This window comes from Caloenas nicobarica, chromosome 14, assembly GCF_036013445.1.
Source record: "Caloenas nicobarica isolate bCalNic1 chromosome 14, bCalNic1.hap1, whole genome shotgun sequence".
Taxonomy (NCBI): Eukaryota; Metazoa; Chordata; class Aves; order Columbiformes; family Columbidae; genus Caloenas; species Caloenas nicobarica.
This window is the reverse complement of record NC_088258.1, coordinates 9,635,862-9,757,418: the sequence shown is the minus strand read 5'-3', so window position 1 is coordinate 9,757,418 and position 121,557 is coordinate 9,635,862. Positions and strand designations below refer to the sequence as shown.

General features: G+C 51.3%; 5 protein-coding genes across 8 annotated transcripts; 3 read left to right on the top strand and 2 right to left on the bottom strand.

The window, feature by feature from the left end:
* Positions 1-2,713: 2,713 nt before the first annotated feature.
* NAGPA (N-acetylglucosamine-1-phosphodiester alpha-N-acetylglucosaminidase) lies at positions 2,714-13,296 on the bottom strand. The gene is made up of 11 exons (XM_065645019.1): positions 13,163-13,296; positions 11,936-12,421; positions 9,775-9,914; positions 9,126-9,234; positions 8,684-8,812; positions 7,641-7,849; positions 6,508-6,555; positions 6,030-6,158; positions 4,773-4,904; positions 4,576-4,636; positions 2,714-3,986 (listed from the first exon to the last, which is right to left on the bottom strand). Exons 1-11 carry the CDS (start codon positions 13,294-13,296, stop codon positions 3,755-3,757), a joined length of 1,809 nt encoding a protein of 602 aa, XP_065501091.1. The 3' UTR covers positions 2,714-3,754.
* Positions 13,297-16,026: 2,730 nt separating this feature from the next.
* On the top strand, positions 16,027-27,863 carry ALG1 (ALG1 chitobiosyldiphosphodolichol beta-mannosyltransferase). Of its 3 annotated transcripts, XM_065644981.1 has the most exons (13): positions 16,027-16,234; positions 16,363-16,440; positions 16,981-17,084; positions 17,588-17,736; positions 18,336-18,425; positions 19,382-19,492; positions 20,319-20,440; positions 21,234-21,272; positions 21,856-21,915; positions 22,653-22,763; positions 23,785-23,899; positions 24,625-24,700; positions 25,041-27,863. In XM_065644981.1, the coding sequence occupies exons 1-13, from the start codon at positions 16,027-16,029 to the stop codon at positions 25,173-25,175; spliced, it is 1,398 nt and encodes a 465-aa protein (XP_065501053.1). In that variant the 3' UTR covers positions 25,176-27,863. The 3 variants fall into 3 exon arrangements, with proteins under 3 accessions (XP_065501053.1, XP_065501055.1, XP_065501054.1); XM_065644983.1 differs by lacking the exon at positions 25,041-27,863 and having other exon boundaries at positions 23,785-23,846; XM_065644982.1 differs by lacking the exon at positions 16,363-16,440 and having other exon boundaries at positions 16,102-16,234.
* EEF2KMT (eukaryotic elongation factor 2 lysine methyltransferase) lies at positions 27,272-31,788 on the bottom strand. Its single transcript, XM_065644984.1, has 8 exons — positions 31,509-31,788; positions 31,361-31,423; positions 30,619-30,699; positions 30,310-30,411; positions 29,987-30,120; positions 28,862-29,169; positions 28,227-28,376; positions 27,272-27,775 (listed from the first exon to the last, which is right to left on the bottom strand). Exons 1-8 carry the CDS (start codon positions 31,584-31,586, stop codon positions 27,675-27,677), a joined length of 1,017 nt encoding a protein of 338 aa, XP_065501056.1. The 5' UTR covers positions 31,587-31,788; the 3' UTR covers positions 27,272-27,674.
* A 38-nt stretch (positions 31,789-31,826) lies between these two features.
* On the top strand, positions 31,827-34,732 carry NDUFB6 (NADH:ubiquinone oxidoreductase subunit B6). The gene is made up of 4 exons (XM_065644885.1): positions 31,827-32,091; positions 32,171-32,263; positions 33,254-33,298; positions 34,580-34,732. Exons 1-4 carry the CDS (start codon positions 31,912-31,914, stop codon positions 34,646-34,648), a joined length of 387 nt encoding a protein of 128 aa, XP_065500957.1. The 5' UTR covers positions 31,827-31,911; the 3' UTR covers positions 34,649-34,732.
* A 6,053-nt stretch (positions 34,733-40,785) lies between these two features.
* CAPN15 (calpain 15) lies at positions 40,786-98,196 on the top strand. Of its 2 annotated transcripts, XM_065644695.1 has the most exons (17): positions 40,786-40,862; positions 46,369-46,763; positions 46,860-47,046; positions 49,632-49,672; positions 51,308-51,453; positions 57,224-57,543; positions 83,617-85,114; positions 88,973-89,181; positions 89,425-89,608; positions 92,265-92,488; positions 93,971-94,096; positions 94,833-94,985; positions 95,287-95,448; positions 95,752-95,981; positions 96,188-96,348; positions 96,640-96,818; positions 97,001-98,196. In XM_065644695.1, exons 6-17 carry the CDS (start codon positions 57,368-57,370, stop codon positions 97,176-97,178), a joined length of 3,480 nt encoding a protein of 1,159 aa, XP_065500767.1. In that variant the 5' UTR covers positions 40,786-40,862; positions 46,369-46,763; positions 46,860-47,046; positions 49,632-49,672; positions 51,308-51,453; positions 57,224-57,367; the 3' UTR covers positions 97,179-98,196. The 2 variants fall into 2 exon arrangements, with proteins under 2 accessions (XP_065500767.1, XP_065500768.1); XM_065644696.1 differs by lacking the exons at positions 49,632-49,672; positions 51,308-51,453; positions 57,224-57,543.
* The last annotated feature ends 23,361 nt before the right edge of the window (positions 98,197-121,557 follow it).

Genomic DNA, 121,557 nt, shown 5'->3' with positions numbered 1-121,557 from the left:
TTCTGTGATTGCTGGATGTTCTTGCGTAAAGGGCTGTATTGTACATAGCACTTGGGGTAAGGGCTGTGTCTCCTCTTCTCCTACACGGTAAGGTTAGTCCAATGCTTTTTGTACTCTAGAGGGAGGTTTCTTAGGTTTAAGAAGCAAGAATTGATTTCAGGAGTTGCAAGAAGACAGTATTTTTGGTGTGTCAAAGATGCACTGTGTTTTTCCATAATCCCCACTGATTGTTCCAGAGAGCAGATGCATAGCAAAGGTAGTGGTGATCCACTGATTGGTTGGGCAGCAAAGTTATACATGTTCTTGTCTGGGTGACAACAAAATGAGAATTGGTGTAACAGATCCAGCTGCTGTTAGGCAGGATTTGCAGCTAGCACATGTGCAGGACTTGCAATGTGAACAGGTATCTGCTTTTGGATCCAGCTGTGCTGTGTGAAGACTCTTCCCCACCAGCACGAGGTCACCTCTGCACAGATCTGCTGCCTACAGGAGGATGGTGAGGGCAAGTTTTGCATGTTTAACTCTTGCTGGTGAGGCACCTGAAGCTTGGCACCCCTGGCAGGTCTCAGACTGAGCCAGGAAGGGCTGGTGCTGCTCCTGGCTCCGGGGCTTCCACAGCCCTGGTTCTTCCTCTTGTTCCTCGGTGCTGCGGCTCCTCTGCCCCACAAGAGGTTACTGCACATGTCTGTTTGGGAGGCAGCTTGTGATCTCTCCCTTGTCAGTTTTAAGCAAAATTGCCAGGTTTATTCACCTACCAATTTACTTAGCTACCAAGTAAAATAATCCAATATGGATTTTTTTCCCTGAATGTTAATGTAACAAGAGAAAGGGAGCAACAGCCTGAATGTTGTGGCTGATGCTGTGCTTTTTAAACCTGACTTTGTGAACTGCAGATACAAGAGAAGCAGAATTCTAAACCACCTTCTTCCCCTGCTAAAATGACATCAGTGTGCTTTAAAAAATAAAACACGCTGTTTTCTTTGCAGCAACCTCTTGGGAGTTTTGGGTTCTGGCTCCCTGGGAGCCACTCATCTCTCATAAATCATGTAAGCCAGAACCTTGAAAAACAGACTCCAGTTTGGGATGCTGAGCTGGAGATGCAGCACCCCAGCAGGTCAGTGAGCTTGGGCTGTGTTCAGGGAACTGGCTCCTCAGTAAATTGGGGCTTCCCCCTGTTTAAAATACTCCGTATGCAAAACACAATACCTACCTCAAAGAGCTGTTGCCATGTTTGACATGAGATCTCGAGAGAGAGGACACTGTGCTGTAGGTACAAAGGGTTGTGCCGTTGTTTACAATGAAATGTGGCCATATGTGAAACCTTTTTTCTTAGCAATTTCTACAGGTTTGCCCCATCCAACCATTTACTGGCTTCTGTCCCAGCAGGACTGGGAAAGGCAAACAGGGAGCACGTCAGCAGTGCGCACGCATTGAAGAGGGATGTCAGGCTAGACTCAGGGCAAAGCTAGAATGCAGTAACAGAGTCATTTTGGCAACATTTTGCCATCTCTCGGGTTTGAAAAGGGCTTTTTTAACTGTGGTAGGTGGAACAGCTTCACCTTGGGGAGGGAACCAAGGGACACTCTGGCCCAGGAAGGGCCATTTTATAATCCCCAATTGATCATCTAAAGATTTTGAAAATGCCATAATCCTGTCATCTTAAATCTGTAACATTTACTGCAACTTGGAATTCCTGGTAGGAAGCGGTGTGACCCTGTGTCAGTTCAGGTGTGATGCTGCCATGGGTTGATGCAGTAGCTACAGCCACCTGTGCTGGTGTCAGAGGAATCCCTGACTTCAAAATGCATTTTAATAGCTCACCCTTCTTGGATATCTGAAATGTTTACACTGTGAGCCAAATAATGCAAGAAACAGAGCTCTTAGACTGCAAGGACTAAAGCTGACAAGCATTTGTCAGAGATTCCTGCATGCTACGAGCTTTGATATTCTTCCAACATGCTTGTGATATTTCTTACACCTGATTATTTCTCTCTTGGAAGGCTAAATTAGAATCTTGTGACAAGTATTGGTTTTTAATGATATCAGCATCCACTTCCAAGCTATTAGTTACATCAATAAGTTAATTGGGCATTAATTTTATTTTTAGCAAGGACTTCCCTTCTCTCCCTTGCAACTGTCTTCATTTTTATATATTGAAGTCCTGAATTTTCTCAGCCAAAAAACCCCAAATATTCTTTAAGAGCACACTAGCAAAAGGCAGAGTGCTTTGTAACGTGTTACTTGGCAACAAATGTACTTAGTTCCAGTATTGGTAGGTGCTGGTAGGAGCTGTACATCTCTGTATGTTGGAAATAAAAAAGCATCTTTAATGAACATGTCTGATTGTTTGATGCAACTGTCCAAATTGTGGTAAGCTCTGAAAATCTACACACGTGTGCTGTTCTCTTTACCCACAGAAATGGAGGTAAATCTTGCTTTTTATTCAGTTATTTCTACATTTTAACTAAAATGTTCTTTAATTTCCCTGTAGAACCAGCATTTTTTTTGTTCATTTTCATAGCACAGAGTAGGCTGCTACAAGACATCCTGCAGTGTACTTGGTTATTTAAAATAAAATGGGCCCACTAGGTTTGAATGGCCAACCAAGGTTAACTGGGAAAGGATTGCATCCTCCTTCTGCAACTGAGTATTAAGAATTTGAGTTTCAGGCAGTTATTAGTAACAGACTTTATTCAAGTTTCAAATAGTCATCTGTAAATAATAGAAAAATAGAATCTTCTGTTTACAGGTTGATTTGATGCCAGCAGCAGCACAAAAGTTACATACCCTTTACTTGGAGAGATAAAAACAGAGTGCATAATAATGTTAATATTCAGGCTCAGACAGGCTTTAAACCCTCCCTTTGCAGCATTAAAGTAGCACATGAAAGGACCGTTTTCCCTCACATGGAAGCAAACTCAAATACATTGGGTTTTTTTGTGTTTGTGGTGGTGGTTTTTTTTCTTAATGCATTGTGCAAGGATGTATTCTACTAAAATGTCCAATTTCCAGCTGAGATGTTCAGGATGTTGGGTTGCTTCAAGTCCTTACTGCTGTACTGCAAGAACCTACCAGAAATGCAGTGCTCATCAAGCACCTGTTAGGCTGCTCCTAGGACTAAGGATTCAGTAAGAAAACACTCTGGCCCTGCAGTCACCACAGGCCAGGTGGAGAAAGTCGGGTGCAAGAAAGGCCCAACCCCATGTGTCAGTCTTGGAACCTCCTGCTGGAGTTTCATTGTGTGCTGCACCTCTTTCTACAAGTTACAACAACTGGTTTTCAGTTTTATGATAAAAGTCTGAGCTTACCAGGGAAGAGCACACAGTTATAGACTACAACATCCTTAAGCCAGCTTCCTTAAGTCTAGCTTTATGCTACAGGCAATTTATCTTGCATCTTAAAAATACCACTGCTCAGGTGAGAAGGGAGCTTTCTGAAGTGCTTAGGGCTTACATTCCTCAAGTATGGGAGGGAACCAGCCCATTTCCCTTCCTGCTGCAGCAGTAGAACTCCCTTATTCCCTTCCGTGTGTGGAACCTGGCCCCATGGCTTGTGCCCTGCAGCCTTTTGTGGCAACTAATTACAAAGAGCTGGTTGCTCCAGGCGGAGCAGCAGCAGGGAAGCTGGGCCAGAAACAAGGGTGTCTCTTGGACTGAGGTATCTTGCAGCTGCTCTTAGGTTAGTCACAGTTTTACACTCCAGGTCTGAACAGCCTCTGTAATGGTCAGTGCTGAGTGAAATACCTCATCTCTCCTCACCCAGGACTCAGGAGTGCCTGACTTTGGTCTGGAGCATCTTCTGTCTCGCAGGCAGCAGATGTGGAGGTGTGACTGGCTTCCCCGTTCATCTCCCTCAGGGGGTGGTAGAGGTAGTCACCGCTTTTATGCTGCCTCTCTGACCCGGCCTTGAGAAAAAGGCTGACATTCCCCATGGCACTAATCACGAGAAGCAGAGCCAAGACAGAGGTCAGGGAGATCCAGCTTTTTCTGTCAGACAGAAGAAAAATCCACATTAGCAACATCTCAACCTGCTTTTACATGTTCTCACCAGGCAAATGACCTCTCAAGGTTTGTATTCCCTTCCTCGTCATTGCAAGCTTGTGGTTCTGCTCTCAGGCAGGTGAGAACATGCTCTGTGAAAGCCCCTGGCAGCCAGAGCAAAGGGATGTTTTTAGTTTCCAAGTGACCAGCTGTGCCTGCAGAGTGACAGGAGCTTCACCAACACTAGAGAGGCTGAGCTCTGGCCTGGGACCTGTACTGTGCAGCAGGGGAGAGGAAAGGGAACTCTGGTTTAAGCAGCAGAGTGCCAAGCTCGGAACACAAACTGTCACCTCAGCACTTGTCTTATGATGAGGTTTCCATCACTTTGCCATCCACATTCTCATCTTTCCCATCACAAGAGCTGTAAGTGATGCAATGAAGTCAGAAGACAGATGCTTTGGGCAAAGAAGCAGCAGGTCTGACACACGGCCTGGCAGAGCCAGGAGGTGTGAACAGCCCCATCTCACAGTGAGCAGCTGCTGGCACAGACCGGGTACGTATGTATACACGTATACAATGAGTATTACACACTTACTCTGACAGAGAGAACTTTTCTTTGCTCCTTTCCTTATTTTGGGATGCCCAACACTGACCAGCTGGAAAACAAAGAATAGAAGGAAGAAAGGTAAGGTGACAGCCAGCTAGCGCTGATAACTCTGCAAACAGAACATTATGCATCAAAGGTGCTCTTCCAGCTTTGTTTTTAAACATAACCAATGTACTTAGAGGTACCTTTGTTTAACTGGTCCTGTACTGCCAGTTCATAGGTGACGTTGCAGCTGCCTGTCTCCCGGTCACAGGGACACGTGTGTTCACACGCACATTGTTTGTAGCAGTTTGGCCCATACCGGCCCATGGGACACTCTGGGGAATTGATTACAAAGAAATCGGTCACTGGCAAAGCTCCACGTGCTTTGAAACCATCCAGTCTATCACTGTGGCACTCCTGCCTCCAGCTCAGCCAGGCCTGTTTCCCCCAGCCACACCAGCTCAGAGCTTCAGGAGAGGCTCAAACCTCACCTACATCTCACTGAGGGATTTGTGTTGCACAGCACTCTCTGGCCTTGCTTCCCATCCATTTTTCTCTATCATATCTGAGCCACAGCCCTGCTGTTTGGCTCCTAAGCAAAGGCGGAGGAAGGCATCAGGGGCCAGTTCCTGAAGGGAAGCATGTACTTGTGTCTAAGCACACACGTGTGGTGGGCTCTGTGTCTGTGCTGAGCCCCACTGGGGCAGGGCCCCAGGTTTCCTGCAGCCTGACCAAGCCATGCGATCTGCCCACCCTGCTTCCTCCAGCCTGAAAGCACCAAAGTGCGAGTTAACTGCTGTTACTTTGTTTACTTCACAGAGAAGATTTTGTAAAACAGGGATTAGGCTGGCTGAGTGTTCCTAGGTTGGGAACAAAGCATCGCTAACGTAACCCTGCACACAAGAAGTTTACGCCCACGCTGTAATTAACTTGTCACCAGGGCAGGCTGTTCACTCAGATGCACGGGGGCCTTGAGTACTGCAGACAAGCTGGCGTGGTTACACAATCAAGAACATCACCAGCTCTGTCAGCACTAGCACAGCTGGAGTTCGAAGGTTGTCAGCCAGAAAGGCCCTTGGGTGCATTTCACAGTCACTGACTTGGATCACCTGAAGCCTGAGCTACAGGCAGGGCCTGGTGCAGCACCCTCAAACGAAGGATATTCATGTTCTACACTCAGGAGCTTGGGAAAGCAATGCAGCTCTTTGGGGCAGAGACTATACAGGAATCTACAATTTGCCAATGACCAAGAAAACTCTTCTTTCCTCTCTGCTCCCTCCTTTGGCCAGTTTGGGGTAGGACAGACAAGCCCTTAACAGCCGGGAACTAGCCCGTTATGCTCGAGCTGTGAAGCTCAGGCCTGAGCCTGCCTGGCAGACCTTGAGCTTGCTTTGCCTGCAAGAGGTGGCTCAGATGTGACAAAAGCCTCTCCCCATGCTGTTATCCAGAGCAGCCCTTACCTTGCTCACAGCTGGTGCCGTAGTACCCAGCTGGGCAGGAACAGGCTCCGTGCACGGGGTCACACGAGCCACCATTCTGGCACTGGCACTTCTGGGTGCAAGCATGCCCATAGAAACCAGCAGCACAAGCTACAGGAGACAGGCAGAGATCTCGTCAGGGCCCTCGTTAGGAAGGCAGCAATCCCACCCACACTTACACCCACAGAGCAGTCACTAGCACAGGGTGGCAAGGGCTGCTCAGAGAACAGAAGCTGAGCCTGTGCCTTGAGCAAGGGCTGAAAGTGCTTCACACCAAGCCACTCTTAAGATGCTCAGGCTGCAATTAAACTCACGCTGACGAAAAGGAGCAGCACACTGTGTAGCCTTCCCCTTCACTGCTCCCTGTGGGGAGCCACCCACTGCTGCAGCCAGCTGTTAGGAAGTGGTTCACACTGTCCTTTTGCCGGCTAGGGAGAACTGGAGTGGAAGTCAGAATTACCTTCACTGCAGTTGCTGCCAATCCAGCCAGCATCACACAGGCATCCAGCTGTGCAAACACACAAACAGGCATTAACAACAACAGATAAAGACTTAGAAATATAATAGCAGGAACTTAAAACTAGAAACTTCTTCTTGGGGTGCCCCCTTAATTTTCCTTGTCTCTGCTGGGAACCCTTAGAAGAGGAATCCCAAACTCACACACAGGTTGTGTTCAAATATGCACCTGTTAGAGCTGACAAACACAGCAGAACCTCCTGCTGACCAGATTTCAAGACATTAACTCTGGGTCAGCTATTAGCAACACCTGCACCTACTGAGCTCTGGCCAGTCACCTCACTGGTGCAAACTTGGCTGTGAGTTCAATCAGGGAGGTAGCAAAGAAACAGGAAAACAAGATTGAGCAGGGCCAGAAGAGCAGAAGCTGGAGGGTGCATGTTATGGCAGTCCTGAGAGTTTGTGGAAGAGCAGCAATTGCACACTTGTAAAAATAATGAAGCAGGAGAATCAAGAAGGAACAATAAAGGAGGAGGGGGTGGAACTCAGCTGCTTTGCCAAACAGCATAATATGCTGCCCTTCCCATCAGCAGAGTTACAAATAAGCCAGGAGCACAACCCCAGTGGGCAGAAAGGGAAACTGAGGCATGGCGTTTGAAGTCAAGTCCTAGTACAGGTCCAGTTCCCAGATCTGAGCCCCAGCCTGGCACTACTGCTGCCTCCTAAAGGCAACGTGTTGTGACCATCTCCACTGCTGCCTCAGATGCTGGAGGGAATGGAGAGGGCAGCTCCACGCAGCCAGGAGGTGAGCCAAGGGCTGAGGCCACAGTACCGCTGGCTTCCAGAGTCAGGGCCTGAGCTGGCCAGACCATCAGCACCCGCGAGCACCCGGGGCTGGAGGCCTCTCCAGAGAGCACTGCTCTCTGCAGTGAGGGAAGTGGCTGCTGCTGGTGTCAGTTCAGGCTGGGAAAGAACTCTGTGGACCAGCCAGGACTGCACATTGCGACACACTGAGGCCCCACCATGCTGCCTTGTGGGCAGGTGAGTGATATTCCCCACGTATACACAACCCAGGCCCATGCTGCGAGCCACCCATGGGCACCCACTGGCACCTCCCTGGGCAGCGCAGTGACTCACAGTCGGTGCAGACGCCATGCAGGCTGCAGTTGGAAGCATCGCAGTCCAAGATGTCACAGGCTGGGCCTCTCCAGAAGTCCCCCGTGCAGTGGCACTGCCCTTCCACACAGTCCCCGTGCCCGCTACAGTCTGCAGGCTCACAGGCAGGCTCATGGATACACACGACGGTCGAGATGCTCCGAGGGCAACGCCACATGCTGTCAAAGGAGCTGGGGACAGAAGACAGGTTCCATCAGGCATGCAAGCCCTGTGCTGCTCCCAGCCCTACGTGAAACCAGTTAATATAACACACAATTTTTCATCCTGATTCATGTTGGTAAGTAGGAACATTAATAATGAGAAAATATAAACATAAATCTAGATTTAAGTCAATGTTTTAACTGTTAACTCCTATTGGATACGGGTCATTTCAAACACGGAATTACAGAAAGCAACATGCCAGCAAAGTCTCCCTTTAAGCAGCCCGACCTTCCCTAACTTTGGCATTCAACACGCTTTTTCTTGAATATTATTTGCTTTGATATGTGACATCATTGCACTTACAGCAATGTGTGGCTTTCAACTGTCAAGAGTTTTGAGGTTTTTTTGAATTTTAAACCCTTCGTGTTTACAGTCAGAAATGACTAAAAAGCTTCATTCAAAGTAAAACATCCTTTAGGTACCCTCACATGAGGCAGGGCACAGTCTCCACATCCCTGTTTCTCTTCCATAATAATAAGCTGTCGACAGATCTCTGCTAATTCCTGTGAACATGCAGCTCTGAATCTCCCAGCGTAAGAGCTGCTCCCTTATCTGATTCCCACGTCAGGTCACTCAGTCATGGCAACAGCTTTGCTGTGTGTCTGAAAACAGCTAAATTTCAATCTTGGATGACTAAGTGGAAAAAATATGTAGTCACTAACTTGTCACTTGCCTTTACATTGTGAACTCCCAGCAATGCACAGCAACCCCCTTGCAGAGCGGAGGGGCAAGACCAAGCTCTGCACACTAACAAAGCCACATGGTTACTCATGCAGCCCTGGGCATGTGCTGCCAGCACCTACCAGTGCTCAGATGGGTAGTTTGCGAGGGTCCCATTTAAGACCAACGTTGCAGACCCTCCACCATCCAGGTTGATAGCATTGATGATTCCTTGCTGCTTCAGAAATTCAGCCATTTCCCAGAGGTTAACCCTGCAAAAGCAAACAGTTCGTTGCTCCTTCATGCTATTTGACTCCAATGAAGCTGCTGTGCTGAAATCCCTCTCCTCAGTGGCAGGGGACCATCTCCCACCCTGGGTACGCTGACCCACTGCCTGGAAGCTGCATTAGTCTTTCCTGGCTCTGCCGGAAAGACACCAAACAGCGGTGTCTTCAGCTGACCTTGATGTGAGCCTCTGCCTTAAAACATATGACTGGCAGCTGCAGAGTCCCTACAGTTCCAGAGACAGAATGTAAAGACCAATCTTGCACCTGCCTCAAGACCTTACCACAACCCTGGCCTTACCCTCTGGACTCTGTCTGTCCATCCACATGAACCAGGACCAGCCGCCCCTGCCTGTCGTGTCCAACCGCAGTCCTGGCTGATATCACATTGATGAACCTGTCGAAGGTTCCTGTGCAGGAGAGGGAGTAATTCACACACCAGCTGGGTGACAGAACTGGCCATTTAGACACATCTGTCTGCAAAACAGCTCCCAGCAAGGAGCTCAACTGAAACACAATGAGAATAGAGCCCAGGTTCCTCTTGTTCATCCAAGCCCATCTAGGAATAACATTTCGAGACGCACTTGTTAAGTTTTTGTCGGGCACAGGGACAAGGAAAGGGATTCAGAAGCCCTTGGTTTTAAACTCCTGTAAGAGGCATCTGTGCTTTGAGTTTCTCTGGACAAGTATTAATACCAATCATGCCACCACTATTTACAGTCCTCAGCATTCAACAACCCTGAGCAGAGAGTGCAGCCTCGTCTTGCCTATTTCTCGTACTGCACTTGCCACAGACTCGGTGTAAAACAGCACAGAAGAAATTTGGACCTCTTAAGTGAGTAGCAAACTGCAACTAGACAAGATAGTTTCCACTGCTACCCCCTCCTTCCAGTAGCCCCATCAGAAGGACAGTCTATACCTGGGTTGAAGCCAGGCTTTACAATATTTACCTGTGGTTTGAATTTCATCACACTCAGCCTTTTGACTCTGACTGATGTACACCTCTCCATCTCTTAGGAGCCAAACTACCCCACTCACAAGCTGCACAAAAGGGTTTGCTTGATCCAAGACATCTTCTTCAGACAGGTAACTAGGAAAGAGAGAGCAGGAGGGGTTACCCACAGTCACAGCAGTGTCATGTAAAAGCCTCTTCTGCTGCCAGCAGGCTCCAGAAGCAGGGAGAAGGGGAGAAGGTGGCTGAATGATGGATTGCTGCATCCAAAACTAGAGGCCAAGCAGTGCAAAACATCACTTTAGCAGCCACAACAGACCCTGTTTTCCACTGTTCTGCACAAAACCACTGTTAATGATGGTCCCAGGCCACTGTGCATGAAACAACTTCTGCCAACAATGCGGCCAGTGGACCTGAGCCAGGATAATAATGGCAGAAAGCACCCAGCAGAGCATGAGGGCAGAGCCATTGCCAAATACTCAGGGATTTGCAGAAGCAGCTGCAACATCTTACTGTCTGTCAGCTTCCACTCTGCAAAACAGCAACACCAAACAGCTTTTGAGAGAGTTTTCAGCAACTGCATCCAGTCTGCCTACAGCTGCACGGAGGAGAAGACATTGCTGGATGGTACCTGCTCCGCTCTGTCTGAGAAAGTTTCCTCTGCTCTCGCAGACAGCAAAACCTTTCCCTGAACAGTCAGACAGTAAAAGGACCATCCAGCTACCATTTCCACAATTGGCATTGTGTGTCACTGTGCAGTGCTTCCCAAGGGATATTCTTCTCTCAAGAATTAGGGTGCTGAGTAACATTTGCCTCATCAGAACCTGATGCTGGAGAGAACAGCATCAAAGGCTGGGGTTGGACAGCTGTGCTCTCACTGTAAGCTCTGACAGTGGTTTTTGGTTTAGAACTGACTGCTCTGCATGGTCCAGACATGTCTTGTGGGAGCTGGATGCTCAACTTTTAGTTTTTTAGTACCCACGATCGTAACCGAACAAAGCTCCACACTTTGCAGAGAAGTGTAATTGAAAATACCTGAATGGAAAACATGCAAGAAGAAATCCCCTTACCCATGGGAAGGGAACACAAAGACAAAATGAACACAGCTGAAAATCTATCAAATTGCACAACAGCTTGAGCACAGACTAATAAATGGTCAGCTTTTAAAGCCTGCAATTATCCATCGCCAGCCTAGGTGGTAGAAGCAGCATCTTTGCTAGGTGGGGGGTAACAATGTGCCCTGGGGCATCGTCCCACTGATCACGATACACTGTGAAAGGGTCAACTGCAAATTACTTTCCCCGCTGCCATGACAGTCCAAATTATTTACACCAAAACTATTTCTAGTGTCATGTTTTGGAAGCCACAAAGACACTGAGCAGACAACAGCTCACACGGGGCCCTGAGTCCATTTAACATGGGAAATCCTGTCAGAGCAGGAGGGAAGCAGGGCAGAGCTGAGATTAAGGACTCAACAGTGACCTCGCAGTTGCTGTTGGTCCCCTTGGCAGAAGCCTCCTCAATAAAGTGGACATGTCACCAACTCCGCCAGCCCCACCGCCACATAAATCAAGGCCGTGGTCCTCGAGGCTGCCAGGGAAAGGTTGCATGCTAAAGCCCTGGCTTTGTACCGTCAGTTCGGCTTTGCAGGGGCCCTTGCTGAGTGAGGTCTGAGGGCACGTGGGAGTGGGCTAACAGAAGGGTGAAGAATGCAGCCAACAGACACAGCAGCTTCCAGACCTCTTCTCAATCTTCTGAGACCATCAGAGGTCCCTTCCAACCCCAGTGTTTCTGTGCTGCAGCCAGAGCAGCTGTGTAGTCTGGTCTGCCTCTCCTCTGTAGGGGGACAGAGACCTTTTGCCCTTCTACCATTATCAAGTGTATGGGCTGCATGTTGGGAGAGGACACAGGAACCTAAGCAGCTAGAGATCACAGAGTAATTTATCCAGCTTCTCTTCATTCTAGGAAAAAAAGCCCAGTGGCCAGAGATGGCTCAATGGGGTACAGGTAGGACAGCCCTAATTTAAGTGTTCAAAGTGTCCTTGCACTGTAACTGGGAGAGGCCAAGGAGTCAGTGCCTGGACGGGACTTTCTGCCTCAGTGATTCTTATTGCTCTTCAGGAGAGTGAGCGCTCTCCACACATTCCCCAAGTTCTTACCCAAACACCATGGTGCCATCCTTCCGGATGCCGAACTGAGCATTTTGCAGGCCTCCAGAGTTTCTCACCAGCTTCCCATCGCTCACAACATTCCCAAGACACTCTCCTGTTTCCATGTTGAAGTAGCCACCATTCTGGGCCACCAGACACTTCCTGAGCTTTGCAGTCTCTTCCACGGTGACTCTGCGGTGAGCCCGGCAGCCCCCTGCGCCACCCGGCTCTAGCACAGAGAAGGTCCTCAGGGGGTTCCTCGCAAAAGTGAAGTGGCCATAGACCACCTTGCGGTGCTCACCCTCTGGGGGGATGTAAGAAACAAATGTTCTGGTGACAGCCACTGGGCCACCTGTCCTGTTGTCACTGGGCCAAGCTTCATGTGTCACATTGCCATACTTGACGGGCTGACAGTCCCTGACGTGCCGGTGGTGGTGCCGGGGGCCATGCTGGTAGGGGAAATACGGCTGCAGCAGGGGGTCACTGGGGGGGCTCCTGCAATCATAGAATCACAGAATGGTTTGGGTTGGAAGGGACCTTCAAAGCTCATCCAGTGCCACCCCTGCCACGAGCAGGGACATCTGCACCAGCTCAGGTTGCTCAGAGCCCCGTCCAGCCTGGCCTGGGATGTCTCCAGGGATGGGGCATCCGCCACCTCTCTGGGCAGCCTGGGCCAGGCTCTCACCACCCTCATTGTAAAAAACTTCTTCATGTCTAATCTGAATCCCCCCTCTTTTAGCTTAAAACATCACTCCTTGTCCTATTACAACAGGTCCTGCTAAAAAATCTGTCCCCGTCTTTCTTACAAGGCTGCAACAAGGTCTCCCCAGAGCCTTTGCTTCTCCGAGGCTGAACAACCCCAACTCTCCCAGCCTGTCCCCAGAGCAGAGCTGTTCCAGCCTCGGATCACTTTTGAATCGCTCCCTCTTCAGTGAGGAAGCCCCGCTGCCGCCGGGCTGCCCGGGCAGAGCAGCCTGCAGGCGGCGGGACACGGGCTGCCCGGCCCGGGGGCGGCACAGGCCTCACCACACCCGCCCCGCCCCTCCTCTGCCCCCGGGAGTCCCCGCTACCGCGGTTTAAGGGCCCCTGTCCCGCGAAGAACCCGCACCACCAAGCTGCCCCCGGGGGCACCGGCTCGGCGGCGCCTGCCCACAGCCCCAGCGGGGAGCGGCGCGTACCGGCCGGGAAGGGACCTCCGGGGCCGCCACCGCCCCGGCCACCCGCGCAGACACTCACCCGGCGCCGCGCGCCGCCTGCAGCCAGCCGAGCGCCGCCAGCGCGGCGGCCACCACCGCCCGCCCCGCCGGCACCGGCGGCCGCCGCCGCCCCCGGCCCCCGCCCGCGGCCCCCGCCGCCCCGCACGCCGCCATCTTGGCGGCGCTCGGCGGGCGCGCGCTGGTAGGGCGCCCCCTGCCGGCCGGCGGCCGCGCAGCCCCAGCGCCCGGGGGCCGTTTCCCGCCGCCCGTTCAGCCCGGGCGGGCAGGCGGAGCCGGGCGGTGCTGGGAGCTGTGAGCCTGAGGAGACGTTCGTGACTAGAAAGAGTGCGAGAAAGACGTTTAAAACCTGTTGTTTCAGCAATAAGCTGCGGCCTGTGTCTGTGTGGTTGATGCAGACGTGTCTGAACCAGCTGTCGCCTCAGGGGGACGCGCTCTGCTCTCCAGGATTTGGCACCTTCTCGTCCCCCTCTCCGACAGATTCTGACACGTGTCTTGCACACGACAAAGTAAATATGGCCTTTACAGCCACTGCAGCTTCATCATCCTCATTGGGTTGAGTAGGATTTTGTCCATTTTCCAAAAGGGCAATGTAGTAAACGTTAGAGCGACCTAGTGATTCCTGTTAAATGAGGTGGCAGATGGCTCATGTTATTGATAAGGATGTTCTGAGTCTATTTTGAGGAAGCCAGATGTACCGAAACACAGGAACAGGAACAGATAAATCGTGGACTGAAGGACAAGAAGATGACCAAATGGGGGAGATAATAGAAACGTCAGCCAAAGCCAGAAGGACAGTGATTTTTTTCTACAAGGACCCCCGAGTTCAGATAAAGGACAAACTGAGGAAGATGAGAGCCTTCATCCTGACGACCACTAGATGGGGAGAGAAGACCCTAACACCAAGACGGAGCATGCGTATCTATTAGTATGAGTATGTATTAGTAGGTGGGATAATTCCCAAAAATAGAAAATTGTAATAACAAAGGGGGGGTATATAATGACCACGAAAAGCTTTGTCAGGTGTGCGTGTAGGTGGAACGCAGATTCCCCGCGCACCCAGCGCTGCTTTGCTTATCTCTACTACAATAAACTCCTGTTGAGCATAGACTCTGTCTGTGTCGAGTAAGTTTATCTATCACAGGCAAAATAACTAAATTGGGGGGCAGGAGTGACAGTATATCCAGTCAGCTCTAGGTTTTCCTAACTGTAACCCCGTGATCCACCTCAGCTAACAGAGTTATGATGAAAACTCAGAGAGCCTTAGTTTACTAATCTGGGAATTTTCTCTTTCAAGAAACATCCAAGTCAAATACATGAATTAAAAAAGCAAATCCTCTGTTCCTGTTATCTGCCTGCAAGGTAATTATTTTTTTTGAACCAGCCAGACCCCACATTTTCAGTAAAAGTGTTTATCTTTCTAATCTCCATAATTCTATTTTCAGTCAAATAACTATTTTGTTGACAGTGGTAAGGGCACCTGCTTTATTCACTGTTTTCTCTTAGTCAAGTGCTTGGTCCCGTGAGCTCCTCCAGCCGCACTGACTGCTCCAACACTTGACAAGTTTTGTATTTCATTCTCTTGACCTCAACAGCCTGTTCTTGGTGTCTTCAGCCAAGTTTCAGCTCTAGTACTAACCACCCGAAGAGCAACAGTAAAAGCAGGGGCCCTTTGGTTTTCCACTAAATTCTAACAGTTCAAACAGCAGAAGAAATTAATTGGAGAGGTTTTGCCAGGTTTTGGGGCCTAGTTTCTAGGGGGATGTCAATGCTGACTTCAGAACATTGTTTCAGTGTTTCATTGCTGTCTACAACTACCTGAAAGCTGTAGCATGGATGGTATTGGTCTCTTCTCCCAAGTAGCAAGTGGTAAGACAAGAGAAAATGGCCTCAAGTTGTACCAGGGGAGTTTTAGATTGGATATTAGGAAAAAAAATATTCATGAAAAGGGTTGTCAGGCATTGGAACAGGCCTCTGTTCCCTGGACCATGGCTCTGGGCAGTCCAGCCGCTGCTGCTGGCAGCAGACACTCCTTAGTCTTTAGGAGGACTCCTAAGTCTTAGGAGTGTGTTTAAAACCCTGTGCATTTGGAAGCCTACAGTAGAGTTTAGCCAGGGAGACAAATGGCAAAACTGAACTGAGTCAGAACTTTGATTTGACTTCATAGTCATCTCTGCCCATGATTTCTGTGTGACCCTGAGCTCAGCATTTGATGTTGGATAAAATACTCTCTGTCCTTTACCATACCCAGATGTTGCAATAAGTGTAATTTTTTTTTTTTTTTTTTTTTTTTAACCTGGCAGGGATATTTCTCCAAGCCTCCCAAAAAAATCAGCAGCAGACTCTTAACTGCAAAGAGCCCTTCTTGCCTAAGCTCACCTGGAATGGACACCAGACGTTGTCCTCACTCTTTTCATAAACTTTAGCATCTTTGTTGTTTCACAGGTCATTGCGTAACGGCGGAGCAATCACTGCTGTACAAATACCGTGACCTTGAACAAGAACTATTTTTCTTCACAACCACAAGTACCAGTTATTTTCTCTTGGAAATATTTGGGTTCATTCTGCGCTAGATAACGTGTCACTTTTTTCAGAGATGACAACTCCTTCACCAAACTCTCAACTTGGGCACAGTGAGCAGGGGGGTCCTCCCAAATTCCCTGCAAAAAAGAAAGTCCGTTTTGCATCCTACCATAAACTCACTTTAAAATACAGAGTTTTGGAGCCGCCTCTGGTCGCCTTATCGCCCGCCGCAACCGTTTCAAAAATCATATTTAAATCGCTGCTCGCCCGCCCGCCCCGTCCGGTCGCCACAGAATCGAGCGCGGGTCCGCCCAGAGCGCGGCGCCGCCAGGGGGCGCCCCGCGCCTTTCCCGGCGCATCAAGATGGCGGCGGCGGGGGCGGCGCTGCTGGCGGCGCTGGTCGCGGCGCTGGTCGCGGCGCTGCTGTGGCGGCGTTGGGCGGCAGCGGCGGGCGGCGGGGGCCGGGTGTGCGTGGCGGTGCTGGGTGACCTGGGCCGGAGCCCGCGGATGCAGTACCACGCGCTGTCGCTGGCCCGGCACGGGCGCGCCGTCGCGCTGCTGGGCTACGTCCGTGAGTGAGGGCGGGCGGTTCCTTCCTCAGGGGACGGCCCGGTGGGAGCTGCGCTGAGGCGGCGGCTGGGCTGGGGTCGGGGTGGCGTGCGGGGGTCGCTCCTCTGACGGGCCTGTCCCCTCCGGCAGAGAGCAGGCCGCACGGCGACGTGCTGCGGAGCGGGAACATCCGGCTGGTGCCCGTGGCGGAGCTGCGGGGGCTGCGAGGTGGGTGCGGGCCGGCCCCGGCTCCCGGCCCCGGCTCCCGGCCCCGCCCGGCGGCCTCGGCCCGGGGGAGCGAGTGGCCGGGCCGGGGTGCGGAGCGTGGCTGTGGCGGGTGCTTGTGTTCGGGGGGAGAAGGGGAACGAGGTGTATGTGGGAAAATAAACCACCCGAGGGGGGTTTGGGGCTCGCTGCTGCGGGGAGTGCGGTCTGCAAAGGCCGCTCGTCCTTGGGCCTCCCTACCTGCTCTAAACGCTTGCCCCTGATGTATTGGAGCTCATTAATGCAGCTCTGATGCTGGCTGAAACAGGGACTTCTTTTTTGTTTTAACCTTGTGTGGTTTTTTTTAATTGATCCATATCCTGGTTACTTTCTATACAAAATAAGAATTTATAGCGACTGCAAGATGTTTGTCTAAAACCAGGTTTGTATTTTTACAGCATACCATTATTTTAAAACTGTCTCTGCAGAGATGGCTGGTTCTGTACGGGGTGCACGTTTCTGGAGAGCCATAATATTCTTACCGAGTTTTCTGTTGTTTTACAGTTGGCCCAAAGGTTTTCCAGTATGTCATAAAAGTTATTGTGCAGGCAATACAATTACTGTACACAATGCTAAAGATAGATCAGCCATCCTATATTCTTCTTCAGGTATGTTTTGTTTTGGGACTAATTTTAATAAAAAGAAATAGTACTACATTACAGGCCATGTTCAGCAGTCTCAGACATTGTTCTGATTATTTGAGAGCCAAAACTGGCCTAGTTAATGGTGTAAACCTATATCAAACTATTTATTTGGCTCTAAACTTTGATTTTTCTGCGAACAACTTGTGTTTGTTCTTCCTGTTAATTGTTGAGCTTTCCAACCTCATTGGCTTGGAGTAGTGAAGAATAAATCTTAACGGAAATGTTTTTGTGTTTGTTAGAGGGGAATTTTCATCCTCGTCCAACAATAAAATTTGTAGTGCATACCAGTCTTTATAGGAGAAACTGGCAGTTTTATAGTCGGTGAATACAAAATTGTCTCTGTTCATTAAGAGCCTTTAAAAGGACATAATTTCAATAATTTGATTTTATTTTTCTGGTAGTTGCTTAGCATTTGTCACTTTACCACAGTCTTATGTTGTTTTTTATTTGTTTTATTTATGAAACAGAATCCTCCAGGCTTACCTAGTATAGCCGTTGCTTGGGTCGCATGTCTTTTCTGGAGAAGCAAACTGATAATTGATTGGCACAACTATGGGTACACTATAATGAGTCTGAGTCATGGAAGAAATCATCCGCTAGTACAAATTGCAAAATGGTTTGTACAGTAATTTCTTCTCCTCTTTATAAACTATGTACCTCTGTAGAATTTGGAAGAATGGAAACCAGTGGGGAGAATATAATTAGCGAAGGGCTGTTTCTGTGAAGGATTTCTGTATTGTGCTGTGTTAAAGCCTTTCTGTTTCAGAGAGAACGTTCTGTAAAATGCATTTGTTAAACACATAAGAAGGCGATTGATGAAGTAGGCAGGCTGCTTTTATGCGCATATGCAAACTTTGACCTTGTTATTAGAATTCTTTTATGTGTACTGGGTTGTTTTATTCCCGAGTGCTGCTTTACACTCCAGCTCATCTTTAAAGCTCTGTTTCTTGGTCAATCTAATTGGTTACATGTACATAAAGGCTTTAAAGGCTTTCGAGTGTGGTGTTCTTGGATCTTAGAGGATAAGGGAATCATGCTGTATTCCTTCTCATAAACTGATACTGCTTCAGTGCAATTGAATTTCAGTTACTGGGAGCAGTTGGGTTTCTTTTGGTTTTGTTTGGCTTTTAATTAGCATTGGCACTGCTGGCAGTTATTGTTTGTTTAATGCAATTGCCTGCCTGTGATTTCAAACTAAGATTTAGTTTTTTTCAGGTATGAAAAACTTTTTGGGCGTTTGTCAGACTACAACTTGTGTGTCACTAACGCAATGAAAGAAGATCTATGGGTGAATTGCAACATAAAGTAAGTCAAATACCTATAACAAATTACTATGTGCATATGTGAAATAAAAGAATATTGTAGCGAATGAGGCACGGACTCTTTTTTAGGTGCAAAGAGACATTTGTTACAAATGCAGGCTTGCATGTATACTTGCTATGATGCTTGCTCAAACATTTGCTGATTTGCCAAGTTAGTCATTACAGAAGCGATATATTTTGTGTTCCCACCAAAGTTGCTGCCATAAAAGCATTTTTTGGTCAATCACAAGCTACTCCCCTGGCCTTGATATATCAGTTAGTATACAGTCCTTTCTTCTTGTATTTTTCCACCAGTGCTTGTTCTCACGCTGTCGACTCTTGTAGTTTCTCACAGGCCCGATGTCAGAATACTGCCACAGAATATAGCCCCGGTGATTCTGGATTCAGAGGAATCTTGCAAAAGCAACTTTCCCGAGGCCTTTCATTACAAAACTGAACTAATGCGTTTCAGGGGTAATGAGCTAGTAGAGTGTGGGCATACAAGAATCTTCATTACCCTTCAAAATTATCACCCTGTTGACTAGAAGGTGGCAGTCCAGGTGTTACTATGGAATCGGAATGAGGCAGAGATCACTGGGTTCATTAATAACTAGTCTGCCCTGCAAATTTTTCATTTGCAATCAGAGGGCTTTAAGATCAAAGTTGCCCAGGAAAGGTTATGAAGTTTAAAGATCAGGACAATTATGTCTGCAGATTTTATGGTTGCATTACACCCCTTGAATATGCACACAGGAAAGGGGTCCTTTGTTACAGGATTGATGTGTCCACCTTGGTGTATTCCAACAAACTTCAGGAATACAGAAAGTTGTAAGCGTCAAAAAAATCATTATTGTGCTGTATTAATTAACTATGTTCTGCATTACATCATTGTAGCATGTCACTGTACCACGTGTGTTTTATTACATCTGTGTTATATTTGACTTGTTTATTTCATTACAGGGCAGTAACGCTGTATGACAAGCCAGCTTCTTATTTTAAGGAAACACCATTAGAAATTCAACATCAATTGTACATGAAACTTGCCAAAGACTATGAGCCTTTTAAACCACGGTATGTTTAAGTAAAGCACACAGTTACAGTCCTTAGCTGAATAACATAAAGTTATTGCACTTAGTTACCAGAAATATTTTTGTATGGTGTCACAAGTTACTGAACATCAGCAGGTGGAGTGGTCTCTGCACTTTCAGCTGACAGTGTGCAAGTTAGCTTAATTGTCACTAGGAGAGGCCATGAGTGAAATAATTGAACTGTGATAACACAATGCTTGGTGTGTGAAATAATTAGGAGTGTTTTATTTTTAAAGAAGTTGGCATAAGTACTCAGGGAATCTGTAATATAATATCTATGGGCTGGAACTCAGCAGTTGTCAGTTCCCACTGAACTCGATGACAAGTGGTTGGATGCTTCATTAATAGCAGCCCTTCCCATCGCTTACTGTGGAGGGTTTTCAGGATCTTGATCTAAGTGCTAAACGTTCCTCTCTGGCTATGTGCAGGATATCTCCTATAGTAGGCCGCTTTAACAGGGTGTTATTTTATCAGCCTAATGCTTCGAAAAGAAGTGAAAGCCATGGTGTATAGAAGGTTTGAGTTTTTTTAAATGCCCGCCATACAATTGTAGGTTCTGAGTTTAATTGCATAAATGTACTGTTGGCCTCCATCTTGTTTGAGACAGAGCTGGAAAGAGAGGCTACTTTCTCTATTCATTAAGGAAAAAACTTTGTTAGAAAGTGGAAGAGCTGTCTCACTATGATCGAGTATCTCTGCAACTCAGAAACAAAGTGTTTGGAAATTCGTGCAGGTTAAGCATAGTATTTCCTTCTGTGATTGTTGGCAGTGTCTGTGTAGTCCCTACTCAGAAAATTCTGTTTCCGTAGTACAGAGTCTCTCAGTTTGAATTCTGAGACATCTGCCTTTACAGAAAAGGATGAAAAAAATGGACATGTGATAAAGACCAGAGGACGGCCAGCTCTTCTAATCAGCAGCACAAGCTGGACAGGTTTGGAAACAAATAGTTTTATTTTTAATATTTAACCACTGTTTAACGGAAGATAAAACAAGGACTGTTTATACTTCCTCACACTTGACACTTGCCATGCCATAGAGGCATGTTTACATCACCAGTGGCAAAGTTATTTCCCTTCATTTGTCTAGAAGAACATAAAGGCAAGTTGTGTATTATATACCTCAGTGGTTAAAAAGAGATGATTTTTAAAGTGGTATTTTAATAATAGAGCCGCAGTCTAGAGGCTCAGCTTCAAGAATGATTGTAGAGATTTCCTGCTTCTTTTTTTAACTTTCATTCTAGACATACTATCTTGCATGGTGGTGTAAAATGGGTCAGTAAATTAAAATGTTTACTCCTTTATTTCTAATAATGTGTATGACATATTTTTTTCACTTTCTTTTCCTCTTTATGAAAAAGGGAACAGAAATGGAAACAAATCCATTGCCAGTAATCATAGGCAGACTTATCTAAACCTTTGAATTAACAGGACAAGTTCTATACTTCCGTAGCTTTAGAAAGTAGACATTTTTAACTTGATAGCTTTGAGGATGGGCAGTATTTGTGGCTTGTTTGTCTGCTGTGTTGTCAAAAAGGGAAGCACTGTATATGAGTATAGACTTTATTTATTAAAGTAGTTCCAGCAGATTTTTAATAGGAAAAGCATGTTCCATATTTAAATCATTTAGGTGAAAGTGAGGAAAATCTTGATTGATGTTATTTAAAGACAATAATTCATTATAAGTGATAGAAATGTGAATGTCGCTAATAAAGCCTTCTCTTTCAGAGGATGAAGACTTCTCACTCCTTTTGAAAGCTTTAGAAGGTAGGTATGAAGGAATTCATCTCACCTATTCAAAGGAAAATAGTTGTTTTCTGGACAGTTACGAAGGGTTTTGCTAAGGAACAATGCTTCTGTATGTAGTGAAAATGCAGGTGTATTTGATTAATTAGCAGTCGTTTAAGAGGAGGAGTTGAAATACAGAAGTGCAACATCTGGATTCAATTAGAGTAGTTGTCAGGGAGAATTAAAATTGCAATTCACAAGCTAGTTAGAAATATATTTTCTAAGCTATTACATATACTCTCCATAGGCATCTGCTAATAAGAAAGAAGGGAAGATGTATGGTCTTAGTAGACTTTGCAGCTGCAGTTTCTGAATCGATGCATTGAAACAGCTGATATGGTGTAGTCAAACAAATGCTTCGTGAATAGTGCATTTTAAACAGACCGTAATTTATTTCTACAGAAGTTTGTCAATTTTAGCATTGCTAAATACTGTTTCACTAAGTATATGCTTGTGAAGAAATTACTTGGAGTAAGAAGCTAAACTATTACTACACTGTGACCATTCTTAAACCAGGCATCTGTGTATTTGTCAGCTCTAAACAGTTTTTTATCTTCTCCAGATTATGAGCAATATATCAATGAAGGAGTCAAGCTTCCATCTTTAGTATGTGTGATAACAGGTAATAGTTCATTTGCATTACAATTCTTTCAGTGCTAACACAGAAGACTTCATTTTTACTTTTCTATGCTGACTCTTGTGTTGATGGTGCAGAGAGAGGAGGGACTGTTATCTTTATGTCTGATTAAAAGAGTAGTGCTTTATAGTTGAACTGATACAGCCATGTAATCAGGGCACATCTTTAACAAGGAGAAGCTCTCAGTCTGCCTACCTAGGACAGCTGTGCATTACTCCATGTTCAGGAGAATTTAAGCTCAACATTGAGATACTGCAGTAAAAGAAACTTAATATGATGTTTGGAGTGTTAAGCAGAAAGGTTTTTATTTAGTCCTGGAAAAGCGGACGTACTTATCAGTCAAGGTTTTGCCAAAAAGTTGTGTAGCCAGAATGAATGCTGTTTGCTTAACTTTCTCATTAAGAACAAAATAAAACTTACTGTGATTTTGAAGGGCCAGTTGTGCTGTTGAAATTTGTCATTAGTTATTTGGTTATCTTATGGCTGTATAGAAAATGCAGGTCAGGAATGGGGGATATCAGTGACAAGCTTTTCTGAATATTGAGTAAACAAGTCTAGGTTCATGCTGCTTTCAAGGGTACTTAGTCTTTTATGTGTCTTTTTTTGAGGTACCTGATACAACAGGAGTTTGTCAGCCATACAGTAAGATGCACAGACCACACTATTTTCCATCATGTTGACAAAAAAGACTATTATCTATATTTTTTTTCTGTTTTAAACAGGTAAAGGACCTCTAAAAGACTACTACAATGGGCTGATAAATAAACTGCACTTTAAACACATCCAGATCTGTACACCGTGGCTTGAAGCTGAGGATTACCCTCTTTTGCTGGGTAAATGATGGATTATGAAATAGGCTTGAGAATGTGTGGAAAAACAACTTAGGAAATTTGAAGGGAGCTGCTACAGATTTTTCCTGGAAGCTGGTAGAATATAGTAAGCAAATGAACTTGCTGGTTAGCAACAGTATACACACATACTATTTGTGGTTTTGACTCATGCCAGCAAAATTGCTACATTTCTCTAACTGCACTTTTTTAATGTTATCAGGAGAAGTAGGCATAGTATCTGTGTTGATATTTTTAGCTTGTTCTTTGTACTCTTCCTTCCCTCTAACTATGCTGAAATGCAGTGTGCTGATGCATATTCCAGGTTACTTTCAGGGTCACTTTAGTAAATGAAATCATAAAGTTCTTGGCTCAGCAAGCAAAAGTAGCTGAAATTCTAAATTAACGTGTCCTTGGAATAGTATTTCCTCAACATGTCCATTGTATTAGCATAAGTGTGAGTAAGCTTAATGAAGTACTAAAATACATATTCAGCTTGATCTACATTTTGCAGAGTTAGAACCCGCTGATTCATATGGCTGTAAAACACTGTGTTTATTCGGTACTTTTGAAGTACCTAATCTAATGTCTATAGAACCAGGCTGTAATTTCTCTTATTTTGAAATCCCTTGAATGGGAATAGGTCGCTAGCGAGCCACACAGCATGTCCCATCTGGGTTGTGATGGAGTTTTCCTGTGCACTTACCAATTCTTAGCAGATTAAAAGGCAGAAAGGCTGTTTTAAGATCTGTAAAATTTTAAAATTCCCTTTAATTTAATATCTGCTCACCTGGTATGTTTCTAAAGCCCGACTAATTTTAGTCACAAAATAAATCGGCTTTTTTTTTTTTTTTTTTTTTTTTTTCTCCTGAGTGCTTGAAATCGAGTCAGCCTGGATAGTGTTGAAGGTGGCTCTGTTTAGCTTGCATCACCCAAAGTAGAACATAAATAGAAAGGTTTGCAGTAGGGGACTAGAAGAGCTGCTTTCAGAGAATTCAGACTCTTGTCTGTTTTGTTTGTTCTTCAGGCTCAGCAGACCTGGGGGTGTGTCTCCATAAATCATCTAGTGGTTTGGATTTACCCATGAAGGTGGTAGATATGTTTGGCTGTTGTTTACCTGTATGTGCAATATATTTTGAATGGTAAGAGCTTGCTAATTCTGATAGGGTTTAAGTGGATGATATAAAACAATATTATTACAAAGCAAGAGTTTAACAGCTTCTGCATGTATCAAATGAGATTCCATTATTATGCCATAGCAACTTTAAAAAAAAATTTTTTAATTCAATAAGATAAATTAGAGATCTACAAACTTGGGAGTATTTAATGCAACCAGTTGCCTTAAAAACCTACCCTATAATCCTTTCTTTCCATATACTTTGTGTAAGAAAAGCTTCCTTCTGCATAAACATGTCCATTCTGTGAAGGGATGAGTGCGTGCATAGTCAACCATAAAATTTGCAGTTCTTTTTGGGAAACAGTAGCTTTTATAAATAAGATAGATTCTTTGTGAAGGTCTCAGGGACTGGATTATGGCCAGATTTTCCTTGTAGGTTAATTTTAAAGTAGCTCGTTGCCCTGATATTTGCTGTATGTCCAGATGCACAAAGACAGAATGAGGGCCCTTTTGTACCTTAGTGGTAGATTTAGATAGCCAACTTAAAAGGGAGAAACAATCTTTAAATGTAAACATTTGGAGGTGCCTTCATTCCGTTTTGTCAGGTATGAAGCTCATATCTAGACATCCAGGATCATGTTCCAGGTATCCTAGCATCGTCTCTTCAGATGTCACTCTGCAGCTTTTAAAATGTATTATATCCCTCTCACTGCTTTTTGTCTCACGTTTTCTTCTATGACTTGTTCACAGTTTACATGAACTTGTGAAACACAATGAAAATGGTCTGATATTCAGGGACTCAAATGAGCTTGCGGAACAACTAAAGGTAAAGGCTTGACTGATCTCTCTTTCCCACTAGCTGTATCCGCAAAGGTGCTACCATGTGAGCCACCTTTTCATATCTGACTATCATCTGTGTATTTTGCATTCTCGGAAGATATTGCTTTGCCTGGTCAATGTTATTGGCCTCATTTCTATTTGAATATTAATTTGAAGCTGGCAAGAACATTTAAAATGTTGTCATCGTTCGCTATTTACAGGGCCAGACCAAAGAGTACTCTCTTGCTGCAGCATTTGTAGTTAAGGGTTAATGTTGGGTAGGCTAGAATGAGCCTAAAATGTAACATGATGGTATTTTTCTGTGGTTTTCCTTTTTTAACTTACAGATGCTTTTCTTGGAATTTCCTACACTGGAAGGCAAACTTCACAACTTCAGAAAAAACCTCCGTGTGTCCAAGCAGCTGCGCTGGGATGAGAGTTGGGACCAGACTGTTCTTCCTTTGCTTGGGCAGAATAAATGACACTTTGTGACAAAAGCTAGTACATTCCTGGTGATACACCGATTTGATAAGTAGTGAATAAACACTTTGTTTTTTGTATAGTTGCAGTTTTTAACTACTTCATCTTGGGACAATTGTTTGGACACACCTTTTTGTTTACAATTTGAGCTGCTCATGTGAGTAGTAACAGTGTTGGAGGTGTGGCCGAGGTTCTTTGTGTGCCAGTGGTGTAAGTCTTGAGGAAAGAGGGTTCCTGCACTGATGAGCTCAAGCCTTGTGTGTGGACTGCCTGTCCTTTCTTATTGCTTGGGATGAATCTTTAGGAAGTGGGAGGGAGGTTTGGTTACTTTAGAGACTTGGCCAAAATCAAACACCTGTGCTGCTTAAAGGTCAGGTTTTGGTGAACATACTTAAATACGTATATCAACTATTGCTAGGCACTTTAGTAGGTGAATTGGGTATCTTTTCTTGCAAAAGGGAGATGCCTTTTATTTGAATTGTTTTATATGAGCAGAAGGTGGTTGTTTTGGTTTGGTTTTTTGATTTTATTAAGACAGAACCATTTAGTTTCAAAGTTGTTTTCCTTTTTACAATGTGTGCAAGAATATGAAAGTACAGCCACTGGTATGTGACAGCTTTATTGAACACTTAAAGGAAAATACACCTTTCAGTGAGTGTTGTCCTTGTACACTGAAGTGAATGTGCCCATTTACCTTGAGAAAGAACATAAAATTTAGCTCTTTTTGAACAGATGAATAGAAAAGGAAAAAATAAAACCAAACCAGATTATTAAAGTATGTATAACTTCATAAAAAGGCACTTCACTTTCTGAGTGCTCATTCAGGTATACCCTTAATCTTTTTTTTTTGTTATTGTTGCTATCAGTATTCATTTGCAGACCTACTGCTTACAAGATGCTTTTTATCACCTTTTAGATTCTTTATAAAATAGACATCAGTCATTTAAGGGATAAATGTGCTTGGTTTTATAATGAGGTTACTGCTTGTGTTGAGCTGCTTCAGAGTTCCTAGGTCAGTGGTGGTTTCTGCGCCAGCATTTTTAAACCCCCTTACTGAGTAATTGTTTAATCTCTGCTTTTGTCAAGCTGGACAGCCCTTTGTTAATCTTGCCTTTCCCTTTCCCCACCGTGGTTACATTAGACACTCTTTTCTTTTGAGAAAAGATTGACAGTGATTTGGTTCCGCTGCTGTGAAGGTGAAAAGGATCCAAGTTCCTTACTGCAGGGGTTTGGCAATTTCATTAGATTATTGGCTGAAGAATGATCCATGAAGATTTATTAGCTGATTTTATTTTATTTTTGTGTGTGTGTGTGTTTTCATGCAAAATTCTCTCTGGTGGTATGGCCATTCCCCTTTAGCCATTGATATGCACATGGAAGTGAATTAGGCACTTCTCTAAATAAACAGTAATGCCAAAAGGTTTAGAGAGGTTTCATCTTCCTGTAATAAAAATGTTAGATCCAAAATTCTAAACCAAACCATAGGGGCTTACTTCTATATATCCAACTTAATACTAGCAGTCCTGGCCTCCTTCAACTGGAAGCACAAGGTGATTCTTAAAATTACTTATCGTCTATTACTACAGAAAGAGGAAGCTGAAGCATTCGTTCATTTTCTTTTAAGTAGCTTTAAAAACAAGGTACAGAAAAGGAAGTAAAAAGAGGAGAAAGAGCAAAACATTTAATTTTTTTTTTTTCTGCTTCAGGACCAATACTGTCCAACAGGAAAACGATTAATGGATAATGGAAGGTTTCAGAGAAGATGAGATAAGTCTTCCTCCTTGCAGTATACTTAGAGCATTGCTGAGTACAATTCTCTTTGTCTTTTCTGGCCAGTCTGAGAGGATGGCATCCTGATAGCCAGGTGTGAAAATAAGTCTGTGTGCGAGAGAAATGTAAATCAAATGCTGATTTTTGCCATTACTGCAGAATCAAGATACACCTTGTTTACAGCAGCACCTATTACCTTCTCTTACAGCATCATGTAAGCTTGTGATACTACTGTAGTCACTGTAGGTATTATTAATTTTTAAGATGACACATACTGCAAGTATACAAGGATATAAAGACAAGTGAAAAAGTAGACAACGATTATGGCTAGTTTTACTGTTAAAAATATTTATTACTATGAAACATTGTTTTGCTCCCTTGTCTGTGAGAGATAATCATCCTGTGATCCTGCAAATGTGCCTCTTATTTGCAAAGCAAAGTTGAAAAAAAAAAAAAATACAGTTCCATTCTGTTGTCTTCTATAGAATCAAAATGCAGTACAGCTAGGGGTTTTTTTGGCTGTTGCTTGAGGTTCACAGATACTTTTCAGGGGCAGCAGCTTGCATACCTGCTGACAATTACAGGAAGAAGCGGAACTCACTTTGACAACAGTCCATGCATATAGTTGTATCCTCACTTCCTCTCATGTACGTTTCTAAATTCAAGATAATCTTGTTGCAAAGACAAGATAGCCCTTGGTCTGAAAATCCTAATTATGTCAGTCGCCAAGTCTATATAAATAGTTGTAGAATAGTTATATTTGGCTGCACATCATAGAGAAAAATACTGTTGCTGGGTGCTGGAATAATCTGCCATCTGATGCCAACTTTATCTGTAAAGAGAAACACCGAGAATCATGATTCTGCTTAATAAAATGAAAACCCAAAGTTGTGTGTCAAATTCTATAAGAAGAGATCTTAAGCGTGGTGTTAAAGCAAGCTAGGGGCAAATGCTTATGAGTATGTATTTTTAAGCCTCAAAGAATACTTGAGATATAGAATTTAAGCTGCATCTCAAATGTTACCACTGTGACAGTGCAGCACAGATGGTCTTCCTCCTTTAAGCTTAACCCTTTTTAGTTTCCTATTGCCACCACACTTGCATTTCATTTCAAGTCGGCACTAACAAAGTGAGGTGTGATAGACAGGATGTAGCAAAAAGCGAAGTTAGAATCTGATCAAATCCACGTGAAAAAGTTACTGCTCCTGTTCATCTCTACTACAGATTAAGTAGTGGGGAAAGAGGCCAAAACTATTGATAGACTTGATGAAAAAGGCACCTACCAAGTTCAGCCTGGAACAGGCAATAGGTGTCTGGGTTACGAATGGTGGAAGCGATGTAGACCTCAGGAGGTTTTCTGTCTCCTCTGGAAGCGGAGAGGTCTTGTAGCATAGCAATAAGGGCTAAAGTTATCTCTGGATCATATACCACATCTGCACAAAAAGGAAAACACTCAGTATTTATTGAGAACTGAGCAAAAAGCAGAATGAAAACTACAAAACAAAGATACAAAGATATTCATCTTGCAGGAGAATATGGTTTTTGTATTTAACGGTTAAAAATTCTTAGAAAATGCTGCTACTTTATGTGCTATATCAAGTTTCTCTCATCTCTAATACCAGTCCAAAATCACTAAAACTCAGCGCTCCTTTTTGTAAATAGATTGTCAGATATTGTATTTAAGCCCATCTTATGGCAGACAGCAAACTGCCACTGTATGCAAACTGTACGCAACTGCTGAATATCTGAAAAAGACAAAATGGTGAAATGAACTGGGAGAAGATCCATCATACACTTCCAGATATGGTAACTGAAGTGGGGTTGAGTCCTGCACAGAAATAACTTTGTGTTTGTCCCTCTAACTTGTGTATTCCTGCATGACAGCACCCAGTGAGACACAGATCAGAGGTGTAAATACCTGCTGCAATTATGATGTCAGGCTGAAGATCCAACAGTTGTTTTCCTGTAACTGAGCACCAGTCCAGTTCTGCAACAATTAGTTTTGGGTTTTGGTAATTTGTTGCTTCTGCCTCCTGGCCTCGGGTCTCTGTTTGGATATGCTGGGTAGTTTCAGGCTCCAAGACAAAGCCGTTCAAACAGATGTTTTCTGCCAGCTGTTTGAGAACGCCATGGTGGTAGTCACTAAATATGTACATTTTGGGGTTGCAGGTTTTACAGATTGCAATTCCAGTGAAGCCGATCCCACTTCCTAATTCCAAGACTGTCCTGGAGAGTAATGGAGTAAAACAAGTACTTACTAGGGCTCGAAATTGAGTTAGGAAATCAAAACATTCCAAGTATATCTAAAGGTAAAATCAGTTACAGATTTTTTCAATAATTTTTGAGTAAACCATCTACAATCTAATCTTTGTCTCAAAGAGCTGGTAAACACTGAAGATGCAATTGTAAGCATAAAATTAATTACTTGAAATACTGCTTTTGCATGTGATACAAAGCATTTCCACCTGGTTTTAGACTTCTGCAGCCTGGTTGTCTCCATCTGAACTGGCTGTCCAATTCTTTTAATAGTCCATGAAAAGGAACAGACACTTCAGTAGCATAGCTCCTTTCCTTGTGAGGTCAAGATTTTAAATTGGCTGAATCTTTCCTCAAAAGTGTTTGTTCCTCTTGACTGCTTATAAACAGAGTTGAGACAATGAAATTGGATGTGCACACCTGCGCATTGATCATCTGAAGAGAGGCGAGATGAATCCCATCACAAGGTGAAGTGCACTAGTTCAGTTACAGGCTCAACAGTGCTGAACGCTGAAACTTAACAGCCTGCTTTACAGAGCAGGTCAGACTGCATGGGGTAATGGTTTTGATCTTAAAACCTGTCTTAAAAGAACTATGAGCTCTGCTCCTGGATTGAAGTTTGACTGCTGCAGAACAGATGAGGGCAGCAGATATCCAGTAGCAAAAGGCCATAGCCATTTCCATTATTTTGGGGGTAAATATTGTATACTATTAAATTACAGGTGTGTAGCTCACAATATGAATAAAGATATCTTTTCCCATCTTTCATCTGTGCTGCTGCCATTACTTGTTACTAAAAACCGCAGAGGTCTCTATTGCCCATTCCGCGAGATGAAGAGCAGCGTCCCACGTGACGAGCCCCGTGGTTCCTCCAGAGATAATTGCCACGCTCTCAGACAGGGTAACACATTCTCCTGTGGGCTGCAGGACACACATGAGAATACAAGGATGGATCAGCACAGACAACAGGTTTTACACTTTACAATCCATATTAGTGCCTAGAAGCAGGCAGGAAACACTCCAGGTTTCTGGGAGGTTATTTTTAAAGCCAATTATTGCTTAGTTCAGATGATTACAAGTGATTTATAACGATGTGGTATTAGTTCTTACCAGTAAGTAGTTTTTGTAACAGCGAGTAGATTCTTTTTCATTTAAAATATCTGCTAGTGCATCATACAGTTCATCCAGTGGTTCAGCTGCTGTGGACTCGTGCTGTGTGACAGAGAACAGGAGAGTTTGGGGTATCAAATTGTTTGTCGTGAAACAGAAAACGTGCACACATTCTGTCCCATTTTAATAGATTGTTGGCCACAATGTTTTACACTGAATGCTGTTTTGGTGTTACATAACATAAAACTGGTATATTTTCAAGAAAAAAAAAAAAAAAGAGTTGCAAGCAACATGAAAAGTAGCCACTACCTTTTTGATGAGTTCAGTCAGAAAGTGTCTTCTGTACTTGGTGGAAGAGGGATATTTTACACACAGAGGGTGGAGAATGGTCTAAAACAAGAACAGTGATTGACACCAGTGACCAAGTGAAGATTTTATGAAAGGCACTGAGGGTCTCGAGAGAGGCCAGGGAGTCATTGAGTGGCTCCTTGTGTCATGAAATGCATTCAGCCTATAGCTAAAAGAAACGATGCTGAGCCAGAAAATGAAATTTTATGATTTCTCATCAGTGTGTTAGTTTGCAGATCTGTGGCAGAAAATGCATTTTTCACTTTTCAAAGAGCAAATAGCAAAACCGAGTGGAAAGAGAATCCCATTTGCTCCTCTTCTTTTGCTTTTCTCTTTCTTCTTTTTGGTTTTCTGCTGTATTTGCAAAGTTCAAGCACCGTACAGATTGGTGCCTTCCCACAGTGACTTGGGTCACCTCCCTTTGACCACTGGAGCACCAGACACAGAACCAGTGGGGCTGACTTGCTTGTGACGTTTAAAGACATTTGTGCTCAGGCACACAGCTCTTATTGTTGATGCTAAGAACAGCTAAATAACGGGAAGAGAAGGAAATTTGCTGTTCTGCTAGGCTCAATGAAAAACCGTGGCACCAGGTCACTGATCTTTCTATTTATGAGCAAAAACCAGCACAGGACAGCAATTGCTTGGGTCACAAGAGGTGGCAGCCCGGGGTACCGCGTGACAACGAGCTGTCCCCCCTTACCTTGTGCAGAATATCCACCAGCAGGGAGGAATCCAGTGAAGTCTGTAGGTTTTGCTCCAGTTCCTAAAACAGAATAAATACAGCTGCGTCTTCCCTGTCCCCTCCGGATGTCACCACCTGAGGCCGGCCCGCTCCTTCCCCTTCTTACCAGCCAGGGGAAGGAGCGGAGCTGCCGGGCCGCCAGGAAGCGGCGCTGGAAGCGGATCCCCAGCTCCGGCTCGGCCATGGCGGCCCCCGCAGGCCGCCAGTCCCCGGCCTCGCCTGATCGCCGTGCCGGGGCGGGGCCGCCGTGAGCCACGAACCCTCCGGCCTGAACGGGGCCTCGAACTCCCGACCCTCCGCTTAGAGGCTGATGCTCTCCCGGCCCGCAGGGGGCGCCACCCGGGACCCCCCACGTAGCCCCGGGCTCGGCCTGCACGTGGGACCACCTCGCCCCTTGATGACGCATCAATGTGCGCCCTGAGGACGTCACTGCCGTGCGCCGCGGCGAAGGACACAGCGCCCGCCCGCCGCGCAGAGCCGCGCCAGGCCGCACCGGGACCGGGGCCGCCATGAGCGGCTACAGCGAGGACGAGAAGCTGCGGCTGCAGCAGCTCCGCGTCCTGCGGCGCCGCTGGCTGCGGGACCAGGAGCTGAGTGAGCGGGAGCCCGTCCTGCCGCGGCGGCAGCTGGGGCCGGTGGCCGCGTTCTGGGAGCGGTTCCTGCAGCCCGGGGGGCTCTGGCGGCAACAGGTGAACGGGGGACAGGACACGGGCCTGGACCGCCGCCCCGGGCAGTCCCGGGCCTGACGCGTATCCCTGTGTCCCACAGGTGTTCAAGGCCTACCAGACCGCGGGGTTCGTCCTGGTGCGGGTCCTGGTCCCCGCCTGGGTCATCTGCTACTACCTGAAGTACCACGTCATGGTGCGTGCGGCCCCGGGGACACGGGCAGGGGGGTCGGGGGAGAGCGAGGGAGGTCTGGGCTGAACCCAGGAAGAAGCTCTGTCCTACAGGGGGTGATGGAACCAGCAGCCACTTCAGTGTGAACGTGTTGGTTAAGTGTCTGCTGCAGGTTCGTGTGACGTCCCATGGTCTGGTCAGCATTTGTTTTTCCTTGTTTGGGCGGCACAAATGTATTTTTGGTGATGTTTTGTGGTAGTGGCCAACTTTGACTGTGCTGCCTCCTGTGAGCTGGAAAGCTGTGTCTTAATTGTTGCTTTCCTGGAGGAAAGAATGAGAGAGCTGTGTCTGTTCAGCCTGGAGAAGAGAAGCTGAGAGGGGATCTTACTGATGCTTATAAATATCCCAAGGGTGGGTGTCAAGAGGATGGGATCAGACTCCTTTCAGTGGTGCCCAACAACAGGATGAGGGGCAGCAGGCACAGACTGAAACACAGAAGGTTCCATCTGAATTTGAGAAGAAACATCTTTACTTTGAGGGTAATGGAGCACTGGAACAGGCTGCCCAGAGGGATTGTGGAGTCTCCTCTGGAGACATTCAGAACCTGCCTGGACATGATCCTGTGCAAGATGCTTGAGGTGACTCTGCTTTAGCAGTGGGGTCGGACTGGATGATCTGCAGAAGTCCCTTCCAGCCCCAACTGTTCTGTGATTCTGTGTCCCTGGGGATGACCAGATTGCAGCTGCTTGTGTGGGGAAGGGCTGTAGCCAATGCACTGATGATGGGACAGACCTTCCACTTCTACAGTCTTGTCCTGCTTGGGAGGGATAATTGTTTTAGCCTTGGGTACTTCTTTAACTAGGGGAAAGTACCTGGCCTAATGAGCCTTGTACTCGGTAGAGCTCGTGTTCTGGAAGGACTGACATCCCTGTTTTGGAAATCCTTTATGCTTCATCTGGGTAACGCTCCTTTTTCCTCACCTCCTCCCTCTCTTCTCCCCCCTCCCTCTTTCAGAAAACGCCGCATGGTGTCGTTATGTCAAATCCACGGATATTCCCGGTAAGTCTATTAATACTTGTTTTATCTTCCAGCTTGGTTAAACAGGCAGAAAAGGGATGACCTGGGGAGAAGTGCAGGCTTGTGCAGTAGCTGTGCAGGGAGAATTTCTAGAAGGATGAGCTTGATCCTGTGGGCAGGCTGCCCCAGAGCAGCACAGTTACAGTATTTTTGAGCACTTTTCATCGTGTCCTTGGAGCACAGTCCTTGTTTCAGTGGTACCTCCCTCTGTAGCAGCAGACTTTTGAGTACCTGGTTGACAGCACTGCCCATCCTGGGCGGAAAACACAAGCGTTCCCTTCTGGGAACAGAAGCGTTAGTTACAGCACAGTAACAGCATCTTTGTGTTTAAAGCCTCTGCGAAAGCCTAATTATTAATGCATGGAATGACAGAGATGAGAAGTTCTGCTTCTCCTCACTGCCAGGAGCTGCCGTTGTCAGGAGTGGTGAGGAGTTCAGTGCTGAGCGTGTGTCGGTTCTGGCCGCACAAGCTTAGTCTCAGGCGTCCCCGAAGGTCCCCCATGCTCAGCCCTCCCCAGAGAGATGGAGCCGTGCCACAAAGCGGAGAGTGTCAGATTGTTTGGTTTTTACCCATTTTCAAACTGCTCTGAGATGTTACTCATTGCTTGGTGTCGCAAGTCAGTGGGCAGATATTCTCATATAAGTTTATCTTTGCTATTTTTGCCAGTTGCACATTTTTTCTTTGTGTATTATCTGCCCAATTGTGCTTTCTCTGAAATAAAAGAATGAAAAGTTCCATTGCTAACAACCACATAGCAATATACTGAAGGTCAAGCTGTGAGACTCTGACTTCAGCCTAATTACTCACTGGAGTTAGGTCAGCTCAGGAGGCCAAGGCAGCGCCCAAAGCTGTGACAAACAGCACTTGGGCATCGGATTGATTTTTGTGGGATGACGTAGCTCCTCGGGGGCTACAGGCCATGGGTTTGGAGACTCAGCTGTGCTGTGTTGAAGGTAGTTATACGGTGCTATAAGTCCAATAGACCTTTTTTTAAAACCAGATAGTCTCAAAATGTTTGGCTGCTGTTCTGTAGCTGAAAAGAAGGGGTAAAGCAAGTGTAGATTTCGGATGATTTGCCTGTGATGTAATTTCAGCAGCCTGGGAAATGTTGAGTGAATGAGAGTGTTCTGAGTGAGTTGTAGTAAGATATTATTTTTTGTCTGGAAGTGGGGATGGTTATAGCTGAATTGAAAGTCTGTGCTGTGTGAAGGGAGGGACTGGGTGCAGGAGGAAATGCTCACGATGCTCTCTCGTTCCTTCAGGGGGACAGGATTTTAGAGACAGGAGAAGTTATGCCACCCTTGCCAGAAGAACCCGGTGAGCACCACTGATGGCTAAAAGCTGATTTCTTCCTTCACCAAACAAAGTGAGAACTGCAGCTGCTTTATCTCTTCTATAAAAAAGTCTTTATCATGCATCGCCTCAGCCTTTCTGTCATTTACTTTCTCCTTAGTCCAATTTGTTCCAGTTGCTACTCGAATGGGAGTTTCTTTTGCCTTCATTGAGCGTTATTGCTGAGTCCTGGTGACCTCTGATGCTCCTTCCTCAACTTTTTATCTGACCTGACAAGACCTGGCAGCAGGATAGTCTGACAGCCTGACAGTCACAGGAGAGATGCTGTAGATCCCAGGGGATTGTGGATATACACACACACGGGTAGCAGAAGTGGCACTGCTGCCCCAAATCCTTTGTTCTTTACCCTTTAGCACTTCCTTCTCTGTCCTCAGCCCTTGTGAGCTGGAGTCTTCCTGCCCTCACTGGCCTCACGTACCTGGGGCACTGTGTACTGGGGAAGACTGAGCTCTTGATGAGCAGGGAGTTGGAGTTGATGATCCTTATGGATCCCTCCCATCTTGAGATACTTTATGATTCTAAATATTTTGGTGGCTCCTTTGGGGATAGAAATGGTTTAACCAGCAATCCAAAGGGTAACCTGAGGAATGCAAGGGAAAGGGCTGGGACAGAAGTCCCTCACGACCTCATGGAACCCTCATGGAACCATGTGTGACCAGTATAACCAGTGTTTGTGAGGTCAAGGTCACAAGCAGGAGCCACGCTGCTGTTCCTGGGGACAGCCAGGCCTCTCGTAACACGTCTGGTAGGAACTCGCACCAACAGGGCCATGGCCAACGCAGGGCTGAAAACTCTGATGCAGTCGAAGGAGATCAGGGAGGCCATGGACCCAATGTCAGGCACCCACGCTCAGCCCGCAGCCTCCAGGTGCATGCTGAGCCCTCAGGCCCTCGCCAAGCCCTCAGCTGCCTCTTTCCTCAGGTAAAAGGCAGCTCAGCATGGACTGGCAACTGGGAACAAAGTGGAGGAGCAGCTGTGGGCTGGGAGGAGGCAGGAGGATCCTGCTGGTCATTACTGGAAGGTTCTGGAGGGGGGCACTGGGTAAGCTCCAGGGTCCCTGGATGGGCTGCAGAGTCAGCAGGGGTGGTTGTGGGGCACCGGGGAAAGTAGACAGTCAAGGGGGAGACTGGGGAGTTGATGGGGGTATTGAGGATTATCAGTGGCAACAGGGGGCAGTGGGGTTAATGGAGGAGTTGTGAGGGCCACAGGGGGACCGAGACCTGTGTGTGCTTCCCATGGCCATGGGGGTCCCTGTCACCGCCTCCGCCTCACGGTGTGTCAGTGCCCCCAGTGTGGAGTTCCCCAGGAGCACTCCTTCCCCAAGCTGCTGCAACCTGAAGCGAACCTTTGGCTCCACCAACTTGCTGCTGCTCAGCCTGGATGATGCCGATGACACCGCAGAGGAGGAGGAGGAGGAAGCTTCCCCGGGCCCCTGCCTGCACTCGCTGTGCCCCAAGGATAACACTGAGCCCACCGCCCCGCCGGTGAGTGACTGCTGGGGTCCCCTGACACCCCCACCCCACTAATGAGAGACTGGTTGGAGCTCCCCACATCTCCAAGTATCTCCTGCACACTTGTGCAATGCTCTTGAGGAACTGGGGACTGTGACATCTCCTGAGGACACCCCACACCCAGGGCGGGTATCTGATACCCCCAGGCCTCCCAGATTCCCCCAAGGAAGCCCTAACACCTATTTTCGTCTAGTGAGAGCCCCTCCAGCACTACAGGGAATTTGTAGTATCCCCAGAGTTCTGCGGACATCCCCTAGAGCCACCCCGATGCCCCTGTCCCTACGATGTTGGGCCCAGATGGCTGTTCTGGGCCACAGACTCGGTCCCAGGTCTCAAGCACTGGTGTTGGTCAGGTTGTGGAGCCTGTACATGGGGCCTCGGGATCTCCTGGGCATTTTGGAGCAGATAACCCCCCCTGAGTAGAGGGAATGGATACCTCTCCTTAAACAGGGAGGGGTTTGACTGTCACCATCCTACCAAAAAAGACAATACAGGACACGGAACACATCCCAGCACGGTTACAGCCAGAGCATTCATCACCGCCACGTCCCCTGTCAGCCTGAAGAAGCTCGTGGCACCTGTTGAGCAGGAGGAGCACCCACTCGTTGTGAGACACCATATCGCTGACGCATGCTGGACCCGCGTGACGAGTGTCCCTCCGCAAATACAGCGTGGCTTTTCCCCTGGGGGCTCTGGGCCTCAGACCTCTCAAAATCTTTGCATCTTATTTCCCTCTTGTGCTGAATGTGGGTGATGTGTTATCTTGACAAGTCAAAACTCTTCTGGGTTTGTATGATATTGTTCCCTCAAATGTCTTGTTTTACACGCACACCCCTTACACGTATGTACACACAGGAGTAAGGGGGGTACACGCAGGTACATCTTTACATAACTTCCTTTTGAGATCCTTGCTAGCTAAAAAATATTAGAACCACTCTGATCAGTGATAGGTACACATATATAATATATATTTAGTCAAGAGTTAACATTTCTTTGCACTTCTCTTGTTGCAAAAAGCCTTCCAACAGCTCAAGGCCACATGGAGGAAGACCTCCTCCCAAATGGGTGATGGACCATATGCTCTGAGCTCTGACTTTCTGTTCAGCCCTTTGGGGAACCATCAGGACTTCGTTGTTCCTCAGGCTGCAAAGGAGAGGGTCGAGGGCAGATACCAGGAAAGAGCCACTTGCCAGTCCCAAACTGGGGCAAACTGGAGGCAGAGCAGGAGGTGAGGATGGAGGGAGGTGCTCATTAAAAGCTTGATGTCTTGGGAAACAAGGACTGGAGGATCCTTGGGTACTTGAACGCACCAGCTCTTCCTCTCACCTGCTGTACTTCAAGCAGGAGCTGCTGGTTCAGCACTGTCTATGAGAACTTGGCCAAGAAGCCACCCTGGGCATCCCCTAGTCCTTGTCAGCCCTGGCTGTGCCATCCTTCACGCCTGGCTCGCCAGGCCTGCTCCACGTCACCTCCCAATCCCTCCCATGCCCCAGGCTGTCCCTTCGTGTACCAGCTCCCAGTCAGTGCCAGGCGAGCTTGTTTTCCAGAGGAGGAGACACTGAGGATATGGAGCCACCTCAGCACCTGTGTCTGTGCTGATGCACGGTGGAACCCGTTAGGATCGATACGATACTTGCTTCTTGGGTATCGGCTGATCTCGACTGTGTAGGTCCATGGGGCCGGGCAGGCTGCGGCCTGTGGCACTGGGAGAACTGGCTGATGCTGTTGCAGAGCTGCTCTCCATCAGCTTTGAGAAGTTGTGGGGACTGGGAGAGAGCCTTCACAACTGGAGGAGTGCAAGTTTTGCACCATCGTCAAAAAAGGCTGAGGATGACCCAGGCAGCTACAGGCCAGCCAGTGTCACTGCAGTTCCCAAGAAAAAACATGGATGAGGCCCTTTAGAATGTGGCAGGTGGAGGAGATGGGGAACACTCGTTGTGGAGTTACAGTGCCTGCAAAATGTGATTGCTTTCTGCAATACAATGTGAGGTTTGATCAGGGCAGAGCGGGGGATGACATTTACCTTGCCTTCAGCAAGGCTTTCAGTGCTACTAAGGCATTCGTTTCTGGGAATGCAGTTCAGTGAAATATTGATGCCTCTGCTGCATTGGCTGAATGTTTGATTCTCTTTATAATCAATGATAGAAATAGGAACTTATCTGGAATAACTGGAACCCTCAGTCTTTCTCCATTGCTCACAGGTGAAGATGTGCTGGCTGGTACAATTTACATGCCTCAGTTTATACATCTAAAATGAAGTGATGTAAATCCCAGTTCGTGTGACTTCCTAACAGAACATGCTGGCATTCATCCACTGTTTGAAATCACTTTGTAACTGGGAAAATTTAGTTTTATACGTTTATTCTCTAAACATAGGGGGCCAAGCTGATAATGTAATTCCAGCCAGGAACTCCCCTGTCACATCAGAAGAGCTGGATGTCAAGCAGCTGGTTTTTTTGTGCTATGTAGATACGGTGTTGAAACCCATGCTGAGTGTGCAGTGACTCCTCTCTTCGCTCAGTGCTGTGCAGTCATACTTCTCATGTCTCAATTAATAACTATGTGCATAACAAAAGTGGCTTAATTCAGCTGCCCACAGATAAGCGTGCAGAGGCATTTCAGGTGCTTTGAAGATCCTTCCTTGTCTCCAACTACTACTTAGTAAGGTTGAATATATCAAGGATGAAAACATCCCATATGTCTTGTGTGATGTGTGGACATCCCGGACACCCTGTCTTGCTACAGCTGACGCTCTGTTGTTTAGATGGCGATGGGTCTCACTTGCAATAGCCACCATGGCATAGCCGGTAGTTTCTTACTCAGCCCAACTTCATCCTTTCCGCAGTGGATCCCAGCAGGTTTTGCCTTACACTGGGCAGGGGAGCCCCACTGCCCATTTTGGGTGCAGGGCCGTGTGCCGGGACACCTGCCCTGTGCTTTCTTCAGGTGCTGAGGGAGCACCCTGTGACTTCCCCAGTCCAGGAAATCCGCCCGTGGGTGAGGGCAGCAGGGGATGGCTCTTCCCCTGGTCCACCGTTGGAGAACAAAGGGAGAGCTGCTTCTGCAGCCTCTGGAAAAGATCTGTCTACAAATAAGTGCATCAGTATGACTAGCAGTTACATCTCACAGAGAGATGGACAGAAGCAAAAGCTATTCACTTGGCTTTTGGTTCCTGCATCGTCTTCACAGAAGACTGACGAGTCTGCCAAATGTGTTGCTACCACAACTCCCCCCAGCTGCCCACACAGAAAGGCTCAGGTCCCCTTGGGCAGGGTCCAACAGCCTAAAGATAACATTTCCCCCATTAAGCAGCTGTCCTTTTTCATTCAGCAACCATTAATCCCTCCTCCAAGTGCGGTGGCATGAACGATGCTGCTGTTGCTGGAACAATGACCATTTATTTCACATCTGCGTGTGCCGGATCGACTTGGCCGTTTTCACTTATGACTGCGGGAGGGGGAGCACCCCGAGCTCGGCAGGAGCTGCTCCTGCTCCACGTCTCAGTGGGGCGGGAGGGTTTGAAGCTGCTTCTTAAACAGGTGAGTCTGAACTCAAACTGGGGCGGGGGGACGACACGTAGAACTGAAGCTGGCAGGGGGAGCCGGCTCCACCTGCGGGCAGTGGTTCTTGGGCAGAGCTTTTGGGCGGCCACCGAGGCTGCCGCCCCCGAACAGCCGCGCTCCGCTGCCGCCTGGCTCCCCGCCCCCGCGGGCTGCGGGGTGGCTGCGCACCGCCGGGAGCGCCCGGCCGGCTCCCTGCCAGCTTCATGGGCCGGCTCCCTGCCAGCTTCATGTGCCGCCAGGTCATTACGAGCTGTAATTAGCCAGGGCTCGGCGGCTCCTTGCAAGGCGGCAGGGCAGGCGGGGCGGCCCGGCTCCGCTCAGCCCCGGGCTGCCATCGCTGCGCCGGGCGCGCCCGGGCTGTGATCCTGCGCCTGCCCCAGGCAGCGGATGGGAACCGCTCGCCCCGCGGCGCCGGGACACGCTCAGCGGCTCACGCAGCCTCAGAAGAAAAGGTGTTCTCGGTCCGGGAGCTCAGGACCATGCCCCGCGCCGTCCGCACCCGACGCACCGAGCGACCGGAGACCCGCGGAGCCTCCGCGCCCCCCGCTCCCGCCGGAGCCTCGGCGGCAAGCGCCGCCTTGGGCGCAGACCCCCCGGACAGAGGGGGCGCTCTTCCCCCGGCGGCGCGCAAAGCGCCCTGGGAGTTGTAGTCCTCGCCCTCAGCGCAGGGCCCCCGCTACCGGCCGCGCCTCGCCGCCGCCCTCCCCCGCTCCCGCCGGCTCCTCGCCCGCTGAGGGGGGACTCCGCGGCCGCCACCCGGCCCTGAATCACCGCTCCCGGCGCGCCCTGCTCCGCCACCGCCTTCCGCTTCCTCCGCGCAGCGCCCCTCGGGGCTTGTAGTCCCCCCGCGCTATTCACGACGGCCTCTGCGCTGTTTCCGCGCCGTAGCGCCCGGAGGCCGGGATGGGGCGCTACGCCACGGCGGCGGCGTAAGGGCGGGCTCGGGGACTCCGGGGCAGGCCGGGCCGGCGGCGGAGCGGGAGGAAGGCGCCGGCGGAGCGGCCGGGAGCCGCGGCGGCGGGAGGGAGGGAGGGAGGGAGTGGAAGTTGTTCTGCCCGGGGGAAAGTGCGGGGCCGAGGTGGGGACTCGAGCAGCAGCGCGGCCGCCTCCATCCCCAGGTAAGCGGCAGCGGGGGGCGGTGGGGGCCTCCGGGGGCGCGGGGGAGGCGGGGACGGGCCTCCCGCTGCAGCCCCGCGGGCCGCGGCTCCCGCCAGCGCTGCCGGGCTGGTGCCCTCTCGGCCGGAGCCTCCGTCTGGGCCCGGGCCGCCCCGCACCACCTGTTGCCGGTGGGCCCGAGCCCGGCTGGGCGGGGGGGCGGTGGGAGCCGGGCCTGGGCACCCGCGAGGGGACCCGGTGTCGGGGTCCTGCTGCTGGGGGGAGCCGAGAACCCCGCCTCGGGGCTCTGCGGCTGTTGGGGTGCCCTCCCGGGTTGGGAGGTGACCCGGGGGCTGCGGCTGCCCTGCTCAGACCTCAGCCCGGCCGCACGCCACGGCGGGGCTTTCATGGACTTGGGGGGCGTGCAGCAGCCGTGGGGAGACGGCGGAGGCTCTGTCAGCCCCCACGCTGCGATGCAGGACCCGCCGGCACCGAGCCCTTGCAGCCAGCTCCGGTCTCAGCCCGGGGAGAGCAAACCCCGGTTCTCCTCTCCTCGCTGATGGTGGGTAACGGGCTGGGTACTGCTGAGGGCCGGCTCAGGGGCTGGACCCCGGCAGAGCCTCCGAGAGAACCAGGGATGCCTGTTCTTCAGGTCTGCATTCTAACCTTCCAGGTTAGAAACCTGTCTGCTGGGGGGTGAGTAGAGTTCTGTTTAGAGTTGCTAAAACATTTGCAAGTTTGCCCTTTGGAATCAGCTGGCTGGCTCTTACACTTAGGTCTTTAAAGGATCCTAAAGCTGCTGGGGCCTCGATGCCTCATCAAAACCCCTGGATTTTACTGCGTGTCAGCTCACCTGCAACTGTAAGCATGTCAGCCTCCAGATCCTGGATGCAGAAATCTGCTACAGTGAGTGGAAAAGGCTCTGTACACTGAACAGCCTCTCCATTTTCTGAGCAGCTCTTCCTCTCCCTGCGCCTGCTTCTGGGGTACATCCCTTCCCCCTCAAGCATCAAGAAATCTGGGGGAGATTGAATAACGTGCACATTGTGTTTGAAATGTCATATTGTTTCCTCCAAGCGTTTTTTTCAGATCGAAATCTCAGCTGGTGCTCAGCGCTCTGCAGGCCTTCAGGCCCAGGATGCGGATGGGTGGTTTTTCATGGTCGGACAGAAGGTTATCTGAGAAGCTCTTGCTCTACATGGCCTGGGGCATTTGTGCACTGACGGTGGTGTGCTGCTGCGGGTCGGTCAGGGGGTACTGGAGACCAGGAGATTCGTTTAGAGGGAGCTGAGGTGGAGATGAGCGGATCACAGCTGCGGGCTGGTGGAGAAAGGCTGCAGATCCCCAACTATAGCTTTTGTCGATCTGAACACCAAGATCTTGCCATTTTTTGCACATTGTCACCTGGGACTCGTAGGGACTTGTGCTTCAGGGCTGTACTCTGTGTGAGCTGCCACCTTTCCTAAACTGGAGCAGGCCTGTGGTGAGAGGATGGCCGAGTGGCAGACCTGGCCTCCTGTGATGCTGTGAGTCTGCTGGTGGCTTTTTTGTGCCATTTCTCGACAACTGCTGCCAAACAGACTGGCTTATGCCCGGGAGTGAACCAGGACTGAGCTCTGCCCAACGAATGAGTTGCAGTAGCATAACGTGTCAGAGAGGCATGATTCAAATTACCATGATTTTATGTATATGGGGATATTATTAACTAGTTTAAAGTTGCATCAGCTTCTGTTTGTGTCCAAGGCTTTACCAGTTGAAGGCAGAAGGCAAGACCCAACATTGCTCCCCTCTCCGGGTGGTGTTGGAGGGCTGGAGAGGCCTTTGAAGGTTTGAAGTGACTTGCTGTGTTTGCTGAGCCATGTTGCTTTGGCAGGAAAGAAAACAGCCCCCTGCAGCCTGATGACTTAGCGCGTAAGGGAACCCGAGGCATGGGCCAGGCACAGTGTCTTTTGAATTGGAGCAAATATTGAAAAACAAACCAAAACTGCTAAAGTTGCACATAAAAAAGACTGGGCGTCCTGCCCAGACTTGGAGCTGTCTCACAGTAGCAGAAGGGCTGGGGAACCCTGTGGAGGGGCTGGATCCCCTCGTGGGATACCCAGGTTACCCCGCCGCTCTCCTGGGTTGTCCACGGGGCACCTGGTATCTTTGCTCTGGATACCGCTGCTTCGCAGCTGAGAGCAATTGGCTTTATCTTGTGGAAAATACACTTCCATCCATCCCAGAGGTTTTGCAGGAGTTTGTCAGGTTTGCAGTGGTTGCATGTGAGACCAAGAGAGAGACTCGGCCTGTCCCTGGGGCGGCGGACACGGCTGTGCTGATCTCCACTGATGGGGACGTGACCTGCTCCCAGCTGAGATGCAAGTGGCAGAAAAGCTTTTTTCCTCTCATCTTCCTGCTCCATCTGAAGCCAGGCTTTTGTTCGTTGCTGGGTTCCTACTGACCCTTTTGTGAACAGAGTGCCCCGGGAAGGAATGGACCCCGTGGATTTCTCTGAGCGAGGGTCTTTTTGAAGCAGGTCAAGGCTGGAGCGATGGGCTGTGGCTGCCTGCGGTCAGACCCAGGGGCTGGGAGCGAGGAGGCTGATGTGGAAAGTGCGCGTCTGAGCCGTGTCCTGCCGAGACGGCTGTGTTCTAGTGTGCAGTGCTGGGAGGAAACTTGTGAGCAGCCGATTTCCTGGGACCTGGGCCTCTGAGAAAGGTCATACGCAGTGCAGCCTTGGGAAAGCTGCTTATGCGGGTGGGACAGGTGAGTCAGTGGCTTCCTCCTCATTTTCCGTCATAATCCCGCTCTTCAGAGCGAGATGTGCTGTGTGCCTGCTCCCCACAAGCCTCCTGCATCTGCCTGCATTTGCCTCAGCCATGCTGGTGGCTGTTGGGCCCTGCGTGGCACGCAGCCCCCTCCAGGCCACTGTCACTGAGCTGGGCAGGGAGGAACAGGCTACTACTGAATTTCTGCTGCGCTCCTGTTGCTATTTGGAGTGTTGTCGTCTGCCTTGTATTCAGCAAAGGCAGCTGAGGAAGGCAAGGGGGGCAGAAGGGCTCTTGCCTGCACACGAAAAACATTTAACTCTTGCCTTCACAGCTCCCTTCCCCCCATGTTGGTGGCTCTCAGGTTGGCTGATAGGAAATGCCGATGGCGTTCCCAAAATTTTTCATGTTCGGTCGCTTAAAGGATGTGGAGGGTTTTTGTGTGGCATTTCCTCTTGCTCTGGAAAAAATGCTGCTGCCCTGGTGCTTGGGCAGAAGGGAGAAGGGGGAGCCCTGGAAAGGAAATAAGATCCAAAGAAATGTGTCACCAGCAGAAAGAGCAATTGTTTTCCTGCATTTATATTGCAGAGCATCGTCCTGTTCAGGCAGCCACTGTTTGACAGCCAACATAATACATTTATATTGATGTAATTAGCCGGACGTGGAGTTTGCTGAATGGCTCGGGGGCAGCATGCTTTTCAGTCTAACTCTGGCAAATAGATCAGTGAGGACTGGAAAGCTGCCGTGGGTTGCTAGAATTGGCCCTTTGGGTTTCTGGAGGTTGAGTACCTAACTGCTGATATTTCCTATTGTGCCGTACCCTGCCTATTTGAAAAGAAAATAACTTGAGGGAACGTGGGGCTATTTTTGCCGGCTTGAGATGATCAAGTTTGATTTCTAAAAACTGAAGCAGAGTCTTTAGGCTTGCACATTAAAAACAGTATTAGAACCATATCTCTGTTCCTCTACAAATGCATGCCTGTGCACTTTGTCAATAGTGTAAACTATAATGTGTTTTCATAAAAAAAGAAAAAAGAAAAAAAAAAGGAAATAGCTTTTCCGTTCCTGCAATGCAGCCCCTTTTGTAGCAAGCCAGGGCGCTCACTAAACGCTGTGGGCCTGAACAGTGTCAGCATTTGGGGAGGGTGACAATTGCTCTGTGTCAGGGAGGCCAAGCTGGCATCTCGCCCCACTCCTGGGATTAGCAGCCCCTTCCAAAGCTGCAGGGTTATCAATACACATTGGCTTTGGTAACATGAGACCAAGACCTTACAAAAAGCCGTCGCCCCCCCCTCCAGTGATATGGCCCAGCTGCATTGCTAATGTGGCTCTTCCTGCAGCACTGAAGTTTCCCTTTTTGCATCTTGTTCCCAGCGCCAGCCCAGATGATTTTGGTTTACTGTGGATATCACAGGCAGCTTCCCAGCTTGGATTGTGTTATTCTGACAGCAGGAGGTCCTTCTGCTCCTGTAACAAAAAGGTTTGCAAAGAAGCTGACTCTCAGGCAGCTTTGCTGAGCAACCAGCTAACTCCCTCATATTTGTGCCGGTCCGTGGAAGTGGGAACACGGCACGAGGGTCCCCGTGTGCTGGGCTGTGTCCTCCCCGCCCTGGCAGCCTTGCCCTCTGGAGAGGCTGCAGCACCGATGTGCTCAAGGTCTTGCTCTCCAGCTTGTCCATATCAGTCACCTGCCTGTCAGACTCAGACCAGCAGGCAGAGCTCGGGCAATCCTTGGAATTTCAGCACAGCCAAAAGGCTTTATTTTAAGCTGCTGGGTGTTAAGCGGTTTCTCTTTCTGGCTCATGCGTATGTGAGTGTGTCTCCTGCAAGAAAAATGACGTGATGTCATGTAGGCTGATGTAGGTGTTGTGGGGTGCTCTGTCCTCTGGTGTTTGTCTCGCTCTCTCTAGGCTCCTTGTGAGCCTTAAGCCTTTGCAGGGAGCAGGAGCAACTCGACTGAGTGCCGTGGAGATGCTGTGGGCCTGGAGCTCCCTGTGTAGCCAGTGCTGTACAGAGCCTTGGGCTAAAAGGATCAGGGTCGTCCTTTTGAACCTTCACCAGTCCCTTATTTACTTTTTACTGGTCCCTGAGTGGTGTCTCTTGCCCTCTCCAAAACATTCTCCGTTTGCTGGTTTCATTCTATTAGCAGCACAAGCCCAGGTGTTCATCACAGCTCGTCTTTTCCTTGCTGCCTGGAAATCTCAGTGGTGCAGAGCACTGGAAGAGAAAAGCTCTTTGTGAATTCACCGTAACCTACCCCAGGGGCATCACACTGCACCTCACGGTGTGGCTGTGGGGAGGGCGGGCCAGGTGCTGGGGGCAGAACTGGGTCCGTTGCTCTTGCATGCTTCTGCCGGGCTCTCAAAGAAGGTCAGTGATCATGTTCTGGCTCAATCCTTATTTGCCTTTTTGCTCCGTCCTCAATCTAAAATAGAGAAAGTGAGAGTGTGCTGGTGAACCAAACAGCTATGGACAAGGGTTCTTGTTGCCTCCATCTCATAAAAGCCCATCCCAAAGGAGATAGCACTTCCACAATGTATGAATTTCATTAAAACAGGTTGTTTTGAGAGCAGAGAATATGAAGTGGGAAGGGGGAATGTCTTGGGGGAGGGAGGTTTGCCGAGGCAAGCGTTCAAACATTGTGCCTTCTGGGGGTGGGATGGGTACATTTGACATAATCAGAGGAATTTGTACTTTTGAATTTCCAGTAGATGTAACCACTAACGATGTCCTGGCCATGCAGAGTAATTAACATCTGTTTCTGTATTTGAACATTCAGGCAGTGTGCCCCTCCAGACATCCCTGCGTTCACAACAGACCCCTTGGGAGATCCTGCCCTGTTGCTAATTGTCGAGAGCTGTCCAGAATCCTTCTCGTTAAGATCCTGCTGTGCTCCTGAGGTGCTGCGTTACCTTGTACGACGACAGCTCTCAGCAGAATGCTAAGCAGCAGCTGCCGTCAGAGAGAGTAAGGCCAGCGGTGGGAACAGAACTGTAAAGTCACCGCCAAAGGTTCTGAAACCAGGAGTGAAGAATTTGAGTGGACCTAAAAGCAGACCAGTTCCTGTCTCCAGGCAGGACCGAGCTCCAACCTATTGTCAGCCAGATGCCGTGGGAAGCACAGAGCCTTCTGAGAGCTGTAGTTCGAGTGGATGCTGATTGAGTGACCTAAAATGTGAGGTTGGTTCCATCTGCTGCTGCGATGCTGATCGGCCTGGAGTCTCAGCAGCCGTTGATTCTTATGTGCATTTCTGTCCTCTCTGTTCACCAGCCTGGTGCAGCCTCCGTTCCTTCTAGCAGGCTTGGTGTGCTGCCGGCGGTTCTGCACAGAGACCATCTAGCATGCTCCTCCAGCTGGGCTGCTCAGCGGGTGCCAACACCAGCCGTTTGGTTCCAGGGACACCAGGCTGACTTCACACCAACCGGGCATTGGACCTGCAGAGCAGAAACTGTGCTGGGTGAGAGGCTTTTCTGACTGTGGTTGGCTCTGGGCTGGGAGTGGCTTCTCTTCTGTTTTTAAGCACGGTTACTCTGCATCTTGTCTTCCATGCCTCTTGTTTTTGTCTTGTTTTGATTTCTTCTTTGAGTGTTTCCCTCGCTGTCTGTGTGAAGGCCACGTGCTCTTATGGGTGGGGACACTGGTGTCCCCTGGTTTTCTCATGGCAAAGAAGAAACTGTAAGAGTGGAACGGAAAATGTGGAGTCTTCCAGGACATCGCAGTCTATAACCGTGGAAACTGCATGACCATCCCAGAGTGCATTTGAGTCAGTGCAAGGGCAAGGAAATGCATTAATCTGTGAAACTCTGCGTTGCTTTGCTTGCAATAACCACAGTGCCACAGCAGTTCCCAGCCCAGGACTGGGGCAGAGAGGTGACTGTGGTGTACTTGCTGTGGCTGGGCTGCTGTCAGCCTGGTGATTCAGAGCTTGCTCTGCAGGGACAGGACGAGGTGGTGGGAAGCTGGTCTGAGCCTGTACCTTCATGATATGCTTGTCTTTTCCGCTGCAGGAGAGTGTCTGATGGTGTTGTCCTTGTGCTCAAATGAGCCAGGCTGATGTGGTCTTATCCAGGCCAGGGCTTTGGATCAATTGAATGGACGCTAGTGTGCTGCGTGTTGGCCGATGTGGTCTGCCTGGGTGTGTATGGGCAAGCTGGAGTCTCCATGTGAATTTGGTGTCTAGCCTCAGCAGAAGGTCTGCAGGAATCTCTTATAGTTTGGGGTCAGTGAAGCCAGACCATGAGCACTTTGGCCTTTGAGTGGTGACTGTCACCAGGCAGGTGTTGGCTGAGATCTGCACCCTGGCTAGTCCTCAACTGTGGGAGGGATGAAGTAACATTTTTGCTCTTGGATCACTTTTGATGCAGCCTTGGGGTGTGTTATGAATGTTACTGCAGTTGTGCAAAGCCCTTGTTCCTGTTGCCTGACCTTGCCATGCTGGGTGCTTTAGCAAGCAGAGCCTGGTGGAGGGAAGGTTGGGGGTCTGCAGCCCCACATGAGGCTGAGGCAACTGGATACGTCTTGGAAGGCATTTGAGATGACTCCTGTAACGTGATCTCCTCTGCATCTGCCTGGTTGGGTTAATGGGAGTTCAGCACGCAGCCAACTGGTCTTGGTTAAGAGACCAGCTCCATCGCTGTGTGAGGAGGCATGCTGGATGGCTTGTTAAGGCCGGGTTTACTGTAGCAAAAGCAGCTTTTTACTCAAAGCATCTGCGTTATGTTTCAGCTCTTTCATCTTAGAGTACAGCAGTTTCCTCATGTGATCATTATATTTGTTCAAATAACTGCTCTCATGGGCAAATATTGCTTAAGGCGTCATGTAATTGAACACATCCCACAGTTTCAGCTGTATTGGTGTAGCTGAAGAGGAGCTGCTTGTGACAGACAGTAAGCCAGTGTAGCTACTGCGGTGAGGAAAGGGAAGTATTGTAGTGGTGTGGGGCACTGTTATATCTCTGTCACTTCAGTTGTACCACGTGTGATTCTACTCATATAATTTCAGTTACGATATAATCTCCTAAGAGCAATAATGGCATGGCTACAACATCAGTGTGCAGAAGGATTCATGTGTTTTTCAGGATGGCCCAGAACAGAGCACGGGTGTAATCTGGAGGTGGAGAGGGCTGAGCAGTGATGTGATGTTCTCCACTAGGTTATCACACTGAGCTGTGCTGCAAGAGGAACTGTCTTCTTGCCCCCTCTGGGTTTCACTGTCTCTGTCCTACATCCCTTGTCCTTGCAGAGATGGCAGCAGCCTCTTGTGCAGTTCTCAGTGATTCTTATGCTTTTGTCTCTCAGTTATTTCTGATGGAAATGCCAAATGCCACTGTTGTCTGTCAGGTGTGACCTACCTCTGCACTTGCCTGAGGAACAGCCAGAGCTGTGGTGGTTTAAATCTAGGGCAGTTGGTTAGAAATTGGGACATGGTGTCCAGCTGAAGCCGGGAAAGTCCAAACTGCATACAAATGGCAGAAGGAGGCACTCAGGTACCGCTGCCCCTGTGAAAAGAGCCCTTGTGGCTTTGGACAGGGTAGTGCGGTGAAGTCTGCAAGCTGTGTCTAGTGAGGGATGCAGCTGGACATGGCTTGGACAAATTATATATTTACAGTCTATCTAATCTGTGTTAGAATTAAAGCTGTGGCTGGAGTGTCTGGGGACAGCGTGCTCAGGAGACATCTCCTCTACCTCCTGTCTGTGAGACTTTGCTTTCAAAGTCTGTGCCCTGGGCTTTCGCTGGCTGTGAGACTCTGCTTCTTGCTGCAACTCTTTTCCCCTCCCTTCTGCAGTGACCAGCTCTTTGGCTGCTTATCTGTCAGCTTAGCATGATCTGAAGACATCCCTGGTGTCCCTTTGGGTATGACCTTGTGTTTGTGCTATGCCGGGACACCTGTGGCTCTCTGTGAATTCAGCTCGCTGAGTGATGGGGAGGAATTTGATGGGTCATCAAGTCCAGTTCCCTGCTGCTGGAGACAGTCATCTCGTGCAGGTCATGAACTTGTCCAGGAGCTCGTTGTTGAAACTAACTCTGTGCTTTTTCCCCCAGTGCTTCTGGAGCAACCATTCCAGAGATCTGCTCTTTGAAAGGTTAGAAACCCTCCTCTGACTTCCAGCATCCAGTTTTCCTGGGCTCATTTATTGTACTTGTGCCATTGCAGAGTGTCATCTTGCAGATGAGAGATGACTTGCAAATTTTTTTCTTTCCCTAGTTCGCTATAACCTTTATGTCCTGCACCAGTCATGGCTCTCAATGCAGATTTGTTCTGAGAAATATCTTGAAAACCACTTTGTTTTTCCTTTGCTTCTTTTTGGGAGGTTGGTTTTGCTGGCCTGCTTATTTCTGTGTTGTGCTTTTGAGTGTTTTAAATGCAGGTGGGGTTCTGAGCTGGACAGTCTGGGAATGTTAGTGAGTACAGAAGAGCACTTTTTGCACTACTGTCGCTTTGTCTTCTCTTTTAATGTTTGTCCTTGCTACTTGTGCCATCTTGCCCCTTCAGGAGCAAGAGATCTTGTCAGAAATAGTAGAATCAAGGTGAATCTGATAAAGCAATGTACTGAAGAGCCAGTTCCTTGCTCTTACTCGTGGCTCTTATTCATGTTTATCTCTAGCTGTGAATGTGCAATAACAACAGTTCTGTTCTGCACAGGCTGGCACAGCCTCAGACAGGAAGATCTGCTGTTTACCAATCAACACTCTGCTGCAAGTGAGAAAGGGGAAAGAAATGTTTCATTGCTACTGGGTAACCCAGAGTGTAGTTAAACCTTTCTGAAAAAAAGAGGAAACTAAGAGCACATGTGTTACTCGATGCATTTTTTCCTGGCAAGAGTCCTGTGTGTCTGTTCTTCCTGCGAAGCATCCCTGCTTATGCTACTTCCCATTAAATCTATAGCATATTGGTAGCAGGCAAGTAACAGCTTCCTGTTTTTATAATGCAGCCGGTCTCAGCAGGCAGTCTGTCGAGGTGATTTTTCAGCCTGGTGTGTTTTGTAGCTGGGGCAGTCTGTGGGCTGAGTAGGATGACAGAACTCTGCTACGAGGATTATAAATACAAAGAGGAAAAGATCTGGAAATTAGATCGGCTGGTAAAGCTTCCCAAGATTGGATGCTGTGGCTTGTCTTGTTTTGTTTCTTCCCCTTGTCTGTGTTTCTGTGGCATTACCGAGATGTTGCTAATGAGAGGAACCCTGCCAGCCCACACAGGCTTTTGTTAACACTGCACTCAAAAGTCAGCCCCAACTGGCTAGTAAACTGGAGGATACAAGTGGCTCATTGCACTTTATTGAAGCGATGTTAATTGACTTAACAGAGCACCAGGGTTTTGGAGATTGGGTTGTGTTGTTTTTGTTTTTTGTTTTTGAAGTGTGTACGCAGTGCCTTTGTTGCCATTTTCATGCTTATTCAGAAAAAGGACCTTCCTGCTCGTCAGTTGTCAATGGAGACGGGTTTTGAAGTTAACCCTTATTTTGAAGAAAACTTCCTGTCCACTGCTTCTCCCTCTCTTTCTCCCTATAGCTTGTAATTAAGATGCTGATTGCCCTTTCAAATCACTCTCTCAAAGTGACCGTGATAGATTTCCAGTAGCTCACTGGATAATCTGGCACTGGTTTACAGTGTCCTGTGCAAAGGAGAAGAGGAAACTTTTTTCAGACTTTATGGTAGTTGCTTTGTGGCTAAGCTGGCTCTACAATAAATCTACTTTTCCTATCAAACTTTCGCTTCAGGCTTCGGACACCTCTTCCTCTGCCTGCACACTTATGAAGAGTCAGTGCTGGGCATTAAGTGCAGCTCAGCCCAACTCAGCTGCTGTGTATGAGTTTCTTCTGTGTTAAAGTTGGGCCAGAACCAGTTTCAAGGCAGCTGGAAGAAGGTAAAGATTCTCAAGCTTGCCTTTGCATGTTAATGTCTGTGGCCAAAAAGATGTGCTGCTGTTCTGGACTTTGCTAAAGTGTAGCATGAAGCGTGAGGTCCTGTTCTGTGCTGGTCTGGGACTCCAGGTTAAATTATCTTGTTACCTCATTAAGAGCCCATCTGGAAAACTACTTCCAGGCAGCTAATTTCATCTGATGATATCTCTGTGCAAGTAGCGCACCAATCTTTTTTCTCACCGTGATTTGGAAAATAGCTCATTTGCAGCTTCCAGTCCCCTGGATTTCCTCTAAGGCCAGAACATCTGACTTGCCACTCTTCTCTCAGCCTTGCTGCCCCATATCAAACATTTGGGTGGGTAAGTTTTGCCCTTCTCTCCATTTCCCTGTCCTCCCATTTGCAGTGCTTGCACACTGCCTGTCATCCTAGTGCCTTGCTATCATGAACACTTTGTGGCCCTGGGAGGCAAGGCAGCGCTTTCTGAGTCACACGGGACGATTCCCCGAGTCACACAGGAAGCTCTGTGGTGGAGCACAAGGGCCTCCCACGTCCCAGCTGAGGGTGTCAGCTGCTGGCCCATCCTTCCTGTTACACCTCTCCCTCAGTCCATCCTTGGCGGTACCTTCCCACCCCTCCCTGCCAGAAGCTTTGCAATAAACTGGAACTTGGTAACACCTTTATTTCCTGCAAAGATTGCAGCACTCAGGCTGCCTTGTCGTGCTGGCTTGGCAGGTGAGGACAGGAAAAAAAGAGTAGCAAAACTTTGTTTCTTGTCACCAAGACACCAGCTTTGTGCAAGACACCTGCTTGGCTGCTTTGCATGATGGGCCTTGTGAGTGGTCACTGGAGTTCTTGCTGCACTTGAGCCATAGAGCTCTTATTGGGTTGCTGTTTAGCATCTTGGCTTTCAATCTGTCCTGCATCTGTCTGAGGTGGATCTCTTGTTTGTCTGCTCTTTCCTCCCTGCCTTTTTGAAAAAGAGAGATTTTTCATGCTTCCTTCCCTGGGGTTACTTCTTTTATCAGGATCGTCTCAGCCTGGTGACTACAAGTCACGATCTGCTTGGTGCCGGTACCTGGCTTTGCACATCCGCAGGTTCTGCCACCCTGCCTGGTGGAGCTGGGAGTCCGGCTGTGTGTCACCTTTTGTACACACAAATGCTTGAGCTTCTTTTCCTTGCTTGGCTGGCACGACTCACCATTAGGCCTCCACCCTGCATCCTTCATTAGTTTTCCTGTGCCTGACCTCCTCTGTGACTTTAGAACCTCCTTACGCTGTCACATCTCATGCGGTGTGCCTCACCCATCCCTGCACACAGTGCCCTGCCTATCCTGGACCCTGTGAGCATGTGCCTACTTTGATGGTAGGTGGGGAGATCTCCTCCTATGTATGATGGTGAGATCATTAGGGGACCATGTCTTCATGATGTATGAAGTGATCTCCTCCAGCTTGATGCCCCAAGCCAGCTCAGCTCCTCCAGCTGCACCCCTATGCTCCTGAACTACTTTGTGTTTAGGATGTGTGAGTTATGTCCTGCAGTCTCCAGAGAGGAGGCTGCTCCTGCTAGGGCTGTGTGTGGGGACTCGACATTCAAAGCTCTTCAGGAACCCATATTTCTCCCATTGCAACCAGCAGGCTGCATGAGAGTGAGAGCAGAGAGCTCCTTCTTTGCTGTTGAGGGAGGTACCAGGTCCCAGCCTGTCTTAGCCCCCAGGCAGGGGAGTTCACACAGCAGAGGGAAGAGAAGGGCTGGTACTTGCAGCTTCAATCCTAGAAGAAAGCCTCCTGCTGTGTGGCTTCCTCTGGGCACAGCTTTGAGGGATGTTTTTCCCTCTGATACATGGCATGCTTTCTCCTGGGCCAGCTGCTGGCCCAGCACCTCAAGAGCTGTCTCGTGCATGGGGTGGTTGTGTTTTCATTCCTGGATCTTCCCCAAAGCAAGGGAGTAGCTTGGAGCTGACTTATTTATTGGTTGGGGGAATGGAGGAACTGATGAAGTGACCAAGTCTGTTCCCTGAGTCTCAAGGCTGAGAAGCAAAAGAGGTTGGAAAACTTAAGTAGGAGCTGAGCTGGCTTGTGCTGCATGGATGTATAAATTAATAAGAAAAGGAGTGTGAGGGATGTCCCATCACGAGGAGGGGGCTTCTGCATATGGGACCAGCTGGGGTCACTTTGCCTCAACGGATCCTCAGCGGGCTGGAGCAGCTCCAGGGACATTGGTCTCTTCTTCCTGCTGCGTGCTGAAGGGAAGAGCTCAGGGCTGGTCCTAGGAGAATCCTAGGAAAGGTTGATCCTGCTACTTCGTAGATATGTTGAAACATGTGGTCTAGTTCCTTTTTTTTTTGTTTTCATTTTTTTTGTTGTTGCTGTCTTCTGAGCCAAAACCTACTTTGGAGCCAGAGGGAAGGAAAGGGGGTTGGGCAGACCCTGATCCCCACCCTTCCTGCCCATTTGGCTTGGAGTGGTGTGACAGAAGAGCTGGGGCCAAGGAGTCAGCGGCACTGGCTGGTGGTGAGGAACAGGGTTTGTCCAGAAGCATCTAGGTGACTGCTCTGCTGTCCTGGCAGCAGGAGGAACCTCCATGGGAAAGCTTTGCCATCCTGAGCTTGCTGTAAGTGCCGCCTGCTCAGGGTGCTGGTGGGGCCGTTTGTGGAAGGGTCTGCCTCATGTACAGCAGATCAGGGTAGGTGGGTGTGAGTGGTTTGGAGGTGGAAAGATCAAATCTGGTTTTGTTTTGAAAGCAGTATTTTGGGAACAGTTACACAGTGTCACTTGAAGCCAAATAATTATTGCAGCTGCAAGGGGCAAAAAAACCAAAATCCAAACTCAGCATCTTGCTAAGATGCTTAACTGTTAATTTCCATGAGTGAGATCCACCCTTCTCAAGACACTTCAATCTGTTCACATTGTTGCTTCCTCTCCTGATTAGATAGGTGGAAGCAGTGCTTTATTAATTAGGAGGAAAATCCTGCTCCTTCGTACCAAGGCAGAGGAGCCTTTGGCAGTTTGCTCCCCTTCCATGACTGAAGCCTCCCCTCTTCAGCACGGGTGATGTGTCTGCAGGGCATATCCTGGAGCATCTACCTGTTCACTGGGAGAAGTTCCTCAAAAATAAGGCTGAGTGCTTCCAGAGAGGCTTTCTTCTTTGTAGCCTTCTTTAAATGACCCCTTCTCTTGCTAGAGTGTAGTTTTCATTCTCACCTTTACTTATTGCAGGCTCTTCATTTGCATTGTGTTGGCCAAAGGTGTTTTCTGGCTCACTGTGACGAGCACGCACGTGCTTTGCATTGAGCTATAATTCTGCTGCTCCTCCTGTTTTCAAACAGGTTCATCCTCTCCCCTCCTTGGGCCAACATTTCCCCTAAATATCATTCATTGGCTGCTCTCACCTGGCGTGAGGGGTGACCCTGAAGAAAAGGATTTACTGCTCTGCTTGAAGAAATCCGATTTCACGCAGCGCTTGCAGCCAAGCAGCCCACTTAGACCAGACAGTCCTGGAGATCACTACGAATTAGCTAGGTTATCCTCCGCCTATTTATAGATCCTTTCCTCTCCCCAGCTTCACCCACCGTGAGATTTTACTGCACTGCTTTAAAGCAGCACTGCCAGCCTCTCCTCTCCCCACAGAGCGTTTGCGTTGAGCTGCGGGCTCAGATCCCCTGGTGCAGACCTGGCAGAGGAGGACGGGCCAAGACACGAGCAACACGTTGGGAACCAGCAGTAATGCGGGCAGCAGGCATGTCTCTCGCCTGTTGTGGTGAGCTAAAACTGGCTTTTCTCTGTGTAGGAGAAGGAAGCAAAAGGTTCTGCTTTTCCAGCTTGAGGAAATGCTCCTGAACCAGCCTGTGGAATTGCTTTATTTAGCAGTAGCTCTGCTCGAGGAGGGGAAAAGGGTTATTAACTGACTGAGCATCCTGCCTTCTGTTTCGCTCAGCCTGCGGTAACTGTACGGGCCTGTTTCTACCCGTCTTGCCTTTATTTACTTTATTGTGGTAGAAACCAAGTGTTGAGGTGAGAGCCCGACCTTCTAGCAGGTCTCTTAGTTGCATCCCCCGTGGCTTTGCTGCCACTGTGCAGCACAGCTGCGGGAGCTGTCGGGAACTGCTGAGGGATGCAGCAGAAAAGCCAGAGACATGGTAGGTGTGAGGCAGCTGATGTCTCCAGTTAGGCTTGAGCTGGTGACACTTGGAAATACTCTTTCCTTCACCTAGTGTGGCTTTCATTTAACCAGAAAATCAGATTTATTACAAATTAACTGCTTGAATAGCAGGAAATGAGAGGGGAAGTGCCAGGGATCTATTTTGGCTGGGCCTGCAAAAATCAGTGAAATCTTGCTATTGGGCAGGTAGCAGGAAGCAATGTGTGGAGATGTGTTGGCTGATGCACAGCAATTAGGCAGACCAATTAAAATTAGGAAATCGAGGGAGGGAAAATGAAGGTTTTGGGCTTTTTTGTTTCTATTTTGTTAGTCCAGGCTTTGCCGGTTTGGGAGAAGAGACCATGACCGAGCAGTTAACATTCTCCAGCTAATGGCCTAATGCTGGCACATTACGGTATTTAGCTCGTAGCAAAACTGCACCTGCTCCTTGAGCTGCCGCATTCGAGAGTCTGTTATCTCTTAAGGCCCTTCTTGATCCCTTAGAACAATCCTGGGATTGAAAAACTGTATTTTAGCAGTCTTTGTTTCAGCCTTTTTACTGCACAAAGTAGTTTCTTCGGAAAGGTCTTTCAACAGTTCATTCATCTCTATAAATCCTGGTGGGTAATTGAATAAGCTCAGCTGTGCTAATTTTTTTCTTCTTCCTTGTTTCTTCTTTTTTGTTCTGTTAAATGTTCCCTTGATCCATTCTTCCTGACGCACATCCAGATTGCCGTGCCTTTTTCCTTTAAGGAGAGATATGTGTATGTTTAAACTTCTTTGAATACTAGAGGTCACAAAATATTTCTGTGTTTCATCTGTGTGGGTGCTCAAACAATAAATTCTAAAAAGTAGGAAAGAGAAAGAGAGAAAAGAAAGAACAGTCAAATCCCCAAACGTTCTTCTGTGGGTAGGTAGATGCTCAGTATCAGCTAAAAATTGGCATCAGCCGAAAGAAAGTATTTCATTGCACTGTGTGAAATCATCACAGAAAACATACTTGTGCAGATACCTAGTCTGTCCATTTTCAGGCTTACAGTGGTGTTAGTGGGGAACAGGAAAAGAGGGATCATTTATCTTGCATACAAGAAAAATAAAATCTCCTTGCTGCGTACAAGCCATCAAATTGTACTCCTTGTAGCTGAGGTAACTAAAAACCTGGTGTGCCAGTCAGAGCCCGGAGCTTTCAGAATAACCTCTTGTGTGTGTGATTCTCAAGGGCTGCTGGTTTGGGCTCTGAGACTTGCTTCTCCCCTTTTCTGCCACTTTATCGTGGTGGCGGTACCGTGATACCAGCAAGGGCTTTCTGCTGGGCTCTGCTGTGCTCTTCTCCATTAGTTGGGCTGCTGCCCCGAGCCTGGAACTGCTGGCACTTAACTGGGAAGAGCCTCTTCTAACAGCCCCCATATCTCCCATCTCCAGGCAGCAAAAGCTGGATTCAGTGAAATGGCCCTTCCCATCCCAGTAAGCACTGGAATGGGGATTCTGGTCAGAGCGTGCATTAATAGGCTTCTAAAAATTGAGGGTTGTTGCTTAAATCATACCTTATCTTTCTCTCTCTTTCTTTCCTTTTTTTTTTTTTTCCTCCTTTCTCTCTCTTTTTTTTTTTTTTTTCTTTTTAACTCTTGATCAGAACCGACCTTCCTTTCTCCAGTGTGTTGGGATCTTTACAGCAGCCCATGCCGCAGCACCTCGTCTGTTCCACCCGAACTGCCCGTGCCACTGGCTTGGACCTAACCTAGGATAAATCTCAGCGTGGCCTGGGTAGGGGGGAACCATGGGGAGCTCTGCCTCATCGCTGGCCGCAGAGACGGAGTCGGACCACGGCTTCGCTAGCACACCCTACTCGGGGCACCCAGCTGTGAGCTGGTATAGGAGTAGTCACAGTGGCCCCGTTTGGGAAAGTGCCCTTATAACGCGGCAGCATCAGCACTTACACCACCGGGTGCGAAGGTAAGGAGGAGGGGAAGGATCCTGCTCACCTGCTTACCTCTCAGCTTGAATCCAGGGCGGTGCATTTGGGAAATAAGTTGCTTTGCATCCTGTTGGGTGACGGGTCCTTTCATTCAGAGGTTCAGTTCAATTCCTTGTGAAAGCTAGAGCCAAATTTCCACTGATTTGAGTGATGCCAAGCCATGTCCTTTTTACAGGACTGCTGATGTCTCCTGCAGAATAGTCTGCAGGACTCATCCCAGCTCTTCCTCACTCACCTCAATTGTGAAGGTGGCTGCCTGGGAATGGGATCTCAGTTCTTTTAACAAGTTTGCCGTGTTCTTGTGCCTCCTCTTCTTTCTGACCTCCCAACTACACAGATGGAGGACTGTGACTCCAGGTTGGGTGGCAACAAGTAGCAAGAGTTTCTGAAAGCAAAAGAGCAAGAGAAACTGTTCTCATGCAAAAGCAGTTGAAACGCTTTGAATAGCAGATCCAGGGGAATGAAACACAGCAAAACAGAATTACTCTGGAAAAGAGCTCAGTGTTTCCAGTCCTCAATTTCTATTCCTCCTTGATGAAATCAGCACCTCAAATGTGTCTTTGAGTCATTGCCTCTGCCCCTTCCCTGTCAGCCACTTGCAGTGAGGAATTTTTCTTCACGTTGGAGGGCTGGTGTCCTGCATTCAGTCTCTGACAGGTTGAGAGGTATGTCAGAAGCATCTAAAAATCCTCTGCCCGGGGGCTTGGCTACAGAGGCTGCTATGTTTTGTGCTAATAATATTTGAGCCTTTGCCTAACGCCTGCTTTGTGTAGATTCCAGCCTAGCTGGGTGTTTGTACTTGCTTGAGTCTGAAGCTGCCAGTCTTTTAGGAATAGCTGCTTGCTTCTGAGCGTCCCCGAGCTGTTGTGGCTTTCTACTGGAGGCGTTTGCTGTGATGGTCACGTAGTATCTGTTGTGTAGTTCTCGTTTTCTTGCCTTTCTGCTGCTGCAAGTCCCGGAATCTGCTTACAGTGTCTGGTGCACAACTCTGGGATACTCCGAGGCAAGCGCCATCACGCTTTGCTCCTGTGTAGCTCTGTCTTGGATTTCCTTGTTTAGCTGGTAACAGTGTGAAACCAGTTAGCTGTTGTCTTTGCTCTCAGTCATGGGCTTGAGTTCCTAGCAATGCCCAAGAAGCCTTTAAAAAGGCTATTTTATGCGGTTTCCAATGACTGTTGCTGTGTGTACCAACCTGGGTGGCTGGCCCACAGTTCTGGTCGATGATCTGTGCTGTTTAGATTTGTCCCCTCTAGTTTAGAGGGATCCTGTGGACAGACATGGGTCCTTCCTGCTGGATTATTTCTTCCAGGCTGCTGGTTTTTCCTCTGTTGCCTTGAAGAGTTGGGGAAGGTGTTGACGTCTCACCGATGAATACCCGGTATGCCTGTGCACAGCCAGCGCCGAGATTTAGGAGCTTCCAGTGCAAAGCTGGCGCTGGGCACTGAAAAGGTCATGTCTCTGCAGCCTCACGTATGCCAGCTGTGACTGCTCATGATTTGAAGTCTGCAGCTTGGAGGATCTTGAGAAACTAAATGAAATCTTGACATATGGAAATACATTTCCTGAACAACCAGCCTTCGTGGTGGAGCGAATGCTGGGGCAAGAACAGGAACTGCTGGTCTTGGTGCAGATAAAGCCAGTGTCCTGTTAGGACAGGAGTGGTTTTTCTGATAATTATGTATTTCCCATGCTAAAGGGAGAAGAGAACTCATCCTGGCTAAGCGCCACATGGCTCCTGGAGACAGGAAAATCGCTGGCCATGATTCACTGAGCGGTGAATTGTGTGGGAAGAACCTGCTTTAGGCAGTGATTATGGAAGTGGGTTCGAAAGACCTGCTGAGATCAGCCAGGCTGTCAGGCATCAAAGCATCCGTGGTTCCCATGGCGAGATGGGTGAAGAAAATTGGTTTCCAGAGGGGAGCAGATAAATATATTCCTTTAAAAAATTAAGTCAGTCAATAGAACAAGTCAGGGTACGTAGGCCTGCCTCTGAATGTTCTCGTCTCTGGAGTCCTGTAGTGCAGGAAGGAAGTGGAGTCCTGGGGAGTCAATTTGAGGCTGGACAGGAGTTCTGGGATAGACTTAGCTTTTCCTGCTGATTCCCGTCCCTGCCTGCGGCCGCCTTCAGAGCTGATAATGCTTTGGCTGCTCTGTAGCGACACAGAGGCAAACCTGCTCTGGTCTGTCTCATGCCTTGGGGATGAATGCAGACCTTCCTTGGCAGGAAAACAGGCCTGCAAGTCCTTCATGAGTGACTTTGGTCTGTACTTGGTGGGGGATTTGTGGGAGGCTCCCCTCACAGTGGGGTGGGAACAAGGGAAGAAGTCAGTGCTGGTTGGCTTTCAAGATTTTAGAAGCTGCGAGGAGCCTGCAGTGTCTCCTGTTGCCTGGGTGAGGCTGGTGGTCTGGCGTGCCCGGCCTGCTGAAGACAGATGGACGTGAAGGAGAAAAAATGAGCCTTAATGGTAGAAACAGTAGACTTGTAATATCCAGATTTGAGTCCCTGGTCTCTTCTGGACCAGGCTGCACAGTTATATGCGAGTGTTATATGCATTTTAGTTAGGGGGATCTTATTGCCAAAATTTCATCTTAGGGCAAAGATGTTGCTTTTAAATACGCTCTTGGTAGCTGTGTGTAGCCATACAAATTCTGGCTTAGTTACAAGTCCCCTTGGACACCTCCTTGCCCATGTGATTAAGGGTGTTTGGCCTGGACTGTTGTTGGATGAGAGCATTCAGCCGAGCCTACAGACCCATCACAGCCAAGCTTCCCGACATGCTAAACCCTTCATGAAGCTGAGAGCAGCAAGGGGCAGTACCACAAGGCTGGACGCTGGCTGACACAGCTCTGTTGCTGCTGCTACAGGTGAATGGTTTGGGAGCTGTGAGCTCACGGTGGCTTCTCTTGCTGCTGGTCGAAGTGGCAGTGGCAGCTCTCCACATCTGTAAGGGTTTAGCAGGGAATTTGAGCACTGAAGTGTCTCCCAGATGAGATTTAAGGCAGTGTTTCTGTTCACCTAGTCTTTATTCCCCAGCATTTGTAAAGAGAGACAACAAGGTCCTGTCCTGGTCAAATTCTTGACGGTTGCCTTCTGCATAAACAGAGACGTGGGGCCCTTCCCTCTGGAGCTGCGGTGTTGCTGTGGCCCTTGTGGTGAGGTGTCTGCCGGAGCTGGGCACGTGTTAGCACCAGGCTGCGGGGCTGGCAGCGTCCCAGGGTTACACAGTGCTTTGGATGCCGTGTGCAGGGTTCATGGTACTGAGGGGTGCTCGAGTTCTCTCGACTCAGGAGAGGCTTTTGGGAAAACCGTTGCAAGATCTATGCAGCTGAATCTGAGCGTCTCTGCTTACCACCCTGTTTGGCTGAATCTCTCTGAGCTGTTTCGTTTTCCAGAATATGCATTTTCTGGGGTTTCCTGCAGCATTCTGCAAAGGCTTTGTATTCTTCTATAAAAACCTTTTCAGAATGAAATACCTCTGGGCCTCAATAACTGTGGAGGGAGAAACAGGCTTTTTTTTTTAATGCTAAAAATATATAAATCCCTCTGGTTTTAGAGAGAAGCAAGAACTGCTTTTGTTGTTGGCAGCTGGTGGGAGGGCACTTACTGCACCACCCGCCTGCTCGCCAGAAGTACCACTTACTTCTGGAGAGAAACCCAGAGCAAGGCATCTGTGGCCTTGGTGTTTAGGAACTCCGTGGCTTAAATGCCTGAAAAGCAGCAAGTCAAAACTGCTGGGTAGCATCACACAGTGCTGGCTTGGGGTCTTTGAGCAGTCTTTAGGCTGGTGGAGATGTTAATAATGGGACACTGTTTTGTGGCACTTCACCTCCAAAGGCAGCATAAGCAGAACTGTTACAGAATCATAGAAGTGTTTTGGTTGGAAAAGACCTTTAAGATCCTCGAGTCAGCCGTTAACATAGCACTATCCAGTCCACCTCTAAACCATGTCCCTAAGAACTTCATCTATGCATGTTTTAAACATCTTCGGGGATGCAGAGGACATGTTCCTTGTTGGGGAAACCAAGGCCCAGAGGAGAAGCGAAATGTCTGGGAAGAAAAGCTACTGGTAGAGCATCAGGTGACGCTGCAGCGTTTCCCTGTTTCTGTTTTCTGTCATGGGACTGCAGGTCAGGCCTCAGCCTCAGGTCTGGCAGCCTTGGTGGGCCAGCGCCCGTGCTCTTTGGGGAACAGTTACCCTGACAGAGCTGAGCCTGGGGGCTGGGGCAGGCGCAGTTCTCTGGGTTTTTGTCAGTAACCTGCTTGGATTTGGGTGTTCTCAGAGAGTTGATTTTGCACCTTGGAAGAACCGCAGACTGGTTGAGGTTGGAAGGGACTTCTGGGGTCCAGCTGGTTCAACTCCCCTTCCAGACCTCCATGCAAGGAGCAGAGGTGTGTGGCTGTGAAAAAGCTGTGGACAGCCAAAATCTGCTCTGAATCTATATCCACAGAGGAGGGATGAGGAGGGAAAAAGAAGCCACTCCTCCAAACCACAATGGTGCTAACATCAGCTCTGATATTCAGGACATGCCTGTTCATGACACCAGAGTGGAGCTCGTGTCCCTCAGGTGCTGCAGTGAGGTGGACGCATCCCTGTGTGGGTTGTGCTCCCTCTGGAAGTTCTTGTGGCATTGAGGTCAGCTGGGATTTGGTAGACTAATGATGCTGCAGGTCGTCGTGGATACCTGCTTGATGGGAACATTGGGCTTGTAACTGTTTGCTTGCCAGTTCTCACCAAAGCACACAGGAGCTGGAATAATGTCTTGCTCCAGAAAGTGTGCAGTGCCAAGGAGCTGGCAGCATGGTATGCTATTTCATCTGCCTCAGGCTTCCAGTCCTGCCCATCCACTTTCCATGCTGACTGCTCCAGCAGTCCACTCACTCACAAAGCCTCTTAGTTGTTTAAGGCTATTTATAGCTCTGGAGCTGTGAACAACACGGAGGATGGCACAGAGCAGCACAGACTGAAGTTCTGAATGGGTACCGAAACTCTCTCTTTGCTCTTTGTCCACTCCTTAACCTTCCCCATCTCCCTTTCCCACATGTGCAGGTAACAGAGCTCTCCTGCCCACTTACCCTCTCCAAAGAGGGCAAAATCCAGGGCAGGGAGTCAGTCAGAGCTTGTGTGATCATCTTAGCCAGCAGGGCTGGCTAAAATCTGAACAGAAATGCCTGAACTCCTTGCCTGGAGTGTTGCTGTCACAGCACGGAGCAGCAGGCCTAACCCTTCAATAGTGCCAACCTTGAGAAGGGAGAGCAGCACCTTAACTGTTTTGGGGTGCTTCTGGTGCTGTGGTAGCTGAGCAGTCTTGCTCCCCAGGAACCCTGTAGGTTCAGCTCCTTCTTCAAGTGCAGGCATTGGGTAATTTTGCTGTGGTGCTCTCGGGATGCCACACAGCAGGAAGGGGGTTAGCACTCAACTTTGGCCCTGCCTACATCCATGGTCTTCACCTCTTCATCTCTTTTGGGAAGAGATCCTGGAGATGCGGTTTTGCTGTGAAGGAAGCCTCTTGTACTCTGTGCTGCAGCAATGTGTGATAGGAGGGTCTGGCAGAGCCCTTTGGTGCTCTATTTGGAGCAGCGTGTTTCCAGATGCAAGTATGCTCGGAGTGGGGTGGGAAAGGGATTGGTAGATAATAATTTTTTTTTTTTTAATTTAAGAGGAGCCAGAAGAGGGATTTTTCCAGAGCAACCCTTCTGCATTGCTCCCTTGACTTTTTTTGGCTGCAGAGGCAGGAGCTTGGTCTAGTGTTCTGTGGCAAATCACTTGCACCCCCTGAGAGGTGTCATGTGTGTAGTCTGGAGCTGTGAAGCAGTCCAAGTCCTCCAGAAGGAGCTGATGGATGGATATGATGACAGCAGGAAGCTCAGGATCCTGGCTGAGCTGCTGCGAGGAAGAAGATGTAGGAAAGTGTGTGTGGGGAGGGTATTTTTTCTTCTCCCAGGGTCTCATGGAAGAGCTAGAGTGGAAACTACAAGCCCACTTAAGATACAGCATCTGTCCTGGAGGGAGATAGACCTGCATTACCGTCATGCTCCCACTGTCATGGGCTTGTGAGTGGTGGGATGAGGGCAAGAACAGCCTCCTGTGTTCTGCCGGTGGGGCAGGCAGGGAGCTTCCTTCCCCTCCCAGCTGTTCAGTGCAGATGTTTCTGGGTTCATTCTGGGGCTTTCCTCCAAAATTATCATGTACTGGTTGCTGCAAAAGGCACATACTGGATTCCTCTGACCGGTAACTTAATCCAGTTTGACACCGGTGGCTCTGGGCTCCGGTGTCTGACTAACACGATTCAGAAATGGGAGGACACGCAGAGCTGCTATCTCCCTTCGTCCGCCTCTACCCCCCGCTGCAAGCGCCCAGCCCCAGGCTGGCCATGGCACTGAAAGGCTGCATTGATCCCATCGCGGCTGGGGCTGGTGCGTGGAGGAGACAGAGGGGAGCGCATACCGAACGAACCTCTGCAGGCCTTTGTTCCCTCAGATGAAACAGCGCTCCTGGTGCACGACTGCCCTGAACAGAAGGGCAGTTGTTCAAGGGATGTGGAGAGGAGAGAGAAGCTGTGGCTGGGTGCTGTTTGCATTTGACAAGCTGTGGCTGCGTCTGCCCGTTCCTGCCCAGGGATCCACAGCCCATGCAGGTAGCTGTGCCTTACCAGCCGCTTTCCTCAAAAAACTGCCCTGGCCTTTTATTGGAATTGGGTACCTTCCCATGCCGCTCACCCTGCCACCTGGCAGCCTTCCCGCTCTGCCTGGCGCTGGCAAGGCACCAGTGTTGCAGCCAGCAGCCTGTGCCAGCCAGTGCGTGTCACAGCGTCCATGCCCACAAGCATCACTGAATCCCTGCAAGGAGTGTGTGCTGAAGGTCACTGTGAGGAGGCATGAAGAACTGATCTGAAGAGAAAGAAGCTGCTCCTGTGTTACAGATGGCATTTACAAGGCTGCAGCAGGACAGTCAAACCAGAAGGAAACTTGAAGTGTGAATGCAGCCCACAGCACTTCTGAATGGCACCGGGACAACCAGCAGGAGAGCAAGGACAGTGCATGGGGTGAGGATGAGAGCTTGGGCTGCAGGTGCTTAAAGGCTGCCAAGTCGGCAGCTTGCTGGGAGCCGGAGGGACGTCGCCTGCCCTTGCCCAGAGCGGTTCCGAGCTCAGCTTTGTCTCCAGACACATGGGTTCAGGCCCTGCTGCTCCCAGCACTCACAGTGGTATCGCACGCTGGGGCTTGTAGTTACCTAGAGCTGGGCTTCTGCATTTGGAGCAAAAGGAGATGTCGGGAGATTGGATCTTTCCACCTTTTAAGGGGGAAAAGACAGGGTGTCCAGACCCCCTGGCCTTCAGTAGCATTCCCCAGCTGTGGAGTTGGGAGAAGGTGGACACGAGCAGATCATTCATCTTCCTGAAAACCTGATTTTAATTTGCTTACCTTGGAAAAGTGAAACCATATATGTGTGTGTGTATGCATGTATAGGTATTTTTTCACCCCTGTTCCTTGGGACACCAAGGAGGAGACACCTTTTATTCAGAGCTGTGGTGTTGGCTGGCACATGCCCTGTGCAGCACTGGGACTTCTCACAGGACCTGTGCCACCAGCTGGGTGGTCCTCTTTAACCTTCCCTGCTGAGGAGCTGAGACCTCTCCTGCTGCCTTACCCCACGGCTGTTGTGTCCGTCTGTAGAGAGGGACAAATGTGGAAACACTTGGTGCTTCTGCAATGTGGAAAAGGCTTGTTTTTTGCAGGATCTGCAAAAAATGGCACAGAATGAACTGATCAGTGATGCTGCTCTGGTTTTGCCCATCAGCCTCCGTGGCAGATGCAGTGACGTGCATTGGGCACATCATTGCTTTACACACCCCCTCAAGAATCTCCTAGCAAACCTTGGCAGAATCACCTGTTTTCCTTGGGCTATGTTTTCCTACAGCAAATGTTTAGATGCTTTGCATCTTCTGGGCATGGCGGTGTGGGTGCTGCAGCCCCTGGCTGGCTCAGTGTGTGTGTTGGAGGCACTGCTGGCTGTGGTGACGTGGTGGGGAGGGCACAACAGATGACAGGACCCATCTGTCTTGTGCAACGTTTAAGTCTGCTTCAGGCAGGGCACGCGTGCTCTTTCTCTCCTCTCCGTCCCATGTCCCTGGGTTGGTAGTGACATCCTTCAGGTTGTCCTTGAGGAGCATGTGTGCTGAGATTACCCAAGAGACGCTTGTGAGAGTGTGCGAGACTTGAAGAGGTTTAGGAGCTTTAAATGGGAGTGGGAGCTGCCCTACTGGTAGGAAGGGCTGTGTCCTGCTGCAGGGAAGGGATGCTGGGCTCTTGGAGGAGCCCCAGCATGTCCTCTTGCTGCCATGGCAGGATGCTTCTGTGTCATATGGACACAGTAGGATTAATTGCACGTGCTCAAGCCAGGAGCATCCTCTAGATTCCAGCTGTCAAAGCACTAACTTAGGTATGTGTCATCTTTATGAGGCAGTAAACAGTTCTACAGTACCACGATCTGAATTACTGAGTCCAGAGGCCTCCAGGGTACAGCTTAACTGGTAGGGACTTCCCTGGTAATTACTGCCTGACTGCTGGAGGAGTCGACCAGATGTGTCGCTGGCTTGGTGAAGGTGGCAGAAGCTCCAGAGCACAGGGCATGAAGAGCAGGAGCAGGTTGAGGTGCTGGATGGTTGTCTAGCTCAGCCTGGCCCAGCACAGCGTTGTTCTGCTCTGCTCCCAGCCCTTCTAGCTCCACATAACACACCCAATCTTCCTCCCTGCCTCTGAGAAGCCAGAGAAACCAAACAGATGCCATTTTCAAAGTGTGCAGCAATGCCAAACTGAGTCTGAGGCCAAGTATGTGTTCCTGTGTTGAACCTTTGTTTGATGGAGTTGTGCAATGGTCTTGTGTCGTCGTGGAGCTCCTTGGCTTGCTGATGGTGTCCCAGTGGGTGGTCTCCTGTGACACGGCAACTGCCCATGGTGGCACTGAGGCACTGCTGGCTGCCATGTTTCACTTGGTGCCAGTGGGGAGGAAGGTGCAGGGAAGGGTTTTTGGCTGGTGGGGACTGCAGCATGCTGAAGGAGCACATCTTGCTGTCCGTACTGGATGCTGTTGCCACAGAGGACACATGTCTGGGGCTGCTCTGCACATCCAGGGTAGTTTATATGGGCACATAGGTACTGAAGATTGTCCCGGGACTGTCCTAGAAGTCATCAGTGCAAGGAAAAGAAAATGGCAAGTAGGCTGTGCAAGAGGAAGCATTCGCAGCCAAATCACAGTAAGATCAGCATGTTTTATACCACTGAGCTTCTTATAAACTGTTGACAATTGTCCTGTCTAAAGTTCAGGCACATGAGAAAGAGAAGTAAGTGACATGTATAGGTCAGCTGCAGATGCGCAAACAGATCCATTCCTGTTGGTGGGACTCGGCCTGTGCACAGAATCCCATCTTCTCCCCTGCGAGATGGAACTGGACTCAGTTGCTGGGTGGAGTGCCATGAGAAGGCACTTGAGCAGCAGGGCTTGAGAGCTCACTGATGCCCATACAGTCAGTGGTGGGTTTTGGTCTCTCATTAAATTGCCCTGTGGTGGTTTCTATAATGAGGTTGGCCTTGAGGCTGGCCTGGCTCTTTCTGTAAAGAAGTGGTGAAAAGCCAAAGTCTCCTTGGATGTATTTCTGAATTTCCTCATGGTTTCAGCAGTATGGGACAGAGCAGCAGGCTCAGAGTGGGGTGAGTCTCTCTGATGTCAAGAGGAAGCTGCTCTGTTAAACTTCACTAAAGAGGTTTAAATTTTGATTTTTTTTTTTTTTTAAGGTCATGTGTCAGCATCCAGTCCTGCATAGCAGAACCAAGATCCCTTGAGAAGCTGCAAGGTTCTGTGACCTTATCTTGGCTTGTCCTCAGAGGAGGAGGGGTCAGTGAGGGTCTCGGTCGGGGAATTCTGTGACTCTGCACACACAGGGATATTAATCCGTGAATTCAGCCTTTTTCCTGCAGATCTAGTGTGCCAAGCTGGCAAGCTCCTGGAGGTACAGGGGGGTAATTTAGCTCACCTCTGACCTCGACAGGTAGGAATGGTGTTTAACCAGTGCTGGAACAAGAAGGTAGAAGGCAGGGAGTGACATTTGGGATGGAGGTGTCCCTTCTCCTGTCCACTGGAGCCTTGGAGGCTGCAGTGTGGAAGTCCTGGGAGCAGCCACCAGCCTGCGGATGCCCAGGACCTTTCGTGCCATTCTCTGCCTGCTGCATTTATTGAGCCTGATGCTTCAGCTGTTGTGGAGATTGATGGATTTCTGTTAACCGTACCCTGCATGTGCCCCTCTGTGACGTGAGCCCAGGTATTAGCATTGCAAGAACTGAAGGCTGGAGCACAGCAGCTGGAAATGCAGGATGATTTATTCAATGGAGATGTGAGAGATGGGAGCAGACAGCTTTGGGGCTGTGTTGTTGCTCCTGATCCATTTCCCCTCCCTTCTTTTCCGTTCTCTCTTTCTCTTCCCTCACCGCTCTTCCAGTTTTATTTTAACAGCATTGCAAATTGCTGGATAAATCTTAGCTGAGCAGCAATTCAGGTTGACGGCCACCAGTAAATCTCCTCTTCAGGCCTCTTCGCATGAGAGGAAAGTTGCACTGGGAGTGAGGGACTATGGGCAAGCCCTGAGTGCGCCTGGTTTACAGTCACATCAACTTTTCCTGGCTCTTTCCAGTTACAAGTCCATAGCATATTTAGCCTTGGTCTCAGATCTCTCTAGTCCTGGGAAACAGGAAAATTCTTCTCCCACCCCAGCCTCCAGTGCTACCACCTGGTGTATTGGAAAGTGGTGTGAAACAGCCTCAAGCACGGGACAGGAGGGATGCTAGCACAAGTCGCAAATGCCATTGTTCAGTTGTGTGACATATAAAGTTGTTCCCTATTCTACAGAAGGTGGTCTTCATCTGGGCAAATAGACCTGTACTTTCAAACTACCCTGCACATGCAGGTGCTTTTATTTTCTGACGCAGAATGCGTGTGTCCTCTACAGGCTGTGCTGGGAAGAATGGCAGAAAATAGTCCCGTGTGGTGTGTGAAGGGCAAAACCTTTGCCATTTGGTTCATGCAAGGGATCTACGTACAGAGTCCCACACCAGGAGCCGTTTGTCCTGGCAAACGTGTTCCCCAGTTGCCTGTACCGTCTCCTCGGATCAGTGTTCTGCCTGTTTGCAGCCCACCCCTCACCATGCTTGAGCTTGACCCCTCTGCATCGAAGCTGGGTATTGTGAGAGCAGAGTAAAAAAACAGCCCATGCCTTCATCTTAGCCTCTTCTTGGCTGTCTGTGAAGCTTCAAAGGCATTTTCCACATTGAGTTCTTCAAACACTGGGCGAGTGTTGAAAGATGCAAGGATAGGTCTGTCTGATGGCAATAAGTCTTGTTTTTTGTGTGATGCACCGGTGAGAAAACCAAAGTGCAAAGGGAAAAGGCATCTGCTGCAGATGTGTGTCAGAAAAGAGTGCGATTTGGGGGTTTGGAGTAAGTGGGATTTTTGCAGAGGAGAAGCATGGGGCCAGCAGTCCCTGCAGTGTCGAGGGACTGCAGGGCTCTGACTCCAGATGGTTGCCTCACCCTTGCCCAGCTCTGTTCTCCAGGGAGCACAGGCTCTTTTGAGATAGACTGCAGACCCTCACTTAAAAAGAATTCCTTAATTGGCTTAAAGACAGAGAAACGAAAACAAGCGGAGTTTCCTCTTCATCCAGCTTTCTTTCCTCTGTGGGAGCTGCTTTTGAAGTGATTGTTCAAACATACCTTAGGTGTGGGTAGCTAAATGGGGGGAATCAAGTGTCCTTTGGTCCCAGGAGTCCACCCTCCTTGCTGAAGCTGTCCCAGCTCCTCAGATGAGAGAGCATCTTAATGACTTCAGTTTCCTGCTCCTTTCCTCGCCTCCTCCCCTCCCTGCTGAGAGCAGGTAAGTCTTTATCGTAAAATGTAACCATGGAAATCAGCCCCATCAGTGCTTTATTTCCTTCCCACTTTCTCAGATTTGTAGCATTGAAGGGCTTCATGTTTTTCTGTACCTCCATGCTTGGATCCTTCTTTGAAGAGCAGCCTACGCTCCGCTTCTCCAGGGCCTTGGAGAAGGGTAATCAAGACTGTTATTTGAAGAACCGCCATGCCCAGGTCTCTGAGCTCCTCCAGTGGTACCACGGCTGCTTCTCCTGCAGCTGGGGTGCAGGACACGCCAGCAGGTTTCTGGGACAGCTTTCCCTGTTGGGATCTTTTCCTACTCTGAGGGATGGGCTGCCCAGCTGGGCTGATGTGTTGCAGGGTATGTTTTCTGAGCTGGGCTCACTCAGCTCATGCACAGAGGCTGCTCTGACTTGTTAGTGAAATTGGGGTAACGGAGACCCCGAGGGGCTTCCGAGGTTGCGGGAAGCATGGAGCTCCCTGCCTGCCTTGGTCCTTGCAGGCAGTGCCTGGCACGCTGAGTCTGACCTTAGCCAGGGCTCCCCTGGTTGTAGAGGGAGCAGCCACAGCTTGATTCAGCACGAGTTCTCTGTTCCCAAGGGCCGTGTGTGGCTGCTTCAGCTCCTGGTTAGATCCTGTTTAACGTGATCTCTGGCTCTGGCCATGTCCTGGAGATTGGACCTTTACCCTATTCAGGGAATGGCAGCTGTTCTAGAAAGGGAACGGGAGTCTCTATCATCTCCTGGGCTGGTATAAATCTCCTCACTAGCGCTGAAGGACCTAGTGTGATGTAGTTGAGGAGGTAGAAGCTCATTCACAGCCCTTGGTGTGGTGTGTGCAGAGGTGGTTCTCTGCAGCCAGATGCTGGTGTAAAGCAGGTGCTCAGAGGTCCTGGTACCTCTGAATCCCAGGCTCAGATGCATGTTTTGTTCTCTTAAGATTCCCCCCACATACATACGCAAACCCTTTAATAGCTGTAATAAACCACATGCTTCCGTTATTTAAATATAATAAATTAAATTGGAAAAGCCTCTCAGGAGCATCTGGAACTTCACCACCTGTGGAAAATCAGCAGTTAAAGGAGCTGTACAGGTAGTGGAGAGCGGAGAGAAGAGCCTCTAAAGACAGTGTCAGCGGAAAAAGAGGAGTGTCTGAAAGTCTTTCATCTTCCCGTTGGCAGTGCTCAGACGCAACTCCAGCTGCTTTCTATTCTGGGATGCAGGCAAGTGTGCGCTCCCACACTTGGTTATTACTGCTTGCAAAGAGCGGGTCTGCATTGATCCAAAGGTCTGGAAATCATTATGCTATCGAATAGGAATAATTTAGAGGATGATGGAGCATTGCCAGGACTTGAGAAATTCATGTTTGATTTCTGGACTCGTCTTAGACTTAGTGATTGGGCAGGACCTGTGGTCTGCCAGTGCCTTGGTTGCTGTCTAGGTAACAGGCCCCATGGAAGGAGAATCCAAGGCTCTCCAAAGCACCACTGTCTACTGCAGGTACGGGGCTGCACAGACGCATATATAGAAGTGTGTACAGGTGTGAAGTCTTAGTTTTTTCAGGTGCTGGCGATGTTTCTTAGGCTGCAGTGGGAAAGTCATTCCCAGTTCTGCCCAGACCTCCCCAGATGCTTTGTGAAAAGAAGGAATCTGGCAGCTAAGCAGGTGTTGCAAGCTAAGGAGGACACAGTCATATCTGTGCATTTACTGGAGACCAAGTGGGCACTGGAGTTACGTTGCTTCCAGAGGAGTCTTCTGTGGTGCTGCCTGTTCTCTCTTGGCTAATCCAGACACCTTTAAAGGTCCCCTGCCAGTTAAGAGCTTTTATTTCCTGACCTCCTTGACTGTGCACCCTCCACAGCCAACTTGAACTTCACTTATTATAAGCTCAGGAAGCAAATATGAACATCTCACCTGTGCCACATTGCTGGATGCTTCTTAACACTGTGTCTCATCCCAGAAGCACTGGTGCCCAAACATTCACCCCCTCTTGAGGCTGAAGGGCTGAGACATGAACCCTCCGGAGAGGGATGTGCTGAGGGTTGTGTGTCCAAGTGCTGCCCTGAGCCCCAGCTGCTCACTGGCAGCCCCGGGTGCAGAAGGCATGCAGCGATAGCCGGCTGGCATACACAGTGGGTAGGGAGGTATCTTTTGCAGCCTGGTTCTTCTGAGTTGCTGATCATCTCCCTCCGTGAGTGATGCATATATCACTTGACTGCTGGTACCCTCCCCTCTCCGCTCCAGCACATAAGCCTCGGTGTGGTACACCAGCTTTGACAGAAAGGGCCAACCCTGCTGCAGGCTTCCACCGTTTGTCAGAATAAATTGCTTCTTCCTCCTATTGTGTGGAGGAGATGCTGGTTCATTTGCCCTGAGTCTGAACAGCACCTGAGGCGGCTTCTCCCCCCCTTTTTCTTCTTGCCCCCAAGCCTCAAGGAGAGCAGAGCCCACTGGCTGCAGCAACGGCAACAAGCTCCCAAAACCACAGCTGATGCAGCAACAAATTTTGTGCGGTCTTGCATTCGTCTGCTTGACCTGACATAACCCGAGAAGGGGAACAGAGCTGGAGAAGGTGTGGATGATGCAGGAGCAGCAAAGGCTGGAGCTCTCTGCGAGGCTGCTGGAGTTTGCTGCTGGGGTTTACTGCTGTTCAAAGCCTTTGCTCTCCATGCTGGCCCAGGCAGGACCAAGCAAGCCCTCGACCCCAGGTCAGTAAAGTGTGGAGGGATGTGGCTCCATTGCAGCAGGCTGCACCAAGCCATCATGCATGTTTTTTTTCCAGCACCTGGCAGTGATTGTGAATGCACTAGAAAATTGTGTCTGGAGCCAAGGACTTGATGGAAGGAGGAGAGCGTGCATGCATGTGCGAACTCCAATGCCCAGTTCATCTGGGGCATTGCCCTGGGCTTCTGCTCTGTGCGTTGAGATCCTCCTCTGGGATCGGTGTTCTTTGGACGGGTTGCAGATGTGGTGCCTGAAGTAGAAGATAGGACATTCAGATTTGCTCTCTGCCTTCTGTCACCAAAGGAGCTGCTCGAGCACGATGAGAGATAGCAGGACTAGTTGGTGGCTCTGGGAGCAACCACCATCCTCGCCTTTCCCCTCACTGCCAGATGACATTCATAGCGTGGCTGCGATAGCCTGATTACCATCCCCTGATCTGACTGTAGGCTGAACTTCAGGGATGTCGGGAGTTGCCAGAGTTCCTCTCTGCTTCTGACCCTTGGCAATCTTTCTTTCTTTCTGCAGATCTGTGCAAAGCTCGTTGGCTGGGTTATTAAGCATGAGCTGCTTTCCTGAGGCACAGGACCGGCTTAGCTTTTCATTAAGGCCTGTTAATCATCCTGGAGAGAGCCCGACAGCCGCTAGCACCACAGTGCCCTGCCGCCTTCTGCCTTGCCAGGAGGTGCGAGGTCCTGCTCGCAGTGCTCTGAGCATGGCTGGCAGCTGTGGGAAGGGCTCTGCGTGGTCTGACATGGGACAGCGCTGCTGCAGAGCTTGGCAGCCTGGGCTTGGGACCCCAGAAGATTCCTCATTTGCAGGAAAAGTGCCCGGCAGCAGCTCTGCCAGGAGCCAGGATGATGGCCAAGGTAAAGCCCAAGGAGGGGAGGAGGAGACTTGGGGCTCTGCTCCCTCCTCTGCCAGGCTACAGCCCTGTGCTGTAGGGAAACACGATTCTTTTCTCTCTCCCTCCATCCCAAATGCTACCGAGCTCTTGATTACTGTTGATTTTATCTTTTTTCTTAATTGCACCTTGGAGCTATGCCTTGATTTTTTAAAAATTTTTTTTTTTCAGGGAGAAGTGAGGGAAAAAGATAGTTGTTTCTCAAGCAAATGGTGGCCTGCCTCAGGCAGCTATGACGGGCAGGGCTGGGAACTGGTGTGACAAAAAGAGAAAGGAGCTCAGCAGGGCCCACCCGCCTTCTTTCCAGTGGTTGTTTGTGTTGCAGTAGCTCCCATCACCCTGCAGGGCCGTGCGAGGGGACAGGCGTCCTCTCCAGCCTTGTGTGCCATCCTCCAACAGCAGTATTTTGCCTTTCAGACCTCGAAGACAGCAAATAGCTTTGAATTTCCTTCTCATCCTGGGAAGAAGGGGTTTAATTTACTCTCTGAAAGTACAGGGTGTTTTGGAGTTGAGGTGGTGGCGCTGGCTCTGGGAGTGATGTGAGGGTATGGAGTTGCTCACAGAGCATCACCCTCAGCTCCGCAGTCCTGTCCCATGCCATGCTCTCCAGGCATGAGATGTCCTAAGAAATGTCCTCTAGTCTGTTCCCTCCCACATTTCATCTGATATCCTTACACTTTGAGCTCTTCTGGCCATCTCTCCACTCTTCTCAACGCGAGCACGGTAGGAAATCATTGATAGGAGGCTGTTCTCACCCTGTTGTCTCTGGGCAGGCACCGGGCAGGCATTCCTGTGGCCAGTCTGCAGGGCTGTGCATGGATAGCAGATGTCCCCCTGGGTTTGGTGACAAGGGCTGGTGGCAGGGCCTGGGGCAGAGCAGCCGTTCTGCAAGGGAGATAGTTAAGAGGCAACAACAGAGGAGGGAGCTCAGAGGAAGATTTCTTGACCATCGGATCTGAGGGAGTGGCACACATCCTTGATGGAGCAGGCAAGGATCTCTCTCCTTGGTATATCAGTCTCATTTAGGCCTCAGCGATGCGTTGAACAGCAAAGTCTTGTCTGTCTTTTTCTCTGGGCAAAAGACATGGTGAAGAGGATGTTGTGCAGCTTCCCTGGATGCCCATTTCATGCAACTGTGACAAAAACCTATAAAACTGGTATACCTCCTTTGTGTATCTGTTCTTAAGTGGTACAAATATCCACTGGATGTGGATTTAGTCAAATTGGTGTAGTGTAGTCAAAGTAAGGCAAGATATGGATTGAGGCCGTTCAGTTCATCACCACCTTGAGCCAAATCAGTATATTCAGACATTATTGAACCTGTTTAAGCATATACATAGTACGGTGCTGGGCTGAGTTAATGCCACAAATTTCCATCACCTAGTATAATACTTAGGTGCAATTTGACTTCGATGTTGTTTGCTCTTAGTTTCCCCAGATACCCAAAAGTGAGGTACAGAAAAGGTGAATAAAGTGGTTGAGTCCAGGAATGATGGCAGCAGTAGCACTGTGCTAAATTGGTTTTGTTGAAGTGGACTGTGATTGGAACGGCACAAATTTCCCATGCTTGCATGCAGGGAAGCAAGATGAGGTTATTAATTATAATAACAGACTGGAATTGATCTTAATGAGAGAGAGTGTAGCTTGAGAGGAGCTGGAGCTGTGCTGGTGGCTGTCCCCAGGGCTGGGGCTCCAGAGAGACCTTCCCAGGCTGTTCTTCTCCCAGCTTTACTGCAGCAAAGCCTGTCCTGTGATGATCTGGCGTGGCTGAGTGCCAGTGTAGCACATTCCCCATGCCTTCATCCCGGGTTGAGCGTCTTGTCTGGGCCCTGTGTCCCAATAATCTTGGGTAGGTGCAGGAGGTTCTTCTTTAGGGTGAGACACCTGGTCCCTCATCAAAAGCTTGTGAACCCAGAGCTTGCAAGAGCTCCTGACGTTTGGGCAAAGCTAGAGATCGGACTTTGCTGGCCTCCTTGAAATACTTGGTCTGCCTCTTCCTTTCATATCCCCAGGGGTTCTTCTTGTTGCCCTGGCAGAGATTTGGGTAACCTGTTCATTAGCAAAGGAGCCTTTGAGGATGGTCTTGTCTCAGCATGCCTGTGCTGCACAGCGCTCTGCCAGCCAAACTGGTTTTCTTCTGAAAATTGGTATCTTACAACACTGAAGCAATTAAGGTATATTAAAGGCTAATGATGCACGGCCTGTTTTTCTCACAAGGCAAGCCTTCCAGACTCTGATTCTGCTTTAATGATTTTGTATGAAGAACGATAAAAGTCTCTTGTCTTCAGACCATCAGTTAAGGATAACGCTGCCTGTATATCCTTAGCCCTGGAGGAAAGCTAGCAGAGGCATGCTGCTTCCAGACGTGTGTTGCTTTGCATTCGTGCAGTGGCATCAGGTCTGCAACTCCAGTGACCATGTATTCAGATGGGCAGATACCTTTGAAGACTCTGCTCCTTCTCTCCTTTTCCCTGGCCAAATCCAGCCAGAGATTTCACTCGCAAAGAGGATTCTCCAAGTGATGATCATCTCCTCAACTTCCTTCGTCAAAGCCAGGCTTTTGGGCATGTTGCAGGAGCTTGCAGGATGCTCCTGTCCCAGCTGTGCCTCTGCCGCCCTCCTGTTTCCCACCACACTCTTGACAGGTTCCATGGCCGGTGGAGGGTAGAGGAGCATGTTCTCTGTTCAACTTGCATCCTTTGCAAGCAGTTGTGCTTGCAGACATTACCTTGTAAGTCCTTTCTTTCCTGTCCTACAGCAAAATGTCCCCTCTCACCCTTAACACCTGTCTTTTCTGAGATAGGCAAGCCCTGTTTTCTGGGAGTTTATGGCAAAGAAAATTGCAGGGAAAGCTGCAGTTTGAGAGCATGTTCTGTGGTTTTGTTGGCTGCCACAAAAATATACTGCTGAATGAATTCCATACATCTGAGGGCAGTGGGGGGTTTTTTGTTCGTTTGGTTTTTTGTTTTGTTTTGTTTTCCTCAGACTTCTCATTAGCAGCGATCAGCTTTCCCCTGAGAACTTCTCATTAAAACTCGCAGCCTCTTTTCTCCCTGGCCAGTGGAGCACATCTGAGCTGGCAGAGCTGTGTCTGGTGTGGGAAAAGTATAAGCTAAATAGAAACTGTGCAAGAACCCTCTAGAGGTTTGGTGCAATGGGAACAAGAAATTCCCAGACACTGGAATGTGTCATCAGCTTGGAAGACCCCTAGTGTCTATCTGCGTCTCTTGGCACTTTCTGGGGAGGGTTATGTGGTGTTGATGGAGGCTGGGAGGAGGTAACCTCCAGAAAGAAGGGGTGTCCTGGCCAGAGGAGAGTTTGCCATGGAAGTGGGATGGGCTGGTCCCTCAACTGTTCTTCCTTCCCCTATCTGAGCTGTGTTTCTGTGGAACTAGTTGACAATTTGTCCTGGATTGACTCTAAAGAGTGAGAGCAGATATAAATATATGATAAAGCTCTAGAGCACTGAAAAATTAATATTTCAGGATCAAGAAGTTTTTATTTCATCAACTGCTTCAACAAAAGGAGGAATTTGTGTAGTTGTAGCTGTTGTGGTTCCCTTCCACCAGACTGAAGGAACAAGGAGAATGGTGCAGCCGGTGGCCCCAGCTCCAGTCTTGGCTGAAGGAGCTGTTGGGATGAGAGAACTGATTAATTTGCCTCCTCCCTGTGGAGGATATGAGCCGCCAGCCCCATTCTGCAGGCTTGCTGAGACCCATATACTACCAAACATCTCCCTGGTGCTGTGCAAGGGGAGCAGGAGTGCAAGCCAGCAAGGGGTAGCGAGACTGCAGCTTGAACTCCTAAATGTACGTCCAGTTTGGGGCTTTGCGGTACAGCAAAAACCTCAGCAAACTGGAGCAAGTTCAGTGCAGGGGCGCTAAGATGGTCAGGGTGCTGGAGCACATGCCCTGCGAGGAGAGGATGAGGGAGCTGAGCTCATTCAGGCTGGAGAAGAGAAGGCTTTGGAGGTCTGCCAGTACCTCCAGGGATGTCACCCAGGAGACAAAGCCGAGCTCTTCGCAGCAGTACTTGGTGCGAGGACAGGGAACAACAGGTGCAGGATGAAACAGGAGAGGATCAGACTGGGTATAAGGAAAAGCATTTTTGCCTCGAGGAGAGGCAGTTAGTAGAGTTTGCTGCCCAACGAGGTTGTATAGTCTCCATGCTTGGAGGGTTTCAAGACCAGACTGTACAAACCTGAACAACCTGCTGTGATCTCTTAAGAGATGCAGCTTGGAGCAGGAGTTTGGACTGGAGACCCCTGAGGTCCCTTCTGACCTGGGTTATCCTGAGATCCTCCATGCTCTGTGGCAGTGGGGTGCTGCTTTCACTCATGGGTGGAGAGGTCCAGCCAGGACCCCTGTTTTGGGGCACATTTGTACCACTGCAGTGGCCTGTCTGGCACTGCCCCGCTTGGTTGCTCTGATATGAGCCTCTGAGACAGCACGAGTGAGCGTAGGGAAGGTTTTTGTTGCTGTCTCAGCCCCTGTCCAGTAGAACTGTGCTGGTGTGAAGTGGAAGAAGAGAGCAAAGGGACAGGTCCCTTCTAGTGCTTTATTTTTGCCTGCACCTCTCTGAAACTGGGTGAAGGTCACTGGTACTGAAGCTTGTGTTATTTTCATGTCTCACTTTGGTGGAGTGGGAGAGGTGGGATTTGGAAATACTGATGCAACCTGTCCTGTTTGTATGATGACAGATCACAGAGCTGCTGACGGTTCTGTAGCCTTCAGGGTTTAGAAGTGTGAATCAGAGACTGTTTTTCTCCTATAGAAATTCATAAAAAGTGGAAAGTCCCTGTTCATAGTGTTTCTGTGTTGCTCTGCCAGTATATCTGCTGCAACCTTCCCCTGGTCCAGCCTACCAGCCCTTGCCTGGCTCTGCAAGAGTGAGTCAGCTCAGCCAGCAGCATCTCCTTGCCTGGGCTTCATGACGTGCGGGCCATGATCCCAACCCACGTTCCCTGCTGATGGCTCAGCTGCCAGAGCAATGCTACCTGGGTCCTGACCTCCCGCGCCCGTCTTGCCCAGGCGCAGGTGTCTCCTGCTCCGGCTGGCTCTGGACATGTGGTAGGTCTGCGCGGGAGATGCTCAGCAGTCTTCTCCTGGGACAGAATGTGCTGTGCTGCTGAAAGGAGTTAAGTAGAAAACAGCTGGATGGGGAGGGGGCGAATTGATTCACAGCTCGCAGACAATTGAGGTAGGATTTTGTTTGGGTTCCTTCTGTGATTTTTCTTTTTCTTCCACAAAGTTCTAGTGCTTTTTCTTGTATTTGTCAAACAGGAGGATTTTGTTACAATGTGTTTTGTTTCAGAGAACTCAGGGTTTGTATGTTGCTGACTAGAACAATTGATTTTTTATTTTATTTACTGCAGGAGAGAACTGAAGCAGTAAGTTGTAAGGCTTTAGCCGTTCTGGAGGAGTTTTATTTAAAGAAACTGCCTGATTCTCTTGCTGTGTGCGATTCATACAAGCTCATATAATTCTGTCGCCAGTGTGGGCTCTGCAGTGGAGCCCTGAGATCTTTTGCTTCAGTGCCCAGGTCACCTCAAGCCATTTGCTCCATCGGTCCAAGGTGCTTCTGTCCAGGGCTGGTTGCCGTCTCTTGCCCTGGAACTCAGCTGCACATCACCCAGGCTTGGCCCACCTGCCAAGCTCCCTGCCAGCAGGAAAGATGCCAACTGCAGGTTTTTTGGGCACTTCCCAGTCTCACACCCTGCCCTGTTCCTTCCTGTCCTGCCCCGCTTTGGTGAGGATCCAGAGGAGCCTCTGGTCCCAGATGACACCTAAAGGTGGTGGAGACCTCTGGCTTGTTCCACGTCTAAGAGCCAGGGCTCTGTAGCAACAGAACACACAAGCTCAGCAGGGACTCCTAAACTCATCACTCAGCAGAGCCCCAGGAGGGAGACATTGCTGTCCCAAGGTGGGCTTGGAAGGTGACCAGCTGGTCCCTTCTTAATCCCTTCCCTGTCTTGTCCTGACAATTCTGGCCTGCTGCAGTTAGAGGAAAGTTCCTGTGCATCAGAGGGAAGCAGAGGGCCACGATATCCCTGCAGTGAGTCTCCTGATGACAGCCTTCCCCTGCCACCTCTGTGCTCCCAGAAACGGTGTCCAGAGGGACACATCCTTTAGGCAGCTCTGCTGCTGGATCCTGCCTGCAAAGGCTGCCTGAGCATCCCAGCCAGCACCCCTCTCTAGAGGCTGTCACCTCGGTGGTGGCCATCTTTGGCTCCTAACAAGGCAGAGTAGGCAGTGACGTTCACTGGGACCTGACCAGCACACCAAAAGCTGCCAGCTTGATTGAGTACCTTCTATGTGGTTTTTTTAAACTATTATAATTACACTGATGTGACTGCCAAGGTAGTCTTGCCAACATGGTGGTGTCTCCTGCCAGCTGATGTCCATCCTGTCTTGGGTATAGCTGCTGCAGTGGGGAGCATGGCCACGTGGGGCCAGCCCTGTCCCTGCTGCTGGAAGTGCGGGTGGTACAGCTGTTGCCCTTTCCTTGCTGTGTGCAGCCAACAAGAGCCTCTAGCAGATCCCTGCTGCCAGCCCGACGGGCTGCTGAGAGCTTGCTTGTGTCATTGTGCTGCCTGCAAAGTGTCCCCCTCCCAGGAAAAGCCCTTCTGTGGGTGGGTGACTTTGCCAGGTGGCTGTGGAGTGGCTGGTTTTGAGAGGAGCTTCTCTCCTGCACAGACGCCCAGGAAGGTGGCAGGCGATGTTTATCTCAGTTGCGTTTTCTGGGGTTGGAGAGCATGTGTGTTATCATACAGCAGATGGGCCTGGTGAATAGATGGTGGAGACAACTGTATTTCCTCATGCAGGCTTCTTGCCTGCCAGGAAAGGAGCCAGCCAGGCTTTGTAGGGAGAAGTACGGAGCTGTGACAGGCTGTGATTGGGTTTCTCCTTCAGCCAGTTAATTTTTGAGAGGTAGGTGTTGGTGTGGGACAGAGGCTGCTGCTCCAACCCACCATGTGCTGGATGTGCATCATTACAGTGTAAGGATGGACCGAGGGCCAGCGTTCAGTGCTGCCCTTCCAGCCTTGTGCCCTCTCTGATCTTTGGACCCTTAAATTAGGTCTGATGCTCCAGACAGGGCCTTGAATTGTCCATCAGTCCTAAGCAGGAGTCTCATGGGAGCAGGCTGCAGTCTGGTGCACTGCAAGTCGTCGAGGCTGTGGAACTGGTGGCTTGTGGGGGACAGCCCAAGATGCCCATCCCACGTCTTCTCCCATTCCTGCATGTCTCCCAGTAGCTTGCAGGGAAAGCCGGGTGGCTGCTGGGCACCATGATGTGGTGTAACTGTTGTCCTGGGGAGAAGTGGGCAGGGAAGTCTCCTGCCAGAGCTTACAATGCTGGTGGCCCCGCCACTGCAAGGGGAGCCACAGACCTTTGAGGGAATTGCTGATGGCCTTTCTGGGAGACTTTTTGGTTTTCCTGAGGGCTGTCGGGAGAAAGTCAAGTAGGTGGAAATCCCAGCAGCAGCAGGACACTGTCCCTGAAACGGACAGTGTTGGGAGCCAACTATGGTGTGAGGAGAGGAGGGGACTGGGATGGGGACAGCAGGGCCAGGGTGCGATCACAGCTCCCGAGGGCCAGTCTCAGAGCCTGGAGGAGAGTACGGGCAGCGGCAGAGCAGAGCGCAACAGTGTCCTGCCTTCCACCTCCCTTCATGCTGCCTGGAGCTTGGATCGCCTGCCCAGCCGAGTGAAATCGTGTTCCTTCCCCCAGCCCACAGCTTGTCACTGGTACCCCGTCAGGCAGGTCTGGCGATGCAGTGCGCCCCACTGTCCCCTCATGTGGTACTTCTGTCTTTTAGGTTATTCTGGCTTTTCCTTTCTCTCTGTTGGTATGGGAACAGACAAGATGATTTCTTTTTGTGCTCGTGTGGTTGCATGGCCAGGAGCATTTGCCCGCTGGTTAGGACCACAGGTGCGAGAGCGATGTGTGCAGCGGGAGGATCAGTGGCCGGAGGGTCCTGCTCTGTGGTGAGCAGCACAGCATCTGCATTTAGGGGTGGATTTTTTAGAGCCAGCATTCTCCAGCATGGTGTACAGTGGGTAGCAGGATGGGATGCTGCAGGAGGATGGATGTGGATGGTGCAGGTTGCTGACAGCCTTTGCTTTGCCTTTTGCTGATGCCCGTGCTTTGATGAACCTCATCCAGTAAGACGAATGGATGTGACAGGATCACGGTGCCCTTCATGGCCTCGTTTGTTTCTCAGCCGCTGCTGAAGCTGGGCACGCAGCTCCTTCCCTTTCTCTGTTTACAGAATGATCTCCCTTTCAGACGGCGGTGGGCATGGTGCTGCCGCCCGGGAGAGGACTGTACAGTGGCTCACAGCCGTAGGACTTCAGGCAGAAAAATCAATGTTTATATTTCTCTCAGCTGGTAAAGATTTCTTAAATAACTCCAGTAAATAAATACCTTGTAAAGTTCAAACTATGAAGGCATGGCATATGAGCAAGAATGAATTTTCAAGATCTCTCTTGCAATAAAATGGATTTCTTGGGTTTGGGCTTTATTTAGAGAAATGTTTGTTTTAAGAAGAGAGTTGAAGGTTGCATCTGATCTCGTGAGGGGAGCTGCTCTTCCGATGGCTGTGGGGCATGGTCTGGAAATGTGGTCTGACTGTTGCTGCTGGAGTATTCCCAGGAGAGTTCCTTGTGTATCCAGCCAAACGGAGAGTCACTTTCCTCCCCAGGGTGGCTCTTGCTGCATCCTCTGTCCCCTCCAGCCCCACTGCTGCAATGCAGTCTGCTCGCCTGCCCTGGGAAGCTGGTTGGGCAGGTGCTGCTGCTCGGAATGCTGGAGACCAGCCAGGACCTGGTTCCCTCTGTGGACTGCATCGATGTCTCATAGCTGTCTGCGCCTGCCTTCTGTGGCATAAAACACCTTCTCTCCCCTCTTTGTGCCAGCCTGTGTTGTGGTTGAACCTGGTCCTTGAAGGTACACTAGAGAGGGAGACAGCGGTGATCCCGCTGGGGTGCAGCCCCCATGATTTAGGCTGCTGGTTCCTTCGTCTAGGATGGCCTAAATTTGCTGTTCCCAGGAAGAGCTGAAAGCACAGGATGGACTCAGAGGCTTCTCCTGCAGGGTTGGCCCTGCCTGGAGTCTCGGGCAAGCAGGGCAAGGTGGAAGAGTTGGAATGGGACCAGCTCATCTGGAGAGAGGTGCAGGTGGCCGGAAGCTTGGGTTCAGGGTTGGGGCTTTAGACTTGGCTGTGTTATCTGGGAGCAGGAGTGCACAGAGGGAGGGCTCTAGGCTTGTGCTGCGCATTTACCTGAAGGAGAACTGTTTTGTCCTTGTGCGAAGGACGAGGAAGCAGAAAGCTGTTTCAGCCCCACCTTTGCTTGGAGCTCCAGGAAATGACCCTGTGCAGGAGACAAAGGTCACCATGCAGGGCCAGGATTCCTTCTGCCATTTGTCAGCGTGCGTGCAAGTGTGGCATTGCCTTCCTGAAAGCACCAGGAGGGCTGCGGTGAGGGAGAGCTGCTCCCTGCAAGCCCAGAGGTTGCTGTGGCCTATGGAGCTGGTGCTGCTGCTGCTGCACTTGGCTTTCTGAAAATCAAACCTGCCTAGAAAATGTTATTATGACTTCCTGCACTGGAAAGAGGTGGCTCTGGCATGTGCTGGTCCAGTTCTCCGGTCAGATATTCAGACATTCCCAGGCAACAGGGAAGGTTGAAACGGAGCGCTGTTGGTGGGCTCGGTGGCCTCTCTGCTCCCCAGGTAAGCTGGGCAGAAGCTGGAGCTGGGGCACAGTGCCCCCCCGCAAGCCTGCTGATCAGAAATGCCTCTGCCAGAGGCTGGGGAGAGTCAGGAGCTGCTGCTGAGCTCAGAACCTGCCGGTGAGCTGTGCCGGCACCGGTTTGCCGTGACCTGCCTGGGCTCCAGCACGGCTGGCCAGGCCAGGCTTCTGGCCCCAAAGCCTGTAGCCAGGTAAAAGCACCACTGTACGCCACAACATACTTTTCTTTGCTTGGTGGTGCCTGGTGTGGGATAACAGAGTTATCCCCCTGTGGATAACTGGTGTGCCCATGGTGGTGAGCCAAAAGGAGAGGAGAGAGACATGAACAGAAAGTGAAACAGAGGTGGGCTGGAGTGACACCGAAGGAGGAAAGAATCAACCCTGTGAACAGCAAGAAGGCAAAGCAGCATGTCACCTCCAGGTGACAAGCTGCAGACATACAGAATTGTTGAGGTTTGGTGGAGAGGCGGCATGCTTGCTCACCAGGGTGCATCCCCGCCATGAGAGCAGGGTCAGTGGGGTTGCAGGGCTGTTTCTTATGCCCTTCCTGAAGTGTTTTGGGTGGAAGCCAGTGCGTTGCCATGCACACGGAGAAATAGGTTCTTGGTGCCAGAGGAACAAGTGCCTGGAGAGCAATGACTGGATTACTGGTTGTTCTCTTCCTGGATGCAAAGTCCTGACCGTGCCAGCCCAGTAAACGTGAAACACCCATGTACCAGGTGTCCCTGGCCTTACGCTGTCTTCTGCTTTCTTCCAGCCACTCCCACTCTCCTGGCTCCATGGCTGCCGTCCGCGAGTGGTCCTGCACCCGCTGCACCTTTCTGAACCCCGTCGGCCAACGACAGTGCTCCATCTGCGAAGCCCCCCGCCAGAAACCCGACCTCAATCACATCCTGCGGCTCAGTGTGGAGGAACAGAAATGGGCTTGTGCCCGCTGCACCTTCAGGAACTTTCTGGGCAAGGAAACCTGTGAGGTATGTGGCTTCACCCCAGAGCCAGGGCCCAGCAGCTCCCCCTTGCCCGTCATCAATGGCATCTTGCCCAAGCCCGCCGTGCTTGTGGAGCCCAAGGGCACGTCCAAGGAGGAGGCTGCCAAGGCAGAAAGCAGCAGTGAGGACTCAGAGGGGAAGAGCCCTGATGAAGCGGAGCTGGAGAGTGGCTGGGCTTGCCAGCGCTGTACACTGCACAACACACCGGTGGCCAATTCCTGCTCTGCCTGTGGTGGCCCGCGCAAGCTCTCCCTGCCCAAGATCCCACCAGAGGCGCTGGTCGTCCCTGAAGTCATCACCCCTGCTGGATTTAACGTCGCCCCCTCCACCCCACAGCCTGTAGTCTCTACAGAGATCTCTGATGGTGACGCTGTGGCCACCCAGGGCCCAGTGGCTATGGAACAAGAGTCCCAGAAGATACCAGCCTTCAGTCCCTTCTCCCCGGGGCTCCAGAACAACCCCGTGCCCCGAAGCCGTCGTGAAGTGCCCCCCCAGCTGCAGATGCCAGGACACGAAGCCTCCCAGCCTGTGGCTCAGAACGCAGCGGGGCAGAAGGGCTCTCCGCAGGGCCAGGCCAGGCCGGCCCCGGCTGCCCGCTTCCAGGAGCTGCTCTCCAACAAGCGGCTGAGCGTACTGGAGGAGGAGATGGAGGTCAGTCCGTCCCACTGGAAGTGCAGCTCCTGCTCTCTGCTTAACTCCGCCGGGGCTGGCAAATGCGAGGCTTGCAGCGCCCAGAAAGGCAGTGACACCATCAATGTAGTGGGGGACTCGGTGAGATTCACCCCCTGCAGCCCCTCCAGCCCTGACTTCACCACCTGGTCCTGTTCCAAGTGCACCCTCAAGAACCCTACCCTGGCTCAGAAGTGCAAAGCCTGTGGCTCCTCCAAGCTGCACGGCTTCCAGGAGCATGGGACACAAGGTGAGCCGTCCTCCCGCTGCCCCGACTGCGGGGCTTGTGACAAGGGTGGCTGCTCCTCCTGTAGTGGCAGGGCCCCCTCTGCCCGCAAGGTTGCCCGCCTCTTCCCATCCCAGCTGCCCAGCGGCCAGGAGAGGCCGGGCCAGTGGGCTTGTCCTGCTTGCACCTTGCTGAACGAGCTGAAGGCCAAGCACTGCGTGGCCTGCCATACCCCACAGCAGTACATGGCGCAGCGCAAGGGCCTCAAGCCCCTGAAGAGACGGGAGAGCATGCACGTGGAGAAAAGGCGACAGACAGACGAGGGAGAGGCCAAAGCCCTGTGGGAAAACATTGTGACCTTCTGCCGGGAGGTGAGTGAACTGGTCTTGCTCCTGGCTTCACTTGGAGGGGGGCCCCTTCCTGCCTCCCCCGTGGGTCTGGGGCATCGCTCGGCACAGGCAAGCTACATTCTGTGTCTGGGGTCCCAGAGGAGATCTTCATCTGCAACAGCTGGATGCTGGTTGTTAACACTGAAATGTAGTATTTTAAATTGGTGCCAAGTAATCTCTGGGGTGAAGGTGACCCGTACAGTTCACTCCTGTTCTGAGGGTGAGGAAGTCTGAGTGTTAACGCTGAAACCTAGTGATATTTTGAATCGTTGAGAGACATCTGGGTTGAAGGGGACATTCTTAGGAGGTCAGTACAGCTTCTTCCTTGTCCAAGGGTGGGGAAGGCTGGACAAGAGTGTGTCCAGGTTTGCTGCTGGCACCTGTGGGCAGCAGCTGTGACGTGTGTGGGTGCAGGAAATCTAGGCAGAGGCTCAGCACCAGCAGGGATCCAGGCAGAGGACACTGCTGCCACTGCCAGCAACCGCAAGTGCTTAAAAACTGTGAGCTAGGCCTTGGCATTCTTGGTTTTGGTGTTTGTGAATGCACAGCTGCAGCCACGAGTGGCTCATCCCTGTTTTGGGAAGGACAGCTGAGGTTTAGCTGTACCCTGGCTCTGGGTGAAGGTCTCAGGAGCATGTGCTATTGCCCTACCCTCCCACTGTGAATTAGCTGGCTCGATCTGTTGGATTTCAATCTCAAGCAGCACTGCGATGGCCTCATGTTTTTCCCTGAGTGGCATAAGATGCTCCTGTCAATGCTGCTCTTTCTCTGCCCTCCTTCTGGGCAAAGCCTCCAGCTCTTCTAGACCAGATGGAAAGGGAGTTGCAGTCCCATTTTGACGTAGAAACAAGGATTTTTCTGTCTGGGCCGAGGAGTGTGTCCATGCCTGTGCCTTCACTATGCAGTCTGTGTACCATGGAGATGTTTGGCTTCAGAGGGAAACTGTTGAGAATGTTCCTGTTTTGGGGTTGTAGGGTTTTTTTAAGTGCTACATGTCCACCCTAACAGACATGGGTGTCTTTATAGCAGAGAGACCCTGATTCTGATTATTGCCCCTCTTTTAAGCAAGTGAATAGCCTCTTTTGTAGACTAGGAAGGTCTGTTACATCCAGTGGATTCAGGCCTGAAGGATGAATTATGAGAGGTGGCCAAGTTGAATTAGCAGCTTGCTGCTGCTAAGCAGGGGAGTCAGCTGTGCCCCATCCAGCACAGCTCTCGGTCAGAGCCTTGGCTGAGCTCGGCAGGAGCGGGCTGATAGATCAGCATGGGCCATCTCCTGAAAATCCCCCTAAAACTAAACTGCTGCTTTGTTCTGACACTGTTTATGATAAGTCAAGGGCTCTATAGGTCCGAGGGGAGGACTGGCAGCGGTGGTGGGACAGTGCTGCTCCCGTGCTCGTGCTCGCTCTGCTCTCAGCGTACCTGCAGCCTACCGCCGATGCTTTGCTTTGGGCTGGCGTGTCAGGCAGCTTCCATGCTTCCTTCAGGCCATGGTGTTTCACGGGTTGTTCAGCCTTCCTCTGGAGGAGACCATCATGCTGGCCAAGTTCTCCTCCACCTGTTGTCCCCGTGCCCCAAATCGCATGGAGCAGCTCACCTTGCTGCACTGCTCCCCACAGGGATTTCTGCTCAAGCTCCTGCTGTGGGTGCTCCTTCCTCCGCTATTCCAGGGGTGCCTTTTCCAACACTTCTCAGTGTGTTGCCCCCACTTTGAGCTTTACCCTTTCTCTTCTGTCTGGGAAGGGAGCAGAACTGATCTCTTCCACCAGCTGCCTCTGCACTGGGCATCTGCTTCCCTGTCTTGTGCTGTCCCCTCACTTGCTTACCCTGCTGTTTCACACTTCTCTCCTCTGATTAACCATCATTCCTCCTTTCTGAATAACATCATGCATCAGCATGTTCTGCAGAGCTAGAAAGACAATGCAGGGCTCTTGCTGTCTGTGCCACTCTGCATCTTTGCCTACAGAGCCCTTCCCTGTGCCGGGGGAGGCCCCATCTCTCTTTTCCTCCTCTACCCGTCAGACAGTTCACTACTGGCAGTGAGGCCATTTGGGGCAAGGCAGCGCCTTCCTCAGCCCCTGTGGTCCTGGGGAGGTGACGGCAGAGAAGGTCACATCTCTGGTCTGGAATGGTTTGAAGGGGGTTGTTGGCAGAGCAGGAGGAGAGAAGGAGGTCTGATGCTTGGATGTATCCCCTTGCAGGAGAAATAAGCAGGGCTCCTCGTCTGGCATCATCTGTGAGCAGGCTCATCACTGCCCAGGCACGAGAAGAGTTACCTGCTCCTCTCCCCTCTGCTCTGATGCTGCCACTCTTGTGCCTCTTTCTCTCCATCTCACAGGGATATTGGTACTGACAACTTTGCTAAAGCATTTAGAAGTCTGTGAAAAGAGACATGGTATAAAGGTAATTAGCTTGTTAGGCAGGCTTTCCTGATGCTGCCAGGAAACTGCACTGCTCTGGCTCTCACATCACCTCCGTCATCGTGCTGGCAAGGTCCATGGGCTCGTGTCCAGGCTCCCACAGTCCTGCTGGGTGCTGTCCTGGCCCTGCTGAGACCCTGGCTATGATACCGGAGAGGCTGAAGGCTTCTTCCACCTCTGCTGCTTGAAAAAGCACCACAGCAAATCCACAGGGGACAGAAAGCTTTTGATGCCCACAGGTTGTGTCTCAAGGACTGCTGCCTTGTTCTGTGCCCTGCACAGCGGGTTCTTGGGGAGCCCTGGCTGCACCCTGAGAGGCGAGCGTACAAGGCCAGGATGTGGTGAGACATCCACAGATGCTTCCCTTGGAACAGCCAGCAAGCCTGAGGATGTGTCCTTTTTGGCCCATATCAGTATTTGAACGGTGACATCTATTAGCTGAAAAACACCCTCTGCACAAGAGAAGCTGGAAGTGCTAACTGGGGCACCACATAGAAAACATTCGTGTAGGATTGCAACAACAGAGGAAAGACGGCTACTAGTTTGGTGTGCATAAAAGCTAATTTAAATCAGAAGATGGCTTTTGCTGAAAGAATTTAATTTCATTTAATTACCAATAAGAAAGAAAACCTGGTTCTTATTTCACCCTGTGTTAAACTGTCTGAAAAAGATGCTCTTCTCCACTTAGTGAAGTTCTGTGCTTCCATCCTGCCTCTGTGGCTAATGCTGACAGGATTATCTGTCCTTCAGTCCATGCTATTTTATTTAATACGCAGCAGCTATTGCAGGTGGGCTTGGACATGGGACACCCTCACTCTGTAACTGCTTGTTTGGCTTAATCCAATTGCAAAAGCTGCCCTGACATCCTCCACGGCTGTGCCTCGGGGATGGCGCAGGGCTGCCAAACCCAGCGTGTCCCCTCCGGAGCAGGAGCAGCTCAGCCCTGAGCACAGGACTCGGGTTGAAGAGTGTTTGCTTGCCAGGTGGCTCCTCGCAGACTTGCTGCTCGCATGCTTTGCCACTTATAGAGGCAGCCAAGGTCCCCCACAGTCCAACTTTTAGCACCAGCACAAAGTGCAAGACAGTCCCTGCCCAGGGAGGTTCCTGTGAAGCAGAAAAAGGCAGATTTGAGTCAGGAGCATCAGCATCAGAGAGGTGAGGTGGCTCGTGGCAGGGCTGGATGCTGGACCTGATGCACAAAATGGGTCTGTGCCATTGCCAGCAGGCACCCAGCCCTAGACCAGCCCCCCATGCAGCAGCGAAGGGGCTGCCCCAGGCCAGGCAGGAGGGCCGGGGGCTCTGCTCTCGCTCGTGGGGGTTCAGTGGGAGCTTCCCAGGCCAGCCTCGTCCCAGAAGGCTGCAGGGAGCTGTGCACCACGCAGCTGCACACTGATTCTCTCCTTGCCTTTCGCTCTTGCAGAACAAAGTCAATTTTGTTGATGACAGTTTCCACCCTGGGCCCAAGTCGGTGGGATTTCCGGAAGGTGACAGCGTGCAGCAGAGGGTGAAACAGTGGCTGCGACCCCATGAAATCAACTGTAGCATCTTCAAAGACCGATCGGTGAAGTGGTCGGTGTTTCGAACACCCCGGCCCTCGGATATCCTGCAGGGACTGCTGGGAAACTGCTGGTAAGGGGCAGTGAGCCAGCCCCACACCCTCCTGCCACTTCCCCCTCCATCATCCAGCCCCAGATCAGACCCCTCAGCCCCGTTCACACTCCCAGGCTTTTACCCCATCCTCTGCCTCACCCGTTACTGGGTGGCTGCAGACCGCAGTCCCCTGCTCTGCATGGCTGGGCAGCTGCCTGCTCCCTGCCCGTGCCCCACTGAGACTGTCCCAGCTGAGAACGTCCCGTCCCGTCCTGCCGGCAGGTTCCTGAGCGCCCTGGCCGTGCTGGCTGAGCGGCCGGAGCTGGTGGAGAGGGTGATGATCACCAGGACGCTGTGCCCCGAGGGTGCCTACCAGGTGCGGCTCTGCAAGGACGGCACGTGGACCACGGTGCTGGTGGATGACATGCTGCCGTGCGATGAGTGCGGGTACCTCCTCTTCTCGCAGGTCAGCAGCCCCGGGGGGCAGAGGGATGCCAGGAGGGGGTGGGCAGAGCTCCAGGGGCAGGGGGAGGCTCATCCCTGGTTCGTGTGAGGGCCTTACTCTGTGCTGCATGGAGTGTTTGCAGCTCAGGACCCTGCTTTGCACTGCACTTTGAGGACAGCTGAACTCTTTGAGGCCATAATATAAATATATTTAGGCCCCTTTTGGCATTTGTCTGACTGCAATGGTGAAGTTTCTTTTGCAGTTGCTTTTTCCTCACTCTTCCCTGTACCACAGCCACCTCACTTGCAGGGAAAGTCATCTTTATTCTTCACAGCAAAAAGAAAATGTTTTAATCCATGTATTTTACGCTGTGAGGAGCTGAGGGAAAGCTGCTTCTTTCCTCTGTGGGGAGGTCTGGCAGCTTGGCTTTGCCAGGGAGGGACTGTGGAGGGTGAGACAAATCAGCCCGTTTCGAGCCAGTGCCCAGTTGCTCTGAGCACACTCGGGTGGCATCTGCCAGGATTAACGAAGCTCCCTCAGCCACCTCAGGACGTCGCTGCACGTTCTGCCCTGCCTGCCAGGCCCAGCGGCACTCGCTGGGACCTTGTCCATGAAGGAGACTGAGAACATCTTTATTGAAACTCAGGCAGCAAAATCTGCCAAACAGAACAAAGTGCTGCCATCAGGAGGAGACAGGGATCGGGGACTGCTGGGTTGGACTTTATTCTGCAAATCTCAGTCCTCTGAAAATACACACATCCCCAAACCGCATCATGTCTGGATGTCAGGACAGGACTCAGGCTGGGGAAACGGAGCCTGAAAATGAGTATTTGGGGAATTTTAATGTTGGTGCAGCTCGAGTGGGCTCGGTAGCCTGAGCTGTCTGCAGCGTGGAGGTGGCCCAGCCCTGCGGCAACCGCTAATTGCGTTGGATCTAATGAGCACCAGTCCTGGCAGGGTTGGCAGTGCTGGCTCCTGAGCCCCGCTCAGCCCCAGCTCTGGGCAGAGGGGCAGGGGTCTGGGCAGGGGCTCCGTGCTGTGCGGATACAGCGCTGCCCAGCCTGGGAGATCCCCACATGGCCACCGAGTGGGGCAAAACGATCACCAGTGCTGCTGGAAGCTGGTCCTGTTAAGAAGAAACTTTGGAGAGGGGAAGAAGAAGGGGTCTGTGTCAACATTTAGCCTCACAGTAGATAGAGGATCCAATCAGACACATTACTTGCAGCATACAATTTGCCTGGTTTTTTTTTTTTTTCCATCCATCTTTGCTCTCTTAAAATTTCAAGCCTGTTTTTTTTATTTTTTGAAGATTGAAGGTTTTCACATGGGCTGGGCTTGCCTTGCCTTTGTTTCCAGGGGCATCTGAATCGTTATGAGATTTTTCTGCTAAGTGTTTAGCTGTGAGCTGGATGTGGGGCTAAAAAAGGAAAACCAGAGAGTTTTAAAAATAAAGGAAAATCAGACTCTTGTCAGAGCTCCCTGGCTGTGGCTCAGGCAGAAATAAACATGGATTTTGTTGAATGAGGGACTCAAAAAACAGTGAAAAGCACTTGTAAGCTTCCTTTATCCATCGAAAAGAAATCTTCACTGCCCTCCTTCCATCTCCTGGCTCTTGACTGCCACCTGTGAGTCGCACAGTCACATTGTAGCAGCGCTTTTCCCTGCTGCCCTCCAAGCACCGGGTACTGAACCCGATTTGCTGGGGATGTAGAGGCCAGCAAATGTCTCTGTGCCCTGTGTCCTCCTGCACCTTCCTCTTGGCATCCTCACTGCAGGCAGGGGCTGGAGCAGAGGCATTTCCCCTCAGCCTCACTGTGCCCAGGACGAGAGGTGAAGTGTGGCTGGTGACTGTGCCCTGCGAACGCTGAGGACCTGCTGTGGTGGCTGGGACACAGTGGTGCAGGCTGCACTGGCGGGGCCCATGGAGGCTTTGCAAACTTCTGGGTGCGTTCATGCAGCTTCTGCATTTATTTCTGAATCCATATTCAGCCAAGCAATGTCAAGAGCAATAGCCTGGCACCAGAGCAAAATGACTCCAAGCAGAATTCCACCCCCCCAACAAAACTTGCATGTTATTACACCTTGCCACTGTCCCTTGTGCTGGAGTAGAGGCGTTTGCCTGTCTGCCTGGAAGTTTTTGGAGCTTGTCCTTGAAAGCACTTCTCTGTTCCATGGGTGAAATCTAACCAGTCCCACAGCTGTGTGTGCTCTAGGCAGCCTCCTCTACTGAAGGTGTGTTGGTTTTGGTTTGCAATGGTGTGTGAGTGAAAGGCAGCTGTTCCAGATGTGCTCGATATCCTCTTCCATTAATAAACATTTTTAAATCCAGGTTGAAGCGGAAGAAAGAGTCAGCTTACAAGGTGGACACCCACCCCACTTGGGCACCCCAAGGTGCAGCTGTGTTGACATCCAGATCTCTTAGTCGTTTACTCCAGGACGTTTTCCTAAGGGAAACTGGGCTGTGCAAACAAAACATTGGTCAGGCAGCTAATGGGTTCACTGGTGGCCTCATGTGGACAAACTCCTAGGGGTCTGGCCTCGCTCCTGCCTCTGTCCCCCCTTGCAGCAGGAGGGCTGAGGGGAGTGAGCGGGGCTTTGCCTTGTCTGTGTATGTTGCCTTTGCTTTTCCATCTCCTGCCTGGGGTGGCTCGTGACATGTTTCTCCCTCTCTCTGCAGGCCCAGAGGAAGCAGTTGTGGGTTGCCCTCATTGAGAAGGCGCTGGCCAAGCTTCATGGTTCGTACTTTGCCCTCCAGGCAGGGCGTGCTATTGAAGGCCTGGCTACACTAACGGGTGCCCCCTGCGAGAGCCTGATGCTGCAGGTCAGCTCCACTAACCCTCGCGAGGAGCCCATTGACACTGACCTCATCTGGGCCAAAATGCTGAGTTCTAAGGAGGCTGGGTAAGACAAGGCACGAGGGTGTCGTGGCAGGAGCATAGACACTCAGAGAGGGGGGCAAGGGGGGCTGCTCTCATTTGTAGATGCTCAGAGGAGAGAGGCTAATGCATTACCTAGGGTGGAGACCCACCCTTGGCATTCATCTGGAGTATTGGCATAGCTCCCTCTCTAAGCTCTAAGAAATTACTTCTCCTTTGTTTAATTTTCATACAAAATTAAAATCCTGGTGAACTTCCCTGTGCACGTTCACTGCTGACTGGCGGGAGTTTTGCAGTGGCTGGCATTGAACCCGCTTGCTTTGCTTTGAGGTTTTTTTGTATTCTTAAACGCTTGACCCTGCACGTATCTCCTACCCATACGTGACATCTTCGCTGGCTGGGCATGACTATAGGCAGTCTGTAGGAGACAGAGCAAAAGCAAAGACCTCTTGGTCATCATTCCAGCAGGAGGGCAGTTAGGTTCCTGGGCTCTGCACAGTGAAAATCACAGAATCATAGAGCAGTTTGGGTTGAAGGGACCTTTAGAGGTCATCCAGTGCCACCCCTGCCATGAGCATCTTCAGAAGGGACATCTTCACCAGCTCAGGTTGCTCAGAGCCCCGTCCAGCCCAGCCTGGGATGTCTCCAGGGATGAGGCATCCACCACCTCTCTGGGCAACCTGGGCCAGTGTTTCACCATCCTCAGTGCAAAAAATGTATTCTTCACGTCTAACCTGAATCTCTCATATTTTAGTTTAAAACCATCACCCCTTGTCCTATCACAACAGGCCCTGCTAAAAAGTCTGTCCCCATTTTTCTTATCGGCCCATTTTAAGCACTGAAAGACTGCAGTAAGGTCTCCCTGGAGCTTCTCTTCTCCAGGCTGAACAACCCCAACTCTCAGCCTGTCCTCATAGGAGAGTGATTTGATTTTTTTTTTTTTTTTTTTTTTTTTCCAGAGTGATGGTTGTTGGGATGGCTGAAGGCAGGGTTGCTCCTGCCAGCCTGCAGTACAGGGCTGCCTGGGGAGGCTGATAGGTCCCAGCACACAGTGTCCCCCCCAAGCCTGGCCGGTGCAGGCCTCCTCCCTCAAACAGCCTGTCCCCCCCTGCACAATGGGCCAGCTGCCTGCGAAGTGGCTTTCCCTGTGGCTGAGCCCTGCCAGCCAACAGGGGCAGGCAGGACTCTGGGGCCTGACAGAAAATGGGTGGTGTTTGGGCAAAACTCCTCTGTGTGTGGACAGATTTTCAGCCCTGCAGATGAGGGAATTGCTCAGAGAAGCTTGCCATGGAGTGTGGGCTTGAGTGTGCATGGGAGTGGGTGGAGGGAGCTCTGGCTAGCGGGACTGGGACACTGCTCTGGGGAGGTTTACACTGCGGTTGCAGAGAGGGAATATCCAGGAGCCTCTTGGGGGGAAAATCTGTCCCATGCCTTGAGCGGTGGGGACAAGCTTTCCCCCCGCGTCAGGCCTGGCAGGACACTGAGGGTTTTGCTGTCGCCCATGCAGGTTCCTCATGGGCGCATCCTGTGGTGGAGGCAACATGAAGGTGGATGATGTGGCCTATGAGAGCATGGGGCTGCGGCCGCGGCATGCCTACTCCATCCTGGACGTGCGGGATGTCCAAGGCTTCAGGTGAGTTCAAGGTGGAGGCTGGCGTGGTGCAGCAGACGTTCCCGCCAACCCTGGGGACAGATAATTGAGTGTGTGCTGGACAATACCTTGGGAGCTCTTTGGTGTCCCATCCTCATGACCAGCAAGGGCTGTTTCTCCATCCCAGGGTGTCACATAAATGCTGTTGTCATATAAGCCGTCCTTGCCTGGCACTGACTCTGTGTCCAGGGCCACTCTGCTCCAGCATGCCCTACAGTGCCAAGTGGTTTGCCTGGTATTCTCACAAGATGCAGAAGTTGAGCTCTTTCAACTCGGTGAGGCAGCCAGGGCATCCTTCTCACCTTTGGGACGTGTGTGGGCAGGAAGGGGTGCTGCCTCCACAGCCTGGGTGTTGTATGAAGCCCCATTTTCACCCATGTCACTCCTGGGCTTGTGCAACTCTGGGCACACGCTCAGCAGCCCCTTCTGGCTGAGCCCCTTCCCCGCAGTGCCTGGCTGTAGGCTCTTTGGGCAGGGAAGGGCAGAGAGAGCTGCAGCAGATCCAGAGCTGCAGGACGTGGGCATCTGGGGCTGCAGTGAGGATGGAAAATCAGGTCTGGGATGCTGTGAGGGCTCTGAAAGGCAGGGGCAGAAGTGATGTGGTGCTCTCTGTGTGGGGCTGACTGGGTCTGCAGAGCTGAGAGAGCATCTCAGAGGTGATCTTCTTTGTGCTTTCCTTCTTCCTGGGCCCCTGACACCATTTTTCCCCTTCCTCCAGATTACTGCGGCTGCGAAACCCTTGGGGCCGCTTCTCCTGGAACGGCAGCTGGTCCGACGAGTGGCCACACTGGCCGGCTCCCTTGCGTCACGACCTGATGCCCCACGGCAGCAGCGAGGGTGTCTTCTGGATGGAGTACAGCGATTTCATTAAGTACGGCAGTGCCCAGGAGGCAGAGGCTGTGGGGCGGGCAGCCAGGCAGGGGACAGAAAATGGGACATGGGACTCAGGACCTTGGCATTGTTAGGTTAATGGTTGGACTTGATGATCTTGAAGTTCTTTTCCAACCTAAACAATTCTGTGATTCTAAGATGGGGCAGGCAGGACCGTGCCTCCCCAGGGGAGTGCGGGTGACCTGCTGGTGCCGGCTGTGTGGGCTGCAGCGTGCTGGGGTGGGGGTAGACCAGTGAACCTGCGGAGGACCCCTCCAGGGCTGAGCCTGACTTCCCCACAGGTATTTTGACTCTGTGGATATCTGCAAGCTTCATTCGGACTGGCACGAGGTGCGTGTGCAGGGCATGTTCCCAAACAAGGCCAATGGGCCAGTGACGGTGACATCGCTGACGGTGTTGGAGCGTGCCGCCCTGGAATTTGCCCTTTTCCAGGAGGGCAGCAGGTGAGCTGGGCAGCACACGGGCTGCAGGCAGTGACCCAGACCCAGGAGAAATCCCAAACACATTGCCTTCAGCCCCATGCCATCCCATGGGGTCACAGAGCTTAGGGATGGGCCCCCATCACCAGTTCTCAGGGTCTGCTCATGTTTTAGCCAAAACCCAAGCCCTGAACGCGCACTGGTTCTTGAGGCTGGATACTTGGGGCAGAGGGAAGACTCTGGATCTGCCATCCTGCCTGTGGCCCCCACGTGCTCTGCGGGGCAATGCTCGAGTGGTGTGTGACCCTTCTACCCCTCCCGGCGCAGGCGGTCGGACACAGTGGACAGCCACTTGCTGGATCTGTGCATCATGGTTTTCCGAGCCACCTTCACCAGCGGGAACAAGCTGAGCCTGGGCCGGCTGATGGCTCACAGCAAACGAGCTGTTAAGAAGTTCGTCAACTGCGATGTCATGCTGGAGCCGGGCGAGTACGCTGTTGTGTGCTGTGCCTTCAACCACTGGAGTGCCGCCCTGGCAGGCCCCACCGCCACCCAGGGTAAGGGGCTGGGCTGCCCTCCCCCACGATGCTGGCAGAGAACTTGGGGGAGGCAGAGGTGGCAAAGCCCTTGATCTTCACTGTGGGGACCTTATTGGGGCTGGAGGTTGCCTGCACATGCAGCAACCCAGCAGCACCCTGCTCCTGGGGTTTGTGGGCTTGGTGACAGTCTCACTGATCTCCCTTTCCTCTGTGTGTCTCCGCAGCATCCAGTCCCACCAGCAGCCGACCAGCCACTGATTATTCCAGCTACATCTTGGCCATCTACAGCTCCCGCCTGGTGATGGTGGAGCAGGTGGAGGCGCAGCCCACCACGCTGGCGGATGCCATCATCCTGCTGACCGAGAACAAGGGCGAGCGGCACGAGGTGGGTACGGGTGGCACAGGACAGGGGCTGGTCTCTCCATGGCTGGAGTAGGGACGGGGATGATGCTGCCAGTGGGGGCCTGGATGCTGCCTCTGCTGTGTCCTCAGCTTGGCAGGAGTCAGGCAGGGCTGTGCCAGCTCTGGCTGCCACCAAGTCCCCTCCTACCTCATGGATGCCCACCCCTTTTGCTCCCTGGGGCAGCATGGGGTGTCCCAGTAAATGGCCAGCCCTTGGCTAGAGGTGGAAGATGCTGGTTCAGGGGCTGAGATTTGGACTTGCCGTTTGCCCCAGGGCCGTGAGGGAATGACCTGCTACTACTTGACGCATGGCTGGGCAGGGCTCATCGTGGTGGTGGAGAACCGGCACCCCAAGTCCTACCTGCATGTCCAGTGCGACTGCACCGACAGCTTCAACGTCGTCTCCACACGTGGCAGCCTCAAAACACAGGACAGCGTCCCCCCCCTGCACAGGTCTGGGGTAGGCAGGGGTGGGTCGAGGAGGGCTGCCTGGCCAGGACAGGGCTGGCAGAAGGCTTGGAGCCTGGGGCTGGCTGGGATGTGTGGGCAGAGGGTGGGCACGGGGGTGACCCGCAGGATGGGGTGGCCAGGGCAGAGGCAGCTGCCCAGCCCTGAGCCTGTCACTCTGTCCACAGGCAAGTGTTGGTGATCCTCTCCCAGCTGGAGGGTAACGCCGGCTTCTCCATCACCCACCGCTTAGCACACCGCAAAGCCACCCAGGCCTTCCTCAATGACTGGATGTCGACAAAGGGCACCCACAACCCACTGCTTACGCCTGAGGTCGCCGGGCTGCACGGCCCCCGGCCCCTATGACGAAGCGCCTCCCCCTCCCTGCTCTGTCCCCCCATTATTTTCACCGAACCTCTGGCCTGGGGTCACCCTCGGAGCTGTCAGTGCTGAGCCATGGCGCAGAGCTGGAGCATCACACCCAGCACGTTGCCCTGTGCCGCGGGGCCAGGGCGAGCTCTCAGGGCCAGGACCAGCTCTGCCCGCTGCCCCCCGCCCTGGCAACGCCAGCCCCCCACGCACTTTATGAGGAGCAGCTGGGGGCACGGGGCCATCTCAGGATCCCACCTGCCCCAAACCCGCAGTGGGGGCTGCAGGAAGGGGGGGGCCAGAGGTTGCTGTCAAGGCCCTTCCCAGGCACTGCGCTCAGGACTCTGCCCCCTCCTGCGGCGCCAGGGCCCTGGCGCTGCAAAAAAAAGAATATACCTCTGACGTCTGTCCATCTGTGTGACCCTCCATCTGTCCCCAAGCCCTTCCCACTGTCTTGTTGCCCCCATTGTCCGCTGCCAGAACCAACGTGGCACTGAGGTGCCGTTAGCCAGGCCAGGGGACACCGGATCACCCTGCTATGGTACTGCCTGTGCTGGCTGCTCGTGGTGGGCATCCGCTGCGGTGGCTGGACCCCTCCGACACCCACCTCGCCTGTCTGGGTGCCAGGGCTGCCCCCACACTGTGCTGGGACTGGGGAGGCGAGGGTGCTGGGGTGTTTTAGAAAGCTACCACCATGGGGTTTTCACTGCACCTAAATGCAGAGGTGCCCTCGTCTGCTGCTGCCCCAGGGTGGGGGGCAAGGCCATGGGGTGATGCCTGGGGGGCGCTGCGGCAGTAGGGACCCCCCTCAACTCATCACGCAAGTGTTACTATGCAAAGGCGGCCGCTGCAAGCAGTGCCTGGAGAGAAGCCATTGCATCCCCAGCTGGGCTCAGCGCCCCCGGGCACTGCCCTGTGGGGGCCTCCCCCCTTCCATGCCCCGCTGAGGCGAGGGGCAAAGGGCGGCAGGTACAGAGTCAGAGTTTGGGGAGCAGCTCCCCCTGTCTTTACTATGTTGCCATGTGCTGGGGATTGGGGGGGGGGGTGATTTTGGGAGGGGGGGAAGCAGAGAGACTTACAGAGGCTGAGCCCCGTGGAAGGCAGTGAGCACAAGGCGAAGGCTGGTGGGAATCTTGGGGTGCCGCTGGCCCCGGCGGGGACCGACCCCCACGGTTTCAGGGCATCGTGGCTCCCCGGCTTGGTGTGGGCATGCGTGTGTGTGTGCGTACATGTGGGTGTGTTTTGGGGGTTCCCTGGTGTTACCCCGTCCTGTGCAAGCTGTGGAGCTGAAGCTCACGGATGGGGGGCAGTGGGAGATGTAGGGCCTGTGCTGGGGGGGCGGCCTGTGCCCCAAACCCTGCACCGACAGCTGCTCTGAGCAGGGGGATGTGTGGGCTGTGGGGTTTGTCCAGCATGTCCTCCTGTCCCCAAATCTCACCCCGTGAAGCTGGAGGGTGGGGGTGGCTGTCCCGGCCCCCTCCTGCCCCCAGCCAGGGCTGCTGAGCCAAGCTCTATCCCTGTTTTTGTTTGTTGATCTGTTTTCTCTCTTCCCTGCTCTTTCCTCCTCGGGATGACTTGTCCTTCACTTTTTTTCTCTCTGTCTTTCTGAGCTGTGAATATTTTTAACCCTGTAAATACTGTCCAGCTCTTAAAAAAACATAGAATATTTTATCAATTGTAAATGAGATCAGTAATCCCTGTATGATATGAATTATCCATGGGTGGTTTTCAAACTCAGGTTCTGATGGACCAAATAAAGTTTTGTTTTTTACTGAAGCTGCCTGGTTTCGCTGTCCTTGGCTGTGGTGGCACTGCGAGAGACGGCAGGGAAAGGGTGTCACCTGGCACGTGGCTGTGAGGGGTTTTTGGAGTCCAAGCAAAGAGTCTTTAAGCCATTTCTGTGGAGCAGTGGGCAGCTGTCACTGCCCTGAAAGCAGAGCTGAGCACAAAAAAAAAAAAAAAAAAAGGTGAAGTTGAGTTTCAGGTTTGTTTAGTGGTGCTGGGAGCTGGGAAGGGCCGTGCAAGGGAGCAGAAAGTGGAGAAAATAGAGCGAGACTCAGAAACTCCTGTAAACCGAGCAGCAGCTCCCGTTTACCGCAGGACTACGCGGCTGCCGGGAGAGGGCAGCCGCTGCCCGCACCCTGCCTGCACCCTGCCCGCTGCCTGCACTCTGCCTGCACCCTGCCCGCTGCCCGCACCCTGCCTGCACCCTGCCCGCTGCCCGCACCCTGCCTGCACCCTGCCCACTGCCTGCACCCTGCCTGCACCCTCCCCACACCCTCCCCACTGCCTGCACCCTGCCTGCACCCTCCCCACACCCTCCCCGCTGCCTGCACCCTGCCCACCCCGGGCCTGGGGCTCCGGCTCCCCAAGAGCAGCCAAAGCCGCTGTGGAGCTCCATGTCCGAGCCAGGCTCAGGCCCCCTCCTGCCTCAGTTTCCCCATCTGCACAACAACAGGCTCTGGGATGGCCGAGGAGTGCGATGGTGCCAGAGCCATGCCCAGTGCATCACCGACACCAGACCCCGGTTTGGGATGAAGCAGCAGCTTCTCCATTCCCACCACCACCCCGGGCAGCACCCATCCTCCCCCCTGCCGCCCCGCTCGGGCCGGGGGCGAGGCAGGCTGGCGCTGGGGAGAACTTTCCGGCTGAACGGAGGCGGCCGGCTGCGCGCCAGCCCGCTCTCGCCCGGGGTGGGCACCTTGAGACCAGTAGGGAGAGACAGAAGGAGAGGATTTCGGTCTTTCTTAAAGCAACTTGTAATAGATTTTTCCAGGCGAAACATCTTTGCATTCAGGAGGCCCTGTCACAAGCCATCAGCCTCAGCCGGGGAGAAACAGATGGAGAGTTAATTTTGGCGGGGAGGGCACTGCTGCGCTCCCCTCAGTCTGTTCGGGGAGAGGAGCCGTGTCAGCGCAGGCAGGTTTAACCCTCACGACTGTGCAGACCTCTGCCCTTGCCTGTGTGGGCAGCTGCCTGTGCTGGCTCTGCTCCTCCTGAGGATGCCAGGTGGGTTTTGTGGCTAAACCCCCTCCCTGATGCCACCACGGCGTGGGGGTTCCCTCCCCCAGGTTCTGTGCTGCTCAATGCCAAGGACACACTTGGACTTCTCGGCCCAGTGACCTGGCGGTGGCCCTTGTTGTGATGGTGGCTGCGTGGCCAGCCCAGGTGGGCCACTGCGTCCGGCTTTCTCTGTGGGCCACGGCTCTCCTGAGCTGCATCCAGGTGAGCATCACACCAGCCGACGTGCTGGGGACACACTCTGCCAAGCTGGGCAAGGTAAGCGCTGGTGTGGCCAGGGACACTGGGTGGGCTGGGGTGTGGAGGGGACAGCATCTCCCAGGAGCAGGCGCGGGGCTGGCGGTGGATGGCAGCGATGCTGCCCATGGCCCTGAGCCACTGGGACACAGTGGGGAGCCCTTGGGGACATGCCCAGGGTCACCGATTGGGCTGAGAAAAGTGGTGTGGCCATGGAAGGCATGGAGGTGGAATCAAACTATAATTGCGTGTGATTCACGAGAGTTGAGCCAGCATTAACTGCTGTATAATTACATATAATTGTGTGTCAAAAGATAAAATCGTATTTGACACATCAGCTTCAGAATAGTGCGTTGCTTCATCAGTAAATCTATTGTCGCTTGACTCTGCCATGTCTTAAGCCTGAGCTCTGAAGGGAGAGATGGGGACAAGCAGCGAGAGCAGTGGGTCAGAAGGGAAGGACAGATGGAAGGATGGACAGCAGGATGGGGAGGGGAGGTGAAGGAAGAGGAGTGGTGTTGTACTGACCTGTGGCTGGAGCACGTGCGTGACAATGCAGGCAGGGGCTGTCCCCCTGGGCCCTGGCACAGCTCTGACTCAAGGAGCAGTGGTCACAAAAAAAAACCAACCCCAAGTGACAGCACAAGTCACCCCAGGGATGCCAGGTGGTGTTTGGCAGGACAGGGCGAGCAGGACACGCTGCCGTGGGCATGTGAGCCCACCACGCTGCCCGCTGCCCCTGCCACCCATCGCGCTGGTCCTCATCACACAGAGCGCTGATGCTGCTCCTCCCTGGGCATCTACGAGGATGCTTGTGCAGGCGAAGGTGTTTGCTGTCCCATCGGTGCCATCAACACCCCTTGACCCGCTGAGCCTGGGGGTGTCTCCCAGGGCTGGCAGTGGAGATGTGGTCCTTGCTGTGGACTCCAGGAGGGCACTGGCCGCTCGTCAGGCCCTGGCACCGGCACCGACGGGCCCCGCGGCTGCGCCGGGGCTGCACAGGGACGGGGCATGTCAGGGAGTGAGGGCTCAAGTGCTCTCTGTGATTCACTCTGACTATAATGGGAGCTGCTGGTGAATATTTTATGGCTCCCACAGGGCAGATAGAACATATTGTGCATTTTACGCCACAAATCTCCACCTAGAGACAGAGGGAGGCTTAAAGAAAAGAGCAGCTCCAGCGCTGTGCCGGGCTGGAGGCGGGCAAGAGTTGCAGTGCGGGCGCCAGAGTGGGGTTTGCAAGGGCATCGCTGCCCACCCATGTCACCCTCCCCAGGCTGTGCTCATGGGTGCCCTGAGCCCAGCATCATCCTGGGCAACGAGGATGTTCCGCAGCCGCAAGAACAGTCATGGCCCAAGTGCTCTGTGGTGGCTGCGGCTGCCGGGCCAGCTGCCCCGGGCCAGGCCTGCCTGCTCTGCAGCTCTGCGGCTCAGGCAAAGTGCTTTGCCCGGGGCTGAGTGCTGCAGGAGGGGGCCCTGCCTGCACCACCACTGCCTGCACCGCTGCTGCCTGTGCCGGGGTGTGCATTCCCCTTCGTCAATAATGCAGTCCCTGCCCCGGAGCACCCGCCGGCACTGCCCGCAATAATGGATCGGGGATGTGAGCAACTGCCCGGGCTCAGCCAAGCAGGAGGCTCTGAACCACTACCCCCCGCCCCCTCAGCCCCCTCCTCATCCTTGGCTGAGTCCGATGCTCTGCCAGGAGCTGGCGAGTGATGGAGGAGCCTTCACCTTTGCATGCAGCAGCCACTACCTGCTGCTGCCAAACTTACAGACACCAGGATGAGGTTTTGGGGCTCTGCCTGGAAGGAAACTCCATGCTGGCACCCCCATAGGGAGCGGGTGCTGCTGGGGTCAGGGCTCCTGCCCTGTCCCACTCGGCAAAGACATGGGGCCCAGTGGCACGGTCACCATGTGCCAGGACAGTGGCTCAGGTGGGGACTCCCAGCCTTGCTGTAGCGCTGTATTTGCACGAACAAGCTCTGGGCGTTGGGGTGCTTGTCCCACTCCCCTCCAGCACGCCCCGCTGCCTGGCAGGCAGGGAGCCATTAGAGACACTGCTGGCAGGTGCCTGCACCAACTAGGTCTGGGCTGGAGCCAGGGGTGGCAAATTGGAGCCTGGCAGCAGTGGGGAGGGAGAGGAGGAGGTTGTAGGCGCAGGCACCGGTGGGCCAGCCCATGGGTGCCACTGTGGGTGCTGAGCAGCCCTTGCCCCCCACGCCAAACTCTGAGACCCCCATGTCCCCACAAAGCCACCACCCATCAGGGTGAGGACTTGATGCTTGGGGACAGTTCAGCCTTCAAATGGGGGGACAATCCCTCCTGAGGTCTGGGTCAGCCCTGGGCACCCCCCACTGCCCTGGGGGCAGCCCCCAGCCCCCCAACATGGCCATGCAGGCAGCAGGGGGGGCACACGCAGGTACCAGAGAGGGTCAGCTTGGGCCTCTGCTGCATCACCATCACCCCAGATCCACGCACCCCTGTCATGTCCCCAGCTCTGACAGGTGAGCGGAGCCCTCTGACATCTCCCCTCACCCCAAATGGGGGTACGGCAGAGCTGCACCCTGGAAGGGCTGGGGGTGGGACTGCTGTAGGGTCCTCACCTTGGGGGTGGGGGGTGGTCACAGTGGCACATGGCCAGGTGGCTTCACAGCAGGGCTGTGGCGGCATCCCAGGGGGCTGTGCTGGGTTTCCCCAGGGACAAGGCGCAGGGGGTGACACAGGCACTCACCCCATCTGGACCACGGGCACAGGCAGGCCATGCAGAAGACTTTGCTGGGATGACAAGGAAAGCCCAAACCCAGGGTGGCTCCTCTGCTCCTCCTGCCTGGTCTCTCCATCCGCAGGCGGCTGGCGAGGGGCTGTGCTGCGGTCCAGGGCCAGCTGGCACAGCTGGGGCTGTGGTGGTCGAGCCACCCGGGCTGTCACGGGCTGGGCTATCGAATCTGAAAGCAATTAAAGCCATCATCAGCGCTCGCTCGGGGCTGGCTCCAGGCTGCAGGGAAGCTGCCACAACAGATCATGTGCTCGATGCTGCTGGCCCGAGGACCCAGCTCAGCCCCACGCCTGCTCCCACCCGCGCCCCCACGCACCAGAGCCGGCCCCAGCCAGCACCCGCACAGGGCAGGACGGGGCAGGGACGGGCAAGAGGCCACGGTGAGGGGCACACAGCATTCCCAGCAGACAGCCGCTCGCTCTCGGTGCATCTCGCACAGGGTCCTGCTGCCCAGGGGCTCAGCAGAGGGATTTGGCCACCAGCCTTGGCCATCACCGCGATCTCCGTGTCCTTGCTGGGACACAGAGATGACAGTGCTGTGCAGGAGGACAGGATGGCTCACAGGGGTTTCTGCGCATCCTGGGGACGGCTTGGCCCCTCCATTGCTCTCCCTTGGGTTGGGCATAGCTAGGACCTACCTGCACAGGCAGCTGCCTGCACTGGTATTTTTTCCTGGCAGGGTGGCTGGAACCCCTGACCTATGGCTCATCCATGTGGTGACAATGGGGACAGTCCCAGCAGGTCACACCCCAGGATGAGGGGCAAGAAGAAGAAGACCCTGACCTGGGGAGCTGCTGAAAGCATGGCGAGCGATGGAGGGGTGCTGCGAAGGTTATATTTTCAAGGTGAGGACTGGGCTGTCACTGAGCCCCACCCAGCCCAACAGCCCCTTCCCCACTGACAGGGAGCAGAGCCGGGACCTGCTGGCCCCCCACCATCCCAGTGAAGCCATGGCTGCCTGCCCACCGTGCCCCAGCCGCCCCAGGAGCAGCTCCCGGGGCTAAAACCACCCCTGTGCCCCTGTCGGGGTGGGGGGTCCCCCTCCTCGGGCACCGCACAGTTAAGCAGAAGTTTGCTGGTACGGAAGTTGCACATTGTCTTGAGGCACATTTTCTGTTTTTTCACTTGTGAAATATTTCTGTCAGAACCAGTTAATGTACAAATTAGCAGCGGTGGTCTCTCTTACGTCTTCTGACTCACTAATTTGACAGGGGGTGTTTCGGTGGCGGAGCTCGCTCTTGACAGGCAAACGGGAGGTCAGGGACCCGCAGGGGGAGGAGGCACGGGGCTGCAGCTTCCCAGGGGTCTTCTCCTTCCCAGCCCACCGCTCCCATCTCAAGCTGGAGGACTTGAGCTTGGGTTTGGGTTTTTTTTCCTCAAATCAATTTTTTCCCAAAAACCAGCTCCTGTGCTAGGTAAGGAAATGGGAAGGGATTCCAGGGGTTGGGGATTAAACCTTTTGGGTCCTGCAGGCAAACCTGAGGTTCATGGCTGGAGGGAGCCAGCATGAGGAGGGGACATGGGCATGGAGAGAGGTCCCCATACCACAGCCACATCCTTCACCTCCATCAAGCCAGGTCACTCCTGGGACTCCAGCTCCGCATTTGCAAGATGACCCCCCCCACATCCCCCAGAACCTCCACCTGCCATCAGAGAGAAACTAATTGATGCTCACTTTATATATGCACGTCATCCCTCCACTCCAGGTTATCAATGAGCCAAGGGTCTGCACAGCCCCCTTTTATTTCTCTATCTGCATAATTGGGATGGTAATCATCAGGGTGCAGGGCGGGGGGGAACACCACTGCCGGGGGGCTGGGGGCACCGTCTGGGCATCACAGCGGTGGATGGGAGCATCCAGATCCAGCCGTGCCCGGGAGACACGGCCCCAGTGTTAAGCAATGCTCAGGACCATGTCATGCAATCTGTCCCCAGGCTAGAGGCTCACACGACAGATGGACCTCGCGCCGTGCCCGGGAGGTCAGCAGCTCTTTGGGCTGTGGAGGGATGTGTGCTAAAAACCACCAGTCTCTGCTCATGCCACCATCCCCTGATGTCCAGGAACCATTAGGGACTGCAGGGAGCCGGCCCAGGACAGAGCTGGATGAACACAGACACCTCCTGACCATGGTCCTGCCGGAGGAGGGGACAGAGCTTTGTGGCTGCTCTCTCCAGCCATGGTCTCCTGGCTGTAGGGCTGCTAGGGGCTGGAAACAAACCCATGAAGGTGACTGCTGCTTCAGGAATGGCAGCTCCCCAGCTCATTCATGCAGCCCCATGTTTTCCTCATTTCCCCTCTTTCTACTGCTGTTGACTGAGGGGTGTTGAGCTCCCCCTGCTCATCAAGTTTACTCCTAAAGACATAAAACTTCCCAAGATGCTGGTGTTGCATCCTGTGGCCAGCATCCACCTGTGTACACCACACTCCCACAAAATCTTCCCTTTTTGGTACCTGGGTGACTAGAACTGGTGTTCCACATCAGGGCAGCACCCTGAAGAGTTTTGAGCTGTTGCATCCTGCCAACATCTCAAACCAACCAGACCAAGTAGCCCTTTCCTCTCCAGAGATCCAGCTCCATTTTGAGACATTCTGTCTCAAACTAGAATGCTGAGGTGTTGCCCTGTAAGAGTGAAACACCAGGCCACAAAAACAATAATCAAGAAAACAAGATTTATATCATATTGCATAGAAGTGGGGCTCCTGGAAGAGCCTGGGCTGAGCTGCTTTGGCAGCAGCATCGAGTTTGGAAGAGAACTGGGAACTCCCAGTTCCCCTTTCTAAATGAAAAATGGAAGTTTGCTTTCCAGGGATGAATCCGTGCCCAGTTGGCAGATGTAGCCAGTCTCTGGTTATGCTGGTGAGGGTGTCCAGGTGGCTGCTGGCACAGCCCAGCACTGTGACAGGTAGTGGCTCCTGTGGCTCACAAGCCCTGAAGAAACTCTGCTGCAGCATCAGTACTCTCCTTTTCCTGACACAGCCAACTTCACCATGAACCTGCTCCTGCCAGATGACACAATAGCCACCCCAACACCTCTTGGCAGCTTCATAGAGCTGTTGCACTTCTCCCCACACCTGAAGAGTCCCACTGGTAGCAAGCTGGCATGAAAACAACTGTGTTTGACAAAAGGAAAGGTACCTGCTATATCTGCTATTTACTAGTTTGCTTTTGGCAAGAGTATTTGGACATATGAACGCAAGAAAGCCCTGGATTAACACAGCAGCTTTCCCTCTCAGGGAGACTCAGGCCTCCTTGGGGCCACCTGAGATGCCACAGAGGCAGGGTATCGCTGCAATGTCTCCATCCCTGATGAACTGCTCCCAAGGCACAGCACGGTAGCTCAGGGAGGACTCTGCGTAGGACTTGGGGTGTCCTTAGGGGCTGCAGGGGAGCTCCGGTGGGAAGCAACCCACCTGCAGGAGAGCCTGGCATGGTTGGAAAGCAGAGAAGGCTCAGAGCTGACAGATAGCCCAGGGCTGTGGGAGAGATGTCCCCAAACCCAGCCCTCTGCCAGCATGCCAGGCTCCGGCCAGGGATCCTCAGGTCCTCTGCACTCCAAGGTGCCCTTTTAACCACATGACTGCAAATGCATCCATCGCACCACCCCATGCATGGTCCAGCTTCCCACACACCGCGCCAGCACCATCCTGGCCCTGTCCCACCAGGGACAGGGAGTTGGACCACAGCTGGTTGCACCGCACGGAGCTGCCGGGCGGCTTCCCCAGCACAAGGGGCTGTGGGAGCAGCAAGTGCCGAGCACCAGCCTGGCCGCTGCCTGGGAGGGAACCGGCGGATGCAGAGGCGGCCAGGGCGAAACAGCTCAGGCAGCACAAATTGACTGTGACAGCCCCAGAAAGGCTGAGCCTGGGGGTGCGGAAAAATACAAGTTAGTTTCCTTTTCCTTACCATATGCTCCCCTTCAGCTGTGGGCGGCACGATAATTACTGCCATCCACCATGCTGGTCTGGCTTGTCACACAGGCTGCCGGCTGCTCCGCAGCAAGGGCTGAGCACAGCGTTGGGTCCACGGGCAGATCCTGCCCCAGCCTCACGCATGCTGGAGAGCAGGATTTGGTTTCCTGTTCCTGAGGTCTGGTCCTTCCTGGCATCAACCTGAAGGCGGTAGAGGTGGGGAGCAAGTAGCAGACCCCTCTTTCCCCAGCGGTGTCTCCTGGGGGACACATGCCACCTTGCTGTTTGCTTTGGCATGGGTGCCACTTCTCCAGCAGTCATCCCCAAGCTGTGTTGTAGCCAGGTGTGAACATTGCTGTCCCCCTTAGCAGGATGCTGCCAGGGAGGCCCCGTGCTAGCTCCCACAAGATGCTCTGGTGCCAGCTACTGCTTGGGCAGATTAGGAGACAAGCTCTGCAGAGTACGCTAAAGATCGGGGAGGGGGTAGGCTTTAAGCAGGGGGTTGGACCAGACCATGTCCAGAGGCCCTTCCAGTCTCAAGTGTGCTGCAGCTCTGTAAGGAAGCAGTTGGCACCATGCAGGGAGGAGCGCCAAGCCCTGAAGAATGTGCAGCCAGCCTAGCATGCACAGGCGCAAGCCAGGGCACCGCTCTCCAGGGCAGGAGGAGGTGGGGTCTGGTGGGGCATAGCTCTGTGCCTGGACAGCCCCAGGACCACAAGGTCCATACAAAACAGGATGGAGTTCTGCTCTGTCCAAGCCTACAGTCCCCTCTGAAATACAACAGTGACTCTTCAGACCTGCCAGTATCCCACCGGTGATGTCCCTGTAACAAGCACCCACACTGATGTCCTCTAGGACTGTGGAGGCCAGAAAGCTTAAAGCATGACTGGTTCTCATCACCTTCAGAGGTGTCATGTTGGGGCAGGGACAGGTCAAACCACAAGCTGTCCTCCCTGTGCATGGGTCAAAGTGGGTCATCATTTCCCAGATTATGCCTGGCATGAACACAGCCTTCTTCTGTCCCTGAAGAAGGTGCCCTTCCTTTCCATTTAGTAAGGGAAGGATGACCCCAATGGCCAAATTGCCTCAGCGTGTGTCTGTACCAGAGCTGGACCACAAGCCCAGTATAGATGGCTGCCAGTGGTGAGGAGGTTGGTTTATCACCAGAACAGCGCCTCTTTCCCCAGTCTTCACCAGCCAAGCCTCCTAGGTGCAAGGTGGGAGGAGGGCCTTGGCACACACCCTGCGTCTTGCACTACTCGCTTCTCACCATGGGAGTGGGATGAGGACATGGTGCTACCAATTGGTGCAGTCCTTCCAGACCATCACAGCAGTGCGTGTCCAGCCATGGGCTGTGCTCCTCACTGCCTCAGCAGATCCTTCCGTGGCTCCTCTGATACCAACAAAGCCAACAGCTTCATGACAGTCCTAAAACCCATCCATCATGACTTTGGGTAGCAGGTATGCTCAAGCATCTGGACCCTGCCTCAGTTTCCCCATCACATCAGATCACTTTCTCTGGCCTCAGCAGCATCACACAGATGCAGTGGGGAGAACTGCACCTGAAACACTAAAAGATGCAACAGCAGAAAGGAAATAATCCAGACTCTGGTAACTTCCCCAGGATGCCCTCAGAGGCTGTGATGGAGAGAGAAATGGATCCAGCCCCTGGCTGAGCCATCCTTGCCCAGCCTCACCCTGAGGGCTCAGCTTTGCAGGGCACACACAGTGAAGCAAAATTTAGGAGATCTGAGGTGCCGCAGACTCAGCACCACCTTGAGGGGTTATTTGGAAGATGACCTTCCCCGCACACCAAGCAGGGAACTTACTTTCCCTTATATGCTTCAAAAGGGAAAACAAAAAACCACACACAAACCCCAAACCCCATTTTTTTTCCTCCGCCCCATCCCTGGGAGGTCCACATGCCCGGCGGTGCCCACGCCAGCCCTGGCTCTGCCCAGCCGGTTGAGTGAATCACTGACTCTTTAACTGGTTCTGCGGCAAAGGACCTTAATCGAGTCACCGCGCCGGGGCCGGGATGCTGATGCGATGTGACAGCTGCCCCGCACACCTCCCCGAACGCGGCCGCTCAGGGCGATGGCCAGCGTGGCACCCCGGTGCCAGGGCACGGGTGGCAGCGGGGCTTTGGGCAGCACTGGGGTGGGGGGCACCCATCCAGAGAGGGCTGGGGGGTCTCTGGGCCGAGGGGAGCAAGGGAATCCTTCGCCATCACCCGAGTGATCCCTGACGTCACTGGAAGGCAGTTTAATATCCCTCAATCGCACGGAAAATCGCGTGTTTGGCCCCAGAGCCCTCCTCCCCATGCACCACCCCCCCAGCTGCCTGTCCTATTTTGAAGGGCTCATTTTCTCAGTGCTAATGAAAGCGACAGCCGTGCAGGGCTGGTATTTGGGGCTATCAGTGAGAATATTAATGGCTGGTGCTCAGCATTAACTCTTTGAGAGTCCAGCCAGAGGCCAGAGCTGTGCGGCCACCACCGCAGAGCCTGGCTGCGGTGGAGCTTGTTCTGCCCAGCACTGTGTCCTGGACTTGGGGTGGGATGGTGACTCCAATTTCCAGGGGATTTTAATAGCCTGTTTTCAGCCCCAGGGGAGGCTATTGGCCCAGCTGCCTCCTGCTGAGGAGGCTGGGGAAGCAGAGAGGTGGAGGCTGAAAGGATGGTGGTTGGTGCTGCTACCTTGTGCAGCAGCAAGCCAAGGGCTTGGGGCAGTAGGGGAGGATGGGTGCCTCCATGGATCTCCTCAGAGACCTGGGGGAAAAGGCAGGTGCCAGAGGTGACCTGTCATAGCCAAGACATGGGTTGGAAGAAGAGATGAACTCACCTTGTAACCAGGAAGGCTCTGGCAGTCTGAACATCTTCATATTTGGCTAGAGATGTTCATCGTTGACTGGGATGCAGAGTTCCCCATGAGGGCTCTGTGAACACCTGCATACAGCTGTTGAAGAACAAACATCTCAGAGTCCATCCTGTAACACTCATGGCTTTTTACTTCACTCACTCTATCTCACTTAGCTTCAAGATAACTTAGGTCACTTCAATGCCAATGGAGTTGCCCATGTGAAATCAGCCAGTCACTGACTCTCAGTGGGACCTCAGGGTGCCTTCTAGTTGTTGATCCTGTGGGCCATGGGCTTGTTGCAGCAGCGAGGGAGTACTTGTGGTGGACACCCTACAGTGCACAGCCTGCAGAGGATGTTCATGTGTGATGGCACCTTAGGAAGGAAGTATCTCCTTGGACTGCATCTCAGCGACAGATGATTGTGGTCATGAGGAAACCATCTCAGAAGTCGGCACATCAGCCTGTTATCACACAGGTTGATCCTGCCAATGAGGAAGGGACAGGAGAATTGTACTGTGTCCAGAGACACCAGGCAGCAGTTACAGCAGTTCCTCTGGATATCCAGGACTGGTGTAAACTGTCCAGAGAAAACACAAACTGATTTTATATCACCATCTATCCAAGCTCTGAGTACTCTAGGATTCACTTGCAGGTTCCTTGCTTCTGCTATCAGTTGTGCTGGTGTAAAATTAGTAGCGACGCTGTGAACACCAGCAGAGCAACAGCAGTGACAGATCATGCTGAAGGGAAGATGGTGTTTACCAGGGGAGGAACAACTCACCATCAGCCTCCAGTTAGGACCTGAGGTTTTATGGCAGGGGCCCCTGCACGTTTGGGAGCCGACTGCTCGTCTCTAATTGGGTGCATTTAAAGATGCCTCCTGATCTGTCTTTGTCTTCTTGCAGCCAGCAGGACACACGTCCCTAAAATGACACCAGCTAATTAAGGCCATGGAAGCCCAAGCACTCTTCTGTGCCTTGTTTGTTATCTGAGAGCCTGAGGCAATGCTGAGGCCAGTAGGACCCTGACAGGCAGCCGGGGAAACCTGGTAATGACAGGGCCACCAAACCCGTCAGAGAGAAAGAGGCAGTAGAGTACAGAAATCAGCAACGACAATAACAACCAGCCACTCTAATGGTGCCGAGGTGCCTCCTGTGCCTTGGAGAGATGGGCTCGACGAACCAGAGGGCTTCCTCCTTGCTCTTCACCTTTTTCCAGGCACCTCCAGGCTAAATGGGATGGAGGGTGGGGGTGGCAGTGAGAGGGCACTGGGGACGGAGTCTGCAGCACGAAGGTCAAGAGATAAGTCTCTTATCAGGCAGTTTTCATGCTTGCTGGGAAAACATTGCAGCATCTCTCTGGTTTGGCTAGAGAACTGTCCCACTCACCAGCTGCCTGGGATGCTCGTCTGGCAACCCCTTTTTATTTGCCTTCAGGAGCCAGAAACCAGGGCAGAAGGCATGCGTTTAATATGCACGTATGCAAGGCTGGGCCTGGAAGAACAGTTCATAAGAGGACATCACCTTGCTCCCCTTCCTTGAGTATCTCCTTCTGCTGTTCTCCACCACCCACTTTTGCCTCCTGAGAAGAAACACCTCCTGCAGCATCCCTAAGCCCATTCCCACCTTCCTCGCCCTGCACTCTTTACAAGTCCTTCAGCACAATGGCACACATCAATCCATGGATTAGCATCAGCTGCTCTGCACAAAGACCACACTGCTGGGAGTCCCCTGTCCACGAGGAAGGAAAAAGACAACTGATGCCCAGGGACATCAGAGCACACACACTAACACCAGAACTGCTCCTCATCAAGGACTGGCCTTTGCTTTTCTTCCTGTAACATCAGCCACCCATACCAGCACCGATCAGAGAGCCATCCAGCTTGACCCACCCCACCTCCCAGCAACACCTGCCCACAGTCTTGTCCCCAAAACCATGATCCTGACCTGCTGCCAGCTCTTCAGCCTCTAGAGAAAAGATAGGACCACCTGAAATAAGGTAGCATGCCCTGTTGCTGAGGGCTGAGTTTATACTGATTTCCTCAAGTGGGAACACCTGAGAGTTCACCAGCCACACCCCAGGAGACATCAATTATTCCATCTCTGGAGACATGCACCTGCTGGAGACCTCCTTTACAGCATGTGTGTCCAGTCCGTCATTCTTTTTTCTCTGAGAACATCGTATGAGAGAGAAAAAGAGATGTTTCTTGTTTCTTCTGCCATATCTGTACCATCTGAGCAGAGTGGAGAAGAGCTGGCAGGGACTTTTTATCTTTGGTTTTGAATTGTTCTGAAACAAAGTCAAGGAGAGGTGTCTGGAGAGGTAGAAGGCATCCAGGCTTTCTAAAAGGGTTCCCTCAGCAGTATCTCATGGTCAATGAGAAGCTGCTCCTGCAGAGACATATGATTCTATGTCAGCCCTCCACCAACCACTTGAGCTCCACACCTCAGGTCTTGTTTGTGCAGAGGTTGGATGTGCTGGTGGATGAGATGGTGGCCTGTTGCAAATGCTGGTGGTAACCGGCTGGAGTGAAGGTACCTGGTGAGCTCCTTGGGGAACAAGACAGCTTCATGTCTGGAGGTGGAAGGAAGTGCAGAGATCTGTGTGTAGCCAACATCTCCCCCAATCTGTGGCCAGTGCGAGGAACATCCCTGTGCATTGGATACTTTCAAGAACAGTTTCCAATGACGGTAGTCCATCCCCATTTCATTGGCGTGAATTGTTCTTTGTATCCATGGGGGGACCATTAAATTCAGTGCTGGTCAGAGCAAGGTACTAGAAATATTCAGATTGTACCCGAGTGGGGTCATCTGGAAATAAAGAAGATAGACAAGGGTGGGAGAGGGGCAAACAGGGCTTTTGCCTGCACGTACGGGCATTTTCCCGTCATGTCCTCACTCTTCCAGCAGAGACCTCACCACTGCCCCGTGCCACCACACTGTACCATGCATGGCAAAGGCACCACCAGAGCCAACCCCAGGTGACTAGACCTGTTGGCATGTCCTTACCTCACCCACTTGTCCCACAAGTGCTCTGGGGCTGGATGAGTCCCTTGGGGAGGGACTTGGCACCAAGCATAACAGCGTCCTGGCCCCCGCCGGCTGATCTGCTGCTCGGTCCTTGGGAAAAGGGATCAGCACCGACTGCTGAGTGCGATCCAGGCTGGGGAGGGACACAGAGCCGGGCTGATCTGAGTGGCCAGAGCAGACCAATGCACACCAGAGGATCAGGGTCTGCAGAGATCTGTTTTGTCATCAAATCCATCCATTTGCTATTACCAAAAAGCAAGCAAGCAAACAAACAAACAAACAAATAAATTTTGGCTGTTAATCATGACTTTTTTTTTTTCCGTACCAATAGGCAAGTGGGGGGAAACCGATGTGCTCAGGAGAAGATACAGAAGGGAGAAGGGTCAGTGCTGCAGCAGGGTGGTTGTCTCAGCTCTGTGTGGGAGTTCTATGTCCCTAGAGATGCTCTGGGGAGCCCGCAGCTCTCCTAGGGACCATGTTACACTTTGCCTTTCTGCTTCTTGTTACTTATGATTCTCTGAGCATCCAAAACTTGGAGTTTACATTATATGACAGAACAAAAATGTCCTATGGGCAAGGGTCTAGGACAGGCGTGTCAAACTCATTTTCACCGGGGGCCACATCAGCCTCGCAGTTGCCTTCAAATGGCCAAATGTAATTTTAGGACTGTATAAATGTAGGAGTAGCAGCAGAGCTACAGGACTCTCCAACAGCCCGCCACTTACTCCCAGCTCCCTGGTTCAACTTTCGCTGTGTTGGCTCCTCCAGGTATTTTTCCTGTGGCTTTTGCCAGCAGAACCGTCATGCTGTGGGGATGCTCTGAGCGGCCCAGCTCACCTTCAGTCGCAGAAAACCAGCTCCAGATCGAAGCTGCAGGAGGGTGCTCCCAACTGTTGCTTTCTCCAGACATTGGCTACAGCAGCTATTGAAACAAATTCCTCCACACTGTCATAGTGTTGCCACTGAGCTGAGGGCAAAAGGGCAGGGTCTCACCCACTGCTAAGTGATCTTTTTCTTCTTTGCTTGGATTGCTAGGAGGCTGAGCCATGCCTTTAGCTAATTTGTTGATCAGCATGCTTGTCTTCTTACAGCTGAAAGCATCTTCTCTTCTGGAGCACTTGCCCCATAGAAAGCAGGTTGTTTGAATGAGAAGCGAAGAGAAATGGTGTGTTTGTGCCACATTGCAATGGGACATCACGCAGGTCTGGTCCCAAAGGCTTCTAAGGAGGCCACCTTTCTAGGAGAGACCCAGGCTATGCGGTCCTGTGGTTGGCAACAGGATGGGAGCATCCAGTCAGGCAAGGCTGCTGCCCTCCCCACACTCCCAAAGACATAGGGTGCCTGGATAGACCCCACTGGCTTTGCTTCACCCTCCTCCTCCTCCCCAAAGCCATTCTTGCCTTATTTCTTATGAACTTCATCCAAGCGTGAGAACAACCGCTGGCATGGTGTGCTGCAGGAAACGCAAACCCGGGGCACATCCCCTGCCCTTGGGGACCCTTTCCCATCCCCACGCATGGTGAGGAGCCACAACCATCCCCCTCCAGCTCTGCATCCACCACCACACCACACACGGTCCCACCATCCCGGCTCCCCGTGCTGCCATTTCCTCCGTGGCTGTCAGCGCCAGGATGGCTGATGGCCCCTGACAGCGCTGCTCTTTTTCTCACGACCCGTCGGCTGCCTGCGAGCGGGGGACCCAGCCTGTGCGGATACGATGCCACCCCTCCCTCGCCGCCCCCCGCGGGAGGCTGCGTTGCACCGAGCAGCTGTTCCACATCACATCGCGTCGCGCTGCCTGCGCCGATGTGCCACGGCACTCGCACCACCAACACAGCACCAGGAGCTGTGGAGCTTGGCGGGTTGGGGATGTGCCCAAGGAGAGCAGCCAGCGCGGGGATGGATCTGGCTGCCAGAGACCGGGGGCATGAAGGTGCTGCAGAAAGGGCGACAGGAGCGGGCAGGTCTCCTCATGGTACAGCAGCCCTCGCCCACCCACTGTGTTGGCCCAACACGCTGGTTCCAGCCTGCCGACCCTCATCCCTGGCCTGCCACACTCTGCTTCCCTCCTCCTCATCCTCTCCCTCCAAAGCTGCATCAAACACGCTGTACCTTTGCTTTGCTATTCTTGGCTCATTCAGCCTACGGCCAGTTCTGGCCTGCAGCATTCTGCTGCTGAAGATGGAGGGTGTCCAGTGCTCCCACACTTTGTGTCCAAGCCTACTCCTTTTTTTTGCACGCTGGCCCTCCCCTGCAGGGAGCAGGATTTGCAGAGCCAGCAGCACGTTCGCCCTGGATGCAGTTGCCCCTCAAGATGGGTGGAACATGAGCCTGGTGTCAGGAGCTACTCCACCTCCTGGAGAAAGGAGCTGGAAGATGGTTTCCTTTTCAATGTGGATCCTGAGTTGGACTAAACCAGTGCAATGGGGGCAGTGCAAGTCCCACAGCCCACCGGGGGCTGCATACAAGCAGGAACACATTGTGCACACTGCTTCCCCGAGCACAGGCTTGCTTGTCCTGGCCTTCCTTGGGCAGCAAAGCTTCCCGTCCCCGGCACTTGCAGTAGTTCCGCAGTCTCACTGCACAGCTTATCCATTTTTAAAGAGCACACCTCATAAATACTTTGTAAAGCACCTTCTAGCCAACATGCTATTTTCGATTATTTTTTTTCTTCCCCAGCTGCTTGGAAGGGATGCTCACTCTCCCATTCCTCTCTGGTCTGCGGCTCTTGCCATTATCTTGTACACATTTGCTGCTTTGAAGTTACCAGGGCTCTGTCTTCAACTCTCAAGGTGGGCTCTGTGCGGTGCAGCATGTTGTCCCCTGCAGTGGGTCACAGTGAAGGATGACAGCTCTCCCCTTCGCTCCCCGCACCCTTCTCAGCACTCTGCAGACACCGTCGCTGCCTCTGTCAGCCCCGCTGAGTGCTGAGAGCCACCCAGGTGAGCAGGCGTGGGCTCCTCCGACCCTCGCCCGGACCTTCCTCACCCTTCCCCTCCCAAGGAGCCTCCTTTCCCGCTGTCCATCTTAGACACCTTGCAGTACTAGAAGAGTGGGACCTCTTCTCTCACCGCTGCGCTCACATCTTCACATTTGCCTCCAACTCTGCCATTTTTCAGTTGATTTCCACGTTCAGTTTAAAAAGCAGGTGAGTCATGGAGCAGGAGAAGATGACAACCCAGACATAACTTTTCAGAGCTGACTTCCTGCTTGGCCCATGTTCCCAAGACAGGGTTTGACTTGTTCCATGTGCAACAGGGTATTCTTATCTTACCCTCTTTCCTGAATTAATATGTTGCACTGTACCAGACCAGGCACTTAAAAAACAACTTGCCACAGAGCTATTCTCACCATTGGCCAAACTTCATTCTCTCCAAAAATGTGTCATATAAGCTGAAGGAAGCCTGTTCTCCCCAGACCGCATCAACTGACACAGACTTTTCTCTAATTCCTCATTGTACGGCTCCAGCAACCCTTGACTCCACCAGGTGCTGATGTCCGATAAGCAACCTGACAGCTGCTGCCAGTTCATCCCTGTTCCCTGCTCCCAGCTCCTGCTTATCCACTGGTCCCTCTCCCAGTTTAAATGTAGTGCCATGGTTTAGCTTGCTGCCTAAACAAGCAAGGTTCACATAGTCATGCTGGTTGTCTCAGCCTTCAGCTTCCCAAGTGCTTGGTCCCATTTCAACCAAATCACACAAAATAGTCAAAATCTCAAAAGTCGTAAAAGGTTTTGTGAAGTTTCTTGGCTTAGTCCGAGAGAAAGACTCAAAGTGCTGCCCCATATTTCCAAAGAAATGCTGCTGTGTGAAGACAACACTATCTTCTAGAACCACCACCAGGCCAACCAGTGTGTGCATGGACAGCCAACCAGCACTAATGCCCCAGGAGATGCTGCCTCAGATCCAATGGGCAGAGGATATGACGGGACAGGGATGGGAAAGTCCTTCTGATAGCTGGGGGAGGTGGGATGAATGGTGCTGTAGGACATGAGTGTGTCCTGGGGGACACAGGCTGAGGAGCAAAAGTGAGGTGGGAAGAGAGTGGGATGTGAACCCAGGAGAGCAGCTGCGTGGCTGCAGCTGCCCATGCCATGGCTTTTGGCATCCTATATAACCAACTTTGCTGGCCTCTGAGCCTGGTTTCTTCTTCTTCTTAGCCAGGTGGTAAAACCATCCCAGGCAGGTTGTAGGTGCTCTTGCCATTCTTCTACTTCTGATTTTTGTTGTTGTTGTTCTTATTTTCAGCTGTGAGACTCTCACTCTTGTCCAGGGCCTTTGGCACCCCCAGCCCAGTGAGGACTTTCCCAGGCACAAAAGGGACAACTTCAGAGCCTTTTGTTGTAGCTTTCTCCCTGCCTTGGTGTTAATGGCTCTTGAAGGCAGCCTGACTCCATAAGGCAGTGCAGAGTAACCTGTGCATCGAGCGGACACCCTCGCCCCCAGGCAGGACCCGCCTGCATGCAGGGTCAGCTTTGCTGCTGTCACTGTGAGACACCACAAGGGTCTGTCCTGGTGAGCAAGGCTTTCCATGACAGCAGGTAAGATGGGGAGGATGTGGTCTGTGGAGGGTGTGCAGGGCTCGAAGCTTTGTTTCTGCCTTGCTGTTGGCCAGGGACCCATCTGCTGTGCCTTCAGTTGGGTTATTGAGTTTTGGGCTGGGGATCCTGCATGTGGCATGTGCTAGCCATCCCCAGAAACTGGGTGTAGGGCAGAACACAGGAGCAAGGGACACAGACTTGAGCCTGCAGCTGACAGGAGATGTTGCAGAGCTTCCTGACTAGGCTGGAGGGAAGCAGGTCTGGCAGGGGATGCAGAAGTACAAGCCCTTATTTTGCTCCTCTCACGGCTGACACGGAAGAAGGAGCTGGAAACGAGCACATGGAATAGGTCCCTGCTGTGCGACTCTAGGACACACCCAGGGATGTCCCCTAGCAAGGACGCTTCTTTGCAAGGAAGGGAGGGACCCCAGCTTGGTCCTTCATTAGAAAACCAAGCTGTGTGAGATCCATACACTCAGAGAGGGAATGCAGGGTGAAGGATATTGCGCCCTGCCATGCGCTCCATTTTGAAAGGAGTCTCGGTGTTCACTGGGCTAGTGAAAAGCACCTTCCCCAAAAGCAAGCGTGGCAAGATCCAGAAGGCAGAGGTGGGCCTGTGAAGGCAAGTGGTGGGAGCATCCCAACCGGCAGACAGCAGGACCAGCTCTGTCTGCAGTGGGAGTCCTGCAGGCTGGTGGCTCCAGCCCTCCCAGCTGCCAAGAACATGGCTAGGCCACCAAACACAGGCCAAAGCTCAGTCCCAGGAGAATTTTAAGGAGAAAGGTAAAGTAAGCAGTTAAAGGACCCGCCAAGAAGAGTGTTATTGATATGCAAGTCACATGTCCCCATGAAACCCTTCCAACCGAAGAACTGTGGCAACCAGGACATCTGTGAAAGCATTTCACAGCGATGAAACAGAAGATCAGATGAGTAAAAATGCTTCAGATCCCTCTGTCCAGCCTCATCTTTTGGAAGACATGATACAAATGATGCAACCAGGTGATCTGAACTGGGAAGACACAGACTGGGTCTTGTGCAGAATCTCCCACAGCTCCTGGAGGGGTTTGAAGACACCAACCCCTAAAGAAAAAAGCAAAGACTACTACTATCGAGCATGTCTGCACCCATGCTGTTAATGTGCTTTCTGGGCAAGTGTATATTCTCTGGTGGGCTTGGTTGCCCAGATTTTATTATGAAATAGCTCTGGCTACATGTCTGATATAGGTACAAGACAGAACAGCTTCACACAAACAGAAAGAAGACTTCAGCTTTCAATTTTTTATTACTCAGATCATTAGCTACACCACCTTTGCTCAGTTTGGTGTCCCAGACATTTTTGATTAGAGCAGTTCTTATTATATTGAATTATGGCAGGTTTTCCTCTTGAATGCTACTACACCATCCTCAGTCTTCCACTCTGTTCTTCAGGTTTTCATACCCAAATTATGATGCCACTCGCTGCTGTTTTGGAAGTCCCTCAAAGATCTGCATATCTATTCTTTGAAACATCTTTGGGAGCCAACTGAGGAGTGAGAAGTATCACACTTACACGATCCAGCCTGACTCTCTGGTGTTTTGTCCCTAACACGATCATTTGTACATGTTCAAAACAAATACAGGATGTGGATGAAGCACTCCAGCATCTGAATGTCAGCAAGGCAATCAGAGAAGCTGCAATTTTAATGATATGGAAGAAGTCACTTGTTTAGAGCCTGATACGTGATGCTCTATTACCCATGACAGCTTATGCTGGGACTATATTTGCTTCTGCTCTCACCTTCCCATGTTTCCTTGGATAATTTTTATTCCACAGCTTTCTTTAACTCATCTGCCCTGATTTCCAACAGTCCTTATTTGGCTAAGAAATACAGAACTAACCCTTCTATAAACTGCTTTGCTTTTTCAATGCCTTTGTCTCCTTCATTCTTAACTAGAGAATCACCTCTGCCAGAACACATGGCTTTTGGTAGCTCAGTCACTGAACTTATTTATCTTCATGTGCAACTCTCCTTCCAACCACCCTGGATGTTGGAAACCAGCTGGGAATTACCTGGGTGTCTTTGCCATGTTTTCCCTATGGAAACACCTCTCACATGCTTTGTTGGTTGACAGGTTCTTGTATCCTAGACAAGTGGTTATAGCTACATTTTCTGCTTGGTTTGGTGTTAAGCAATGTTATAAATAAGCACTACTAGAGGGATCATTGTTCAAATCCAACAGGAGGAGCGTTATGTTGCTTATTCTGGCATTTATATTGCACCATAACTAGCTGTAATTAGCTCTCATTGCACTGAGGTTTTAGCATCTCGTATGACTTTGCATAAACTGTTGAGATCACCAATCTTCATCGCAGAGGTCCCTTTTCCCAGCTGGTGGGCTCCTCTCCCCGCACAGCCTGGATCCCTCCTCTGCTTCTGTGAACATCCCCAGCTCGCTGCACGGGGCTGCCAAATGGAAATGTCACTGCCTGCGCTGTGGGGGCTTCCTCGCCAGCAACATAGCAGGGAGGGAGATGTCCAGCTTGTCCTAACTGGTGCCAGGGATTTCATGCTTCCTTTGTTGGAAAGTTTTCTGTGAAACTCCAATGAATTCAGAGGGAAAAGGAGATTTGGCTTTCTGTAATTCCCAGCTCTTGACGTTGAACATTTGAAAGGACTGCAGCCAGCCTAAATGGTTCCAACTGAACTATTCTATTCTATTCTATTCTATTCTATTCTATTCTATTCTATTCTATTCTATTCTATTCTATTCTATTCCATTCCATTCCATTCCATTCCATTCCATCTCATTCCATTCCATTCCATTCCATTCCAGAGAATGGACAAAGTGCTTTACAGTCATTGCAACAGCACTTGGAGCCAGGAAATCCCCCCAGGTTTGAGGGGATGTCTGGCCCAAGTTTGGGACCTGAGGTGGGAAACCGATATTTTGGTCATTACACAACCCATGGCCTGGTGTTGGAGAAGTTTCCTCTCTGCAGTGTGCATGTCACGGTGGAAAATTTAAGGCTGGAAATCAAATTTTTCCTGTGCTCTCATCCATGACAAGAAACAACCCAGTTACCATTGCCAACTGGAATTTGGAGTCCACAGCTGAGACCATAATGTAGAGGTATCTACAGAGAAAGACCCATAGCTTGACGTCCTGTAAACCATTCTTCTAGTTCTGTCCTCCTACCTACACCAGAAAGAGGTAAGTCTTCTGCCACCTTCCAAACATCCCTGAAGGTGCCTATGTATAGTTTTTGTCCAAAAATGAAGACTAGGATTTCAACTGTAGAAAGATTCAGGTTGTTGCTGATTCTCAAGGCCGAGCTGGTGATGAGATGTGTGTCTCTGCCAGGGTAGCTATGGCTGGTGGCCTGGGGTTTCCAGTTCCTTGGCTTCTGGGATTACATGGTTAATAATCCAAGGAGTTTCCCCTTAGGAAGACTCCAGTTCATGCACAATTTAGCAGGTAGCTCCTCAAAGTTGGTACTACAATCCCAAGGTTTTTTTGTGCTCATAGTAAATTTGTGATAGAGGATCTCAGTAGGTATTATTGGAAAAGCATCAAAAATGCACACCAAGCGAGGTGAACTGATGTTCTTAGTATAATCTAAAGAGTGAGTGAGTGGTCTGTAAGTACCATGTTTCTTCCAACCCAATAAATCACATCTTCAAGCACAATTGAATGGGATGAGTGGAGAAAGTCAAGGGAAATGGTGATTTCTCTCTATTAACCATGGGATACCTGCTTCAGAACAGTAAAGCAAGAGCAGTTCCCATGGCTGCGATTTCCCATCAGCACGAAATTCACCCAGGATGAAGAATTCACTGTGATGGAAAGGACAAGAGGGGAAAGAATAAAACGGGAAGATGATATCCATAGGAGGAGAAGAAGGACAGCTATGCTGTCTCTCCATGTCTTCCATGCCTGACCCATTCCTTGGCCCTGAGCAGCAGCAAGCAGCTGGGGTGATGCTGGGACCACTGCATCCTCTTCCCAGGTCTTCTGCACCTT

Excerpts from the sequence above, each read along its gene's own strand:
- ALG1 (XM_065644981.1), top strand. The coding sequence starts at position 16,027 with ATGGCGGCGGCGGGGGCGGCGCTGCTGGCGGCGCTGGTCGCGGCGCTG. Across the intron at positions 21,273-21,855 it reads CCTTTTGAAAGCTTTAGAAG|ATTATGAGCAATATATCAAT; the intron begins GTAGGTATGAAG and ends TATCTTCTCCAG. Across the intron at positions 24,701-25,040 it reads AGCTTGCGGAACAACTAAAG|ATGCTTTTCTTGGAATTTCC; the intron begins GTAAAGGCTTGA and ends TTTAACTTACAG.
- EEF2KMT (XM_065644984.1), bottom strand. The coding sequence starts at position 31,586 with ATGGCCGAGCCGGAGCTGGGGATCCGCTTCCAGCGCCGCTTCCTGGCG. Across the intron at positions 31,424-31,508 it reads TCCGCTCCTTCCCCTGGCTG|GAACTGGAGCAAAACCTACA; the intron begins GTAAGAAGGGGA and ends ATTCTGTTTTAG. Across the intron at positions 30,121-30,309 it reads GTTACAAAAACTACTTACTG|CCCACAGGAGAATGTGTTAC; the intron begins GTAAGAACTAAT and ends TGTGTCCTGCAG.
- NAGPA (XM_065645019.1), bottom strand. The coding sequence starts at position 13,296 with ATGGCGGCGTGCGGGGCGGCGGGGGCCGCGGGCGGGGGCCGGGGGCGG. Across the intron at positions 7,850-8,683 it reads AACTACCCATCTGAGCACTG|CTCCTTTGACAGCATGTGGC; the intron begins GTAGGTGCTGGC and ends TTCTGTCCCCAG. Across the intron at positions 4,637-4,772 it reads ACAGGACCAGTTAAACAAAG|CTGGTCAGTGTTGGGCATCC; the intron begins GTACCTCTAAGT and ends TTTGTTTTCCAG.
- CAPN15 (XM_065644695.1), top strand. The coding sequence starts at position 57,368 with ATGGGGAGCTCTGCCTCATCGCTGGCCGCAGAGACGGAGTCGGACCAC. Across the intron at positions 92,489-93,970 it reads CTGAGTTCTAAGGAGGCTGG|GTTCCTCATGGGCGCATCCT; the intron begins GTAAGACAAGGC and ends TCGCCCATGCAG. Across the intron at positions 96,819-97,000 it reads AGCGTCCCCCCCCTGCACAG|GCAAGTGTTGGTGATCCTCT; the intron begins GTCTGGGGTAGG and ends CTCTGTCCACAG.
- NDUFB6 (XM_065644885.1), top strand. The coding sequence starts at position 31,912 with ATGAGCGGCTACAGCGAGGACGAGAAGCTGCGGCTGCAGCAGCTCCGC. Across the intron at positions 32,264-33,253 it reads ACCTGAAGTACCACGTCATG|AAAACGCCGCATGGTGTCGT; the intron begins GTGCGTGCGGCC and ends TCCCTCTTTCAG. Across the intron at positions 33,299-34,579 it reads CAAATCCACGGATATTCCCG|GGGGACAGGATTTTAGAGAC; the intron begins GTAAGTCTATTA and ends TCGTTCCTTCAG.